Here is a 141,836-nt window from a genome sequence, read left to right on the forward strand (position 1 = left end):
CCCTGGTTTTCAAAGTACAGTACTTTTACATAAGTTACACACACACACACACACACACACACACAGAGTAAATAAGGGCAGGGAATTGTCATTCCCATTTGACAGATGAGAAAAACTGAGGCCCAGAGCAATGATGTGATTGACACAAAGATGCACATCAGGGAAGCTGCAGTCCAGGGCCCTGACCATGATGTTGTATACAACTTGACCCCTCCAACTCCCAGAGCTTCCTATGGGCATGTCTGAGAGTTCCACACACACACCTCACCCCAGCCAGCGGATGCAGGAGCTCAGGTAAGGAGGATGTCAAGGAGGTGAGGAGAGATGGTTTTTCTGCCTTGGGAGTGGCTGGGGAAATGGCTTGGTCCAATGCAACAGCTCAGTCTGGATCACTTTTCTTTGGTGTGTGGTGCCCCCTGGTGTTCACTCTTATGAAATGCAGTTGATTATCTACGATAACTTTTTGGGAGTGCTCCCAGGCTTTGAAGATGAAGGAGGTGCCTGGGAGCTCTCTGACCACCCTCTGAGCAGGCTCCCTCCCAGCAGAGGTCATTATCCCTTAAAGACCAGAGTCTGTGTCCAGGTGGGTGGGTGAGGCCCACGCTGCTACTTCCAAAGTTTACCCATCCACACCTCGTGGGAACCCAAATTGGTACAGCTATCCTGAAAGCAGTTATTATATATACATATATGTGTGTGTGTGTGTGTGTGTGTGTGTGTGTGTGTGTATTTATATTTAAAACTCTTGATATAGATATATCAATGTTTTAAATGACATGTTCATTATATAATACTAAATCAAAAAATAGGACAAATGTATATAAAAATACTATCTACGTACACATCAAAGACAGACACAAATGGCAGCAATGAGTCTCTCTGCAGAGTAGAATTATGTTTTATTTTTATTTTTTAAGAATGTTAAAAATTTTCTGAATAGCATGTTTCACTTCTCTAAAGTTTTATAAAGTGGGGGGGCACCTGGGTGGCTCAGGCAGTTGAGCATCCGACTTCAGCTCAGGTCATGATCTCCCAGGTCACGAGCTTGAGCCCTGCGTCGGGCTCTGTGCTGTCAGCTCAGAGCCTGGAGCCTGCTTTGGATTCTGTGTTTCCGTCTCTCTCTGCCCCTCCCTTGCTCATGCTGTCTCTCTCTCTCTCAAAATAAACTGAAAAAATTAATTGAAAAATAAAGTTTTATAAAGGAAAAAATAAATAAATAAAGCCCTTTCCATCTGGTGTCCTGGCCCCGTTGCCTGCTGTGAGCTGGTCGGAATGTCCCCTCCAGAACGCTATTCCGTGACAATGGGCAAGTTGAAGACGTGTCCGCTGGTGGGAACACGTGTGCGTTCCAGTGGGGAGCTTCTGAACACGGTGCCTTAACCAAACATTTCAGAGCCTCGGCAGAGAGGGAGCGGATGGAAAGGGCAGAAGGGATTCCCTGGGGACCAAGAAAGCTTAGCTCTCAGAGAGAGGGATGTAGGGAAGCCAAGAGAAAGTTGATCACCAGGATCCTCAGGCAGAGAGGAATGAGGGCTACAGAGAGATGGTCTACGAATGTGCCCAGGACCAGAGAAGTGACTAGATACACCCAACACCCAAGGTCACACAGCAGAAGGTACAGGGCGTGTGTGGAGTTCAGATCACCTACCTCCAATTCCTGAGTTCTTCCCACACACCAGCAACCTGGAACTTCCAGGAAACTCCCATGGAAATGCAAATTAGCACAACAGTGACAAAACACTATTGGCAACAAATTAAGTTTGATGAGGTCACAGGTTGATCAGGATGTTGGGAGAAGGATCTGCTCATGCATCCTACTGGCAGGAGTTAGATTGGTGTGGCCACGTAGAGAGAAATTGCAGTGCCTGTTACATTTTTAAATGCATCCTATGACCCAGCAGATCCACATCACAATATTATCTACCCCAGAGAAACACCAGCCCGAGTGTAGACTGGTGGTATGCAGAGGTGATCACGGAGGCGTTTCGTCATCTTGAAAAAATTAAAAACCTTCTAAATATCCATCAACTGTAGAAGGATTAAATATGACACATCTGACCAATGGAAGACTTTAAGAAGTGGGGGGGAAAGGTCTCCATGTACCACACTGAAAATGCTCCATGGAATTTGACGACTGAAAACAGCCAGAAGCAAGTGGCAGGAGAGCATGAAACAATGTACATAAAACCACACAGACGGAGGCACAGGCTCATCTATTTTCCAGGGCTCCAGAGGCATGGACTTGATAATAGCAATGCCCTGGGGGTTGGGTGTGACGGGGGGGGGGGGGGGGAGAACATGTGAGAGGAAAGTGATTCCAACTATTGCTTGTGTCATCAAAAATTCACCATTAAAAACAGAGATTTGAGAAAAACCAAAAGTTAGAACGGGAGGGAGGCAGCCCCCCCCTCTGGAGCGCCCGCACGAGAACGGAGACTCCGCTGAGATGCAGAATGGGGGGTGGGGTGGGGAGCAGAGCCTCCCGCGCAGAGGTGCGTGGCTCCCGGGCACAGGTTCCCGCGGCCGCCCCCGCTTTCCCAGAAGCAGCGGGCGGGCCTGCGGGTCCCGGCAGGTGCCCGGCCGTCTCCGCAAGCCCGGCGGTCAGCACACCTGGGAGCCGCTGGGCGCCTGGGGGCCTTCCCAGGCCTGGCAGTTGGAGACGGAGGCAGGTTTGGAAAGAGCCGGGCTACTCTTACGGGAAAGAGAGAAGGGGTTCCCTGCCAGCGCGCCCCGCCCCTCCGCTCCCCAGCCTCTGCGTCCCCGCCCCCTTCCCCCCTCCTCAGTCCACCTCGGGTCTGGGCCCAGAGGGAGCAGCAGGGGCGGCTGAGACTTGAAAGGAAGGAGGGGGCTTGCCCAAGGCGAAGGGCTGTGCCTGGATGGGAAATCAATCAATCCTAGGCTCTTTTCAGGCTCCCATATGCCCCTAGGTTCAAATCCCAGCTCCGCCTGTCTGTGCCCTTAGCGACCCCCCCCTCAATGGAGATATAATTAGCCTACTAAAAAATTCACCCTTTACAAGTGTAGTGTTTGGGGCGCCTGGGTGGCTCAGTCGGTTAGGTGCCAGACTTCGGCTCAGGTCATGATCTCACAGTTCATGAGTTGGAGCCCCGCGTCGGGCTCTGTGCTGACAGCTCAGAGCCTGGAGCCTGCTTCGGATGGATTCTGTGTCTCCCTCTCTCTCTGCCCCTCCCCTGCTCATTCTCATTCTCTCCCTCTCTCAAAAACAAACATTAAAAACCATTTTTAAAGAAGTGTACAATGGTTAATATAGTCACAAAGTCATGCAGCCATCACCACTATCGAATCCCAGAACATTTTCATCACCAGGAAAACAAACCCCATACATACCAACAGTCACTCCCCCATTTTACTCACCCCCCCACAGCCCCCATTCCCTGGCAACCATTACCCTGGGTGGCTGTAGATCTGCCTATCCTGGGCATTTCACATAAACGGGATGATAGACTAGCTGGCCTTGTGTGCCGGCTTCTTTGGCTTCTTTCACTTAGCATAATGCTTTCAAAGTTCACTCATGTGTCAGTCCTTCACTAATTGTTTTGCTAAACAGTACCGCATCGCGTGGATATAGCACTTTTGTTTATCCACTCACTAGCTGACGGACAGTGGGGTTACTACCACTTGGGGGCTATTATTAATAATACTGTTATGAACATTCATGTAGTTTTTGTTTTTGAATGTTTATTTATTTATTTTGAGAGAGAGGGAGAGCCATCCAGCACGGAGAGAAGCAGAGAGAGACAGAGACAGAGACAGAGAGAGAGACAGAAAGAATCCAAAGCAGGCTCTGTGCTGTCAGTGAAGAGCTCGACGCAGGGCTCCATTTCATGAACTGGGAGATCATAATCTCAGCTGAAATCAAGAGTCGGACGCTTAGGGATGCCTGGGTGGCTTAGTCGGTTAAGCGTCCGACTTTCGCTTAGGTCATGATCTCGCGGTTCGTGGGTTCGAGCCCCACGTCGGGCTCTGTGCTGACTGCCAGCTCAGAGCCTAGAGCCTGTTTCAGAGTCTATGACTCCCTCTCTCTCTGACCCTCCCCTGCTCATGCTCTCTCTCTCTCTCTCTCTCTCTCTCTCCTGGAAATAAATAAAACATTAAAAAAAAAAAAAAAAGAGTCGGATGCTTAACCGACTGAGCCACCCAGGCGCCCCTGTTTTTTGTTTTTGAGACAGAGAGAGAGCGCGCATGGGAGAGAGAGCAGAAGGCAGAAGGAGAGAGAGAGTCTTAAGCAGGCCTCCTTGCCCAGCGCAGAGCCTGACGCAGGTCTTCATTTCATGACTTGACCCTGAGATCATGACCTGAGCCAAACTCAAGAGTTGGATGCTTAACCGACTGAGACACCCAGGCGCCCCCTCATAAGTAGTTCTTAAGTGGACATGTTTTCAGTTCTCTTGGGTCTGTACCTAGCAGTGGAATTGCCAGCCCATATGGTCGTTCTCGGTTTCACTGTTTGAGAATCAACCTTTCCTCCAGCACCCTACCCTCTTACATTCCCACCAGCTCCATTTCTTAACCTCCCTGAACCTCAGTTTCTCCTTGGCAAAGCTTCAGTATCGAAATCTTGATACTTACCTTATAGATGAGCTGTAAGAATTGGAAGAGATAAAGTATCAAAAGCAGTTAGCACATAGTAGGTATTCAAAATCTGTAGGATTTAGAGCCTTTTCTTTTGGTTGTCTTCAAAGCTGACTGGGCATCTGCTCTTCATTATCCCCACTTCTTGACCTACTTCTTGAAATTTCCTTGAATTAACTTTACTGTGGAGCACAATGTCTGCTGTCTTCTCTCCCTCTCTTTGTCACACACAAGTACACACAACATTTAATAGGGACCTAACTTCAAGGTAAATAGAAAGGTCATATTTCCCCCACCCCACATCATGCTGTGTTAGAGCTGAAATCAACCCCTACAGTGGTTCTCAACCTGTGGGACCCAGACCAGCAGCACCTGAGAAGTTGTTAAATACCATCACTTGGGGGTTAGGGTTTCAACATCCGAATTTGGGGGATTACAGTACCCTCATCTGTAAACTGGGAAGAGTGCACAACTACTCCTACAGTGGCCACTATTCTGCATTAAAGGCTGAGTGAGGGCTGAATCCCGGGCCTCCTGATTTCCAGGCTGGCGCTCTCATCCCCGGGAACTTGGTGGTCACCCCTACACCACCTGATAGAAGAAGCCGGAGAACTTGACGTCCGGAAGGTCGACATGGAGAGGAGGACTTTGTCTTGTTCTGTGAGGCCCGAAAATGAAGAGCTGGATGATCAGGGAAGTTACAAGGAGGTAGGTCAATTTAAGGAAGACGTCCCTAGCTCAAATTGTTCAGAAACAGCACTGGCAGCTTCAAAGAACCGGGAGGGCTCCTCCACGGAACATTCCAGGCAGCACCTGGACGCCCATCTTTCCAAGATGTTGGAGAGGAGAGACTGCCAGGACAGGAAGTTGGCGTGGGCGATCTCTGAGGTCTCCTCATATGTAACCCGCTGTAGTGTCCACGGGTGGTTTGTCTCGCTGCACCCATTCTTTGGGGAGACACCCTTCCTGTGCCGCTCAGGGCAGAAGGAGCTGTCAATCAAGGTGCTCTGTTCAGACCCTCCCACTCCAGAGGAGGGCCTACTACCCAGACTGGCCAATTAGAGTATCCCATCCTCCCTGACGACGCCGATTGGCTCAGGGAATGGCAGGGGAACAAGCCAGGCCAATCAGAATCTTTCCCTGCTAGAGCTGACCCTTAGCCACACCTTGAATTTTCCCAAACTGGGGAGTTTGCCGAATTCCTTTTTCTCTCCGGGCAGTCTGGGGTTTCTGTTCTTGCCACTGATAAAGTTTTAAGGATACTATATAAAAATAGGCCTTGTTGCCCCTGGGTTGGAGCTTGCTACCCACCCCCACCCTCAGTAGTAAGAAAAATAACACTCCAAATAGTGGGTGCCTGGCATGTTCAGTCAGTAGAGCACCGGGCTCTTGTTCTTGGGTCCTGAGTTCGAGCCCCACGTTAGGGGTGGAGATTACACAAACAACAACAACAACAAAAACACCCCAATAGTTTAAAAATATTTAAAATCTTTAGTCTCTTGGGGGGGGGGGGGGGAATGCCACAAGGGACTCCAGTTCTAACACAGAACAAAACGTTCCAAAATCCATTTTTCTCCACCTCTCCCTTCATATATCTCCTATTTACAGCCTCTGGTCCCTAAACTTGCTCCTTTCTTCTCCAAAAGCCTAAGCCCCAGTTGGCTCTTAACTTTTTCCTCCTCCTCTGCCTTTTCCAGTGTCTATTGGTCCAGTCTTGCTGGGCCCCTTGCTGGCCCAGGCAGGAGAGGGAGAGGCTGGGAATCCTCGTACAGCAATGTGGTTTTATACACGTTATTCTCAGAGTCGGTGGAAGAGGCAGGATTATAAAATTCCACCTGTGAGCGGAGACATGACTGTGAGGTCAAACTTTCAAAAGAGATACTGTGGTCTTTGAAGTATGAGTCAATGTCAAGTTCAGCTTAGTAAATATTTAGCGAGTGGCTTCCGTGTGCCAGCCAAGAACCAGCAGGGAAGCTGGGGTGTTTGGACCATACAGAACTGTGTTTGACTGAGCCCCAGATGGTGACGGTGTGTAGCCCTTATATATCCTGTGCCAGGGCCTGAGGATGTATTCAGGAAGAGAGAGATTCAAGGCACAAATATGATTTCTGTGAAATGGTGATTAAGAAAGAAGGAGACATATATGGGGATTGACAAATCAGTCAGGAAGTGAAGAAAGCGCCCTGAGAACATGACATAGGAGCTGAGACAGGAAGCAGGCACAGGAGCTGGCTAGGAGATAAGGGGGAAGAGAAACCTGGGAAGGGAAAAGCCCAGGAGGTGAGAGAGAGAGAGAGAGAGAGAGAGAGAGACAGACAGACAGACAGACAGGAGGGAGGGGAAGAGAGGGAGAGAAAGAGAGAGAGAGAGAAGAGGGGAGAGAAACCAGTAGGATGCTCCCTGTGGCTGCAGCCTGGAGAACTGAGAAAGGGTCAAAGGCAAGGTGGAGGCCACGTTGTAAACTTTGTGTGTAAGAGATCTTGAGCCTCAGGCCGTGGAACTTACGCCTCATTCGCCACATAGGGCTTTGTTCTGACTACGGAGAAGCTGGGTGATGGCTCTTTGACAGTATAGAAAAACAGGCCTATGTAGGCTCAGAAGAACCAATTGGGTGCATTTCTTCACAACTCCATGTTCAGTGACTCACACTGAAATTGACTGTCATGGAGAGAGTCACACCACAGAAACTGACAGGGGCTACCAAGCAGGGCTTCCTTCCACCCTACCCGCCTCCCCCTCCCCCCCGACCCACTTGTTAAACATTTTCCACCTGACCTCAAAGTTTAGTGCTGTGATCTTTGCAAATCAGGAAGTGATCAAGATCGGGGAACTTTATTTTTGTCTGCCCTTAGCCATCTGGAGGATAAATAGGAGAAGTTGAAACCTACAGGCTTTGAGGAGAGCCAGACCAAGGTTCAAATCCCAGCCCCATCACTAGTTAGATGTGTGACCCTGGGTAAGCAATGTAACCTCTCAGAGTTCCATCTGTTAAAAGGGATACTAATGCCCACCTCGTGGGGTTGTTGTGAGGATTAAACACTATAATATATGTAAACTGCAGAAGCTGCTGCATAACAAGGATTCAAATATATATTAATGGTATTGAATGGCATTTTAGATAGAGAATATATTCATTTTATACCAGAATGGATTTATGAGCAGTATTGGAGATAGTGGAAAGCGACTGAAGCAGCACACGGAGGAGTGGTGTAGACGCTAGGCTGTGGTAACTGGCTGAGATTTTTCTGACCTGCATCCAAGAGGACTTCCTTTAAGGTTTTGAGAGACACAACTAGCCTGACCTTTGTGGTCACAAAACGTTCTTTCGTGTTGATCCAGCAAGGCATCCAGACGCACTATTTCTTACCTTGAGATTACAGGATGGGGGGGAACACGGGGGGAGAACAAGCCTCAGGTACCATTGGGAGCGTCTGGGTGGCTTGGTCAGTTAAGCGTCTGACTCTTGATCTCAGCTCAGGCCTTGATCTCAGGGTTGTGAGTTCAGGCCCCATGCTGGGCTCTGTGCTGGGCATGAAGCCTACTTAAAAACAAAACAAAAAACGGGTGCCAGATTCAGAAGAGCCGAGTGGGTGGAGCAGGTGGCAGATAAAGACCTTTCCCCAGTGTCCTGTCCCCACTGCCAGCCTGCTCCCAGCTCACTGGGATTCTGGGCCTGAAAGAGCTGCAGTTGGTTGAATGAAGACACAATTTCTGACTCTAAAGGAGATTCGAAGATATGTCAGGGGTCTTCCATCTTTCTTGGCTTTGAGGCCCAAACAAGGTCCCTGTAAGCCCCTGTCAGATAGTGCTGATCGAGGGACATCTGGGTGGCTCAGTCAGTTAAGCGTCTGACTCTTCATTTTGGCTCAAGTCATGGTCCCACAGTTTGTGGAATTGAGCCCCATGTCAAACTCAATACTGAGAGCACAGAGCCTGCTTGGGGTTCTCTCTCTCTCTCTCTCTCTCTCTCTCTTCCCCCCCCCATCACCCACTCTCTGTCTCTCAAAATAAATAAATACACTTTTTAAAAATTGGGGCGCCTGGGTGGTTCAGTCGGTTGAGCATCCGGCTTCAGCTCAGGTTTTGATCTCACGGTTCATGGGTTTGGGCCCGCATTGGACTCTGTGCTGACAGCTCAGAGCCTGGAGCCTCATTCAGATTCTGTGTCTCCTTCTCTCTCTGCCCCTCCCCTGTTCGTGCTCTGTCTCTCTCTGTTAGTAGTAAATAAATGTAAAAAAAACTTTTAAAAAATAATAAAAATAAATTAAAAAATTAAAAAATAGTGCTGATTGAGCTGAAATCATAGATGAAAATCTCAGAAGCATCCTGAAATTCCTGATTGTTTTCACCCAGGGCCAAACTCAGGACAACTTTTAGATTCACCAAGTTCTGTGAAAATGCATTCTCTCAACCAAGAACTGCAGGGGTGCAGGTTGAGAGCCGGCAACTGCAACTGGATTCTCTGTGCTCTGTATCTGCTCCTCGTCCACCGGCTTCATCACAGCTGAAGCGGTCCCTCAGCCTGTCACTGACACCCACAGAGTGGGCAAAGCAATCACCCAAAGGCAGTGCAGCCATGGAGTCAGGTCGGGAGCTGAATCCAGAACCTAGCACCCGTATAAGCTCTCTGGGTCTGCAGAATGGCAGTTTCCTCTTCTGTCAAGAGGAGGCAATACCTCCTTGGAAGTCCTGGGAAATAGAAAAAATGAAAAGAGGGGCACCTGAGTGGCTCAGTCCGTTGAGTGTCCGACTTTGGCTCAGGTAATGATCTCACGGTTTGTGGGTTTGAGTCCCGAGTCAGACTCTGTGCTGACAGCTCAGATCCTGGAGCCTGTTAACGATTCTGTGTCTCCTCTCTCTGCCCCTCCCCTGCTCACTCTCTGTCTTACTCTGTCTCTGAAATATAAATAAATGTAAAAATAATTTTTTAAAGAAAAAATGAAAAGAGAAAGAAAAAAATAACATTTAATAAAGGGAGAGCAATGATTACTTTTAGAGTCTTGTTGGAAAAGCAATACATACAAATTATTGAAAAACTGAGAAACTAAACATGAGCAGAAAGAAACTTTAAAAATATATGTATTATATATAATATATATATTTTGTATTGTATTGTATATATATACAATATATAATATTGTATATTATGTTATATAATCTATAATATATAATTATATACATTAAATATAATAATTATATATAATACAATATTATATATAATGTATACTATTATAGATTATATAACATATAATGTATACTATTAAATTATAAATTATGTTATATAATTTATACTATATTATATATAATACATATACATGTAATACACATATAATATATGTATACATTATAATATGTATATAGTATGTAGATATATGTATGTATTATATGTATTTATATCCTCACCACCCAGAAATTAACAACCACGAACATATCGGTGTATATCCTCGATCTGTTTATCCATACCTATGGGCACACATTTTTTTTTTAATGGGACCATGTTTTGCTACTTGCTTTTCTGCTGCTTGAGCACCCGTTGCAAACATCGCCGAGACCTTACATATCCCTAGACAACATCTTTTTTAATGACCGTAGACAATTCTCCGGTGAGGCTGTTTCCACTACGTGGAAGCTATTCCTGTCCGGGTAACTGGTAAACACACCCTAGGCTTTGGTGTCAGAGACGGCAGCTTTCTCCGGAATAAGTCCATTAGCTCTTGAGGCTGCCATCGCCTTGTGAAGAATGAAGAGAATAACAGGACTGACCCACCAGATCCTCGGAGGGATTAAAGAAGATAATGTGTGGGAAGTGCTTGGCTTAGTACCCGGTTTACAGAACACGCTCGGACACCGCCAGTGGTATCTGGGGCTGTGTTGTCAAACTGGCCCTGAACTCCAGGTCCCGTTTGACTTGGTTCCCGTAGTGGAATCCCGAAGTGTGGTCATTGGTAATCAACAGCTCTCCTCCCCTTCCCTCACTTCGGGTATGGAGATGCTGATCCCCCACCCGCACCCCCCAGGATGGGGCAGAACGCGCGGAAACGCAGACCCTGAGCGGGTAGCAGCGGTCTGTGCACGGGGGTGGTGCGGGGAGCCGGCGGGCGGCCCGCTGCGCTCGCGGCTGCGGGGCTGCCCCGGGGAAAGCCCCCGCCGGAGTCCCGGCCGGCAGGGGCGGGGCCCGCCGCTCGGCCGCCCATTGGCTGCCGTCCGCAACCACCTGCCGGGCAGTGGGCCGAGGAGCTGCCGCCGGGACTTGGGCGCGCCGGGCGGGCGGCGCGGGAGCCGGCCTGGCGGGCCTCGGCCGGTGGGTGCCCCTGCTCCTGTGCCTGCTGCAGTCCACTCGAGGTAAGGGCGGGGGGCGGCGGGGCGGGCGGGGGGCGGCGGGGCTCCTGTCCCGCGCGGCGGAGCTTCGGGAAGGAGGGATGCGGCCTCAGCCGGCCGGCAGCCAGCGGAGCGAATGCCAATCGGCCCTGCCCACCCACCCGCCACCCGTTTTCTTCTAAACCGGGGCTTGGAACCCAACAGACCCGAGTCTTTGAAATTCCTTTCCGGGAGGAAACGGATCCAGATTTTTATTTTTATTTTATTTTATTTTATTTTATTTTATTTTATTTTATTTTATTTTATTTTATTCTTTTTGGGTCGGATCCAGATTTTTAATGCCCATTCAGCTCCAGGTGAACAGGAAAAGACAGTGGCAGTTTGAAAAGCAGCCGCACTGATTTCTGGAGTGCTGTTTGTGGTTTCCTGAAAGCACTGTCCTCTGCATTCACAGGACACTAGATCCGAGCTACCAGGGAAAGTCAGACGGTTTCAGAAGGTTCCACCCAGACCTGAGGGGAGGGAGCTCTGGCTTAGTGTGTGTGCTGCTGTTACTCTAAAGCCACTTTCCCACCGCCCCTGAGCTCATAAGGTGGCAAGATGCAAAAGACCCCAGGGTGGGACCCAACCACCAATCAGGAGAAGGTCCTAATATTGCCAACAGTGTTAGACTTCCTCCTCTTAGGCTAACAACTTAAGACCAAGAAGGGCCCTTGGGCATCATCTAATACTAATAATCTAATACTAATACTTCCTTGTGTTGGGCACATTACCCTATTTAAGCGAAACAACCCAACCCTGTTATGAGGTAGGTTCCATTTTCTCCCTTTTCAGATGGGGACGCCGAGGCTCAGAGCAATTAGGGGACTTGCCCAAGAAGGAGAGCATAGGTGAGACACATGGAAGAGAAGACTAAGGCTGAAGCAAGCACAGCCAGCTTTGGCGGTGGGGTGGGCAGCTAGATCAGTACCGCCCATCCACCTGGGTCAGCTCAGGGATGCCCCGGCCCCTGGCACTTCTGCCTCAATGACAGCTGTCACAGCTGGTAAGGGACAGTGTGTCTGTGTGTATGTTGAGGGGTGGGGGTCCTCTGTCCCCCTGTTTCACTGTCAAACTCAATAGTTTTGCTATCTGGACCTAGCTCTACTTTTACCTAAAGAAATATTTAATATGCCCAATACAAACTGTAGTATGCGATGGTTTAGGGTGAAGGTCAGCCAGATCCAGGGTCAGATCCTGGCTCCCACACAAACTGGCTGTGTGGCCCTAGGCATATTACTTACCACCGGTCTGTGAGTCTAGTGGCCCTCCACAGAAGAATGACACCTACCCCATAGGGTGGTTTGTCCTGGGGATTGAATGAGGCATTGTGTACAAAGTGCCAAACCAGCGCCTCCCACACTTTGAAGGCTCAGTAAGTAAGGTAACACCTCTAGCTGCTGTTTCTCCACTGGGGCCAAATTCAGACTTTGGGCCTGTGCTGCCCACAAGATACCTTATGAGCTGATTGCAGATAGACTTTGGCTTCTGCTGGTCACCTGCTAGAAATCTGGGAACAATGATAACATCTGCACCCCAGTGACCCAGTTCCTACCAAAGGTCACAGGATGAGGTAGAATCAGGCACCCACATTTGGGGACCAGGAGCGGGGAGCCATGCTGACAGCCATAAGTACAACCGGCCTGAACCCTGATGCCGTTCTGTAACCTGTATGGATTTCCATCAGGGCCCATGTGACACTTCAGGGCCCTGAATTCTCCCTGGGACCATGAGCTTCTAAAGAGCAGGAATAGAATTGTGTTCCTCTTTGAGACTCCCAACATGGATGTCATCAGCCAACAGTGGTCCATAGATGTGGGAAGAATAAAGCTGAACAGGTCCCATGAAAACCTAGAGGAGGAAGTGTGATCAGGAGCTCAGCATGTGGAGTTGGCTAGGCCTGGATGTGAATTCTGATTCTACAACTTAGCACCTCAGAAGACATCTGTTTCCTCATCTGTAATGTGATGGTCACAGTTAGTACCCACATCCTGGGGACGTGGGGAGGATTGAAAGAAAATGCAACTAACATACTTCACATAGTTAGGGCACAAAACACATTAGCTGCTATCATCATCACCATCATCATCACTACCATCATCACCATCATCATCACTACCATTTCTTAGAGATGTCAGGGAAGACTCCCTGAGGGAAGTGACTTTTGAATCAAGTCTTTAAAGGATTCGATGGTGGGGAAAAAAAAAATAGAAGGTGAACACAGTCAAAGACCCCTGGGTTCAGAGATACCCAAGAGAATCATTGGCTTGAGAAGGACCAGAAACAAGATTGGCTGCAGCCTGGAGCTCGCTAGGGAGTTAGAGGGGAGAGGTCGACAAGATGGCCTCTTATGTACCTCAATAAGGAGCGTGGACATTATTCTAAGGGCAAGGGAAGGACGTAGAACTGGGAAGAGGTGTCATCAGGTGTCTATTTCAGAAGATGAGGGTCAGCCGCGAGGAAGGGGTGCCGAGGAGGGGAAGGAGAAGCCAGTGAGGGGTGGTCAGGGAAAGTGCCACTGATACAGTGATATCTGAGCAGAGATGTGAAGGAAGCAAAGGAGCAAGCCTGCTAGAGATCCAGGGGAGAATAGCCTAGAAAGAGGGAGCAGCTTGTGGAAAGGCCTGGAGGAGGAGCACGCCTGGCATATTCCAGAAACAGCAGAAAAGCCAGCGTGGCTGGAGAGCAGAGAGCATGGGCAGAGCAGTGGGTGCGATTAGATAGGTCTTGCGGAGGAGTATAAAGACTTTGGACTTAACCTTGAATGAAGTGAAAGCCAGTGGAGGGTTGAAAGCAGAAGAACCACAGGATCTGACTTCTGTTTTAACCCTTGCTGCTCTGTGGAGCTTGGAAGCAGTGAGACCAGTTGGGAGGCCTTTGGAATAATACAAATTATCACAATACTCAGCAAATATTTATTATGTATCTACTCTGAGCCAGGGACCGTTGCAGGCAGGCTCTGGGGCCATGGCTAAGAACAGAGCTGAGCCCCTGTTCCTGAGCCCCTCAAGGCTGGTCCCTCCTGGAGTCCAGGAGACCCAGTGGATGGCTCATGTCCAGTGGTGTGCCTCGAAACCCTCATGTGCCGGGGTGGGGCGGGAGCTCCCTGTCATGGCACAGATGAGCCCCTGAGGCTGGGGGGTGGGGTTTGGTGGCAGGGGACTTCAGTACAGCCAGTCAGTGGCAAGGCCGTGATTGGAATCCTGACCCTGGGATCCCAGCCCCCATCATGTCCCCTGTGCTTCGGCGACCCCAGTCGCCTCCTGGTTCTCAAACTCAGCAAGCACCTAACTGCCCAGCATGCCACCCTTCAGCTCCAAATGGCCCATGTCAAGAGTAGCGAGGAGCTCTGGGCTTCAGGACCTCTCTCTCTCTCCCACAGGGAAGCCCCATCTGGCCCCTCCTCAGAACGTGACTCTGCTCTCCCGGAATTTCAGTGTGTACCTGACATGGCTCCCAGGGCCTGGCTACTCCCAGAATGTGACCTACTTTGTGGCCTATCAAAGGTAGAGGCGAGCCTCCAGTCTGGTGTTTGGGGAGACCGAGGAGGTGGGCAGAGGCCGGAGGGGCTGGAGTGGGTCTGCTGCTGGGTGTGGCCAGCCTCCTGGCTCCCTGTGTCCTAGGGGAGATAGCACAGGGCAGGTATCCGTAGAGAACGAGATAAAGGCCTGGTGGTGAGAATGATGTCAACTGGGGCACAGGGCCCAGGTGATGGGCCTGCAGGGGGTGGGGACAGTCTTTGATAAGAGTCAGAACAGGGCCTGAGTAGAGCTACGGGAGTCCAGTGGTAGAATTCTCTAGGGCCTGGAGGAGGAGGTGCTTGGGGTCATGGCAGCTGACTGGGGGGGGGGGGGGGGGGGGGGGGGGGGGCGGACATGTCTTCTGAGATCCCGTGTTAGACATCGCTCGATGACCTCCCTTCCCCCTTTGATACTTGTCCTACCCAACGAGCAGTCCAGGCAGCCACTGTGAAGCCAGAGGAATGTGAAAGTGGAAGCAGATTTACCATCTTTGCACATAGATGGGAATCACTTGAGGCTCTTTCCTAGGTGGGTAGGAAGATAAAGGCAGATAGTCAGGAGAACTCCTCTAGGCTCAGGGAGGAGGAGGAAGCAGGAAGGGGAGGGAAGTGCTGTGGACGCAGGACCCACCTGCGCCAGGCTGAGCGCTAAGGTCTTGCACGAATAGTTCACTTCTTGCTCCCCAGATCACCAGGCAAGCACTGCATTGCCCCCCATTTTAAAGGCAAGGAAGCTGAGCTCAGAGAGGCACCATGATTTGCCCAAGGAAGCCAAGGATGGAGCCAGGAAAAAAAAAAGCCAAGTCTGTCTGACCCCGAAGCTTGTGTGCTTCCTGTTCTGTCATGGACCCTCCTTCTGTAGCATCCAGACATGATGCTACATCGCTACATCCAGGCAGTGATGGGGGCCTGCCTCGGAAAAGGGCACATGGGCCAGCGAGCTTTCAAAAGAAAGAACTGTACAGGGGCGCCTGGGTGGCTCAGTCAGTTAAGCATTCGACTCCTGGTTTCAGCTCAGGTCATGAGTTTGGCTCAGGTTTGTGAGTTCGAGCCCCACATTGGGCTCCAAGCTGGCAGCGCAGAGACTGCTTTCGATCCTCTCTCTCCCCCTCTCTCCGCCTCTCCCCTGCTCATGTGCTCTCTCTCTCTCTCAAAATAAGTAAATAAACTTAAAAAAGAAAAGAACTGTATGGAAATGTATCGGGAGGCAGAAAACACGTAACAGGTGCTGTGTGCTTGCTACGTGTCAGGCACTACGTCTGCACATGAAATGTTGTTATTCACACGCAGCCCTGGGAGGAGAGAGCAGCCACGCCCCTCTGCACAAGTGTTTTCCGCCAAAAGTCACATAGCTGGGAATAGTGGAGCCAGTATAAACTGATCAGAGTTGAAAGTCCATCCTCTGGACTTTATGATGTTTTCCTTCCCTTTTACACTTTTTAAACACCTGTGAGGATTCTAAAATGATGATATTTTAATTGTATTATTTTTTTCATTTATCAGTTGGATTTATTTCACAAAGAGATGCTTCCTCTCCTATAGTATTTGATATTCAGTGGTACTATTCAGGTTGGCAAGACAGGACAAATGCTTCATTTTTTTTTTCTCGAGTTTTCAAGATCATGAATTAGTTCCCTGTCATCTCCCTAAGATGATCAATTTAATTATCATTATGAACTCGAGTACATAAATATAATACTTGATGGTTTCAATCCATTGTAACTTGTCTACTCGTTAAAGCTTGAATTGTCCCCTCTCTGGCCAGCCAAAATCTTTTCACATTGGCTCCTGAGTCCTTTTTTTAATAAATTCTTTTAATGTTTATTTATTTATTTATTTTAGTAGTTTATTGTCAAGTTGGTTTCCATATAACACCCAGTGCTCATCCCCACAAGTGCCCTCCCCCATGCCCATCACCCCTTTCCCGTCCCCCACCCCCATCAGTCCTCAGTTTGTTCTCAGCATTCAAGAGTCTCTCATGGTTTGCTTCCCTCCCTCTCCTCTACTATTTTTCCCCTTCTTCTCCCCCATGGTCCTCTGTTAAGTTCCTCCTAATCCTCCTATACGTGCAAACATATGGTAACTGTCCTTTTCTGCCTGACTTATTTCGCTCAGCATAACACCCTCTAGTTCCATCCATGTTGCTACACATGGCCAGATTTTGTTCTTTCTCACTGCCATGTAGTATTCCATTGTATAGACAAACCACATCTTCTTGATCCATTCATCAGTTGATGGACACTTAGGCTCTTTCCATGATTTGGCTATTGTTGAGAGTGCTGCTATGAACATTGGGGTACATGTGCCCCTATGTATCAGCACTACTGTATCCCTTGGGTAAATTCCTAGCAGTGCTATTGCTGGGTCATAGGGGAGTTCCATTGTTAATTTTTTGAGGAATCTCCACACTGTTTTCCAGAGGGGCTGCACCAGTTTACTTTCCCACCAACAGTGTAGGAGGGTGCCTGTTTCTCCACATCCTCGTCATCATCTATATATATAATCTCCTGATTTGTTCATTTTAGCCACTCTGATCGGCATGAGGTGGTATCTCAGTGTGGTTTTGATTTGTATTTCCCTGATGATGAGGGACACTGAGCATCGTTTCGTGTGTCTGTTGGCCATCTGGATGTCCTCTTTGGAGAAGTGTCTGTTCATGTCTTCTGCCCATTTCTTCATTGGATTATTTATTTTTCGGGTGTGGAGTTTGGTGAGTTCCTTATAGATTTTGGATACTAGCCCTTTATCTGATATGTCATTTGCAACTATCTTTTCCCATTCCATCAGTTGCCTATTAGTTTTATTGATTGTTTCCTTTGCAGTGCAGAAACTTTTAATCTTGATGAATCCCAATAGTTCATTTTTGCTCTTGATTCCCTTGCCTTTGGGGATGTGTCAAGTAAAAAATTGCTGCAGTTGAGGTCAAGGAGGTTGTTTTCTGCTTTCTCTTCTAGGATTTTGATGGTTTCCTGTCTCATATTCAGGTCCATTATCCATTTTGAGTTTATTTTTGTGTATGGTGTGAGAAAATGATCTAGTGTCATTCTTCTGCATGTTGCTGTCCAGTTCTCCCAGCACCATCTGTTAAAGAGGCTGTCTTTTTTCCATTGGATACTCTTTCCTGCTTTGTCAAAGATTAATTATTTGGCCGTACATTTGTGGGTCCAATTCTGAGTTCTCTATTCTATTCCATTGGTCTATGTGTCTGTTTTTGTGCCATCATGTTTATTTATTTTTGAGTGAGAGCCAGAGCACAGGTTGGGGAGGGTCAGAGAGAGGGAGACACAAAATCTAAAGCAGGGTCCAGGCTCTGAGATCATGACCTGAGCCAAAGTCAGACGCTCAACCGACTGAGCCACCCAGGTGTCCTAGCTCCTGAGTCCTTTTAATTTGACTCTAGTAGTTTTGATTTCTTTCTTGCTGTTATAATAAGATGTCCCAAGCCCATTTGCACAATTCTGGACCTAAAACCGGAATCAGCCGTTTGTCCATTTGGTAGAAAATGGTTTTAAAGGACACAATTGTATGCCAACTATGCTGATCACTACTTAGTTATTGCTTTAGATCTTCTCAGTGAGGGTGAGATGGGTAGAGAGATAGATAACTATAATTCCACCTGTTCCTGGCTTCTGCTGACTTGGCTGACATGACAATGAGTCCCATCCATGATCTCCTTATGAAATGATTTTTCAGCCACACCCGTGGTATTCCTTCTAAAACATACTTTCTAACTTTTTGCCATATGTCTAGGCTGAGAATTTTCTAGTTCTGGTTCCTTTTTGCGTAACATTCCTTTCTATGTACCTGTCTCCTCTCCCCTTTTACCATAAGCAGTAAGGAGAAATCAGGTCAGTTAGGTCATATCTTCAACACTTTGCTTAGGAATCTCCTCAGCTGGGGCGCCTGGCTGTCTCAGTCAGTTGAGCGTCAGACTCTTGATTTCTGCTCAGGTCATGATCCCAGGGCTGTGGGATCAAACCCCGCTTTGGGCTCTGCACTGAGCGTGGATCCTACTTAAGATTCTCTCTCTCCCTCCTTCCCTCTCCCTCCCTCTACCCCTTTCTTGCTCCTGCTCTCTCTGAAAAGAAAGGAAGGAAGGAAGGAAGAAAGGAAGGAAGGAAGGAAGGAAGGAAGGAAGGAAGGAAGGAAGAAAGAAAGAAAGAAAGAAAGAAAGAAAGAAAGAAAGAAAGAAAGAAAGAAAGAAAGAAAAGAAAGAAAAGCTCTCCTCAGCTAAATATCTAACTTCATCACTTTTAACTCCTATTTCCCACAAAACACCAAAACACAATTCAGCCAAGTCTTTGCCACTCTATGACAAGGATTGCCTTTCCCCTCGTTTCCGGTAGACCTTCCTCCTTCGCACCCGAGCTCTCCCCAGGACCACCTTTGGCTCCATAGTCCTACCCATGGTCTCTTTAAGGCACTCCAGGCATTTTCTAGCACACAGCTGAAAACCCTTCCCTCCTCTACCCAATCCCCAGGGGCGAATCCACTTCCACATTTTTAGCTGTTTCTTACATTAGCAGCTGATTTCTGGTACCACAATCTGTGTTAGTCTGCTAGGGCTACCATGACAAAATGCCACAGCCTGGGTGGCTTAAACAACGGAGATTTATTTTCTCTCAGTTCTGGAGGCTGGAAGTCCAAGGTCAAGGTGTCAGCAGGTTTACTTTCTCCTGAAGTGTCTCTCCTTGGCCGTGGAAAATGGTCACCTTTTCTCTAATGCCTGGTAGCCTTTTCTCTTCTTTAAAGAACATAAGTCGGGGGCGCCTGGGTGGCTCAGTCAGTTAAGCGTCTGACTTCAGGTCATGATCTCATGGTTTGTGGGTTCGAGCCCCGTGTCGGGCTCTGTGCTGACAGCTAGCTCAGAGCCTGGAGCCTGCTTCAGATTCTATGTCTCCCTCTCTCTCTGTCCCTCCCCCACTCACACTCTGTCTCTTAAAACTAAATAAACATTAAAAATTTTTTTTAAAAAAGCTGTATGTCCTTTTGGTTTAGGGTCCCACCCATATGACTGCATTCAATCCTAATTACCTTTTTAAAGGTCCCATCTCCAAGGGCCTACACAGTCATAGGCGGTTAGGGCTTAAGCATTTGAATTTGGGGGAATGCAGTTTAGTCCATAATATCTAAAAACAGAATCTCATCAAATTTAAGACTTCTACTCTTAAAAAAAAAAAAAAAAAACTTGAAGAAAATGAAAAAAAGCCAGCCACTGAGAAAAAAAAAAAATATTTACAATATGTACACTGGAAAAGGACTAGTATCCAAAATAGATAAAGAACTCCTGCATCTCAGCAATAAGACAAAACACCTGAAAAGACTGGAATAGGCACTTCACAAAAGAAGGTACACAAGTGGCCAATAAGCATAGGAAAAGATGTTCAACAACCCTACTCATTAGGGAAAAAGGCAAATTAAAGCTACAATGGAATGCAACCACACACCAACTAGAATGGCTAAAATTAAAGGGACTGACAATATTAAGTGTCGACAAGCATGTGAAGAAACCAGAACTCTCCTACATTGTTGGTGGGAACGTACAGTCACTTTGGAAATCGGCTTCACAGTTCCTTGTCAAGTTTCCCCTACCATTACCAAATCTCCCAGATTCTACTCCTAAAGCTTTATTTAAAGAGAAATGAAAGCATGTCCATACAAACACTTGTACATGAACATTCGTGGCAGTTTCATTTGTAATAGCTCCGTTACAGATTGAATCGTATGACTGCATAATCATACCCTGAAGCCCTAACCCCTCGCATGATTATATGTAGAGATAGGGCCTTTCAAGAGGTAATTAAGATCTGGGGCGCCTGGGTGGCTTAGTCGGTTAAGCGTTCGACTTTCGCTTAGGTCATGATCTCGCGGTTTGTGGGTTCGAGCCCCGCGTCGGGCTCTGTGCTGACTGCCAGCTCAGAGCCTGGAGCCTGTTTCACAGTCTGTGTCTCCCTCTCTCTCTGACCCTCCCCTGCTCACGCTGTCTCTCTCTCTCTCCTAGAAATAAAAAAAAAAAAAAGGTAATTAAGATCTATATGGTCATAAAAGTGGGGCCCTAAAGCCAATGGGATTATGTATTAATATTTTGGTTAATACTGTGCTGATGATTCACGTGTGGCTCAACCAATTTTTCAGTCCCATATACATTTATTAGGCCAACTTTGATAATAATGTTGTTCTTTTTTGGTGTTTTACATATTTACTAATTATTTTTACTTGTTCAATCTTTGATTACTGAGTGAGGTATATTAAACATTCCTTATTATAATTGTGGATTTTCTGTTTCTTCTTATACTTCTGTCTATTTTTGCTGTATAAAGTGTGTATCTATTTAGCAGGCACATATAAGGGAGAATTTTTTTAATGTTCATTTATTTATTTTGAGAGAGAGCGACAAAGCTTAAGTGGGCGAGGGGAAGAGAGAGAATCATAAGCAGGCTCCATGCTCAGTGTGGAGCCAGATGTGGGGCTCAATCCCATGACCCGTGAGATCATGACTCGAGCCCAAGTCAAGAGTCAGATGTTCAACACACTGAGCCACCCAGGGGCCCCAGGGAGATTCTTTTTTGTATCATCCTGGTAAATGGAATAATTTTTTATTATGTGATGATTCTTTTCACCTTTAGTATTTCTTTCAACTTTGAAGTTTATATTTTGTCTCATATTAATATAGGAGTGCCTGGGTGACTCAGTCAGTGAAGCGTCTGACTCTTGATTTCGGCTCAGGTCATGATCTCACGGGTCATGGGATTGAGCCCCATGTCAGGCTCTGTGCTGACAGCTCAGAGCCTGGAGCCTGCTTCAAATTCTGTGTCTCCCTCCCTCTCTGCCCTAACCCCGCTCGCACTTTGTCTCTCTCTCAAAAATAAATACACATTAAAAAATTGAATAACTAGACCAGGTTTTATTGTTAATGTTTGTATTCTATAGCTCCACCAAGAAACAAAACAGAGGAGTTCATTCCAAAACTCTGTCCCCTTTGCCTGCCCCCATCTAGCTTCCTCCACTTACCAGTCGTTCAGTCCCCAAACCTAGAGCCTCCTTGGTCTCTCTCTCCTTCAAGTTCCACATCCAATCCGTGAGCAAGTCCTATTGGCTTTACCTCCAAAATATAACCCCAATCCAGCCCATTCCTGCCACCCTCACCTCTGTTCTCTCTTAGACCCCTGCTGTGGCCCCCTGGCTTCTGTATCAGAGCAGGCCCTGCCCTTCAAGAACAGAAATTAGGTCACCTCAGCCCCCCCTATTCAGAACTTTCCAGTGGCTTCCTAGCACACTTGAAATAAAATCCAATCCCCACACCTTTCCCTTCCTTGTCCACTGGCCTTCAGCCACGCTGGCCTCCCTGCTTTCTTCAGGACAGGTCAAGCTCCTTCCCAGAACAGGGCTTTTGCTTTTTCTCTTCCTTCCCCCAGGCCTCCGCCTGGCCCCCTTGCCATTGGGTGAAGGTGCTCTTGGGAGCCTCAATATTACCTTCCTGACCTTTCCTGAGCCACCTGTGGAAAGTAGTACCCCCCCCACCCCACCCCCGCGCTCCCCGCCTCCACCATGCCATTCCCCCTTATCACGGCACTTACCTGCTCCGGGATTTACCTCGGTGATGTGATGATGGTCTCTCACCCCCTCCCCGTCCCGGGGCCTGTCGGGCACTGCTAGTTCCCCAAGAACAATGCCCCGTGTGCAGGCCCCTTCTTGGGCCGCAGGTGTTCTCAGAGCTGCGGGCCCCGCTGGCTGACGGCCACACGGCGTCCAGCGCGCTGCCTGGCACACAGCAGGCGGTCTGCAAGGCCTGAGGGCAGCGGCCGCTGGCGCTCACGAGGGCAGCCACCGCGCAGCCCTGGCGAGGCCGGAGGAGGAGGCTGGCCCGCCGGGCCCCGGAGCCGGTGAGAGGGCCGCAGCCAGGTGTTCTCCCCAGAGCCCGAGCCCTAACCGGACTGTCGTCGTTCTGTCCCAGCCCGTGGCTGCCTGGTCGGGCACGCGGACGGGTGGACGATCGGGCGGATAAAGGGCCGAGGGAGCCCGTGTTCTGCCAGCTCCCTCGCCCCAGAGGCCGAGTCTGCGGCCCACGCTCTCCTGTCTCCTCCCTCAGCGCCCCGACCCCCAGGCGGTGGCGAAAAGTGAAGAAGTGTGCAGGCACCAAGGAGCTGGCGTGTCCTCTGATGTGCCTGGAGAACCAGGACCTATACAACAAGTTCAAGGGGCGCGTGTGGGCGGCCTCGCCCGGCGCCAGGTCCCCGCCGGCGGAGTCCCAGTACCTGGACTACCTGTTTGACGGTAAGTCTGGGCTGAGGGACCGGGGGAGGCCCCCGTCCGGGAACGTGGCTCGGCCGAGCCGCTGTCCGGGCCACTGTCTCCCCCGCCCCAGAGCAGGGAGCGTGGCGGGGCGTTAGGGGAACCTGCCAGGGTGCACTTACTCCTATTTTTTAGGTTCAAATTCTCTTTAAGAAACAATTTTTTAAAATCCCAGTTGCAAAAGTAACCCCTGCTCAGTGTCGAATCTGGGGGAAGAGGGGTGGGGAAGAAGATGAAAATAGAGAGGAAAGCACCCTCCACGCCTACCACGTTCAGAAGTCACCAGTGTTGGGGTGCCTGGGGGGCTCAGCCGGCGAAGTGTCCAACTTCGGCTCGGGTCATAAAATCATGTAGTTCGTGGGTTCGAGCCCCGCGTCGGGCTCTGTGCCGACAGCTCAGAGCCTGGAGCCTGCTTGGGATCCTGTGTCTCCCTCTCTCTCTCTCTGCCCACTCATGCTCTGTCTCCCAAAAATAAATAAGTAATTGTTTAAAAAAAAAATAACCGAACACTGGGCAAGGAGAGCACTTTTCTCTTCTGAGTATGTTTTATTTCAAATACTAATGACAAACCTGTGGGATTCATTCTCATTGGCCCATTAAAAAAAAAAGCAGCCAATTAAGTAAGAATCACAAAAGTTAAGGAATTACCAGGATACACAGCGTATAGGGGGTGGAGATGGAATGCGAATCTGGGTCTTTCTCACCTTGGACACGGTATTCGCACAGACCAAGAGTGAGGTGGAGTGGTAAGAAGGAGGGAATAAATACTCGGACAATATCCTCACAGAGCTGGGATTGGTAACTTGCTGTCCAGTCTTCTCAAAATATTTGAGAGCAAAGGAAGGCTCAGATAGAGAGGAGGAAGGGCTTGAATGAAGGGCGGCAGGGAGGGAGAGGAGAGAGGAAGAGCTGACTCGGGTAGAAGCCGGCTGGGTGGATGGATGGAAAGGGGAGAAGGATGGGTGGGTAAGGAGAAAGGAAGCATGGAGGGGGTGCAGAGGACACGGGGCAGGTGGGGAAGGAAGAAGGCCACATGGGAAGACACGCTGACCGGGAAGAGGAAGCACGTGTGGATGGGGGAGGTGGAGGACAGGCAGGAAGGGCAGGCGGATGGGTCAGTGGCTAGACAGCCGCTCGATAGAAGGCCGGCCGGCTGCCTCGGAAGGGACGGAAGGGCGTGAGGAAAGGAGAGGCAAGAGAGGAAGCGGGGGGGGGGGGGGGGGGGGGGGTGGAGACAGCCAAGAAGGAAAGATGTATGGAAAGTGAGGAAGAATGGGTGGATGGGAGGAAAGCAGGTGGCTGGCGAGACTAAAGGCAGGAAGACAGTATAAAGGGGCAGGAAGAAAGGATGGTGGGAAGGCGAGCCGGCAGACAGGCCAGCAGAGCAAAGGATGAACTAACGGATGCATGGCCAGGAATAAGAGATGAGAAGGAAAGATGCAGCGAGGAGGTTACCTTTTTAAGTATTATTAATTTTGATGTGGCCTCCCCCTCCCTAAAGTCCTCCTGACCCTCCCCCAGCGCACCCCACGCCGGAATGAGCCTCCCTGCCTTTTCCTGCCCTCGGCCGTGGCCCTGGTCATTTTCTCGCGTATTTCATTTCCCCTCAATTTCCTCCAGCTCCTGGAGGTCAAGATCTCCGTTCCCGCCAGCTCCCTGCCCAGGGCTTGATAGGCAATCGGTGTCCCCGCTGGACTCTGCCCCACAGAACAGAGATAATGCGTGAGTGTTGTTTGCAGCTGCTCTGAGGTGGGGTCACCAAGTGGGCAGAAGTCTGACAGCCCAGTGGTACATGAAGGGCGCCCAGGTGCCAGGCACAGCGTGAGGAAAGGCAGGTTAGCCGTGAGCGTGGCCTGTTCATTTCACCTCTCTGAGCCTCAGTTTGCCCTTCTCTAAGATGGGAATACGTCCTATCCCAAGGTCACAGCAAGGCTCCAGTAAAATGGCTTGAAGGCCCTTGACACCAACACTAGAGCCTTTTTCCCTCTCCAGGAGGGCTCTCTGGGCTGGCGGCGGGGCGCAGGGGGCGCGGGGGAGCAGGCCTGCCTGGACGCGGGGACGCGGGTGCTGACGGGTCCTGTTCTGTTTCTGCCAGTGGAGCCGGCCCCACCCGTCCTGGTCATCACCCGGACAGAGGAGGTCCTGAGAATCAGCGCCACGTACCAGCTGCCGCACTGCATGCCGCCACCGGATCTGAAGTACGAGGTGGATTTCTGGAAGGAGGGAAGCAGGAACAAGGTATGGAGCCTCTTTCCTGCCCCCTGGCTGGACCGCTTCCCTCCCCTACCGCCCCACCAAACCCCAGTGCCTTGCATCCTCCCTCCTGCTTTCTGCGCACCTCCTCCAAGAAGCCTTCCCCTCATACCTCCACTCCTGGCAGTCACTACCTGACTCTGTGCAGCATGCTTGGCTTGTAGCCCACCCCTGTGCCCTTTTCCGCCTGAAGCCAAGTGCAGGGCATCCTGCCCCTGCCCATTATAAGTGGTAACAGCATAGTTTTTCTACCCTATATATATATACGTATATATATATAGGGTAGAAAAATTTATATACCTTATAAAAATTTATATACCCTATAAAATACATATATTTATAATTATGAAGTCCTTTTTTCCCAATGATATCTGATTGAAACATGATAGGCTCTAAGAGATCTGCTTGCCAAGCCATTGGATCTCCATTACCAAAAACTCAGAAAGTACAGATACGTTCTAGGAAGAAAACTACAAGTACCCAGAGACCACCTCAAACACCCGGCTTCAGACTTGTTTCTCGTATATGCACGTGTGCCTGTCTGCACATGTTTGTTGGTGGCAGAGGTTGGCAAGCTTTTTCTGTAAAGAGCCAGAGAGCAGATGTTTCTTGACTTTGGGAGTCACGCGGTCTGTCACAGCTAGTCAACTCTGCGTCCACTGCACAGAGGGAGCCATGAACACTAGGTCAGTAAAGGGGCACAGCTGGGTTCCAGGAGAAAGCTGTGTACGAGAAAAGGTAGCAGGTCACATTTGACCCATGTGGTTTACTGTCCGCTGTTTTTATTCTTTCTTTCTTTCGCTGAACCAGCATTCACACTCCTGACCCCCTGCATATGTACGCTGGGTCCCGGGGACATGGATCGTCTTCCAGTGTGGGCCCTGCCTTTAAGAACATATCAAACATTGTAGGGGCACCTGAGTGGCTCAGTCGGTTAAGTGTCCCACTTCAGCCCAGGTCATGATCTCGCCGTTCATGAGTTTGAGCCCCATGTCAGGCTTTGTGCTGACAGCTCAGAGCCTGGAGCCTGCTTCGGATTCTGTGTCTCCCTCTCTCTCTGTTCCTTCCCTGCTCACACTTTACCTCTCTCTCAAAACTAAATAAATCTAAAAGAATTTTTATCAAGACCATCTCAAACATTCTAGACCAGCACTGTCCAATAGATGTATAAAGTGAATGAGCACCTGGGTGGCTCAGTTGTTAAGCGTCCAACTTCAGCTCAGGTCATGATCTCATGATTCATGAGTTCAAGTCCCACATTGGGTGAGCACAAGCCCTGCTTTGGGTAAGCCCCACTTCTCTCTCTCTCTCTCTCTCTGCCCATTGCTCACTTGTGTCTTCTCTCTCTCTCTCTCAAAAATATATATAAATAAATAAATATTTTAAAGATTAAAAAAACGAATATAATGTGAGCCACAGGTGTCATTTTAAATGTTCCTCATTAAATTAAGAAAACCAAGTTAATTTAATTTTAATAATTTATTTCATCCCATAAAATGTTATCATTTCAACATGTAAATAACATAAAAACTGTTGGCATGTCTTACATTCTTTTTGCACCCCTAGTCTTTGAATTTTTTTTAATGTTTATTTATTTTTGAGAGAGAGAGTTGTAGTATGAGCAGGGGAGGGGCAGAGAGAGATGGAGACACACAACCTGTCTCCGAGCTGTCAGCTCAGAGCCCGATGCGTGGGGCTCGAACTCACGAACTGCAAGATTGTGACCCAAGCCAAAGTCAGACACTCAACTGACTGAGTCACCCGGGCACCTGGCACCTAGTCTTTGAGAGCCAGAGTGTATTTTATAGTTGGAGCGCATCTCAGTTAGAACCAGTCACACTTCAAGTGCTAGTCACATGTGGCCGGTGGCCACCAGACTGGGCAGGAAAACCCTAGAGTTTCTGGATCTGTAGTGACTGAATGCTGCTCCCTACCCCCAAATACACTGTGAGGCTCCGAGTGCAGGCAGCCTGCAGAATCTGCCCTTCAAAGAGGGGACCCACAGGCCCTGGCGGGGGGGGACGGGGGCGCATGCACACCTTGAGTGGCGGGGCTACTTCTGAGCACAGACCATCTCTACTTCAAGACTCAGTGGAAAAGAAGCCAGATAACGTTGGGAAGTGTGCCCATAATGCTTACGCTTCAGTGCAGGGAAAGAAGATGTGGGGCGGCAGCAGGACCCTGCCGGCCCCACCCTGTCCTGATGGCACAGAGCCAGTCCCCACAGCAGAAGCCCTGCTGTCTCTCCAAACAGACACGATTTCCAGTCACCCCCCATGGCCAGCCAGTCCAGATCCCCCTGCAGCCAGCCACCAGCGGACACCACTGCCTCAGTGCCAGAACCATCTACACCTTTGGTGATCCTAAGTACAGCGAGTTCTCCAAGCCTACCTGCTTCTTCCTGGAGGCCCCAGGTGAGTGCAAAGTGATACAGAAGTGAGGATATCCACCCCCACCCCCACACTGGGACATACCCTCTTCATCATAAGGTGGTTAAGAGCATGGGTGTAGAGATAGACTCACCTCAATTAAAATCCCGGCTTCACCATACCCGCTGTGTGTCTTTGGGTAGCTTACATAACCTCTCTGAATCTTGGTTTCCAAAGTCTGTAGGATTGGCTTATTCTTAATGAGGATTATGGGGGATAATGTACATGAAGCCCACTGCACATGTGCAGTTGACAGATGGGAGCCATGATCATTGTTTCTGTAGTTCTTATTCTTCCTTCCTTAGGAGCCAGCTGGGTATTCCTGGTGTTGCTGCCGCTTCTGCTTCCACTGCTGTTGGTCACTGCCATAGGCTATGTGGTCTGGAAGAGCCTCACAGAGAACCCCTGGCTTCGGCAGGCAAAGATGCCATGGGCCCTGGTATGGCAAATCTGAGCACATGCGGGGGGGCGGGGGGGGTAGGGGTAGAGATGGGTTGTTCATAAGAATAAGGAAATGGGGCTGGACTTAGACATAGGTCAGACACACAGACTATCGAGATAGTCCAGACTGCGGACATCTCCTGTCTTCGTGTCTAAATTTCCACCATTAGTAACTCATTCCTTTGACACCAAATTCAAACAGCAAATCTACCTGGGAGGGAGAAGTGCCTTAGGTCGCCATAGTGAAATAACTTCATCTCTGCCAAGGATTTGTTGGGTACTGAGAGCAGAGCCACCAGCCTTGGGTCTCAGGAGAGATGCCCAGAAGGGGCACGGGGAGAGGGTGGTGCCGAAAGGGGAAATCTTAGAAGGGTCCCAGCACTTAGTTCCCAGTTTACCCACGGGGGAGTCTTGCCTGGGCTGACACTGGGATCGCCTCCCTCACCTGCTGGCTCACTTCCTTAAGGCTGAGGGCCAGCTAGGGCAGGGGGTGCCTGAAGGGGGCAGATGGGTCCAGTTTGTTCAAACGAGGGCCCTTGGTGGGGCTTGGTGGACACTCAGGTCAGGATGGCTTTGAGGATGGACTCTGAGTATCTTTGCCACACAGAGGTGTCTTCGATGTCCCTGCAGGGAAATCCCCACTGGACGACGTCTGTGTTAGACGTTTGTGCGCCCTGCCCCACCCCTCTACCTGCGTCTTATGTGGAAAGTCACCAGTTTCCAGCAGCCACATCACCCGCATCCCGGGGGTGTCCTCTGGCTTCTGGTGTCCACTGTGCCTAAGTGTGTGGCGAGTGCCAGGAGCTAGCACGACTGCCACACCTTCCCGCCCGTCACCCGATGGTGCCCTGAGTCCCCAGCCACCCAAGGGGTGATGACACCCTCTGCTGGCAGCTCTCCCCAGCCCCACTGAATTCTCCTACTCCCTTACTAGGGTTTCCTGGGATCCCTTCCGGAAAGAACTATTTACATTTGAATCTTTGTCTCGGGGTCTATTTCCAGGGGAACCCAGGCTCCGGGAAAGCCTACCTTTTCTCTTCTTTTCTCCCCTTCCCAAATCAGGACTTTACTGGACATAGACACCCCGTGGCAACCTTTCAGCCCTGTGACCCTGAGTCCCCAGATGCCTTGATCCTCTGTCCCCGGAAGGAACTGACCAGAAGGGTCAGGCCGAGCCCTAGCATCAGGACCCCAGTCACCGTCCAGGCAGGATCACAGGAGGACAGTGCTGAGGAGGAGATGGGCGAGGAGGAGGACACAGACGATGGTGTCAGCTTCCAGCCCTACATTGAACCACCGCCCTTCCTGGGGCGGGACCAGCAGACGCCGGGGCACCCTGAGGCAGGGGACACTTGGACTCCTCCCATCCAGGTGGAAAGCTCCTCAGCCACGGAGTCTTCAGACAGAAGCTGGGCCGGCACCGAGGACTCCTCTCCCTGGGATGAGCCCGGCTCTTCTTGCTATTTAGCCAAGAAAGGGCCAGACCAAGGGCCAGGTGCGGATGGGTGTCAGGAGCCTCTTCTCCCCGAGTTCGCCCAGGACTTGAGTTTCCCGGAAGATCCCATGAAGGATGACCTTTCCTCCTGGACCAGGTGCTTTTCATCACCAGGGCTGAACCTGGTCCCTGGGGAGCCCCCCGTTTCTCTTCACACACTGACCTTCTGCTGGGACAGCAGCCCTGAGGAGGAAGAGGAGGAGGAGGAAGAAGGCGGAGGGGGAGGGGAAGGGGAGAGGGAGTCAGAGATTGAGGATGACGTTACTGGCAGTTGGAGGGCTGAGAGCCTCCAGAAAGCGGAGGTCAGGGGTGGGATACTAGGGCATTACATGGCCAGGTGAGCTTTCTTCAGCATCCCTCCAAGTCCGTGCTTTCCAAGGAACCAAGATGCCACCGAGACTTGAGAGCCTGGGAGCCTGCTCACCGAGCTCGTGGGGGGCTCCTGCAGCGCGTCAGAAACCCCAGCTGCGGAAGCCACCCCATGCTTTGACTCACTGGCCTTGGGCTGAGCTCTAAGAAGGGTGAAGACAATGGGCTGAGGTCAGAGGCTGGCTGGGTGTCACAGCACCCCTGTGCCTTTGGGGTGACAGGCCAGGTAGAGAAAGCCTCCCTGGACAGCATGAAACAGGTGAAGTCGGGTCACAGTGGACAATCAAGGGCTGGCCCCACAAGGGACCATTTGGATCTGGACGCAGGACGTTTGGCGACATCTTTACGAGTGTCATGGCTTTTCTCCAGCACCCGCTGAGCTCCCCCATCCCCTGGGTCTCAGCTCCTGTCTCATGAGTCCTCTGGGGTGGGCCTCAGTGAAGAAAACTCCAATAAGCAGGGGGTGTTGGAAAGGAAAGGGTGGGCTCATTCAAACCCCAGCCTCTGACTTATGGAAGGAAGTACACAGCTTTTTTTTTTTTTTTTTTTTTTTTTAAGAAAGAGAGAGAGAGAGCCTGAGCGGCGGAGAGGCAGAAAGAGAGAGGGAATCCCAAGCAGGTTCTACACGGTCAGCACAGAGCCAGACGTGGGGCTCGAACTCACAAACTGTGAGCTCATGACCTGAGCCGAAATCAAGAGCCGGATGCTTGGGGTGCCTGCGTGGCTCAGTCGGTTAAGCATCCAACTTCAGCTTAGGTCATGATTTCATGGTTCATGAGTTCAAGCCCACCTCGGGCTCTGTGCTGACAGAGCCTGGAGCCTGCTTCAGATTCGTCTCTCCCTCTCTCTCTGCTCCTCTCCTGCTTGCACTCTGTCTCTCTCTCTCAAACATGAACAAACATTAAAAAATTAAAAAAAAAAAAAAGAGTCGGACGCTTAACTAACTGAGCCACGCAGGCGCCCCTACACAGCTTTGGTTATCAGAGACCTGGTTTCAGAGCCCAGCTCTGCCATCTACCAGTCATGTGACGTTGGGTAGGTCGCCTTCCTTCTCTGTCCCTGGGTTTTCTCGTCTGCAGCCACTGCCTGGTGTACACTGAGGGGCTCAAGACAGAAACGTGTGGCATGGTGCCTGCCCCATCCTCGGTGCTGTCTGGGTGGTGGCTGGTGGCCTCTCCCACCTGTGACCCCTAAACCGAGAGACTAGAAGCGTTCACATTTCAGCTGGTCTCCCCTCAGTCTACCTCCTGCCGTCCACCTTCCCTTCCTCTCTCCTCCTGGTCAGGAAACCACACTCTCAGAAGCCAGAGCCCAGCCAAGGAGGCCCCTGATCCCTCTCCCCTTTCCCAGAAAAGTGATCCATCCACCTTCCCAGGGGTCCAATGTGTTGGGGTTGGAGTAACAACCCGGCGGCAGCCAATTGGACTCGTGGGTCTGTGATCCCCGTTTTAGACCGCACTTTAGGCCTTTGGTTATGAGGAAGTCCCAGTTTCCCTTCTAGTTATGGGAATCGAGTGTCTTCTGGAAGCAGGTGCGTTAAAAGGAGGGGAAGAGACAGTAAAGTATCCCCCAAACTGAGATGCCACTTTGAGACCAGGAAATGAGGCAGGCGACTCCATATGGTTTTTACACGAGTTTTATTCAGGGTAATTTACTGACAGGGTGGGGCCGGGGGGCGGGGATTGGGCGGAGGATAATCCACGCAATTGCATAGTAATTCTCTGCAAAATTCAGACCTCAGCGTTCAGGTCTGAAGGGGCCAGGGGCCACTCAGAAGGGCATTGCAGTGAGATCAGAGGATCCACCTGCATCTCAAAGGGCTGAGTGCACCTCGTTGACAGCTGACCTTTAATTAGATCGTGTGGCCCCACCTGTGCATAGAGACTATGTCCTAACAGATTCACGGGAAGCTAAAACAAGCTGCCCCCCTTCCCGGCCTTGGTGGGCATTTCTAAGATATATCTATGACTCTTCAAGGGCCCGGGACACATAGCCCTGAGAAGGTCACAGAGGAAATACGAACAAGATGGAGGGCCAAAGATGGAGTCCGTATTGTCAGCGCTCCCTTCTCAAACAACTGCCTTGTTAACCTATACCCATCAGTGTATGGGTGAGCATACTGAGCATTCACCCATCGGGACCAAGATTTTTGTCATTCTGTGGCCAAGCCTCTGAACAATCATGGCTCCCAGACCTGGGCCCTGCCATTTAACTGCCAGGACTTATGTTTCCGACATTTGTGAGAAAAGCATCTTTGTAACCATTTCACCCGCAGAGCCTGTTGTAACATGAAGGTATAACATTAAATGAAAGATCTGGAAAAGGGAATCTGGTTCAAGGGTTCTCAAATCATGCTCCCAAACAGTCTTGGGTTTTGTGGGCGGATCGGAATTGTAGAGGGAGCCAAGGGAGGTATGAATCCCCCAGGACAGCCAGAGCAGCCTCCCTGTGCCGGGCTCCACCCTGTGGCCTTCCGTGTGAGGCTGTGCTTAGCCGGGGCTCCCCTGCTAAAAAAAAGCAAACTACTTGTTGGATTGAATATGTCTTTTGTTTCAAGTAAACAAATGTCCACTTACTATAGATGTCCCTAAGGATGAGCTCTTTGGTCTTTGGCCAGCTGGGCCCACCCCCATGGCCTTGGCCATGTCAGTCTCAGCAAGGATTTCTGAGGAGCACTAAACTGCGAGAGGCCTTCACCACGGCTGGGACCCCCACATACATGCACACGCATGCACCCACACATATGCATTTCTGCAGGAGTTGGGGCTTGTCCACATCCCTAAGCACAGACAGAGGAGGAAGAGTGTACTCAAGCCAAGGAGCTAGGGAAGGCTATGGCTCAGGGCCAGTTTTCCGGAAAATGCCCAGACAGTTGCTAACTGACATTCTTTCTGAGACCCAGCGGCTTCATGGAGGTAACTTTAAAAAAGTAAAAACTACCATCACTGTTGTCTCAGGCTTCTGTGAAGGAACCACTTGATCTCTTTACTTAAACCTTGCTGTTGTGGTTTTTTTTTTAAGCCTTGTTATTTTATCAAGCATTGTTTTTCCAAGTTTCATCTCTGAGATAGGCTGAGCTTTTTTATAGTAATTCTCAATGTCAGCTCATCAAGAGTTTCATTTTAGAGTCATGAAGTCATCAACAACAAGCCATAAGAAGCATTAGGAAAGAGCATGATATTCAGTATAATCATGTGTTGGACATGCTGAGCACTCAACTGTTTACAGAGCCCATGTACAGGGCTGCCAGGAAGTGCATAACATGAGCTCAGGGGCCACGGCCATGGGTGAAGGATATGGGGGAGATGCCTTATGCTAAAGCAACATTGTAATCCTTTATCTTTTTAAGTGAATAAAATTTTTTAAATAGTTTTTTAAATTTTATTTGAGAGAGAGAGAGTGTGTGTGTGTGCATACGCACGCACGCACGCAAGCAAGGGATGTGGGCAGAGAGAGAGAGAGGGAGAATCTTAAGCAGACTCCTCAACACAGATCCTGGCATGGGGCTCCATCTCACAACCCTGGGATCATGACCTGAGCCGAAATCAAGAGTTGGATGCTCAACCGACTGAGCCACCCTGACACCCCAACGTTGTAATTCCTTGGCACAACTAGATTCTGTATTGTTCTTAGGTATTTGTATCTATTTCTAATTTTGTTTGAGGTTTATGTCACATTTAAGTAATTCCCTAATGGTCTTTGGTTGCTACCGTAAATTGTTCTAAATGAAAAGCTCTGTTTTTTAGAGAAAACAGCAGGATTGAATGGAGATATACATGCTCTTATTTCTCAAAGGGTCTTCACCACTCATCTAGCTGTGAAGACCACAAGGATCTTGGGTTGGGTCCCCAGCAGCAGACCCAGAGACTGGAATTCGGGGGTATAAGCAGTGCTGGGATTCCAGAAAGCACCAACAGGGGAGTGGGAAGCCAGGCAGGGAGGGAAGCAGCTGTTCAGGTACATAATCAAATGTGTCACTGCCCTGGACAATTGGGACTCAGTCCCCCTGGAAGCCTTTGGGAGTTCAGTATGGGGCTCTCCAGATTTGTTCTGGAGGAGCAGGGTCTGGGGAATGGATTCTCCAACCCATCTCTCTCCCACAGAGAGATTCTCTCCCTATCTGTCTCTCTCTCTGGGCCGCTCTCTCCCACAAGTCATAGATACATGCAGTTGGAATACATCAAGCTGAGTGCCCGAGAAAGGGGAGCACTGTGGAGTTGGGGCAGGACACTCATGTCGCTAGCTACAGTAAGGCCCACAATGTGTCCACTACCCTGACACTACCCTATGCTACAGTGGCCCATGGAAGGATACAGAACATCCTCTGTGGCTGGCCTTGCAAAACCAAACTCATTCCAGTAGATCTCTGCTGGGGAGAAGCTCCCAGCTTCCAGTGGTTGTCCCAAGGCCACTTGGTAACCGGCTAGCACAGTGCCTGCAGATTGCCACCGTTTCCCAGTGCCAGGGCAGATGCTAGACCCAAGCTGAGCGGATCCAACAAGTCCCTTTCGGTGGAATTCAGAAGTCTTGGTTGCCTGGATGTAAAACATGTAAATTCCATCCTGCTCTGGCCCCATTTTGCTCTCCAAGAAGCAGGAAAGCACGGCGTGCAGAAGAAACAAAAATGAGACAGGTGAGCTGCCAAGATGAGAAGTTATAAGCCCTGGCTCCCATTCGTTCCTGAGGCCCAGCTGCAGCCCTGTCCCGGGCTTTCTGGAATCATAGTTTTATTTTTATTTTTTTATTTTTATTTTTTTTATTTATTTCTAGGAGAGAGAGACAGCGTGAGCAGGGGGGGTCAGAGAGAGAGGGAGTCACAGACTCTGAAACGGGCTCCAGACTCTGAGCTGGCAGTCAGCACAGAGCCCGACGCCGGGCTCGAACCCACAAGCCGAGATCATGACCCAAGCGAAAGTCGGACGCTTAACCGACTAAGCCACCCAGGCGCCCCTGGAATCATAGTTTTAAACCATCTCCCTGGGCTGCTTGTTTCTTGTAACCAGATTTCCTCACCAATTCACAAAGAGACCGTGCATATTACAGCTTGTGGTCCGGTTGGAGCATCTATCCCCTTAAATGGATGTGCAGTAGGTCCTTTCCAGAAAACAGAGCAGAACTTTCTCTCCAAGTGATCCAATCATCTCCCATCCTGCCTTCTGACTCCAGGTTCGCCTTTGGAGGGTCTGTTGGCCTATCTGCTGCCCATCTTCTGGACAGAGGTGGGTTAGCAGGACTGTGGATTGCACAGGTCCTTGGAGCTGGGAGAGGGGACGGTTAGGGTACCAGGTGTTGCATCCCAAGAACTCCTTTAGGGAAGGGAGTTCTTCCTGGCACCAGGACCCAGCATAGGGTCCAAGTTTGGTTTTGAATCCATTAATGAAGGAACAAACGAGTGCATTGATCTAGGAATTGGAGTCAGTAAGGGGCTGGCTACGACTGACTTCCATATAAGGTAGCCAGAAACCCTGCATTAGATGATACCATCCCAGACCCCAAATTCTTGTCCCTTGTGAATAACTGTCCTCCCTCAACCCAGCATCTGCTCTGAGGGGAGCGGTCAGTGCTGCTCAGTGAGTGAAGGGCGAGGAAGGAAACAGAAGTGGCAGACGAACCAGTACCTTCGTCCCCTAACTGTAACTTCTCACTTGCCCTCCTGGAGGATTTGATCGGTGGCTGTTCACTCACAGCCTCCTTGAGTGTATTCACTATGTGCACAAAGTGGAGCTAACGTGATGAGAGTTTGGGGGTTAAAAAAAAAAAAGGCCAGAAATTATATCTAAATGAGTGAGTCAGTTTTACGAGAGTCAGTTACTCAAGAGATACTGTTTGGCCCCAGGACCTGTTCCAGCCCAGGAAGCGCCACCCCTTGGCATGTGAGGTTTGACAGCTTTTTATAAATTATCAAGAGTTGTCCCTCACCCCCCCACCCCCCACCCACACATTACCTCTCTGAGTGGGTTAGGAGGAGGAGGTAAGAACAGCTCAGAGTACACTGCCTTGGTGGGAAAAATCATCAGCAGGTGGTGGGAGGCCCTCTCCAGGTCTCAGTGCCTCCCTCCAGGGTGAGTCCCATCCATTCATGCAAATCACACTCCCTGCTGTAAACCCCGGCTTCTCCGGGCACTATGTGGGCATCTCAGCAGCCAGATTCCAAGAGGGGCTTAGACTCCCCACACCCCCGATTCCTATCTCTGAACTCCAGGCCCTGTCATGGAATCCCCACCCCCCACCCCCAAATAACTTCAATCCAGCCGCAATACCTAATCTGCAGGATGCAATGCCCTTGCTTCCCCATCCCTGGAATTTGGCCTCAGAAACTATGGGCAGCTCAGACTTTTTTTTTTTTTTTTTTTTTTTTTTTTTTTTTTTTTTTTTTTTTTTTTTTTTTTTTTTAGAGAGAGAGAGAGACAACGTGAGCAGGGGAGGGTCAGAGAGAGAGGGAGTGACAGACTCCGAAACAGGCTCCAGGCTCCGAGCTGGCGGTCAGCACAGAGCCCAACGCGGGGCTCGAACCCACGAACCGCGAGATCATGACCTAAGCGAAAGTCGGACGCCCAACCGACTAAGCCACCCAGGTGCCCCGGGCAGCTCAGACTTCTAAGGGACTGTGTATCACTCCAGCCATCCCCATGCCCACACGCCCAAGGGTTCGGGTTTTTGTAAAGGTTTGTAAAGGCCCTTCCCTTGGTCTTTGGTTCCTCATTCTGTAACCAGAGACTCATGTGAGAGCCCCTTCTCAGAAACTGTCTGAAGACCCAGACATGTTTAATCCTCCCAACGACACTAAGGAGCAGACAGACTCTCGCTTCCCTTTTGCAGCTGAGGAAACTGGGGGTAAGACTACGCCACCTGCGTACCTCAGGTTCAGAGGAAGAGCTGGGATTTGAACCGGGGTCTGTATGCCCGAAGCCTACATTCCGTTCACTTCCTGGCTCCCATAGCGTGCATGAAACTGGGCCCCCAGTTCTGGCGTGAGACACGGATCTTGTTTTTATGCAGAAGCATGGTCTTCTAAGCATGTAATAAGCTTCAAGAATTCCTTACCCCCAGAGAGAGCTGAAATTATAAGCAGAGTCAATACACACTGAGCTGACTGTGTGCGTGTGTCACTGACAGTAGCCATGAGCGGAATTCTGGGATGTCAGGGGAGATTTCTAACCCCATAGTGACATGGAAGCAGGGGCCATTCAAATTCCTCCTAGAGGCCTTCTAGGCCAAGCCTCCTCACGGGCAGAGAAACTGAGGCCCAGCGAGGGGCAAGACCCACCAAGGTCACCTGGAGTCGGGTGCAGGGTTGGGACCGGACTCAGGCTTGGGATGCTAAGTCAATGTCCCTGGTTGACACAGCTGAGGCTTGGAGCCAGGGACTGCAAAGTGAGTCTGATTCTCAGGCTTTTCTCAAAGAAGAGGCTTGGGGGTGGGTCGCCAAGGCTTTGAGCCCCGTTCTTCCCTGCCATGCACGATCAGGGACCCCCTTCAGGCTCACTGACTGCTGAGTCATCAAGCCAGGGAGCCGCCCCCAGCCCCCAGCGCACACCCCGCTGCCTCTGCTGTTCTTGCTTCTGCAGAACGGGTCCAGGCAGCCCTGGGTGTTGCAAGAAGGAACAGAAGCAGGTCACATTCCTGAGTACTTGTCATTTTAGGATGTGCTTTTTCTACGGCTTCCCGTGTTCCACAGCCAGTACGGAAGCCCTGGTCAGCTCTCCCCCACCCCCACCTCCAGCACACTCAGTCACTGAGCAGATCTTACCAGCTGCTTCCTCTCTGCCAGCTCACGGTGGACGCTGAGATCAAGGGGAGCAAATTACACCATCTGTCCCCACAGTCAGCAACAGCAGGAAGCCAGTCCTACAGTGTGAGACACATGAGAATGGGTGAGCTTCAGGAGGCCAGGGGAACAGGACTGGGGCTCCTAACCCAGCCTGGCGAGAGTCTCCCACAGGGAAGGCTTCCTGGAGGAAGTGAATTTGGGAAGAGGTCTGAAGAATGAACTGGACCTAGATAGGGAAAAGGGGGTGGAAAACATCTTCCAGGCAGCAGTAGAGCTTGGATAAAGGTGAGACGATGCGGTATGTTTGAGAAACTTATTAGAAAGCAAACGAACGCATTTTTCTGGCGAGCTGAGCCAGAGAGAATCAGCCATGTGAATCTGCTGCTATAAAGGTCAACTTCATGTTGGATAGTTGCTCTCTACTCAGCCACGTAGAGGATCCCTTTGCACTCAGAATGTTTTCTCCCTCACTGGGGAGACAAGATCCACTGAATTTTAAAGACCAAGCAATGGAGTTATTATGAGAAATCTACCAGTGGTCACAGCCACTCACTGAATACCCCCAGCAGCCAAGGGCAACCCATCCTACAATATGACACATGACCGTACTGAGAGCTATTTCCTTAAATGAAAAGAATTTGCCTCCTTAATGTGTGTTCCCACTGCCTCCCTGGTTTTCCTGTTTGGAGGTGGTTACGCAAAAGGAGACTCTTCTTCATGCAACAGGTTGGGGATAGGGTTTTTCAAAGATGGTGCTGATGTCTCTCCTGGCCCTTACCTGAGCTGTCCTTTCCAGTCTTTTTTTTTTTTTTTTTTTATGTTTATTCTTTTTTGAGTGAGATACAGAACACAAGTAGGGAGAGAGGGAGACATAGAATCCAAAGCAGGCTCCAGGCTCCAAGCTGTCAGCACAAAGCCCGACATGGGGCTCGAACCCATGAACCGTGAGATCAGGACCTGAGCCGAAGTCAGACGTTTAACCGACTGAGCCACCCAGGTACCCCTTGTCCTTTCCAGTCTTAAACAGGAGCACACCTGAAGAATAACACTGGACAATGCCCATGTACAGAATCAGAGCCCTAAAAGGGTCTTTAAAGTGAACCTGTGTTTGGGGCACCTGGGTGGTCCAGTCAGTTAAGTGCCTGACTCTTGACTTCGGTTCTGGTCATAATCTGACAGTTCTTGAGCTCGTGCCCCACATCGGGCTCTGCACTGATAGCCTGCTTGATCCCAAGCAGGGATCAATCTCTCTTTCTCTCTCTGGCCCTCCCTCTCCCTCTGTCTCGCTCTCCAAATGAATAAATAAATAATTTTTTAAAAATGAGCCTGCTGGGCGCTAAAGTTGTCAAGAGCATCTTGCAGGAGAGGAAACCAGCTGGCTTTGAAGAAGAGGGAGTCTGGCTAACGGAGAGGAAATGGAATTCCAGGAGGCAGGTACAGCCTAGCTCGTGGCATTTCTTTAATGCCTCTTTGTTTTGCTCAGTAGCCTTGCTTTTCCTTAATATAAAAAAATATATTGCCTATCAGCACTTTAGAAAATGCAGGTAAGCGAAGAGAATAAGAACCAACTGTAATCCTACCACCGCCCAGAGATCATTCCATTAATATTTTCACATTATAATCCCATCATTTAAGACTTTTTTTCCCTCCATGAGTGTATTTGTTTTAACCAGGCTTGTACTGTACATGGTATATGCCATGCCTGCTCTCATTTGACAAAATGTGGGGAACGTTCGGCCACTAAACTTTTTCTCCAGCGCTATTCACATGCAAGGCTGTGCTTGTCTTGCCTTGGTAGACATAGCATTATCCATTTAGAAAACTGTTAGACATGGAGGCTCTTCCTTTCTCCTTCCTTCCTTCCTTCTTTCCTTCCTTCCTTCCTTCCTACCTGCCTGCCTGCCTTCCTGCCTTGTTTCTTTCTTCTTTTTCTTTCCTCTTTCCTTCTTTCTTCATTCTTTCTTCTTTCTTTCGTTTTTACTATTTACTATTAGAAATGAAGTCTAGGTGTTCCCACTTTCTTGTATTGCTGAAGTTACAGGAAATAGCTGGCACAGCCCACACTTTAATTCCCCCAAGCACGGCTCAAATTTGGCTGTTTTGGCAAATAAACTACCAAAGACCCAAAGCTGATAGAAAGAAAACAAATATAACACAGAAAAGAAAAGCTTAAATACAGATCGCTGGGTATCACAGCCTACGACGTCCAAAAGCCACAAGTTTCTGGATGCTTCCATCGGCTGCCTTAGTAGCCAACTCTCCTGCTCTGGGCCTCAGCCTGCGGCTGTGTGGCCAGAGACAGCTAAACTCTTCCCAGGAGCGCAGATCTCTGATCAGGCCCACCCTACCCAGATTCCAGGTCCTTCCAGCCTCCCTGAGGCCCAGCAAGAAGGAGAAAATCATTTCCTAAACACCAGGGACCCTCACATTAATCCCTGTGGGTGCAGCTGGCGACAGCAGAAGAACTGCTTGTATAAGCCGTGTGAACTATCCTTGTCCCAAACCGAAGACCCGTTCATGAAATTCACCCCCATCTCCAGTGCAGCAGAGTTACTCAAGTTTGAGATCTAGGGTGCTTTTTTTCCCTCTAACCTTCTGGAGGCCCCAGACCCCAAAGGCTCAAGGGGAGAATACCTGGGCTGCTCACTTCTAGCAGCCTCTCTAGAAGGAAAGCTACCCCCAAGATCATCATCCAACATGGGAAACTGCTTTGATAGGAGGCCCGCTAGGAAGAGCGGCAAACATCCCGAATCTCCTCCTGCCAGAACACAGCCGAGGACTCACAGCCTTTCCTTTGCTGCAAGGGACATTCTGGAACATATTTTCTGCTCCCTTGTCCACTCCAGTTACTGTCCTCAGGATAAATTCCTGAGAATGAAATTACCGGGGCAAAAGTTACATGCATGTTGCAGGTTTTTGAAACACAGGACCAAACCGCTGTCTGATTGGGCTGAGTATGGAGGATTTTTTTTTTTTTTGCCTTTTGTGTCTTGTAGCTTCCTGATAAAGCGCTGAGCAGTCTGGGCTGAATCAGCCACCAGACCAGATAAACAAGCTGGATTGTCGCTATTGCTGTTTTCTGCAACTGGGAGAGGAACTCCCTCGGATCCCGCCCAGGACCTGGAATTCTGGAGCACACAGACCAGACACCTTTGCACCTCGTTCCCCCTGCTCTGACCCCACCCTCGCCGTCTTTCCCCGCCCCTGTACCTGGGTGGAGCCCGAGGCCAAGGCGCCAAGGCTTCCCAGTCCTCCATCTGTGCTCTGCCCAGAGCAGAGGCCAAAAGAGGGCTCTGAGCCCGGCCCCATGAGGACGCTCTTGACCATCCTGGCCGCGGGATCCCTGGCCGGTGAGTGCCCATCGCCCTGTGGTCAGATCCCCTCCCACCTCCCCCGACACCCAGGAGGGTTGATCAGGTTTTTCTTCCCCATCCCAGGCAGTTTCGGTTTCCTCTCCACTAGGGCTGAACTGGGTAACAAGTTTCCCTGGAGAACTAGGGGAGACCTCAGTTGGGGAGGATGAGTGGGCCCCTCAGACCCTGGGCTCTGCCAGAGACTCAACTAACCTCTAGACTCAGGGATGTAGCCAGCTGTCTGAACTGGGGGTGCCAGATCCCCTCACCTCAATGGTTAGAGAATTGGCCTGAGGGAGGCAGACGCCCTGGACCCCTCGAATCATTCCGATAGCTGTATCATCCCTTCCTCTGCTTCTGGGCTTCGCTGGCCTAACAACGGGAGGTGGGAGAAGGACAGATGGACAAAACTTGAGTGCGGCCATTGTGTCCCTCCACACCTTGCTGGGGGCCTCTTCCGGCCCCTCACACTAGATCCGAAAGAGCATATTCTCCCACATAGTGGCCAGGTCTGCTGCATCGACAGGTCTTAAAATACCCTTTGAAGGGCACCTGGATGGCTCAGCCGGTTAAGTGTCTGACTTCAGAACAGGTCATGATCTCACGTTTTGTGAGTTCGAGCCGCACGTCAGGCTCTGTGCTGACAGCTCAGAGCCTGGAGCCTGCTTCACATTCTGTGTCTCCCTCTTTCTCTGTCCCTCCCTCCCTTGCTCGCACTCTGTCTCTTTCTCTCTCAAAAATGAATAAACGTTAAAAAAAATTTTTTTTTAAAAACCACCCTTTGAAAACAGAACTAAAAGGCATAGTTTCCAAATCCAGTAAAATGGGTTTCTTGATTTCTCGTTATAGAGAAATTTCAAACAGATGCGTGAGATCCCAGATGGTCTCTCTGCTCCACGAGATGGTTAATACAATTCAGGGAATTTTCCCGGGAAGTGAACACATAGTCCTGGCTGAAGAGTGGAAGGGAGGGTCCCTGAAAGGCTCTTTCTAGCTCAAGTGCAGGATGAAGCCCAAGCCCCCTCTGCTGCTGTCCCCTGCGTCAGCTGGGGGTGGGGGAGGAGCCACAATGCTCCCAGCTGCCGCCTGGGCCCCTCCAGTCTGTCTAACCCCAGCATCAAGTGGGTATTCCCAACACGCTGGGCCCTGATGAGTGAGGAAGATGTGCTGCATTTCCCAAAGACTCCACTCTGATTGGAAGTCTTACAGGGTCTTGACCCTGTCAGATGGGGACCAAGGGGAAAACAGTCTTAGGAGTCGTTCAGAGCCGAGAAGGTTCTCCGAGACCCAGGTCTCCTCTGCCCTAGCATTCATAAGCTGATGCCAGAACATTTTGAATCGGTTTTGTTTGTTTGTTTTTCTTTGGCTTACAACGTGTTGCCATGAAATTGTTTTTCCAAGCAAACATCAGGACTTCCTTTTCTAGGGGCTGCCGGTGTGTCAGTTTCTAGACAACACATGGGTGTCCAGGATTTCACAATGTAGACTTTCACCCAGGAAGTGCAGACACAACACAGGCTGAGGAACGCATGATGGACTTGAGGAGAAAAAGAAATGAGTCGGGTAGGAGGGAGAGGAGAGATCTTGTGAGCCCTCAACACCCCCCTCAAAAGAAGAATCCAACCAAGGTCTACCCACCCCATTTCTGGAAGCCACGTTCAGTTCCTCCTGAAAAAGGGTGCCCAGCCTCCCCCCAGCCTCCCAAGCATGCCCCAGCCTCAGCCACCAGGCTCCCTCCAACCCGACTAGCCCACCAGGATACTGACCCCTACCAGCAAATTCCCACCGCAGCCCCTAACCCACCACTAGGGGTGGCTAAGACACCCCAGACAGACCCCGGCCTTCTCTCAAATCCCACCCTCCCTCTCCTGCCCTAACTTTACCACCCCACCAGAAGCCACCATTCACTTCTGACTTCAAGTCGGACTCCCTCCCTCAACTTAAGATCTGAATCCAGGATAGCTCACTCCCTCCAGAACAGACCCCAATTCTGCCCAGACTCAGATCCAAGCAAGAGGTAAGCCTCACCTTGGGGCTCGATAGCGTAGCCATCACATCGGCTAGAGGCAGTAAGACACCAGTCCCCTAGGCCTTGTTCTGAGAGCTCCAAGAAACTGGGAACACAAAGATTTCTATAGCTGCTGGGACTGACCAGCTCAGGTTCAAGGAGGAATGTGTCCTTAGACCCTGCCAGTGGATGCACAGCAGGGTCAGGCTGTCCTGATTGATACTCTTTCCCATCCCCTCAGGTGCCTCCTAAGCCCACAGACCCCTCTTGCAGAAATATCATATGTAGACTTGGAGTGGGGATTCAATAACAATCCATTGCCTTAGACCTTGGGCCTGTTGGTGGTCATGGTCATGTCCAGGGTGGGTGGAGGCACACACACACATCAAAGACACATATGTACACAAAGCCCCAAGGCCTTGACGCAGCTGGGTCCGCACCTGTTTATTTCCCACCCCAGCCAACCAGGCCCTTCCGAGCATGCTCAGAGCCAGCTGCCAGTCCCAGCCACCGTTTTCCGGCAACCCTCTTCCTTTCCACAGACCAAGCATGGAGGGCTGAGAGAAGAGCTTTGTGAGTGAAGGCTCTCATGTACAGTAAAGATCGCTTCAGGGACAATGGTCCTCTGCTTGGGGCTCTGGCCTTTCCTGTCCCCCCCTTGCCTTACTGGACCCCCCCATGACCAGTCTAGCACTATGACAAGAACTGCAGGCTCTGTCACGTACGAACTGTGATACTGAGCAAATAAACTTCTCTAGGGGCTTCCCCGGTGGCTCAGTCGGTTAAGTGACTGACTTTTGATTTCGGCCTAGGTCATGATCTCGGGATTCCTGGGTTCGAGCCCCAAGTCGGGGCTCTGTGCTGACAGTGCCGAGCCTGCTTAGGATTCTCTCTTTCTCCGCCTCTCTCCCTACCCCTCTTCTCTCTCCCTCTCTCTCTCTCTCAAAATAGATAAATAAACTTAAAAACAAACAAACAAAAAACCTCTCTTAACCTCAGCTTTTCTCATCCATAAAATAGGGGAGGGTAATGATAGTCACTACATCATCAGGTTGTTGGGAGGATTTAGAGAAGAGATTTAGCCTAGTGGCTGGCACTTGAAGTGTCATCTGCTGCTCTTGTCATTTTTATTTACCTGTAGGTAAAGTCAAATTATTCCCATCTTAGAGACAAAGAAAACAGTCCCCAGGGTCACCCTGCCCCTATGTGGCCTCAGTCAGCCTCCCTCTCCCCACCCCCCCGCATGAAGTCCATGTGGCTGCAGAATTTGCCTTTGCCTTCCCCATGGGCTAGGCAGGCAGGGACTGCTTCAGCCAACAGGGAGGCAGGAATTCACAATCATCTTCTCCACCCTTGTTTGAAATTGCTGACCCCGGAAAAGTTAGCCTTTGATGTTTTAGTTGAATAGTCACCGTGTAGTTGAGTATCTCTCAAACATCCAGTCGGTGAGGACGCCAACTTCAGATGGTGTTAAGAAGTGAATGAGAGCCAGCACCTGACTGGTTCGGTGGGTAGAGCGCCCAACTCTTGATCTCGGGGTCATGAGTTTGAGCCCCACATTGGATATAGAGGTTACTTTAAAATAAAATCTTTAGGAGACACCTGGGTGACTCAATCAGTTAAGCAACTAACTCTTGATTTCAGCTCAGGTCATGATCTCACGGTTTGTGAGATTGAGCCCCTCATCGGGCTCAACACTGACACCACAGACTCTGCTTGGGATTCTCTCTCTCCCCCTCTCGCTCTCTGTCCCTCCCCTACTTGTGAGCCTGCACTCTCTCTCTCTCAAAATAAATAAACAAAAAAAAAAAAAAAAAAAAAAAAGAAAAAATTTGCTATTAAAAAAAAAAAGAAAAGAAAAGCAAATGAGAGACAATAGCAAGTGTTGGCAGGGATGTGGATAACTGCACTGCCCAGACACTGCTGGTGGGAACGTAAGATGGTGCAGCCACTTTAGAAGAGAGTTGGCAAATAGTTTGGCAGCTCTTCAGAAAGTTCAGCAGAAGTACCATATGACCTAGAGATTCCACGCCTGGCTATGTACCCAACAGAGCTGAAAACGTATGGCCACTTAAAAACGTGGACACTGTGGTGCCCGATTCGCGAGTCCCCAGAGACCACCAAGGAGCCGGCACTGATGCAAGTACAAAAGGGTCTTTATTACAAGCTCGAGCAGGGGCTCACCCGCCTACCGGTGTCGTGGCAGCAAGGTGAAGCCAAGAACAATAGCGAATAGGGTTTTTAAGGAGTAAGGAATGGAGGTGTTACAGTACATGTAGCATCATCACATAAGCACCAATTATAATTGTACAGCACCCCTGGTAACAGCTTTGACCATTCAGTATCTGTAAGGTGTTCATTACTTTTGGTGGGACCCAATCATGACTTTTGAGCATCCTTTGGAAATGACCAATTATGAGGTGAGTTCAAAGGGCCCACGGGGGGTTCAGGGAAGTGGTGAGAAACTGGCTAGTTTGTATAAAATAACTGCAGTTCCCAGCCTTGACTCACACCATAGGAATGTTTTTTTGATTAGCTGATCTGAGGGCGGTCCAAGGATGGCTTTAGCCTTGAACAATCTGAGGTTTTTCCTGGAGCTGGGACTGGGGCTATGTGCAGCCCGAGGTTGCTCTTAATGGAGGACTTAATTTTTGGCTCTTCAACACAAATGTTCACAGCAGCATTACTCACAATAGCCAGAAAGTAGAAACAACCCAAATGTTAATCAACTGATAAATGGATAAACCAAATGAGTGATACACTATTCAGCCGTGAAGACGAAGCAAGTACTGATTTATGCTACGACATGAATGAATCTTGAAAACCTTATGCTAAATGGAAGAAGCCAGACACAAAGAGCCACATCCTGGATGACTGTTTATATGAAAAGTCGAGACGAGGAAGATCCGTAGAGCCAGAGACAGATCTGCTTAGGGCTGGGGGAGGGAAGGCCTGGGGAGGCTCTGCTAATGGACACAGGGGTCCTCTTTAGGGCGATGACAATGTTCTGGAATTAGATAATGGTAATGGTTTCACAGCTTTGTGAATAAACTCAGAAACTACTGAATGGCATGCTTTAAAATGGTGAATTTCGTGGGATGTGAATAATAAATATAATAATAAATAATAATAATAGTTCAATAAAAAATTTAAAAAGAAGTGAAGGAGAAGAGTGATGGCCCATTGCAGAGTCTCTGGTGAGTGGACTCCTCGTCGGACCGCTGGTCGGAAGGCTGGGGGCAGGGTCCTGTGCCCACCTGCTCACCCTGCTCCCCGCTTCCCACAGCCCACGTTGCTGAGGATACCTCGGATCTTCTTCAAAACGTAAAATTCCAGTCCAGCAACTTCGAGAACATCCTGACGTGGAACAGCAGCCTGGAGAGCGCCCCAGACACGGTCTACAGTGTGGAGTATAAGAAGTAGGCTTCCCTCTTCACATGACCTATTTTGATTCTGCTCTGAAACCAACCCTTCCAAGAAAATCCCCCTCCTCCATCTGTCCCCACGCCCCCACCTGGCTTGCTATTCTATAGTCTGCACCCCCACCCTCCCTAACCCCTCTCCCCTGCCAGAGAGAGCTCTGCTCCTTTGTGCTTTCTTTTGCAAAGGAAGGATAAGGTAACGGTTCAGATTACAGGCTCTGGAGTCCGACTGGCCAGGCTTGCCTGCCAGCTCTCACCTGTACAACCTTGGGCAACGGGTTGACCACACGAAGCCTGTTTCCCTACCATAAATAAGCGTAGCAAGAGGACCGTCATTGGATCATTAGGTAGACTAATCAAAATAGTCAAGAACACCTGTGCCTGGGAAATAAAAAGCTGCCAATACCTGTTTTATTATTTCTGGTGAGACTAGGTCAACAGGAAGCTGTGCCCACCCGCTCCAGCCCGTGCCCTTGTTCCTGCCCACCTCCTTTCCTGTGCAGGGGAGGAGGTTGGCGTGGATTCGGGGGTCTGCAAACCTAGGTTCCGCTGCTGGTCCTGCCACTTCATCCTGTGGCAAGTCCTTCCCCTCTCTGAGCCTCAGATCCCTCATCTGTAAAATGGGGATAACAATGGCTGCCTCAAAGGGCTTTGGTGATGATGAGCCCAGAATGTGAACTCAGGCTGGCTGAGTTCCCCAAGCGTAAGCCCCAAACACCTGCCCACACGTTACTTCTTTAAGCCTCAGCTTCCTTATTTGAAAAGGACGGAGAATGATATATAACCTCACGGGATCATTGTGAGGGCTAACAGGCCATCTGCATAAGGGGCCTGGGACACAGAATATACTAAGTAAATATTAGGTATCTTTATCATTATTAATCAACCAGAGGCCCAGGGCCAGGCCCGTTCATTAAAGGTGTGCTCCGGCCCCTCCCTCGCCCCCAGGTACGGAGAGAGAGAGTGGCTGGCAAAGGAGGGCTGCCAGCAGATCACCCGGAAATCCTGCAACCTGACGGTGGAGACGGGCAACCTCATGGAGCTCTACTACGCCCGCGTGACTGCCATCGGTGCTGGAGGCCGGTCAGCCACCAAGATGACCAACCGGTTCAGCTCCCTGCATCACAGTGAGTGGGCGCCCCTCATTGTAGGGAGAGGGCGGAGGACGGCCCTCCAACTGGGGAGCAGTTAGAGACGTGGCTTTTAGGGAAGGTACCCCCACCTAGACAGCATCCCATGTGCAATTGCCATCTTCCTCCAACTCCATCCCGACCTCCCCAGCTCAGTTCAACTTCATCTTGCCTCTCGATGACAGCCAAGGCCTCCTAACTCAGCGCCCTCCTCTGGCCTTGACTCGTTTTTAGTCCTTAGTCTTGGTCTCTGCCTCAACATCATCTCCTAAGGGGGAGTCCCCACTCTCGGCCCCAGGGACCTCATTTCGCTACGTCACCACCTGTTATTCTCTGTCACAGTAAACTGTTCATTGTCTTCATAGCTAATCTCACCATTTGCTTACATGTATATCATCTGCCTCCCGCAATAAAACATGCGCTCCATGTGGAGGCACGGAACCCCCTGTACTCTCAGTCCTTCGCATATGGCCTGGCATGTGGGAGTTACTCAATACGCAACTGATGAATGAATGAATGAATGAATGAAGAGTATGAGTTGCCAAACTCCCCACACGAACTAACCAGGTGCTGATGTTCACTTACTGACTTAACAGCCACATGGTTGTCCAAGAAAATAAAAAGTAAAATTAAACAGGTTACTTTATTTATTTATTTATGTTTACAAATAGTTTATTGTCGGGTTGGTTTCCATATAACAGCCAACAAGTTACTTTATTTTTGTCTTGGCTTGCCCAAGTAATACATATTTACTGTCAAAAATTCAGAAAATATGGAAATGCACACAGAAAGATGAAAGTAGCCCAAAATAATCTGAACATTTAAACATAACCATGGTCGCCAGCTACTGTTTCTACTCTTTCGTAACCTGGTTGGTTGGTTGATTGGTTGGTTTTCATAGAATGCGATCAGGAACATTTGCCCATGTCATGAAGCATTTTTCCACAACATGGCCATCTCCTGGCTGCAAAATGATCTAATCGATGGAAGTAGCCTTAATTTACTTCCCTCGTTCCCTTTATGAGGATTTTTAACTCAGTTTTTTATAAACAAAACTGAAGTTCACATTCTTCTAGCTCAGATGTTTTTGACCATGGTGGCCAACAGACCCTTGAGGGATTTTTATAAATTAGCTTCGGGGGGAGTAGACTTCATGAATCCCTAAAATTGAGTGGAAAATATTTGTATATGTACGTACATTTTGGGGGAGAGAAGTTCCGTGGCATTCATTAAATTCTCAAAGAGGTCTGTAAATCAGTAAGGGTTATTTGATTATTCAGAGAATTTTGTCTTGAGCGAGATTGAAGTCTTAGGTCTAGCCTTTGAGGCCAAATCAATAATTTGAGGCATCCCAAACATTATTTAGGTTATGTAGTTGAACCATCGGTCCCCAAAGCTGTCATCACCAATAGACTGGGGGAAAGGGTGCTATGGGCAGACTCGAGGTGGGGATTGGGGAGGCAGGGGCGTGGTTAACCTAGGGGGCCAGTGCCCCTCCTCCTGAGGTCTTCCCACTCACCCCTGGGCACCCCTTTGCCAGCCTTAAACCCAAACACCAGTTGCTTGCAGAACTTTTGTCTTCTCACCTGTTTGTTTACCTTTCAAAGCATAGCTGGGGTAAGGATGGGAGGAGAAGGGAAGTAGTCGGTCCTATCCCATGGTCCGGGGCAGCCTCAGATGCCACTGGCTGATTCCAGCCTTTTCTTTTTGCGTTTCCCTCTCCCCTTTCTAGCTACCATCAAACCACCCAATGTGACCTGTATCCCCAAGGTGAGATCCATCCAGATGATTGTCCATCCCACCTCCACACCTATCCACACAGGGGATGGCCACCAGCTAACCCTCGAGGACATCTTCCATGACCTATCCTACCACTTAGAGCTCCAGGTCAACCACACCTACCAAATGGTAAATATATGTGCCTCCCTAGTCCTTCATGCCTGGGAAACTCATTTCCCTCTCAATGAGATCTCTGTTGCTTTAGGCAGAAAGATGTGTCTTCTATATACATTTTTTAGCATTTTCTGAAACACAGCCCTCCTTCTTGTAGATCACATACACAATAGCATGCCAAAGTCTCTGACAAGTCCTGCAAAGCCAAGTCTCCAGTTTTAATTCATTGAATACAACCGCTCTCAAATTTCTTGGTCAGAGAAACTCTTTTGATTTTGCATGATTTTTTACCTTTATCTTTTGCCTAATGCCTTATAACATCCTGGAAAGCAACCTCTATTAACATCTTCAGATGTCTACTTTGAAAAATGCTGGAATCTATTTCTACTGCTGCAATTCATTTTGCTGGTTCTCCACTATTTTCAGCAACTGGACACAGGCAGTGTCTTAAGATCACTAACAAGGAAAGGTGGAAGGCAAGGGTATAAAGGGTCAAATCGTATACAAGGTATTTCTTTTATACCCAGGAAACATGTGGTATTTTCTCCCAGCATGTGCCACGAGGCCATAATTCCATTGAATGACTATTTCTGCACCCAAGATGTTTATAATCAATAGATGAAGAAGGAGCAAAAAGAAGAATTCAAATAGTTATAAATAGAGGAAAATAAGGAAAATATTGTGTGGGGTGGAGCAAAGGAGGGGACGGGAGAGGGGAGATGGCAGCTCAGAGAGTTCTGGAAACAAGAGTTCTGGAGAAGCTTTCAGAACTTTCTGGTGCCAATGCCAATTCCTGAGATGTGCCAAGTACTACATGCTTATTATATGCCTTAATCTTTACCATAACCCTGAGAGGGAGGTGTTATTATCTCTGTTTTCTGAACGAGAACACAGAGGCTCGGAGAGGTTAACGCACTCGCTCAAGATTGTTCAGCAAATAATAGCCTAGTCAAGATTCCTCTCCAGCCCTGTTCAAAGCCCACATTTTCCCCTCACTGGCCCAGACTGCTCCACCATGACCGGAGACAGAAGCAGGAAAACTTAAAACCTTACTGACAAGCACCAAACTGCCCAGTTTGGCTGAAGCGTGGGGACTGGCACAAGAGAAGGTGCTTGGGCCTTCTTCCAGGCTATTCAGTGAGATTCTGCACTTGCATGTCCGGGATCTGAATTCTTAGTGAGCAACCCAAGTGCTTCTTACTCACCCTGAAGCTGGACAACCACTGATGTAGAGGAGCCATGGGAGAGGTGAACCTGGAAAGACAGGCTACGAAGTAGAGGTCTCGGGTGGTGGACAGAGAAGTTCTATTTATTTCCACAGTCAGGAGAGCAGTTAGAGATGCCTGAGCAAGGAGAGTCCTTACCACATCAACTGTTGGTAAATATTTGGGCTTTTGCTGAATGTCTTACTCACAACCGAATTCAGTTTGTGGCCAGAGAACATACGCCGTGTGATTGCAATCCTAAATTTACAGAGACTTGTTTTATGGGTCAGCATATGGCTGGTCTTGGTGAGTGATCCATGTGCACATGAAAAGAATGTGTATCTTGTCATTGCTTGATAGAGCACTGTATAAATATATCAGTTAGATAAAGGCGGCTAGTAGTGTTATTCAGATCCTCTATGTCTTTCCTGATTTGGGGAGGGTCTACTGTTCTTTTTATTTAAGAGTATTAAAATCTCCACCTGGGGCACCTGAGTGGCTCAGTCAGTTAAGCGTCCGACTTCGGCTCAGGTCATGATCACATGGTTTGTGGGTTCGAGCCCCGTGTCAGGCTCTGTGCTGACAGCTAGCTCAGAGCCTGGAGGCTGTCTTCGGATTCTGTGTCTCCCTCTCTCTCTGACCCTCCCCTGCTCATGCTGTCTCTATCTCTCTCTTAGAAATAAATAAGTACACATTTTTAAAAAAGAAAAAAAAAAGAAAAAGAAAATCATTGCCTGCTAATTCCAAATTTTGGTCATCTTGGAATGTGTCACCACTGATTGTCTTTTCTCCTGAGTATGGATCACATTTCCTCTTACTCTTCCCATCTTACCATTTTAGAATGTATCCTAGATGTCGTGAATGGTATAGTGAGGGGCTCTGGATTCTGTTCTATTCCTCCAAAGAGTATTGATTTGTCTTGTTTTATTTTAGCAGGCAGGTAATTTGGCTGGACTTCAAACTCCAAAATGTCAGTCCTGTTCTTTCACCTTTACCTGGACTGCTTGGAGTTTACCCTACTCACTTTAGGGGCCAGCCAGGGATTTGGACAAGTTTATACTCAGAACTTGGACCTGCCCCCCTCTATGGACCACTCCTATCTGCAATGTCTCCCCTCACTTTCTAGCTGTTATGATTGCCCAGAACTCTCTCTTATTATTATTCAAACCAGTAAGGTTATAAGGTTTCTATTTAGGTTTAAACCACACCACAAGCTAAAAGACATTAAACAAAATCCACCCGATGCCTTTCCCTTCCTCTTTTCTCCAATATCTACCTACTTTTGCTTACTCTCCAATGCCTACGGGTAGTTCTTATTTTGGCGAGAGTTTACAGTGGATGCTTCAGGGAGGGTTGGTCCAAAGAAGCTATAAATTCCCGGGAGCAGAAAGAAGAGAGCTCGAATATGAAAATGAATGAGAGATCAGGTAGAAAGTTGCAGGCTTTTGGAACGGTAGGGTCTGGAAATACTGGGGCCTGAAGGAGGCTGGAGGCAGTAAAAAATCTGGGGAGGGAGGAATCTTGGGCCCTCGCAACCTGCTGGACTTGTATCACACAGTATTTAATGTGCAATTTCAACCGTGTGAGTTGCACAAAACAGTAAGTTACAAAATCCGTTTGTGTACTCCTTCATCCACTTACACTCCCCTCAAAAAATAAAAATTAAAAAAAACCCTAAACCCTGGATGCCACATGTCTGGAAAGGGGAAGACATGGCTGAAATGCAAAGAAGCAAAGAAGAAAATTCTTAGCGTTCGAATGCCCAAGGACACAGCTCCGGACCCTTTAAAGGAGGGTCTGTGGATCATGTCAGGGCAACGAGAAACAAAGGATATGAGAGGGGCTTTGTCAAAAATGGCTTCAGGTTTTGGGCCTTGAATATCAGAACTAGAAGGACACTATTGATGGAGCTAGGGAATCGAGCACAGGTGCAGGTTTGGGGTTTGGGATGGGGTGGGACCCAGAGAGGAGAGATCGGCATGCTTGGACATGCTGAGCTAGACATGCCCATGTAGTGCGATCCAGCAGCAAGCTAGAAGTCCACGTCAGAAACTTCATGGCCCTTCCTGACTTTCCACACAGTGTCGAGCACAGAATCCATAGGTCCAGATAAGATCACTAAGTGCGAGAGTAAGTGATGAGAGAAAAAAAGGATGAGAAGCAAATCTTGCAGAACCACAGAACTGAGATGCTGAATCAAGAGAGAGAGGATGAGAACCAGAACAACAGAACGAGGCAGCCAAGGGAGGAGTTCAAGGTCAAGAGGTTGGAGACACACCAAAGGGTGAGAGCTAGAGAGCAGCTCCAGCAGAAGGGACAGCAAATGTGAAGGAGCAGACAAGATGCAGCACGCAGGAAGAGCAGGCATTTGGAATTGGCAGAGCCCGAAGGGCCAGGTGGGCAGCGGACAGGGAGGCAGGGACCAGGGTTTTATCCAGTGATATGGGCCAAGCCATCCAAAGACTGAAATAAAGGGGCATTGGAATTATATTAATCTTTTGGAAATATCACTTTGGCACCAGGAGAAATATGGAAGTGGACAGGGGCGAAACCAGAGATAGATGACCCATCTATCGGCAGAAGCCGCTGCAGGAGTCCAGGCTCAAGATGGGGAGGCCCAAGTAAGGCAGAAGCAATGAGGAAGGCAAGAAGAGGGATGGGGATTCAAGGGCTCTTGAGGTTTGACAAAGAAGGAGGAAGAGGAGGAGGAGAAAAATTAGAAGAGAGATAATGGTGATGATGGTGGTGCTGCTGGTGGTGGAGATGGTGCTGGTGCTGGTGGTGATGATAACAGCAGCTAGTATAGAGCGCTTTATGGACCAGACACCGTTCTAGTGAAAGCACATGTGGCTTGGTGACTGATTGGGCTTGCAGAGAAAGCGGAGGATGGGAGAATAGGAATAGAGCATTGCAGACCAATCAGCAGCTTTGGGTTGGGAGCAGGTGGACCATACTGAGTGTAGTAACCCAGGCAGAGGTGTGCACAGGCTTTCTTGGGCTCCATATGGGCTGGTGTGTAAGAGGAGTCACTCTGGGTTCTCTATCAAATTCAGCACCTTGGAGGCAAGCAGAGAGAATACGAGTTCATTGGCCTGACCCCTGACACAGAGTTCCTTGGGACCATCAGGATTTTCGTGCAAACCTTGTTCAAAGAGAGCGCCCCCTACGTGTGCCGAGTGAAGACCTTGCCGGGTAAGTTCAACTGAAGCCAGAGGGACGTGGGACTCCTGACTTCAAATCTTGCCTCTGTGCTTTCTTCCCTCTAACAACGGTGAGGTTTGGTGGTGCACAAAAACTACAGAAGGATTATTAGCGTATTGCCAAAGTCAATGTTTGCTTATCCATCACTGAGTTAGCTGATGGGTTATCATTAAACATGTTTAATCCCCACCCTCCAACCTGCTGGATAGCCTCTCTCTGGCCAGCTTCGTATATTCCCTGGCAAATTCACCTTAATATTAACCCAGGTGAGATATACTAAGAAATAATCCGCAGAAGGGGAAAGCAGAGATGATAAAAAGTTCCCTCAATAGCTTCCAAAGTCAAAGAATAGTAACAGTGATAAGAACTAGCCTCTCTGCAATGCTAGCCAGGGGCCAGGCACCAGTAAGTACAATCCTTACGAGCTACCTACAAGACTGGTCCAATTATCACCTCGTTTTTCTGAAGACACTAAAGTTCAGAGTGGTTAAGTAACCTGCTCAAGGGCACACAGGTGGCGAGGGATAGAACAAGGCTGTATTCAAGAGACCATGTTCTCATTACCGCACTATTACAGAAATTGTTTTGAGTCATCGGCTCAGGGAGATGGCGCCCCAACCTCCCCTTCCTCCAGCACACTGAAACTCAACTCTCATCATTAAACATCGTGATATTTTTATTAGCGCTCGTGTTCACAGAGATAGAAATGTTGTCATACTCAGAGCTGCAAGCTGAGATGAAAGTGATAGGAGTGGGTCGGATGGATTTGGAAAAAGAGTCTCGTCCTTAGTCATCAAGTTCAGATTAATGATGTCAGTAGGTGATTTCTGTGCTAGTGAAAGGTGAGGCAGCTGCTAGAGGCTGGGCCCTAGGGTGTACCTGTAGCTTAGTAGAATCACCATCCGGGAAGCTCTGGCCCCCCGTGTTGTTCAGAAACTCACCTCGCCAGTCACCCCAAGAAACTACAAGAGACCGATTTCTCTACCCAAGTCCCAATGCATTCATTTTCAGGGGAAGAGATGCCTGGTAGAAAGGCCAGCACTGGCCACTTGCACGGGGCATGCCTTTCCCGGGGAAGGGCCGCTGGGAGACCAGAATAGAACTTGGCAAGAGCAGAACTAGAAAAGGAAACCGACTTGACGGGCACCAAGCTGGGAGCATGTATCTGACTTGTGACTCTTTCCCCTGGATGGACTAGACAAATCTCCCCATTCCTTGCCTACCCCTGCCCCACCCCGCTTTCTGACAACGTGCAGACCCCTCTGCCCTTTCCCTTCTATTGGCTTGTCCTTACACGATCGAGCTCATGATGTGACACCTTTTATTTTTTCCTAAGACTGTAGATACTTTTACCTAAGTCACACCGCTTATTGGCTATTTCTTCCTGACATCTAGAAGGCACCTTATCCTTCGAAATTAAGTATATTAACAATAATTCCTACCACCTGTTAAGTATCCACTCCGTTGCCAAGCACTGTGTTAAAAATGCTTTCTTTACATGCATTATCCCATTTAATCTTTATAACAACCCTGCAGGTTGGGAAGTCTCTTCCCCATTTTACAGAAAGGAACTCTGGCTCAGAGAGGCTAAGTCACTTACCGGCAACTACACAGCTGGTCAGTTCATCTAATCTTGAGCCCTGGGCTCTAAGCAGCAATTTTGTTTTCGGCTGGAACTCTCTATTGCACATGTATATCTCTTATTTCCATTCCAGAGTGATATGTCCTGCCCTTGACCCCATATGAAGGGTCATGATACGTGACCCCGTATCATGCAGTCTATCTTATTCCCAGAGTCCAGAATTTCTACTTTACTTCTCAGGATGTCTGGGAAGGTCACAGCTGGTGATCGGCACCCCACGCTGAAGCCACAGGAGGAATGGAAGGAGAGTGGCCTGGAGGGTTAAAACCGCTGGAGAAAACAAACCACCAGTTTGGGCAAAAACCCCACCTACTGCTTCCTTACCACTTCCCCTACCGTCCCACCTGAGCTGGTGACAGGAAGTGTGTCATGCCAAGAACAGGTTGCATCAGTCCCAAAGATGCGGGACCACAGGGAGAAGGCTCAACGCTAACGTCCTTCTCCTTCCCTTTTAGAAAGGGCGGTGCTGTCCCAGGCTCCCTCCTGAGCAAGATCACCCAAACACCCAGCTCCTTACCTTTGCAGGGAGGCACGGAGGACAGGCCTCTCCCACTGCCACGACCCCCGCCACACACCCCCTCTGTCTCTGCCCCCAGCCTCCTGCTAGGGAGGCAGGGCTGTCCTCAGACCCAGGCAAGAGAGGTCTCTTTAGAAGGCTCTGCTCCGTCCATACTCTGGCCTTGACCCTCCCCACAAGATGAAGAGTCCTTAGGTCCAAATGCACAGGGCCCCCGGAGCCTGTGACCTCCCTTCTAGACCGCACTCTGAGTACCTGGGACCCCAAAATGCCCTGTACAAATGCCCCGCGCCTGTGTCCAGTCTAGCAGATCTGTTCCTTGCATCCTTCCTCCCAAGAGGAGTCACTGTTGATGTGCAGAGCCTCAGCCCGAAGTGTGGCCAACAGGTGGCTATTTGTTTGGAGGCAGGGGGCATGTGGATGAGCTTGGCTGTGTGGGCTCGGCAGCCCACATCCAGGTGCACAAGGCCCCTACCAGAGAGGGGTGGGGTGGGGGGGGGGGGGCAGGGGCCTGTGGCAGGCTCTCCCTGCACCCCCACATTTCAGCACAGGGACTCCAAGGAATCCAGGAATCCAAAATTCAAATCTAGCCTTCCAGGTTGTTATGTATTTTTTCATTTATTTTTATTTGAGAGAGAGAGAGAGAGAGAGAGGGTCCCAATCAGGCCCTGCACTGAGCCAGGTCGGTTATAAAATATATATTTATATATATAAAATATATAAAATATATATATAAAATATATATATGGTACAATATGTACCATATAACATATTGTACTTAGTGTAAGAATGATTTATAAATTCTGGATATTTAGACATCTAGTATGTGGCCCTCTCCTTGTGCTCTTGACCCCACCTGCACGTGTTGGGGGCAGGAGAGACCTTCCCGAGCCTTGCTGAGGAGGGCGGGGCGGGGAAAGCACAGGCCTGCGGCGTCCATGCGGGATCGGGCCCGGACCAGATCCCAGACTCAGTCTTCCTGCCCTGGCCCCTTTGCTCCCCCAGATCGGACGTGGACGTACTCCTTCTCAGGCGCCTTCCTGTTCTCCATGGGCTTCCTCGTCGCAGGGCTCTGCTACATGAGCTACAGATATGTCACCAAGCCGCCTCGGCCTCCCAACTCCCTGGTGAGCAGTTGCGCCTGGGGCAAGAGGGAGCAGGGCACATGGGCCCCGGGGACCCCTGGCTCTCCCTGAACGGCAGGGAGAAGCATGTAGTGCAGAAAATTAGACCTCCTTTCTCTTCTCCAACCTAAAATCAACAAAGACGTGGCCCAGCAAGGTATATTGGAGAAGGGCAGGCAGCTGGGAACAGTGGGCTTGGAAGAGAAAACCCACATGACTTGAAAGCGTCCACGTCCAGGCAGGCAACCTAGGAGAGTAGGCATCTCCAAAGGGCAGACAGGGCTGGGCACTGTGGGAAGCCCTGGCACTCATGGCCGGTCAAAATGGGCCGCCGAGGAATGCGGGCCAGTGTAGTCAGGGCTTCTAAGCCCTAAGTAAACCACCCAACCCACACCAGCAGCCCCAATATGGCGGCCAGTGCTGGCTCTCTGCTAAAGCACCAGGGCCTGCTGCCCAGGACCTGATGGGCCTGGGGATCTAGGAGCTGGCTCTCGTTTATGTGAGGGACAGAGGAGCTTGAGGGCATTTCGCTCAATGTCAAAGCCCAGATGAGCCATTTCCTATAAAGCTCTCCTGCCTCCCCCTCTCCTCCATCCTTTCCCACCCAGCCCCCTGTATCACGCCCATGGGGACCCATGAGTGAGGAGCAGTGTGGGCCACCACCTCGAGAGTGTACCCCTCGGTAACCTCCAATCTGAGTCACCTACTTCCTGGATTATCTATCTTCTCAAGAAGCCACAGCCTCTGTCTCTCCTTAAGATAGCCTAGACTTTAGAAGTGGCCCCCAACTCAAGCCTCAACTGGGAGCCCTGTCCCTTCACAGAGGCCCAGCATTTAGAGGAATCTCTGGAAAGCCAAGGGGGTGTGCGAGTCCCCCAGGTGGTCTACCCCATCCACTGTGCCTCCCCTTGGAGGACCCTGACCCTCCGCGGCACCAGCAGGGAGCTTAGAACGTGTCCTGAAGGGCTGACCGTTGCTGTTCCCGCCCAGAACGTCCAGCGAGTCCTGACCTTCCAGCCTCTGCGGTTCATCCAGGAGCACGTGTTCGTCCCAGTCTTTGACCTGAGCGGCCCCAGCAGCCTGGCCCAGCCCGTCCAGTACTCTCAAGTCAAGGTCTCCGGGCCCAGGGAACCCCCAGGAGACCCACCGCCTCACAGCCTGTCTGAGATCACCTACCTCGGGCAGCCAGACCCCTCCATCCTCCGGCCCCCTGGAGTGCTGCCTCACCAGATGCTCTCCTCACTGTCCTTTGCGCCTCAGGCCGCCCCAGAAGTTGGGCTCCCATCCTACGCACCTCAAGTGACCCCCGAAGCTAAACCTCCATCGTACATGGCCCAGGCCGTCTCTGAGGTCCAGCCTCCCTCCTACACTCCTCAGACCACTCCAGACAGCTGGCCTTCTTCCTATGGGATGTGTGTAGAAGGTTCTGGTAAAGACTCCCCACCTGTGACACTCTCTAGCCCCAAACACCTCAGGCCTAAAGGTCAGCTCCAGAAAGAGGCACCAGAAAGATATACCAAGAGGTATATCCCAGAAGGCCTTTCTCTGCAAAGGGTGACCTTCTTGGATATGAAGGACCCCCAAGAAGCAAACTCCTTCCACCAGCATTTGGGGGTTCACCCGGACAGAGTACCTGACCCCTGTGTGCTACACAGAGGGAAACCAGGGACATCATCGTACCTGAAGGGCCAACTCCCCCTCCTCTCCTCTGTCCAGATTGAGGGCCACCCTGTATCCTTCTGTTTGAACTCTCCTTCCCTCCCATGTTCCCCCACAGACCAGGAACCAAGTCCCTGGGGCCTGCTGGAGTCCCTCGTGTGTCCCAAGGATGAGGACCCTGTATCTGAGACTGAGGCCCAGGGCCCAGCCCCTCAGGCATCAGACCTGACGCAGCGCCCAGAACTGGACTCTCTCTTCAGGGGCCTGGGCCTGACCGTGCAGTGGGAGGCCTGAGCCGAGAACAGGGCGGGCCTGGGCCTTCCTCTGTCCCCACCCAACCTCACACCACCGGCCAGCACTCCCACACCCAACCGGGCCGCACGCTGGGCAGCCGGGCCTCAGGTGAGTGCCCATGAAAGGGCCAAAGGAAAGAGGGGCACGGGCCCCTGCCGTGGGTGAGCTACGGTTGGAGCAAAATGGCATGATAAGGACTGCAGCCCAGAGGTTCCGCGTGTGCATCGTGTGCAAACGAGCGCGTGCAAGCGGAGCTCCATGGGGCCAAAGGGGTGTGGGAGTTAATGCAGGGAGGCTTCACGGAGATCCAGCGCCCCGGCTCCTAAGATGCTGGACAGGAAGTTCTCCAGCCCATTCCTGGCCAGATCCGTAAACTAGTGCGACAGTGAGGTCTCTACTTCCTCTGTCGTTACCCTCTCCCAAGAAACAGCCCAGGAGGGACCCTCATAGCAGGCTGGGCAGAGTCAGGACTGCTGAGCTTTGCCAAGGCCAGAGGCTGCACGAGGCAGGGGTGCGGCCCAGGGCTCATTCCCAGCCCGGCTACCGCCTGAGATCACACCGGCTCCACTTCGTTCCCCTGCTGGGGGCTCCCCCCCTCCATGGAACGCAGGTCCCCCAGGGAGGGAGGACACACGGAGCCTTTCCTGCCTGCAAACGTTTCTGACCCTGTTTTGAGAGCAGGGTTTATAACGAGCACCGGGTCATGTGGCCCTTGAAACAGACACAACAACAAAGTGCACTTACTTCACAACTTTGGAAACTTAGCTCATCTGGGTGCAAGTTCCAGCCTTACCACTTACCGGCTGTATGACTTCAAGCAAATGAATCACTCCTCAAAACCTCAGTTTCTTCATCTGTAAAGTGGAGATAATAACACCTACTTCACGGGGGTGTGGTGAGGATGAAATTAATTAATGAAATGTCTCTAAAGTACTTAATTGTGCCTGGCACATGCGCAGTGCCCAGGAAATGTCCTGTTGCGATGTTTTATAATCAGGCAGCACAGTGAGTGACCCACTCCCCCAGGTCAGGATGGCTTCAGCCTGGGCATTTTCTCATGGGCTCAAATCACCCTGATTTTCTCAGGATCGCCTTGGGCCAGGCCAGAGGGGCTGGGCTATCTGGGGGAGGCGGAGGGAAACGGGGTTTGAAGACAGATGGAAGCTTCTCCCTGAGGTTGTAGGAGGAAGCTGCTTGCGGGTGGGGTGCCGTTCCCAGGGGACCTCCTCCCCGACAGCTCACCAGAGGCGGTGCAGGGCTTTCTTGCCCTTCTGCCCCCGCTCGGGGCTCCTCCTACATAAGGAAAGGGCTCCGTGCTCATGCTGTGGGGTGCTGGCCTGCCCTTTGTACCATTTGCCTCTCGGATGAACCATACGATAAGATAAGATAACTGAGGCCCGGAGAGGAGAAGGGACTCAGCAAGGGACACCCCCGTGGAAGCCGTGACGTAGCTGGAGCTCAAACCTAGCGCTTTCTTTCTTTTTTTTTTTTTTTTAAATGTTTTATTTATTTCTGAGAGACAGAGAGATAGTGTGAGCAGGGGAGGGTGGTCACAGAAAGAGGGAGATACAGAAGCCGAAGCAGGCTCCAGGCTCTGGGCTAGCTGTCAGCACAGAGCCCGACGCAGGGCTCAAACCCATGAACCGTGAGATCATGACCTGAGCCGAAGTCAGACGCTTAACCGACTGAGCCACCCAGGTGCCCCAAACCTAGCCCTTTCTGTCCTCATCACGAGAAGGAACTTTCCACACTGTTCTGGATTCTCAGAGATGAGACTAATGTGGATTAAGGAAAGGGGGCCCCAATGGGGTCCTTAAGGGGCCAGGACCTTTCATCACCTTCCTGTCCCAAAGCCCATTCCGAATATTTCTGAGAAACAGGATCAGAGTCGGGTTGCCTGGGCATGGCCTTCCCGAAGATACAGTGTGCTCTCTTCATCTCCCCTCATCTTCCTCACCCCAGTCCCTACCACACAGCACCAGGCGGTGGTGCCCTTATCTGTAATTAATGTTTAACATCTCTTCAGGGTCACTGGTCTAGACCCAGTAGCTCCATAACACAGGGGTGGGCTGCCCTCCTGAGCACCCCAGCCTGCTCTCTCGGCAGCCCAGCAGCTGCTAAGGAGGCCCCGAGGATTGTGCCCCTCCCCCCCCCCACTACCAACGAGTCTGCTTCCTGTCCCTTGAGGCGAACTTGGCCCAAGGTTGTGTATCCTCACCTTGTTGAGTAATGAGAAACAGCTTAACAGGCAGACTGTTCTCACCGGGTAAGGGGGATGAGGAGTCACAGAGATTTTTCTTTTTAGGCTGTAAACATCATTTCCGACTCATAGGGCCGTGCAACTCAGAGTGACAGACAGATGCCCCAGCTACTCCACGACTCTCGGAGGGTGGAGTCTGAGTGCCTGAGGAGAGAGATGAATGGCCCTGAGCCCTGTGACCCTCGTTAGGCTGCACTGTCCCCACTGAGGGACAGGCACCAGGTCTCTGGTCTCCCAAGTAGGCAGCCCAGGCCTGCAGATAGGGCTGGAAGCAGCTGGAAGACAGAGTGTCTAAGGCCCCCTGGAGCTGGGCTGAGGCACTGGCATCCCCGCGTGTCCTAGACCCTGACCCCGTTATCAGGAATCGCTGTAGCCTGGCCCCGCCTGGCGCAGCGAAATGAGTGTTCGTGGCAGAGCCCGGCCCAGGAGTGAACGGACCGTGTGGCCGCTGTAGCAGCACCAGCAGCCGTAAGAAGGAGAGGAGAGACTCCACCATGTTGCTCGGCGGTTTACTTACCAGACCCCCGTCCTCCCCGACCTCCAGCCATAGGTCCTATGATTGATATCTTGCAAGGGAGGAAAATGTGGCTCAGAGAAGTTACTTGCCCAAGTTGGTTTTCTAAACTTGCCTCGTCATGAGAATCCCCTGGGAACTTACTAGAAACATAGCTTCCCCAGGCTCCCACCCACACAGCCCTGCTAAATCCACCGCTCCTGGTGAATCTGTATTTCTAATAAACACCTTTGGTGATTCCTCTTGGGCGCATGGAGGGAATAGTGCCCTCACCCCAACAGTTTCTCTGTCCATCTCACCCCAACAGTTTCCCCGTCCATGGCCTCGAATCACCTACCCGGAGTCACCTTTAGTATATCCCCTGGGTGGGGGTGGGGGTCCAGGCTACTCGAGTAGCACTTCAACCTGGGAAGTCCACAGACCTCTGGCCTCTCGAGCCCCCGGCCCCAGGAACATACGGGGGTTGCCCGAGTCTCCACCCAGAGAATAGGGCCCGTGGGACTGGACCCCGCTGGGGTCCCTGAGGCTGGATCTCTGTGTGCCCCTCCCAGGCCTGAGTATCAGCCTAAACAAGGAGGCTATGACCACATGGCCAAAACTTGTCCCCTTGTTGCAGTCCCCACCCTACATTCCAGAAAGTGGGACTGAGGCAAGAATGGGCTTACCTGGTGTTGCTGGTGGGTCACAGCCCTGAGGCCCTAGCCCCCTGCTCAGCCCCTGGGCTGCTTGAGCCCATTTTCCTTTCCCACTCTAAGGAGGAAGCGGCATAAGGAAGATACGCTTAGACCATAAGTGTGACAAGAGCAGTATCTGGAATTAACTGAAGGGGAGGGGAGGAGAGCGACAGAGGGATGGACGGGAGACAGGCAGAAAGAAGGTGGTGGGAGGAAGCATGGGGCCAGACAGCGCCCCCCCTTGACCACCAGGTGAAGGTATCCGCCAAAAACAGTTTGGCTGTGGTCTGAAAAAGTGGCATGGAAGTTCAGGGCGGCTCCTGGGCGAATCTAAACAACTGTCCTTAATGTTCATACATCCAGGGAAGGCGATAAAAGGGGGAAGATGAGAAGAAAAAGAGAGAAGGAAATATGGAGAGGCCCTGGCTGTGAGCCAGGTACTTTATCAGGCAATTTATGCATTTTATGCATTTGAATCTTACAGTCATTCTGCAGGATAGGTATTCATCCATCCATCCATCCATCCATCTTTCAACAAGCACATACCAAGGGGCTAGTTGTATGCCGGGCACTGCCCTCGGGGCTAGGGACACAGTGAACAAGACTGGCAACAAGACTGGCACGCAAGTTTCCAGTTGTTCTGGAACTTACCTCCAACTTACTAATAAAGCAGCTAAGCCCAAAGAGAGGCCTGGGTCCCTCCATTAATGAGTGCAGGTGCTAGAGATCAGGATTTAAACCAAGGTTAAGGGGTGCCTTGGGTGGCTCAGTCGGTTAAGCGTCCAACTTCGGCTCAGGTCATGATCTCACAGCTTGAGATTTCGAGCCCTGTGTCAGGCTCTGTGGTGACAGCTCAGAGCCTGGAGCCTGCTTCAGATTCTGTCTCCATCTCTCTCTGCCCATCCCTCACTTGTACTCTGTCTGTATCAAAAATAAACATTTTTTAAAAATAATAAACAAGCAAACCAAGGTTTATGTAATTCCAAGCCTCACCTCTGCTCAGCCTTGTGACCCGTAGGGTGGGCTGTGTGCTCTTTCAGGCACATGTGGCCCTCCCTGAGGGGATGTCCCTGCGAGGAGTGAGGGCATCACTGGGGTGAACAGGAATCCCACACGCAGAAGGCGGCTGAGCTCCCACGTTCCTACTGCAGTGGAGTCATCAGCGGACCCCCAGTGTCACTGGCCTCGGTGGGCACCTGACACTGTGCTGCAGGCTTCAGCTTCCCTACCGGAACCTTCTTGGTCTCTCAGCAGTTTAAATGTCTGTCTCCTGCTGTCCTGGAAGCCCACACACCCCCTGCTGTATGTACGATTCATACTCACACCTCACGGAGAACGTATAAATGTGGGTCCTGGGAAGCCCTTCGGAGGTTGGCTCAGTCCAAGATGGAAGAGAGCCGCCAAATGTTCTCCGTGCAGCCAGCAGGACGGGGGTAAGCAGGGACACTTAGAAAGGGGTTTCCAAATAGGACAGGAGATTAAGATTATAGGCAGAGAGCTCACCTGCATTCTCTCTCTCCCTTTCACATGCATCGTCCCTGAGACCAGGAAGTGACAGGCGCAGTGTGGCTGGTCCCCCCACCCCACCCCGAGGCCCCAGGAGGAGGCTGGGGAGTGGGGGGGGACTGTGCTCTCTGGACCGGAGCTGCCCCCCCTTCCTCAAACCTGCCTAACCCCTGAGACGTGACTCAGGTGCACCTTCCTGATTCACCCCTGCTGTAACCGCCTTTCTCCTGACCTAGGTTAAATTTTCTTCACATTCCTTCACATCACGGGGTTTTCTCCTTCTGTCTGAAGGGCGGGTGTGAATGAATGTGGGGGAAAGAACTGAGGTAACTGAGGGTGTGCCAAAGCCTGGGAAGATGGGTCCTGTAGGGAACGGAAGCCGGGGACATGTGGACGCTGCAGGGAAGAGGTAGCTTCCCCCTCCTCTCCCTCCGGGGCCATGCCCATCCCCACTGACCGTGGCCGGGAGGGCCGGGCAGGGCTGGCCCAGTCAGTAGCCACGGGCGTGAGAAGCCACCTCCTTCCATTCCGGCCAGTGATGACGTACAAGCTCTGAACACTAGCTCAGGTCACATTCCTTCCTCTGTCTTCGGGACTGGTGACTGGTGACCAGCCTCACTGTATCCGCTTTTCACAGGGGTATCAGATCGGAGAAGCTGGCTGTCTTCCCCCAAGGCACCATTCGGAGCCCCAGCAGCTGGGAGAACCACCCCTTAGCCCCCAACAACCAGCTTTCCCTACAACCAGGCCTGAGCCGTTACCTTCTTTCTACCTCCCTGAGAGGGGCGGGGGGTAAAGCTGGGCAGAAGGGATGGCGCAGAGGGCAGGAGCGGTGTGCGGAGGCTGGGGTGGGGGTGGGGACAGCTCCACCTGTTGCTGCCGCCTGAGCAGTGCTGGCCTGATGGGGCAGCCCCTCCTCCCTGTGCCCCCCCCCCCATAGCTCCCATCCATTGTCATCAACTGTCTCAGCGCTGCTATATTTAAGGCCCATGCAGGCTCCAGGATCACATTCTTCTTCCAGTCCCCGCTGAGCCCAGGGCAAGAAGGAAACAAGGGTCATCTCCCCCTCTGGAATCTTCCCTTCAGAGACGCCTAGGTGGGCACAGCTGCTTCTGTGAGTCACCTCCAGGGATCAGAGGTGGGGAGGGAAGCCTTTAGAAAGTGAGACCCTCAGCTTTCCATTAGCAAGTGGGGCGTGGGTGAGAGTGTGTGTGTGTGTGTGTGTGTGTGTGTGTGTGTGTGTGTGTGTGTTGGGAAAGGACCCTGGGGGATTTCGAAAGAGAAAAGACACACGTACTGAGGCAGCACTCTGAGTAAAAATGGGAGAGGATTCCGCAGACCCCTGCCCCCTCTCACCACCTGCGGGGCCCTCGGTCCTCTGGGCTGAGCCCTGGGTGATGTGGAAGCTGTAAAGGAGACCGTCAGGGATGCCGGACAAGCAGAAGGGGCCCCGTGAGCTGGCAGGCCCCACGGAGCCGGAGCAGCACTGGCCGAGGCCTGCTTGGCCCACCAGGCAGACCGGGAAAGGGGGGAAGCCCTCACAGCCCGAATTTCAGGGCCAGGAGGGCACTCGTCAAGCCTGCGCTCACTGGCAGGAAACCGAGGCCCAGACTGGGAAGGGGTGGCCCCAGCCACTCAGTGGCAGGGTCAGAGTTCCGGAGTCGGGAGCTGGCGGACCACAGTCGGCCCAGAGGACCCAGCTTTCTGCCATCAGCTTCTGTGCGTCACTCAGCCTCTGCGCCCTTCCCTTTCCCTCCCGAGGAAAGGCGAGAGGCCTTGCTGCCCCTTGTCTCTGGGGGTGGCTGTCAGACGCGCTGGTGGGAAAACAGACTGGGGGCTTGGGAGACAAGGGGCGGCCACGCTGCGAGACCGGGAGCCCAGGCCTAGCACCCCCGGGAGAGGGCAGGGGAGCGGCTTCCCCCGCTGGCCTGCACCCCGCTGACCCCTCCCCACCAGGCCCGTGTGGCACTGCACTGCCATTGCTACTTAATCCCCAGCCTCAGTCAGCGCTTTAAAAAGAAGCAATGGCTCATCCACTAGAGCCGGGGGTCTGGTTGCGGGAGGCCCCGGAGGTCAGGGATGAGTGTCAGCCACACACACGCGCGCACACACACACACCCCTCCACGGTGCTAATCAGGAACAGAGCATCCGAGGAAGAGAGCCAGCAGCTGACGCCAGGGAACGTTCCTCAGCTGCCAAGGCCAGGGCCACGGTGTCCCAGAAAAGCTGGAGGGGGGGAGGGGGAAGGGCCTCCCCGCCTCGGGCGGTGCCCAGAGCTCTCCTCTGGGGCTGTGAGGACAGAGCGGCAGAATGAGCAGGCCCAGTCATCCTCTGGCTGCAGGAAGACCCTATTCCCCAGGAGGGGCCAGATGGGAAACTCAAGGAGTGACAGTCCTGTGTTATGTTCTGCCAGGGTCATCTGCAGAAGGCCAAGGAAGTTTCCGTGTGGCCCTTGGTCCTGCAGTGATCCAGACACTGAAAGGGAGCAAGCTTTCAGGGACTAGAGGGAGTAAATGTCCGCTAAGCTGGTCCCTCACCAGCCTGAGCCCCCTGATGCCCCATAACCAGCCCATCAGGCCATGGGGCTCTGATGAGGCCAGCAGGCCCCTCTCCCATGTGACAGGCTTACAGAAGTGGTCCCCCGGGCGCCATGTTCACAGCCAGGTCAGGATAGACACACACATTCCGCCACGGCCAGGAGGACCCCCGGGGAGACTGGAGCCAGGGGTGACCTCAGGCTTAGCCCGGCAAGGACCGTCCTGGGTCAGTGGCCTGCTCGCCAGAACTCGCACCTGGAGGAGGTGTGGAAGGCACTGGGGGATTCCGCCAAGCATCCCAGAGCTTCAGCATCAGAGGGACCCTCAGAGATCCAGAGGCCCAGATCTGGGAGAGAACTTGTGTGAGAACCCAAAGCCAGCTAGCCCGTGGGCCTCCTGCTCTCCCAGCCTGCTTCTCCCTGTCCACAGATTCCCTCCCTCATCCCTGCGGCTCCACCACACCCATATGATCCAACCCCCCCGGCCACCACCCGTGGCCCAGACCCGAGCCTCGAGAATGCAAAGGGGGATCCCTCAGTCATGATCCCCTTACAAGAAGAAAGGCTGTGTGGCCCACTGAGTCCCCCGCCACAGCCAAGGCCTGGCCTTGCGTGGACTTGTGACATAGAGATCAAGAGAGCTCCGAGTTGGGTGCCAGTCATGGCCCCACCACCAACAAGCTGGGTGACCTTGGGCAAGCACTTTCCCTCCTCATCTGTACAATGGGGTGACAGTGGGACTGACACACAGTAAACACTCATCGTTGTTCCTTTTTTTTTTTTAAATGTTTTTTTAATTTATTTCTAGGAGAGAGATTGAGAGAGAGACAGCGTGAGCAGGGGAGGGTCAGAGACAGAGGGAGTCACAGACTGAAACAGGCTCCAGGCTCTGAGCTGGCAGTCAGCACAGAGCCCAACACGGGGCTCGAACCCACGAACTGTGAGATCATGACCTAAGCGAAAGTCGGACGCTTAACCGACTAAGCCACCCAGGCGCCCCTGTTTCTTTTTTTTTTTTTTTATGTTTATTTATTTATTTTGAGAGAGAGGGAGGGAGCACATGAGCAAGCAGAAGAGGGGCAGAGAGAGAGGGAGAGAGAAAGAATCCCAAGCAGGCTCTGCACTGTCAGCACAGAGCCTGAAGCGGGGCTAGATCTCACAAACCAAGAAATCATGACCTGAGCCGAGATCAAGAGTTGGACGCTTAACCCACCGAGCCACCCAGATGCTCCTCACTGTTGTTACTTGTAATGCACTTACAATCTTGTTGAAGAGTCAAGATGTACAAATAGGAAGTAATTAAATAGAAGGCAGAGGCATTTTTGAATCAGAGCTAAACCAGAGTGGAGATAGAAAGGTATAAAAGGGATTCAAGTAGGGAAAATTCTAGGTGGCCTATAGTTTTTCAGCAGGGATTCTTAGAAAAATAATGCTGATGTCTAGCACTTACACGGGAATTACTATGCTCCAGGCACCCATCCAACCTTGAGAACCACCCCCAGGAGACCAGTCGACCCATTTTACAGATGAGAACACCAGGTCACAGAGTCTGGCCCAAGGGCACACACGTGGAGGCTGGAAGGAGAAGCGGGATGGCCAGTCTCCCAGCACCACTGTTGTGCTAACCGCAGCATTCTCCACTTAGGCTGCAGAGCCTGAGTGGGGCCAAGCAGGCCAGGGGGAGGGAGGGGTTTCTCCGAGAGAGGAAACCAGTGCGGGCGAAGTGGGGCCGAGTGGACACATGCAGGAAGAGTGAGGACATCGGCCCATCTTGAGTCACAGAGCAGCCCTTGGACATCACGGTCTTGAATTGCTCATCGACTGAGAAGCTGAGGCCCAGAGAAGGGAGGGCTTTGCCCAGGTCACGGGCGAGACTAAGGCCCAAAGCCAGGGGCTGCTCCCGACGTGGGGCTGTACTCGCCCAGCTGAGGCTCAGGGCGCAAAGGCTGCCTCTGCCCCATTGGCCAGGCCCCTGCCCCGCCCCCGCCTCCACACCCCGCTCTGCCCGCTGGAGAGAGAACCCCCACCCCACAAGCCTCCCAGGGTTGCTGGGAGGACCCCATGGGGAAGGGAGGCGCAGATGCCTGGTGGTGTGACCACGCACCTTGGCTTGGCAGGTTGTTGCTCTCGAAGCCATGACTCTGCCCCACAGCCCCGGAAATGTGGGGGAGCCCCGGCCCCCCCAGGCCGTGGAGGTCCACCGGCTGGAACACCGCCAGGAGGAGGAGCACAAGGAGGAACGGCAGCACAGCCTGCACATGGGCTCCTCAGTGCGGAGGCGGACCTTCCGCACCAGGTGGGACCATCAGGGACCCCGCCCCGGCCACCGCCCTACCCCTAGGGGTCCCCAGTCTGAGGGGGGAGGCACAGTCTGAGGTAAGGAGTATTAACACTGTCCTCTGGAGATCCTTCGTTCTGGAGTATCTGGCCTGAGTTGGGAGGCACAGTCCTGCTTTCTGGATAAGCCAGTCTGAGGGGGGAGGCACAGCCCTGCTTTGTGGAGATTCCAGTCTGAGGGGGGAGGCACAGCCCTGCTTTGTGGAGATCAGTCTGTGGGGAGGCACAGCCATGCCTGCTAGCGTCCTGAGACTGGGGTAGGTAGATGCAGCCCTAATCTCAGGGATGCCCCAGCCAGACCCGCAGGCAATTCTGCAGGAGCCATGAACTCCCTTTTCCCACGACAGCGAGGAAGAGTATCAGTTCAGCGCCGCAGACTACGCCCTCGCAGCAGCCCTGGCTCTGACAGCCTCCAAAGAGACATCTTGGTAAGTCAGGCGGCCTTTTCCGAGAACACTGGGCTGAGAATGGGCCATCCTGTCCAGTCCCCTGCCTCCATGAGGCTCCCTCACTGGACTTAAAGAATCTGCCCAAAGTCCCACATCTAGCACAAGAGCCCAGACCACACTCTGGATGGGTCCACAAGCAGTCGTGAGGGGCCACCCCCAGTGGAGAGGGTGGGGGTCCCCACTTCACCACAGGGCTTCACCTGAGAGCAGCAGGAGGCTGTCCTGGGCTACAAGGCCTGGGTCCTGGTCCTGGCCAGCCTGAGGCAAGTCACCAGGTCTCGGGTCCCTGCTCTGTACAAGGGGGTCTATGCCTGTCCACCTGTTCGTCGTGAAGACAAAAGGAACAAATATTTGTGAAAGTGCCTTGTGAACTATATCCATAGTACTTATTATGCACCAACTGTAAGCAGGGCCCATTCAGGTATTTTGGGGGCAAAAGGGTCAAAAGCTGCTCTTGTCCTCAAGAAGCTTAAGGAGCAGCTGGGGGTGCCGGGCATGGGGGAAGACGGGCGGCCCCGGCTGGGGTGCCCCCACCAACCCCGGGCCCTCGGCCCCCGACGGCCTCTGCCACACAGGGAGGCTCAGCTGAGGCGCCAGACCTCCGCGGTGGAGCTGGAGAAGCGAGGGCAGAAGCGGGTGGGCTTCGGCAATGACTGGGAGAGGACGGAGATCGCCTTCCTTCGGACCCAGTGGCTACTGCGCCAGAGACGCGACCGGAAGGCGCTGAGACGGCGGGTGAGGGGTCCCGGACCTGCAACCCATCTCAGGCCGCCCGCCTCACCACCCCCTTCTCGAGAGGCAGCTGGACATTCAGGAAAGAGTCCAGGCCCTAGACTTGGACCCAGTTTGAATCCCGGCGTCCCGGCCCTCCAGCTGTGTGACCCTGGGCAAGCCACTTACCCTTACTGAGCCTCGGTTTTCTCATCTGTAAAATAGATGTATGTGGTGTCTTAGCTCTTGGGGATGGGGTGGGAACTGAACAAGACTAGGCTTGTACAGTGACCTTCCCAGCGCTGAGAACACAGGAGACCCTCAGGAAACACTCTTCCTGACAAACACCAGGGATCTGAAGCCACTCTCCGTGCCCCCTCCCCCGGGGACGGAAGCAATAGCTCGTACGTGGGCTTTCTCGGTGCCCATGTTCTTTCACATATTAACCATTTAATCCTCTCTACAACCCCACAGAGATGTGGGGGAATGTTATTATCATCCCCACTTTACAGATGAGGAAACTGAGGACTTACTTGCCTATGGTCTCACAGTAGGAAGTGGCAGAATCTGGCCTTGACCGCAGGCTAGCTGTTCCGAAGCCCCTGCCCTCTGTGCCTGTGATGGGGGGCTCCAGCCCATGTGGGTGTGACTCCAGAGCTTGAGTGTCGGGGGAAAGGTGACAGCAAAGACGGGGGAGATGTGATCTCCTGGCTCACAGGAGTCACAGGTCCCCTCCCGCCTCCAGACAGAGGAGAAGGTCCGGGAGGCCAGGGAGCTGAGGGAGTTGTGTTCCGGCCGGGGGCCCTGGTTCTGGATCCCTCTGCGTTCCCACGCCGTCTGGGAGCATGCCACAGTCCTGCTGACCTGTACCGTCAAGGCCTCACCTCCCCCCCAGGTCACCTGGTAAGCTGTGGGGGCAGGAGGGAAGGGGTCCTCACCCTGCCCCGAGCCTCGAATGTCAGTTCTTTACAGCCCAGACCCTCCCCCCAAGGAGCACACTTCCTGCCCCAGAAGTCCTTGCTGCCTTAGAAAAGCTCAGCCCCGCAGACCCTGAGCTCTGCCCACCCCCCAGGGAGCAGCAGCTGCTGGGAGGCTCAAGGCGAGTTATTCTTAGCCTCCTCCCAGCCAGCCTGGGGCAGGAAGACTGGGCCACCAGGGAGCCAGCACTTGTAAAAATACGATTCTGGTGGTATGAGAAGGCAGCTGCTCTGAGCCGGGCGTGTCCGGGGTGAGAGAAGGATGGCAGCAGGCAGGTCAGGGGGCAGAGGAGCAGCAGGAGGGGAGGCGGGGAGGGCACCTCCCCCACCCAGCGAGGAGCTCAGACCTGGAGTGGGAGCCCTGTGTCCAGACCCAGCTCTCTCTACTAACTCAGTGTGGCCTCCATCGCACCTCACCCTCTCTGGTCCTGCTTCAGTTTGCTGTTCTATAAAATGGGTTGAAGACCTCCTGCCCAGTCTGCACGTGGTGAGAAAGCCCTCAGGACCTGAAAGGTGCTGGGAAAGCGAAAGCAGAAGATGCCGTTCCTGGGAGTGTGACCATAGCAGAACCAGAGGCCTTGCTGGCAGAGGGCGGGGCGGGGAGGTGGCAGGTGTCTTCGGAAGGAGTGGAGCGGGAGGGGGAGGTAGGCGTGGCCGCGCAGGGCTCTCAGTCCCAACCTTAGGTAGGCGGAGGTGAATCTTTCAGGCAGCTGAGCCACTGTTTACCGAGCTCCCTCCCCTGGGTCTTAAGCACGGGTCAGACACGCTGGGGGAGAAAGGAAAGGATTCGGACAAAGAATTACCAGGAGCAAAATCTGCCCCAGGCCCAAACCACACAGGCTCTTCCCTCCAAGAGCCTTCAGCCCAGAAGAGAAACGTCAACTTAGAGAGAAGTGCATTCGCAGGTGTCACCTGAAATAAATGAGTAAAGATCCAGGTGATGAAGTGGCTGCCTCCCCGATGCCCCCTCCTCCCGAGGATCCAGGAAGTCTTCTCAGAGGAGGCAACGCATAGGCCGGATCTTGAGGGTTGAAATAGACCACGGTCTAGTGGGAGAGAGTATAAGCGCACCAGTGACCGAGATCACAAAGGAAAAAGCAACATCTTATACTTGACCCCATTTTTACTGACCCAGCACTTGCCTCTCATTTGAGTCCTGGGGCCACCCATGGCTCAGAGAGGTGGCGTGACTCGTCTAAGGTCACACAGCCAGGCTGAGTCAGAATTCAGGCTCAGGTCTCCTCACAGCCGTAGGTCTTTCTGCCGGCTTAGGGGGTAGGAAAGTCACCGCTGCAATTGTTATTTTCCCTTGAAGCACAAATAATGCTTCAGAAGTCAGAGAAATAGAAAGCACTTATGCCTGGGCCAATCAAGAAAGGCATTGAGAGTGGTGGCATTGGGGCTGGTCATGGCAAGATGACATTCCTTCAAAAAAAAGTGTGCCAGGGGCTAGAATTCGTGTTGGGCGCTGGGTTTCCGTGGGGACCGAGGCAGATCCCTACCTGTTAAGTGGCTGGTCAGGTAGGAGGACGGCTCCCGCCAGCTGGCCTGGGCTAAGGGGGAGTCGGGGGGGGGGGGTCAGTACCTCAGCTGTCCTGCCTGGCAGCCCTGCCCTGCCCTGGCACTTAGGCCCATATCTAAGGCATTCCGTGGGAGCTTCTCAGGAAAGGGACTCATTTCCACCCCTGCCAGCAATGTTACCACAACAGGGAGCTGAGCATGGTAAGTGCTGGAAGCAAGGCCAGGCCCTCCTCCAACGGGAGGGACTCAGGTGGCCCCTGCTGCTCCTGGTCGGGGGTGGGGGGGCGCTGGTTTTAGGGCAGGGCCACTCACTGTCCTGGGACTGACCTCCAGGGCTCCATCCAGGCCCTGGAAGACACCCAGCCCCCAGCTCAAGAGGAAGATCCTGGGGCACTGGGTTGGTCAGGCTAGTACATTCATTCAGCAATTATTGAGCACTTCCTGAATGCAGGGGCACCAGCAGGACAAATTAGGCAAGGCCCAGTCTTGCTATGTTAACACTGCAGATGCGGGCCCTGGCCATGATTCTATCTGATACCAGAATCCATCTCCCAAGCCACACAAGCAGCCTTAAAAAGTAAAATCCAATACCAAAATATGCAAAGAAAGGACATTTAGAGAAAGAATAAAAAGCTCACTCTTTTATGAGGGCCTCTCTGGGCCAGGCTCTGGCCTGGGCACCTGGCCTCTGTCGTCTCACTTAATGCTGTTTTATGACTGGCTGCCATTTGCAGTCACCTGCAAAGCCCATGCCTTCGAGGGCCTTCCGTTCAGGCAGGAGGCCGGAGGCTGGAGAGGGCAAGATGCACGCTGAGGTCCCTGGCTGTCCAGGCCTTGCCCAGAGCTACAGCTGCTGCTTTTTTTTCCGGGCAAGATGGAAGCTGGCCAGGCCGAGGTGTCTGGAATGTTCCTGAAAAGTGGGGGTGGGCGAACCTGATTTTGGTCTCCGGGCCTAGGAGAGGTGGAAAAAGATTGGGCACCAAGATTAGGTGCTGCTCTCCCCAAAGGAAATTTAGTTGGGCCCCTTTCAGGCGAGGGTGCAGCCCAGGGGCTGTGTGATGGGGTGTGGGTGTGATGCTGTTTGGTTGTCATGGACACAAACAGGGTGTAGGGGTAGCTGGGTCCCAGGAAGGCGTCATACTGTGGCCGGGGCGCCCTCTCTCGGCTCCAGCCTCCTCTTCAGCCTCAACCACCACTGGGGCTGACTGTCCTTGCAGAAGCCTCATGGGCACAGAGACCCAGAGAGGGAGACTGACTTGCCCAAGGTCACACAGCCAGGTGTGTGTGGAACCCAGGCCTCCCAGCCTTCACAGACTTTCACTTGCCAGCCCTGATTCCTTCGGCTTCCAAAACCCTGCCACGGTCCGTGGACACAGGCGAGGCCACCTCACCGTCCAGTGAGTCCACAGAAAAGTCCACAAGACCCCAGAGTCAACAGAAAACAAAGGGCAGTGTCCACTTTGGGTGGAGGGCAGTGGCTGGGGCAATTTGCTGCACCAACCTTGGGAGTCACATTGGGGGGTGACTGCTGCCTGGGCCCCACCCCAGAATTTCTGACCCCACAGTGATCTGAGGCACAGTCGGACATGGGGATTTTTTTTAATGGTTTAAATAAGATAAAAAGTTTATTTTTCCTTCACCCGAGTGCCAAGGTGGGGCGGCCACTGCGACTCTGCTCGCAGATTCCTTGGGGACTCAGGCCTGTTCCCGCTCACTGCTGGAGAGCGCAGCCCCAGGCCTTCCCGGCGCGAGGTGCCCGCCCTCCGGGGCCGTGTTCCTGCCATAGGATGGAGGGGAAGATGACATAAAAGGGGGCAAAGGGTCATCGATGGCAGCCACGTGACACTAGTAGTTGTCAGGACTTAGTCACATGGCCACACCTAGCAGAAAGAGAGGGTAGGAAATATGTTACACACTGGGTGGCCCAGCGATGAACCCTTTTCCTTTAGCATAAGAGAGAATGGCTATTGAACAGCTTCTGACCCAAATTCCCAAAGCCTTGTATTCAGAATCTGGGCATGGGGATTTTCCAAGCTCTCTCCAGCATTTCTAATGAGAGCCGAGGTAAAAAAAATTGCCATTCTGAAAGGGTTAAGGAGGGAGGTAGGAATGGGGGCACCTTCCTTGGCACCCCCCTCAGAGAGGAGGGAAAATCTGGGTCCTAGTCCCAGGGGGGCCTCTGGCAGGGGAAGGGGCAGCGACCTTTAATTACAGGCTCCCTCTTCCCAGCTTCCCAGGAGCATCTACGGTACTCAGGGCACCAGAGAAAAGCTTTACATAGCTTATCCCGTTTAATGCTTTTAATATTCCCATTTCACAGATGAGGACAACTGAGGTTCAGTGCAGTGAGAGGGCTGCCTCGGGTCACATAGGCAAGTAAAGAGAACAAAGCTGAGGTCGGAATCCAGGCCTGAGAGGCTCCAATCCTTCCCGCTCAGAGCCACACCGTGTCTCCACAGGTACAAAAATGACATGCGAATCGATCCCCGCCTCTTTCCTGCTGGAAAGTACCGAATCACCAACAACTATGGGCTGCTGACGCTGGAGATTAGGAGGTGAGACTGTGAGCCCCGGAGAGACCCATGACCCCCGGGCCCCGACAGTCCCGAAGCCAGAGCAGGATTTCTGCACCGGCCTCATCTGCAGAAGAATCTGGGGTGCTTGTTAAAACACTGATTCGTGGGACAGATCCTCCTCCCGAGAGGCAGATTAAGGAGGTCTGAACCTGGAGTGGGACCCAGGGATTGGGATTTGACACACACCCGTGCGTTTCCAATGCCTGGAACACACAGTAAGGAATACGGAGTCAGGGGCGAGCGGGAAGGACTGAATGGTGGGCTAGGAAGGCTGGGCGCGCCCCTTGCTGGAGGGGAGAAAACACGCGTCCATGCTCGCCCGCACACGCACGCACACGCACGAGTCCAAGGGGAAGTGGTTCGAGGGAAGCAGTTGGATGGGCCTTTCAGGAGACGTGAGTCGTAAGCTCGGTTGTGAAGGGAGAAGCCGCGTGCACGGAGGGAGCCGCACGAGCACAGCCCTCCCCAGAGCCGGCGCCAGTGTTCCGTGAGCTGCCCGTGCTGGAGCCGGCGCTGAGCCCTGCGCTAGGTGCTGCGCGTCTGTGGCTCATAATGCCCAGGGCCGTTCTTGCCAGGAAGCAATGTCATGTCCATGTTACGGGAGAGGAAATCCAGGCTCCGAGGGTCAAGGGCTTGCACGGCTTGGGCAGGGGAGGGCCCGGGCTGGAGGCCCTTCTCTCCACCTGGGTTGTTTCCAGTGCGCTAATCCCCCCATCTCGACCAGCTTGGGCTTCAGAGACACGGATATAGACAGGGCCTTGAGCCTACTCTGCAGAAGCAAAGTGGGGAGACCTGGACGTAAATGTCTGACCACTCGGTGCCACAGAGGGACGTGCCGTGGGCTGCACGGTCGGGGGAGGCACGCAGGGCTGGGGTTGCCTAGAGGGGCAAGTGGGACCGGTTCCTGAAGCAAGAGGGGTTCCTGCCCCAAGCAGCCAGGGTCAGAGCGGGGACACCGAGGAGCCTCTCTGCTCACTTTGGGGACCAGATGTGCCACATCCTACCGGCGACTCTGTTTGTCACCACATGGTTCTGGAACGGAGCCAGCCCGAGCTCCACTGGGAACAAGACGGGGGTTGGCCTGACTGGTGATGAGACCCAGGCCTGAGATTGAGAACACCTGGGCATCTGGCCCAGTTCTGGCACCGACTGGCGGCGTGACTTGGGCAAGTCCCTGCCCTGCTCCCGCTCCAGGATTCTGATTTGGAGGTGTTGACAGGGCGGGAGGCTCTGCCTTGTAAGAGAGCTTGTCACCTTGGAGCTGGGTTGAAGTCTGGGTGCTGTGTGACTCTGGGCAAGTCACTTAACCTCTCTGATCTTACAGAGTCAGTAATAACAATCGTATTTGCACAGCACTTTCCCCTGAGGTGGGTTAGGCTGGTGTTGTGTCCCTAGTTCTTCAGAGAAGGACATGGAGACCTAGCAAAGGGCAGTGGCCAGCCCAAAGGCACATAGCTTTTCAGAGGTGGGTCCTGAACTAAAACCTAATGTCTCCCTTGTGAGGGCTTCTTGTTAATCCCCGCCTTTCCTACCCATCCATGGGGACCTGAGTTTCTGATGGAGACCAGCAACCTAGCAGGGGGGTCCTACTCTCCTTTTCAGATGCACCATTGAGGACGCAGCCACCTACACGGTGCTGGTGAAGAATGCCTATGGCCAGGCCTCCTCCTTCGCCAAAGTCCTCGTCCGAAGTAAGCATTCCCATTCCAGCCGCCGGGTCAGCACACGGTAAACCCAGGACGAGCAGATGAGGACAGGCATCAAGGGCCCTTGGCACGGGGGCGTTTGGCCTGAAATCGGCTGACCAGGGCAGCCACAGACACTCACCTCCTTGGGGCTTTTGGAGCGAGTGAGAGGCACCTCCCTTAGACTGCACAGTCTCCAAAAAGCACACTCATCTTCTCAGGGTGGGCTTGGCTCCAGATCCAACTCGGGGCTCCCGGAAGGGTGGTCCAGCCTTGCCAGCCCTCCTGAGAGGGCCTCAGGGGGAAGGGCTGAGCCCCACCAACTCCCCTCTTGACCTCGCTGCCCCAACTGGGTTCCGGTGCATATTTCCCAATTGTGCAGTTCCCAGCTGGTGTGATTCCAATCCTGGAGGTCCCCCCTGGGGCGGGGGCATCTGAAATGACAGCATAAAGCAGGGGAGACACTCAGGAGTCAGCCAGACCCATGTCCACACGCTAGCTTTGCAACCGACGGACTGTGTGAGCCTAGGTCACCTCGCTTTACTACTCTGAGCCTCCTGGGGTGTAAAGGGGGACACCTTCTACTTCGCTCAGGTGCTCCGGCTGATTAAATGCAAAGGTGTAGATAAAGCTTGGCGTGCACTCGGCTTTGGGGAGGGATAGCTCTCTATCCTCCGCCCCACGACGAGGGCAGGGTGTAGCCGGGAAGCCATACCTCCGGGCCCTGGAGAGTGCTGCCTCGTCTGCAGGGCCCCTGAGAGAGAGGTTGCATGTGCGCATGTGTGCATGCACACACACACACACACACACACACACACACACAGTCCCTGGTCAGCGGACCGGCTGGAGTCCAGCCCCCTCCCTGCCTCTCATCAGACCTTGTTAAACTGTCCTTCACAGCCCTCTCCACCCCTCTGCCCTGTTCCCCAAATAGATCTTGTGCCCTCTGCCAGCCTGGCTGTCTGTGGAGTCTAGGCTGTCCTTAAAGGCTGTGCCTAGAGTCAAGCCAAGGTCAGGCATCAGGGCCCTGCCTCCCTCTGTCCACCTATCCTTCCCATCACTTCTCCCAGACCCCCACCGCTCCCTCCATCATGGCCAGCATCCCTGGGATCCAGCTCCTCGGCCCCCAGACTCCAGCCAGACGCCTACGTGGAGCACCCGCTCACCATCATTACCCTTTCCCTGCTCTCATCTCCATAGCAACTGATAGAAGGCCCTGCGTTGGGACGTAGGAGCTCTGGGTTCTAATCCTGAGTCTTTCCCTGACTTTGTGTGACTTTGGGCAGCCTCCTGACCCTCTCCAGGCCTCGCTCAGGAAGGGCCTTACCAGGGACCAGTCACATCATGGCTTCAGGCTTCTGCGGTGCTTGCTGGGTGATTACGCCTCAGTTTCCTCATCTGTGTGAGAGGATGATAACAGCATTAACAGACAGGATGCTGTGAGGAGGAAATGAGTTAATATGGGGCACCCAGTATGCCCCATGTGACCAGGGCTGTTACTATCCTCTGGTGGTCTGTGTCATATCACCTTGGATTTCACCCTTAACCCCCCACATGGCTCTCTGAGCACTGTCCTTCCCCTGCTGGCCGTCCCTAACAACCAGACTCAGCCTCCATGAAGACTATGATCCTGGCAGTGGTTTTGGGCAGAGGAGGAAGCCCCAACTTTCTGTCAGGCTCTAGCTGAGGGCCTGGTTCAGGTGAACTCACTTATTCAGAGCCCCATGACCATCAGCTAGGAACCACTGTCCACATTTTACCAAGGAAGGAATAGAGGCCAATAGGGGCGAAGGAACTTCCAGCAGCCAAAGAGGGACCCACCAACAGACCCAGAGGCCTCAAACCCACACCTCTAATCTAGTAGGAGTGTGAGGTCTGAACCTTCTCAAACTCCATTTGCTTTGACCTTTCAGCTTATGTGGGGAAGGAAGCTGGCTTCGATTCGGAGATCTTTAAAAGTAAGGAGGCTCTGGGCGGGATGGCCTTCAGGGAGGGGGTATCTGGGCTCCTGGTCATACCTTCCAAAGCCCCCTTTAGAATATTAGCCATCCATTGCCCATGAAGGTATGTCATTGCCTATGAGCTTGCACACTGATGGGGGGGTGCTCCCCAAGTGCTCCCCAGCTGACCCCAGCTGCCAAGCTGTCCAGGGGCCAAAACTGAGTGAGAAAGGCAAAGCCAAACAAAGGGACATGACTTTGGATAGTTCTTATTTTGGTTCATCTGATCCTACCTAGATAAATCTCTGCCCCACCTCCACCCCCAGGACCCGGCCCCTCTTTCCTCGTGAAGACCACCTCAGGGACTGTGAATCCTGACCCAGAGGCGTGAGACGTCCCAGGCTAGGCAGGTGGCCTCAGAAGGCTGCTGACCTCGCTTCTGTTCCCACCCCAGGACTGATGCTTGGCTCCAGCGTGGAATTCACATCGGTGCTGAAGCCAGTCTTTGCCCGAGAGAAGGAGCCCTTCTCCCTGTCCTGCTTATTTTCGGAAGATGTGTTAGATGCTGAACAGAACATCCAGTGGTACCGAGATGGTGAGGACCCCTTGTGCTGGCCTCCAGCCTTCAGAGGCAGCGGGGGAAGCCAGAGAGGGGCTAGAGCCTTGACTCCATCCCCAACACTGGTCCCTGGGTCAGTGGAGGAAGGAGCTGAGCTCTGCCCCTCCCCAAGTACAAGCTGAGTGATGAGTGCTGAAGAGGGAGAAGAGCCAGGTGGATTCAGATCAGGTCACCCTACAAGGGCCAGGAGGCACCTGTGGGTGCCAGGCCCCATGCTGGGGACCAGGGCAGGGATGGGCAGATGTGCAGGAACTCAAGAGGAGGAGGGAGGGAGCCAAAGCCATGCCCATTGGCAGCCAGGGAGGAGAAGGGAGGCTGGACTGTGACCGTGACCGTGGCCTACGGCCACAGATCAAGAAGATCAGCCCCACCCCCCTGCAAGCGCCCCTAGGGAGATGGCACCTGCTGGCGGCAGGGGGCAGAAGAGTGGGGAAGCTGCAGGAAGCCCTGAGAAACAGTTGCAATAAGGAGGAGATGTCTTCCCAAACCTGTCCATCTTCTAGAACAGAGGTCCTGACAGGACGGAGGGACGGAGAGCAGCATGGCCCCACAGTGTGGCCTCAGGGCAGGACGCCCTCCCTGAGCCCCAAAGCTCCCCGTCCCTCTCACTACAGTCACACAACTGAGTCCTCGCTCTCTCCACTGACCCTACCCGCCTCAACGAGTCCTCTGCCCTCCTCACGGACACCCCAGCTCCCTCCGTGAGCCCCCAGCCCCCACCCACTGAGCCCCCAACATGCACAATGAACACCCGGCTGCCCCGCAGACACCCGTCTCACAAAGGGCCCCGTCTCTCCTGTTCCCATTTTCTCGCAGCATCTCCAAAGCCTCGCTGAGCCGCTGACCGCTTCACTGAACTCCCATCCCACTGGGCCCTGGCCTGCTCCCCACGCTTCTGCAGGGGAGAGTTCAGGATCACACTGGCAGAGCCCTGGAGGCAGCCACCTCCTCCCACCTCCCCAGGCCACAGCCACGCCAGCCACGCCTCTGCCTAAACCCCCAGACCAGGGGGATCTTAAGGGTCCCCAGGGGAGGCCAGAGCTCACCCTCGACCCCTCCCCTCCTCAGGGAGACTACTGAGAGCCTCAGGTCGCCGACAGACCCTCTACGCAGACCGCCAGGCATGCCTGAAGGTGTCCTGTGCCTATAAGGAGGATGAGGGGCTCTACACTATCCAGGTGCCTTCACCCTTCGGGCCCCAGGAGCAGAGCACCTACGTGTTCGTGAGAGGTGAGAGGGGCCACCAAGGGTAGAGAGTGTAAGAGTGCAGACACCACATTGGCTGTGGGACCTTGGGTGAGTTTTCTACCCTCTTGGGGTCTCAGTTTCCCCGTTATAAATAGGGGTGTTGAGTGGGAGTCTCTAAGAATCCCTGTTACATCCTAAGACCCTGGGGCACAGCAGGGTCTCAGACTTAGTGGGAGCTGTGGAGGGAGGGCTGAGCATGGGCTGGAACAATCTAGCACCTGGTGAGTTCTGCCTCTTGGTCTTTGAACTGGTTTCAAATCCCGGCTTAGCCACTTCACCGCCTTGGGCGCGTCACTTTACCTCTATGAGGCTCAGTTTTCCCATCCACAGAATGGGATGCTACAGGATTCAGGGATTTATTACACTGATCCTTCTGGGGCCTGGAGTAGAATGGGCCCCAGTACTTGGCACTCCCACAGCCCCCCAGATGCTGTTGTTTAAAAGGAGGAGGCCGTTATGCAGGTCCTGGTCCTCAAAACCAACGCCGAGCCCTGGAGGGTTCGTGCAAAGAGGTTGCTGGCGGGAGTGGGAGGGGTCACTTAGCAGGTAGACATGGACTAGAAGAAGCTTCCGCCCCCAACCCTCCGCTCTGGGTTTCAGATGCGGCAGCCGAGAAGCCGGGGGCCCCAGGCTCCCCTCTGAATGTCCGCTGCCTGAATGTGAACAGAGACTGCCTCACCCTGACCTGGACCCCGCCCAGCGACACCCGGGGCAGCCCCATCACCAGCTACAGCATTGAGCGGTGAGTCAGCCTCCCGAGTGGCAGAGTCTCCAGGGAGTACTCTGCCTGGTTGTGAGAACAAGAGTGGGGGCCACAGGAAAGAGGGGGCCCCAGACCTAACCTCAGAACAGGGCAGGAGGTGGCCCGGGTTATATGATTTAGCAGCTAGAAGGGGGTAACCGTGCCTCCAGATCTGGACTTGCATCACCAGAGTCAGCCCCCTGGACCCTGGGAGGGCAAACAGTAAATGCTTGAAACTGAGCACAAGCAGATATGGGTTTCCCCCCTGAGTGACAGGCAGGGACAGGACAGCACTGACCCAGAAGGAGGGGACACAGGAGGAAGGGGAGGAGCTGGACATCCCACCTTCTTTGCTATGAGGCCCCAGCGTGAGGTAACACCCAGTCCCCCCGTGGCCAGACTCATAGGCTGTGTGCTGGGCCACGTGCCTTACCTCGCTGATCCTCGCAATTCCTATCCAGGGGGGTGCCCGGCTGGTTAGCGCCCATCCTACAGATGGGGAAACTGAGGCACATGGGGTGACTGCCCAAGGCATGTGCTCATTGGTGGCAGAGTCGGGATGTAGCCCCCATGTGCCCACTGCCCCATCCGGCCTCAGCACGTGCTGGGAAACCGCCAGAGCACAGGGCACCCAGAGGGCACAGAGAGCCCACACCCTGAGAGTCACTCTGGAGTGCACGCCAACGTGGACAGCCCTTGGGCGAAATCCTATCTCTGCCGCTCCCGAGCCATGTGACTCACGGCACATCCCACTGTCTGAGCCCAGAAGGGACCCCCCCATTTGAAGCGTGGAGGTGACACAGGGCGGCTGGGAGGCTGCAGCGCAACTCCAGACGCACAGGAGGCGCATGCAGGCACTAGCTGTCGTGATCGGCGCGGTGGTCAAGGGTGGTGATGAGGCCTCCTGGGGGCCCGAGGTCAGAGCCAGGCTTCTGAACGGACAGCAGGACTGTAACTGGCAGCCATGAGCAGGGCCAGCAGGCTGGGTGGAGAAGCTGAAGTCACGGGCAGGGGCTGGAGCCGAGGCCTCTCTCCAACAGGTGCCAGGGCGAGTCTGGGCAGTGGGTGCCCTGCCACGTGGCCCCCGGTGGGACCTGCCGGTGCCCCGTCCAAGGCCTCATCGAAGGCCAGAGCTATCGGTTCCGGGTGAGAGCCGTGAGCAGGGCGGGAAGCAGCCTCCCCTCCAAGGCTTCAGACGTGGTTGTCATGGGCGACCGTGATGAAGCCCGGAGAAAGAAAGGTGGGTACAGAGGCCCTGAAGGGACAGTCTAGAGGGTCAGTCGGGGCACGTGTGGGACTGCCTCATGCAGGACACAGGTGCCCCAGCCCCCATTCCAAGCCCTAGTCCAAGGGGCGGGGTGGGGGGACACAGCACAGCCTCAGGAACTCCTAACCTGATGGGGAAGACAGTCTCAAGAACCGCTAGTCTGATGGAGGAGACACAGTCTCAGGAACCCCTAGTCTGATGGGGAAGACAGAGTCTCAGGAACCCCTAGTCTGATGGGGAAGACACAGTCTCAGGAACCCCTGGCTGTTAGAAGAAGCACAGTGTTGTCCTTAGGAGTCCCTGGCCTGAAGGGGAAGGTATAGCTAGTCTGATGGAAGGAACACAAATCTGCCCACAGGAGATGCTAATCTGAGGGAGGACCACAGCCCTGCTTCAGGAGCCATCAGCCTTGGGGGCATGTGGTGGGGGGCACCACCCTTTCAGCATTGAGGGGTCAGCCTGACTTGGGTTTGCCTTCCAGCTCCACCATGCCCTAGGTATCTGCCCCCAGACACATCACTTCTCTTCTGTCCCCATTTGCCCCAAGAAGACAAGATTTGCCCTGTTCTTGGGGCCTAGAATAGCAGTGTCCCACTTTAGACCCCGAGAATACAGGGGCTCAGACAGCACCTGCTTGAGGTCAAACAGGACTGGGAACAGGGCAAGGAATCAGCACCCAGAGTTGGCATGTCCTGCCCTGACCCCTCCTGCCCAGCCCCCACCCCCCTGCTTGCACCCCCTGCACCCCCTTCCCCTCCCCCAACATGCTCCATTCTCCACCCTAGAGATCCCCTTTGACCTGGGAAACAAGATCACGGTCAGCACAGATGATTTTGAAGGTATGTGTAAACCTCCTGACACTTGGCCTCAAGATTCCAGCTTCCTTTATGGTTCTAGAAACTCTGGGACACAAACCGGCAGAGACGCAGAAGCTGTCCACATGTGGGGTGTGGGGAGGGGAGGGTGGGGAGGTCTGGTCGGAGGAGGCCAGTGTTCTTGGGTGATGGTGGCCCATCTTGCTGTGTCCCTTGTGAAGGAGGTGACACATAAGGGAAAGTCCCGGGGAGGACCTCGGGAGACCTGGCCTCTCGCCCTGGCTCAGCCTGGCCTTGCTGGGTGGCCTGGAGCAAGCTCCTGCCCCTCTCTGGGCCCATTTCCTCCTCTATGAAATGAGGGGTCTCTGACGGCCCACCACCCATCTCTGCCCCTCGACAACTCTGATTCCAGACTTTGTGACCATCCCGTCACCCCCGACCAATGTCCACGCCAGTGAGATCCGTGATGCCTACGTGGTTCTGGGCTGGGATGAGCCAAGGCCCCGGGGCAAAGCCCCACTGACGTACTCTCTGGAGAAGGTACGAGACTCCAGGGACCCCAGACCCAGCCCGGGCCAAAGAGTAGGCGTGCTGTCACACCAGAGGTGTGAGGGGCTGGGGGAAGCACCGAGAGACCTCAGGCAGTGCCCCCTGGATGGGAATCCTGCCTGAAAAGGCTGAGGTTGGCCCTACGTGGGGGCAGACCCTTTGAAGTGACCTCAGCCTGCCCGGCCAGTCCCTGGCGGCGGCTCCTGAGGCCATTCATGGAAATACACAGAATTAAGGGACACAGACAACAACAGCAGCAGTACAATCCACCATTTCCAGGGTTACACATCTGGTCAAGCCCTTCTTTCTGGCCAGGGCTACATTGGGAGGGTACCCTGGAGCCAGGGTCACGGCCGGCAGCCCTCACTCGGTAGGTGGGCCGGGGGCAGGGCGGGTATGACGGAGGCAGTTCTCACCCAGACAGAGTGGGGGCAGGTGTCTGGGGCTGCGAGCAGGCAGCTCATTCGGAGTGGATTTCACAGTGGAGGGGAGGCAGCTGGCAGAGTAAAAACCAGCATGGTGTTAAGATCAACTCAAATCCTGCCTCCTGCCGTGTGAGCCAGTTTCCTGAGCTCCCTGAGCCTCAGTTTCCTCCAGCATCGCATGGAGGGTGAAATAAGCTGCAGCGCACTGCTGGGCCAGCAGCTCGGAGCCTATCGACTATCCGGAGGACACTTTCCTGACTCCACCTCCCCTAAAGGAAGAGAGCAGAGTTACCTTCTCATTACTTGCTGCACCCGGCACACGACCTGGCACGTAGTATGGGGACAGCACAGGGTTGGTAAAAGTTCCAGGGAGGAGTCTCTGCCTCTGATGGTTCAAATGGGCCTCTCTTTGCACACGCACGGGTGGTCCTGTTTTTCCCACATAGGAAAGCCGTGGATCGTTGGGGCTTTGTTTTGTGAGGCTGTATCATGTGATGGCTCAAATATTGGAGTCAGGTTGCCTGAGTTCAACTCTGGTCTCTGTTACTTACTGGCTGTGTGTCCTTGGACAAGTTATTCAGTCTCTCTGTGCCTCAGTTTCTTCTTCCGTAAAAGAGAGATAATAACGGTACACACCTTATAGAGCCAACATGAGGATCAAATTAATGAAAGTACGTAAGGACTTAGAATAGAACCTGGCAGACAGTAGGGGCTCAGCAATGTCTGCTGGTTTTTATTGTGATTTTTTCGGCCTAGCTGGGTTCTGGACTACTGATAGGTGGGTGGGCCTTGGGAAGGGAAAGCACAGAGAGGGCAGGGTCAGTGAGTTCCCCCAGTGCTTCCGTGTCTTAACCGTCATACCCAGACTCAGCGGAAGTGGCCTCTGGGCACCTTACTTGCCTACCTCCCCATTCAGCTCTTCACCCTCTATCTGCTCAGAGATGCAGGATCTTCCACCTTTGGGGTCCCTTATGCTGTGAAGAGTGAGCAGCTTTGGAGGTGCCCACACCTGAGCTTAAATACCAGACACACCAGTTATTAGATGCATGACTTTCAGCCAAGTGACCAACACTCCCTGAACCCAAGATTTCTCACTGGTGGGGACATTAACACATAGCTTGCAGGGTTATTGTGAGAATTCATTCATTGTCTCACCTGTGGTCCCACATACATAGACTGCACACCCCCTACGTACCAGTGCAATTCTGGGCCCTAGGGATCTGGCAGTGAATGAAACAGACAAACCCCTGGCTCATGGAGCTGAGAATCGAGTAAGGAGTGTGGGGCCAATGGTAAAGAAGATAAATCAGGAAAATACTTAGCACGTCAACCAGTGGTAGGTGTTAAGGAGAAAATCAAAAAGCAGAGCATGGGGTTGAAGTATTTGGGGGAAGGTTGGCTGACCTTTTAGATGGGGAGCTGGGGAGTACTCTCTGAGGTGGGGAGTTTTGAATAAAAACCTAAAGCTAAATGAGGAGCCTCGTAGAGATTTCTGGGGGAAAAACATCCAAGGCAAAGAGACCAGGAAGTGCAAAGACCCAGAGGCAGGAGTTGGTCCTGGTGCCATCAGGAAGATCAGGGAGGCACAGGGTGAAGGACGAAGTGCATGTGGCCAGAAGGGTAGCAGGAGTCAGGCCATGAAGAAGCTTTCGCCCTGACGGAGATGTCAGCTGGGCAGGTGGGGATGTGATCTGACTTGTGTTCTGAAAGGGTCCTTCTGATTGTCATTTGGAGAAAAGAGTGACATAGCTCAGCTGAGAGATGGTGATGATGATGATGATGATGATGATGATGATGTTGATAGCTTGGATCAAGGCTGTAGCAGGGGTCACTAGGGTGGTACGCCAAGGCTGGATTCTGGATAAATGTTGAAGGTGGGGCAACTGAATTTTTTGACGGAGCACATATGGGATGTGAGGGTCAGAGGGCAGGAGCCTGGGATGGGTTCAAGGATTTTGTCCTGAGCAATTAGAAGGATGGTCCTACCCAACCAAATATGGGTGGGTTTGGGGGCAAGATCCAGAGTCAAGTTCTAGACGTGTTGAATGTGAGACACAGGCAGAGATGTGGAGGAGACAGGGGACCCAGAGCTCAGTGTTCAATGGCAGCCTGGGCCGGGGGTTAGAAGTTAACGGGAGCGTGTATGGGCACAGAGCCCAGTCCCAAACAGCTGCTTAATTCATGCGAGTTTCTTTCCTTTGTCACAGTCGGTCATAGGTAGTGGCACCTGGGAGGCCATCATCTCAGAAACCCCTGTGAAATCCCCAAGATTCGCCCTTTTGGATCTGGAGAAAGGGAAGTCCTATGTCTTCAGAGTGCGATCAATAAACCAGTACGGCATGAGCGATGCATCAGAGCCCAGCGAGCCCATCGCCTTGAGGGGGAAGCCAGGTACCTGTGTGATGCGAGGGGGGTGGGGGTGGGGGCCAGACCAGGCCAGGCAGGGCCATCAGCATCCAGACCGGGACTCCATCACTGCGGAGACAAAGCCCTGCTCAATTCCCCATCCCTGACCCCTTCTACCTATCATGAAGCTGAAAAGCAGCCTGCTCTCAGCCCTGATTGCAGAACATCAGGAATCACATTCCTCTGGGTGGGGAGCTCGTGAGAATATGGAAGATTTTTCCAGAGGCAACAGTTCACAGGCTGCAGAACCCAGCTGGTGCAGCGCAGGAGCTGAGTGTGTGCACGTGGTCCCTCGGCTCTAAAGCTGTCCTGCTCCAAGCCCAGGCAGGACACTTGCCATCAGCAGCATGGTGTGCGCCTGGGCAAGTCATTCCCTAGCTTCAAGCCCCGTGTCCTCACCCACCGAACCTATTGTTCTGAAAGCCTGGTTACTGCTTCCACCTCCCGCCCCTGTCTGAGTCTCCCAACTGCTTCTCCATCCTGGTCCCAGCCTCCCAGAGCCCTTCCCTCCTCTGAGGCCTCTGGATTCTGGGGTTCTTTGTGTTTTGGTGAGATCAGAAGTTCCCTGCAGCTGTCATGGCTGACTAGCCCTTTAAGGAACCCAGCTGCAGCACATCCTTTCCAAGAAAAGACTCAAGTGCCACAGGGCCCATTTGGGGAAGATAGCAAAGTCCTAGATTTGATCTGTTTCACTAATTTAGAATGTGTGTGTGTGTGTGTGTGTGTGTGTGTGTGTATGTGTGTGTATGTGTACATATATATACACATATATATATTCATAGCAAGTGTGAATGGATTGGTGGGCAAGTGGTGTTTTTCTTTAATTCTGGCCCAGGTAACATGTAGACACGGTTCGGAGTCTGGCCAGTGAGCAGTTTGTGATCAGATGTGAGCAATCTCTGGACCATAAGGAAGTGTTAGGGCAATGTTCCTGTATAGTTCAGAAAAGGAAAGGAGAGAAAAAGAGGGGAGAGGGGGAGGGAAGGGAGGAAAAAATAAAAAGCATTTACTTGTATTGTAAAAGTAAAATTATTGTACAAAAATGAGAAGACACAAAAAAAGCCAAAGAGAGAGACCGTGAGGAGGGAGCGGACAGAGACTAAGGATTAATGGATGGAAGCTTTAGTGAGGAAGCAGAGACATTTGGAAGTAAGACGGGGGAGGACTTGAGAATAATAGTCTGGGGCATGCCCCTGGGCCCAGGAGGGGATGCCCGAAGCCCCAGGGCATGTCTGTCACCCTTGATTGCAGTAGGGTCTCCTCTCAGTCTCTCCCCACAGCCCTCCCCTCCCCTCCGCATCCTCACACCACCTACCTTTCTGTTTTTTAGCTACTCTGCCTCCTCCAGCTCAAGTTCAAGCATTCCGAGACACGCAGACCTCTGTGTCCCTGACCTGGGACCCCGTGAAAGACAGCCCAGAGCTCCTTGGTTATTACATCTACTCCCGGGAGGCAGGATCATCTGAGTGGCAAACGGTTAACAACAAACCCATCCAGGGCAACAAGTGAGTTTTGCCCCAGCCTTCCTCAAGGAGGGGCCATAAGGCTGGTGGCGCCCGCCATTTCACAATGTGCTGCTGGGCACTGGGCACTGTTCTAAGCTCTTTTCCTAGGTTAGGTCAGTTCGTTCTGACTGCAATCCTCTGAGTTTAGAACTCTTATTTTCATTATCACTATACAGATGAGGAAACTGAGGCATAAGCAACTTGCCAATGTCCCTTAGCTAGTAGTGGAAAATTGGAACCTGACCGCCATGGCCTCTTATTCAGCAAACACTAGCTGAACGCTCCCTGAAAGCTTGCACATTTCTCTTCCAGGTTTACAGTTCCCGGGCTGAGGACCGGGAAGGAGTACGAGTTTTGTGTCCGATCAGTCAGCGAGGCGGGGGTAGGTGAGAGCTCAGCTATCACGGAGCCCATCAGGGTCAAGCAGGCTCTGGGTAAGTCCAAAGGGCAGGTCCAGCCTGCACATCTCTTGGGGCAGCCCTGAGCCGGGCAGAGAGCGGGGCTTATAGACCACATCTCAGAGGGTCCAAACCCAGAGACCGAGGGGGCATAAGTCCTCTGAGGGGAACTAAAGCCAACCCTGAGCACTACCCCTCCTTTACTTTTGGGAGGAAATGACAATGGCCTGAGGCCATGGGGCAGTCTGGACTCCCAATCTGGCCGCCCCTAAGGAAGCAGTGGCCCTCACTTCCCTCCTCCCCGCAGCCACACCATCTGCCCCATATGACTTCGCGCTCCTGAGCTGTGGGAAAAATGATATGGTCATTGGGTGGAAGCCCCCCAAGCGTCGTGGAGGCGGCAAGATCCTGGGCTACTTCCTGGACCAGCATGACTCAGAGGAGCTGGACTGGCACCCAGTCAACCAGCAGCCCATCCCCACCCGGGTCTGCAAGGTAAGCCTGCAGTGTGGGCCAGCGGGTAGAGACCAGCGGTCGCTAGTAGAGGCCCTGAAGCCACAAAGGCCTCAGGTTCCCTCAACTTAATCATCTAGCGAATCCTCAAGTGTGGACTCACTTGACTCATCTTGTTTAAGGCCCCATAGACTTCCTGCTCTGACCTCCCCCCGCCGCTGCCGCACCCCTTTCCCTTTCTGCCCCAGCCTTGGCTTTCACCATCTGTCTCTACTCTCCAAGGTCAGTAACCTTCGCGAAGGCCACTTCTATGAGTTCCGTGCCCGGGCAGCAAACTGGGCCGGCGTTGGTGAGCTGTCGGCGCCCAGCAGCCTGTTTGAGTGCAAAGAGTGGACGATGCCCCAACCAGGTGAGAGTTCAGAAGATGCTGGAGTCCAGCACCTGCTCTCACCCGTCCCCCAAGTTCAACCAGAGAGATGGATGTCACCAAGCTTTCTGTGCACCCGAGCTTGCTCTGTTGTTCCCAGATCTCAAAACCCTGGCCCCTTCCACCATCAGACCTTATAACCTCTGACACAGACAGTCATAACCTTGCCTTAGAGAACCCCTGACCTTGGCCATCAGCGGGCTCTGTACCCTCAGCATAGACTATCCCCTAGCTCAGCACACCATCTGAGCTCTGGTTTTGGCCACAGACCAATGTCAACCCCAAGGGTACACTGTTAGGGTGACCGACACCCTGCACACCCCTCTCACAACGCCGTTAGCTTTCTCTCAGATGAGCCCCCACCTCCTCCCTAGGAAGGAAGGATCACAGTCTTCCATCATTCTGTTCAGCTCAGTGCTGGGGATTTTTTTAACCGAATGGTAGATAATTAGTATGTGTGATACTTTAGACAGTAATTATAAACAACTGATATTTATTGGGTACTTCCCATGTATGGACAGATTCCACAAATTACACCATTCATGCTCACAACAACACTAGATTATAATAATTATCATTATCCACATTTTGCAGACGAGGAGACAGGAACAGAAGGGTCGAGGAACTTGCCCAGAGTCCCCAAAGCCTGACGCTGGGGCACGGACCTCGGGGATCTGACCCCGGGACTCATCCTTTAGCCCCAACACTAATCACTGAAATAGCAAAGACATTAGAAGGGTGACTGCCGCCTGGAATAGGGAGGGAGAAGATCATGGATGCTTCCGGAAGTGATGCTGAGCACATTTTGAAAAGTTTACCCCATCTCAGGCCCAGACCAAGACCAAGCTTTGTCGTGAAGCCAAGTCCAGCCAGGTCCCCACTAGGCCCAAAGCAGGCGCTTCCAGGTTGACAAGGTTGACGACTGACCGCCCTGCTCGCTGCCCATCTGGCTGGCTGGCCAACGCCTCCTCTACTCCCCTCCCACAGGCCCCCCATATGAAGTGCAGGCGTTGGAGGTGCGGGCCACCTCCCTGATGCTGAAGTGGGAGTCCCCGCTGTACACTGGGGCTGGCCCCGTCACAGGCTACCTCATCAGTGTCCAGGAGGAAGGCTCTGAACAGTGGAAGCCAGTCACCCCAGACCTCATCTCTGGCACCCACCTGCGGGTGAGTCCCCTCCCCCTTCAGCCCCTGCCACACCCCAAGCCTTCCCTGCCACTGGACGTAGCAGGACTACAGACATCAGAGCTGGAATGACCCTCAGAGACCACTGCCTTCACTTAATGTCAGCACAGAACCAGAGACGGGGAGCGGCACCCCCAGGGTAACACAGCGCATTGGCAGTCTGACCCGCTGGCTGGGTATCTTAACCTGCTCCAAGCTGGGCAGACTCCTCCCTAAACCCTCATTTATAATCATCTGAGTATGTCAGCATTGGATAGGCCTCTTCCCTCGAGCTGGGAATTCTGCTTCCGGGATTGGATTGCAGAGAAATAACGAAGCAAGTGTGCAAAAACCTATAAAGGCAAAAGTTGGAAACAACTTAAATGTCCATCGGTAGGGGGTTTGCTTAAATCAATCAGTGTATCCTTAAAGTGGAATCCGGTGCCAGGGAGTAGAAAGGCGATGACAGTTTAAGGAGTGACAGTAGCGCAAACAATGAGGTGTATCTATATGTATGTGTTGACATGAAAATAGATCCATCATCTGTGGCTAAAAAGAAAAAAGCAGGATACAAAGTAGATTTGTATGTTTGATAACATACTACAGAATATAATATTATACGTTAACAAACATATACATAGATATAGATTTCTTTTTTTTTTTATGTTTATTTATCTTTGAGAGAGAAAGAGCGTGAGTGGGGGACGGTCAGAGAGAGAAGGAGACAGAATCTGAAGCAGGCTTCAGACTCTGAGCTGTCAGCACAGAGCCGGATGCGGGGCTCCAACCCATGAACTGCAAGATCATGACCTGAGCCGAAGTCAGATGCCTAACCGACTGAGCCACCCAGACGCCCCAATAGTTCTTAATTTAAATGAGAAACAAACTCTAAACTCTTTGGATAAATAAGAAATCCAGCAGAATCATTGGTTTTATTCACCTGTGGTGGTCATTTTAACTTCCACCAACTCATAAATACTGTATGTGCCAGAAAATAAAGTGTCAACTGGAACACAAATCACTACCTTAGACAATCAGTCAGAATCCCAGACTTCCCGATGCCTGGGGTTGTTTCCACACCCCCAGCGCCCATCACTGCAGCCAGCACATCTCACTGGCCACCTGTATTTGAGGGCTGTTTGTGAGGAGGACAGTTCTGTGACGTGGACTAGATTTTAGTTTCTGGAGCTCTAGGGAAAAGAGGAATGTCTTCTCCAACTCACTTTCCTGAGGTGCCTTCCACCAGCAGGCAGCAGAGTGTGCAGTTTTCAAGACCACACATTAGCATTCCATCAGTTAGCACCAAGAAACAAGAAGGCAAGTTCAAGACGTCCAAACAATGTGCAAAGAATACGGTACTAACAAACGTGACACGTGTCGTGTTTCTACATGGCTTATGTGCATTTCAAAGTTTAAACGGATGTTTACAGAATTGTGATTCCTGGTGCTTGCTCAGGCAGCAGCTATACTAAAATTGGAGTCATCAGATAAGACTAGCATGGTCCCAGCACAAGGATAACACGCAGATTCGTGAAGTCTTCCGTGTTTTTGCAGATTTTGCTGGCAGGCTTCGGTGGTTCTCTGGCAAAGCAAGGCAGTGTAAAGGGACTTCTGCTTCTCTTTTCATCGTACAAGAAATCTTGAGCAGTGTTAGATATAGGATCAACTTCCACTGGGAAGTAGAGCCAAATTTGTTTTTGGAAAAAAAAATTGTTATTTCTGGTCATCCGTGGGGGGTGGGGCTGCCAAGAGAGTTTAGCCCTTCATTTTATATGCTTCTCTATTTCTTTACTATTTTCCCAAGAAGTGTGCATTTCATTTAGAATCAGGAAAACTAGGGGCACCTGGATGGCTCAGTTGATTAAGCGTCCAACTTCAGCTCAGGGCATGATCTTGCAGTTTGTGGGTTCAAACTCCACGTCGGGCTCTGTGCTGACAGCTCAGAGCCTGGAGCCTGTTTCGGATTCTGTGTCTCCCTCTCTCTCTGACCCTCCCCTGCTCACACTGTCTCTCTCTCTCTCTCAGAAATAAATAAAACATTAAAAAAAAAAATAAAGCCCTAAACAAGCAAACAAAAAAAGAATCAGAGAAACTAAAAACTTTCATTTGGAAACAGTAACAGTAAGGCCACCAGAAGCAGAAGCGGGGAGGACAGGCCATGGCCGGTGGGATGCTCTGCGATTCTGCAGGTTCGGTCCCTCGGGGTCAGGCCCCTGCAGTAGAGCCAGCCAGTGCCCGGCAGCTGGCCCCAGAGAGCCACACGAGAGAGACGGTCCCTCTGCTTCCCCGTGTAGCTTGGCCCAGGCCAGGCTGGGCGGGCCCTGGTGACTTGGCACCATTTCTGAGTTGTAGACAGTTGGCCGGCATTCACGCGGTCATTTACCAAACACCTCTTGACACCTTCTTAGTGCCAGGTCTGGAATCAGATCCAAGACATAAAAAGCGAAATAAGCCACAGTCTTTGGGCAACAAGCAGTTACCATATTGTGTACTGTGCAACTGAGGGGGGGCGGCCAAAAGGATTCTGGGAGTTCTAGGAAACCCTGCCTGGAGTCCTCGAATCCGCCTGGGCTGAGCTGAGGGGTCAGGATAAACTGGCGTTGGCTAGACCGAGGACAAGGGGAGGGCATTGCAGGCGGAGGACTCAGCAAGGACAAAGGCATGGAGACGTGAAACGGGAAACCGATGAGGTGAATCTGGGCACCCGGAGGGAGTCACAGAGTGAAGGAGCCACACAGAACGGCAAGAGCACAGAAGACCCAGAAAGCTAGGCCAGAGTAAAAAGACCTTAGGCACTAATCAGATTGGCACTTTGGAAGAATTGGCAGAAGGAAAGTCTGGGAAGAAAGGTCTAGAGTCAGGGACGCCATCCGGGGAACTGTTGGACTAATCCAGGTAGGGAAAGATGAAGCCTCAGTCAAGGCCATGGCTGGGACATGGAGAAGAGTAGCCACATTCAGGAGTGTTAGGAAGTGTGAACTCAGTAATGAGACATGTAGGGCTCAAGAGAAGGATGTCAAAGATGGTCCCCAGGCTTCTCTCTGGGGTGAAGGATGGAGACGAGATGGGGTGTTTCTTGTTGAGGCATGCGACAAGTTAAGTGGGCAGAATTCCACGTGCCACAGTGATGGGAAGTAATCCCAGTGCGGGGGGCCCACTACAGCTTGGGATGTGGGAGAGAGGGGTTCTCCTGGCCTGCCCCCCACCCCAGGACACACTTCCACCAGCGAGGGGCTCCCTGCACCCCTGGCCGACGCTGTGGGAAGGGCAAGTCTTTGCCGTGCTCAGTGCTCACTCTGGCCCACTGTCCACCTCCTGCAGATCTCTGACCTGCAGCCGGGAAAGACTTACAAGTTCCAGGTTCAGGCCGTGAATTCAGCTGGTCCAGGACAGCCATCCATGCCCACTGACCCCATACTCCTGGAAGACAAGCCAGGTGAGGGCAGGGGGGCAGGGCAGGGAGGGGGTGCCGGCACCACAAGGCCCAGCTGTGCCATCAAGGAGGAGGGTAGTGAGAAGCATGCAGATGCGCAGCAGGAAGGGCCGCCCTCCTACACATCATCCAGCTCCACCTTTCCTTTTTGCCTGTCCCTCACCCACTCCCCACTCCTGTTTGCTTCTGTGGGATCCCAGGATATGAACATATCATTTATTCCTATTTGATGGGTCTTCCATTCTTTCACATGCCATATTCATAAACTCCCACAACTCTTCAAGGGTATTTAAAATAATACCCAACTCGGACGCCTGGGTGGCTCACTCGGTTAAGCATCTGACTTCGGCTCAGGTCATGATCTCATGGCTTGTGGGTTCGAGCCCACATCGGGCTCTGTGCTGATGGCTCAGAGCCTGGAGCTGCTTCAGATTCTGTGTATCTCTCTCTCTCTCTGCCCCTCCCCCCCATCAAAAATAAATACATGTTAAAAAATAAAATAATACCCACCTCCATCCCAGAGAGCACACGAGACTTTGTCTTGCAGTCACAACTCCTACGGTCCCCTCCCACCACACACGCCAGGTGCTGCACTAGGTCCTCACACCGTCCCGGCCCTCCCAACAGGTCCCTGGGCGAGGGATCATTGCCCGGCACTTCAGAACTGGTTTTGTCATTAGTTAAACAATCCCATCACACAGCTAGGACATGACGGTATCACTCATCTCTGCGAACTATAAGGCTCGTTCTTTTTCCAGTCTTTCAATTTTCCATTCATTCAACGAATATTTGGTGATGCCCACATTGCACCGGGGACACAAGGCCCCTGCTCTAGCATGGGGGAGGGGCCGCCGGCCTGTAAACAAGGAAATGATTACGCGAAGGTGATGATTTAGGAGGGTGGTACATGCTCTAAATGAAATGAACTGGGGGGTGGGGGGGAGGAAGGGGCTTACTTTAACCAGGGTGGTCAGGGAGGTCTTCTCTGAGGAGGTGTGACATTTGAGCTGAGAAGGAGCTGACCACACAAGGTCTTGGAGGCCACGGCAAGGAGACTGGAGTTTATTATTTTACTCAAGCACAAACGGGCCATGGAAAGGGTTAGGCAGGAAGGCGAATGACTTGGTTTATTACTTCTAAACGTCTGGTGCCCTCCCTTGGGTCCTGCCCTCAGATGCCCGAGAGATCGAGGTTGGCGTGGATGAAGAGGGCTCTATCTACTTGGCTTTCGAAGCCCCCGAGGCCCCTGACTCATCGGAGTTTCAGTGGTCCAAGGACTACAAGGGCCCGCCAGACCCCCAGAGGGTCAAGGTCGAGGAGAAAGCTAACAAGTAAGTGAGGGCCGAGGGCCGTGTCACTAGCCCACAGGTCCTAAGTGCCATCAGGTGAGTGGGCAGAGAAGCTCGTGGGTGAGAGCACCGGGCGGGACTCACAGACAGTGGGCCAGGCAGGGCCTGGCTGGTCTCTCACCAAGGACGCTGGCCAAGGACCTTAGGGAGAAATGAGGGCACAAGGCATTTAAGGGCAAAAATGGCCACATTCATTAAAGGTTCTTTTTCTGCAAGGAGTGTGTGTGCTTTCGTGTCGGTGCTGCCAAGGAGACGCTAAGCACTCGGATTCCAGCCCGGGTGCCAGGGGTTTGCTCTTGAAAGTTCTCTGGGCTCAGCATCCCCATGTCTCACTGGCCCACCCCCAGCAGCTCTGGCTCCTGCCCCGTCCAGATGATGACTTGAGCCCTGGGGGCAAGAGAGAGGGTGGTGTGGCCAGTGGGCAGACCCTGTGCCAGAGAGCCTGGCTAACAGGGCCGTTGAAGGTGCCAGGCCAGCGCTGCCCCGAGCAGGGCACCCGGGGGGCAGGGATGGTGGTGGAAGGAGGCGTGGCCAGGGGTGGGACTGGGGTTCTGGGCCTGCAGCGCACAAGGAGCCTCACGGAGTCTCTGCTCTCCTCTCTCTGCCAGGTCCAAGGTCATCCTGAAAGATCCTGGCCTTGAGGATTTGGGCACCTACTCAGTAGTGGTCACGGATGCTGATGAAGACATCTCGGCCAGCCACACGCTGACGGAGGAAGGTAATGGTCCTGCCCCACCACTGACTCCCCAGAGAGACAGGCCCAGATCAAGAGTCCCAAACACAAATGCCCCCGCAGGCTGGCAGGAAGCAACAAAACCCAACAAAGCAATGATTTCCAGAGAAGAAGGCCCTCACCCACCCATGCAGTCAGCCAGTCCATTAATCGGTTTCTCCTGAGCACCTGCCACACACCAGACACTGTCCTGGGCACTGGAGAGCACATCCGTGAACCCGACAGTTAAAACTCCCTGCTCGGCGGAGTTCACATTCTTCTTGTCTCTCCCTTTTCTACTTTTGATAAAAGCAAAGGTACCAGAATTATTCCACCTTCTTCTGTAGCCCCAGAAACACAACGGTGCCGTGTGGGAGGGCAAATTGCAAATGGCAGCTGGTCTGAGGAGTGAGGACCACAATAGGGAGCAGCGGGGACCGTGACAAACCAGAGAGAGGAGGCTGTGTCTCAAGGGTCACCCACGTGTGACGATTTAGACAGAACTAGAGCCGGTGCTCTTGGCAGAAGGGACTCGGGCTCCGCCATCTCCAGAGTCCGAGGGATGACAGCCCGTTGTCTTCCCCGCCGGTTGCTCGTGAGGCCCTGTGATTCGGGCACGAAGCAGAAGCCAGACAGGCTCAGGTTCCGATTCCAGTTCCGTCATCTCCCGGCTGCTTCATGCTGAGCAGGTCATGTCCCCTTTCTGGACCTCGGCTTGCTCACCTGTAAAGGGAGAGCGTGATCCCCGGCAGCCCCAACAGAAACGGTTTTACGCGGATCCAATCACGTGATTCTCGGCCAACTAAAGCCACGTTTTTGGTCTTCGTTTTATTTTATTTTCACTTGCCGTGAGTGAAGACTCATCATCCAGAGGACTCCGGGGTTTACAGGGAAGATGAAGTGCGGGCTCTACCCCGGCCCCGGTGAGCCTGCAGTGGTCAGAGGTGACCGCGGTGCTCACCCCACGGCATCGTGTGAGGACCAGCGAGGTGACGCAGGGCCTGACACGTGGAAAAACTCTGAGGAGGTGGTTGGCCTCAGGGTGGCCAACAGCAGTGTCCCTCCTCCTCACCTCCTGTGTAGCTAGTGACTCCAGGTGGGGGAGGGGACTCCCTCGGGACTTCCGCCCAGCACGGACGCTCGGGCAGCTCGCATGGACCCCAGGGGCCCCAGGCCTTTCACTTTCCCATTGCTGTTCTCTTCCTTGCTCTTCCCTGTCCCAGAGTTGAACAAGCTGAAGAAGTTGAGCCATGAGATCAGAAACCCAGGTAAGCTGGGCCCTCGGGGTGTCAGGAGCAGAGCTGAATGGGGCCCAGCCGAGGGGCAGAGGATGCGGGCCTCATGGGGCGGCAGGGTGAGAGGCCCAGGGAGTCAGCAGCCCGTGGAAGAGGAAAGGGCGGCCAGCAGGGCGGGGAGGGGGTACAAAGGAGGGCAGGGTAGACGGTTTCGTCCTCTTATAATTGTTATAATTGGCTTTTCAGTCCTTTGGACTTTGACCATCTAAACCTCCGCCTCCTTCGGCTGGTTAGGAGTAGCGTCGGGTCCCCAGAGCTGGGGTCACACACGTAGGTGCACCTGGGAGTCACTCTGATAACTTTTATTTATTTTTTTATAGTTTATTTATTTTTGAGGCAGAGAGAGACAGAGCGTGGCTGGGGGAGGGTCAGAGAGAGAGGGAGACACAGAATCTGAAGCAGGCTCCAGGCTCTGAGCTGTCAGCACAGAGCCCGATGTGGGGGCTCGAACCCACGAACTGGTGAGATGGTGACCTGAGCCGAAGTTGGACCCTTAACCAACTGAGCCACCCAGGCTCTGATAACTTTTAAAACCCCAGTGTCCAGGCCATGACCTAGACAAATCAGCGCCCCTGGGGCTGGAGCCCAGACATTCATGTTTTTAAAAATCTTCAGGGATCCAGAGCGCAGTCAGGGTGAGAAACCAGCCTCAAAGCCTTGGGGAGATGGGAGCTTCTCTGAGATGAATCGCATCTAGAGGGGCCGAATGTGGAAATCCTCCCCAGACCCCATCCCAGGGGTGTGGCCCTCAGACTGTTGAAGCACTTTGCCAGTTAAATGCCCAGGGTGTGCTCACAGCAGGGCAGGTCAGGGGTGGGGAGGGGAGAAGGCTGCCCCACCACCCCCTCCTGTCCTCACCTCCCAGTGATCAAGCTGATCTCTGGCTGGAACGTCGACATCCTTGAGCAAGGAGAGGTGCGGCTGTGGCTGGAAGTAGAAAAGTTATCACCCGCCGCTGAGCTGCATCTAATCTTCAACGAGAAGGAAATCTTCAGCTCACCGGTAAGTGGGGGCTCAGGCTTCTTAGGCGAGGTACCCCCCCCCCCAGCCCTGGACATGGCCTCTAGCGGGGCAGTGGTTCTCCACAGGCCAACAGCACTCCCTAGTGGACATTTTAGAAATGGCCACAGCTTTGGCTGTCACAGCCTTGTGGTGGGGGTGGGGACACCTGGTGGCTGGAGCCCGCCTATGCAAGAAACACTCCCTGGGTAAAGACTCTCCATGCCCCCCACACCACACACACACAACTTTGGACTGTCCTACCAGACATTCTTAAGATTAAAAATCTACATTCATGCTTACAATTCTCCGAACCTAGACCCTAACCTTATGATACAAATACAAATTATTTCTGCATACTTTTAATATACACCAAATAAAAAGTTATCCTATTAGCCACTGTACTTATGCTCTTTCATTCATTTTCCTGTTCTTTTCGTACAAAATAGCTTTTGATCTTTTTACTTTCCTGAACTGCTCTTAAATTCAAACCAGTTCATTATAAATCAGTGCAACAAGGCTGAGATTATGACTAAACATCTATTGAAATGCATATGATTTTTATGTCTTCTTCATGTTACAGTTGTGATATTACATTGCTTTTCTGAAAAAAAAAAAAAACGTGTGTCATTAGGTTGTATTAGATTGAACCATGAGCTGCCCCTATTCAACTGTTTTAAAATATGGCAATTTCAGTGTCATGAGAGATTCGATCATGAGGTCATATTGTTTGCAAATTGAATCTTCAGATGGCAAAGTGGCCATCAGACAAAACGTGTTACAGCGAAGAGCACTGGTCCCAACAGAGGAGGATCTGCCCAGGGCTGGATGTCGGAAGACTCACACCTACGGGCTGTGTGCCCTTGGGCAGGCCTCTGCACCTCTCTGTGCTTCCGCTTCTGTATCTGTACAATGGGGCTGGTTGTCCCAGCATCAGAAGAAGCAAACGAGAAAACAGAGGTGAAAGTTCTGCACAAAGATTCACAGTGACCTTGGCACATGGTAGAGGAAGTGAGACAAAGTCTGCACTCTTCAGTGCACAACATTTGGACTATCGGCTGTCCATACAGAAAAATAAAACTATTCGTGAGGTCGAGCCCCACATGGGACTCCATACTGACTGTGTGCAGAGCCTACTTCTGATTCACTCTCTCTCTCTTTCTCTCTACCCCTCCTCCGCTTGCACTTGCTCTCTCTCAAAATAAATACACTTAGAAAAAAGGGGCCGGGGAAGCCTGGGTGGCTCTGTCGGTTAAGCATCCGACTTTGGCTCAGGTCACGATTTCACGGTCCATAGATTCAAGCCCCGCATTGGGCTCTGTGCTGACAGCTCAGAGCCTGGAGCCTGCTTCGGATTCTGTGTCTCCCTCTCTCTGCCCTCCACCACTCATGCTCTGTCTCTTTCTCTCTCAAAAACATAAATAAACATTTTTAAAAATAACAAAAAAATAAATAAAACTTGATGGCTCCCTCAAATCATACATACAAATAAATCCAGAGAGAAGACAGTCCTAAATGTGGAAAATAAAACTTAAAAATTTTTTTTATAGTTTTTATTTATTTTTGAGACAGAGAGACAGAGCATGAGTGGGGAAGGGGCAGAGAGACAGGGAGACACAGAATCTGAAGCAGGCTCCAGGCTCTGAGCTGTCAGCACAGAACCCGACACAGGGCTCGAACCCACAAACCGTGAGATCATGACCTGAGCCGAAGTCGGATGCTTGACTGACTGAGCCACCCACGTGCCCCGAAAATAAAACTTTTAAAAACTGTTAGAACATGACAAAATGTAAATGAATATTAATTCTGGGTAGCAAGTACACAGGCATTTTTTATATTATCCTTTATATTTTTTTTATGGGGATTTGAAGAAAACGTGGCACAGTAGAGGTTTTGGGCTTATTATTAATTGCACCCAAGACTCTTTCCGGTGCCCGCTGGGCCCCAGGGTGTTCCCAGGGCCAGGGGGATGACACAGCCTGGGTCTATAGGAGGAGCAGAGTCAGCCGGGGCCCCTTCCCAGTCTCTGAAGGCTTCTAACTCTGCACATATCCCCCCCCCCCAAGTCCAAGTACGCCCTAATTTGTGCCCCGCAGCACAAATTCCCTGGGATAGAACAAGGGCAAAAAAGATTCTCCGGGTTTATTCTCCGCAGGGCCGCAAAATCAACTTTGACCGAGAGAAGGGCCTGGTGGAAGTGATCATCCAGAACTTGTCGGAGGATGACAAAGGGTCGTATACTGCTCAGCTCCAGGACGGGAAAGCCAAGAACCAGATCACCCTGGCACTGGTGGATGACGGTCAGCCGCGCCCGGCCAGCCCCACACGCCCAACCTCGGCCCTGGGCTCCGGGGCCCCTGCGCACCCCCAGGCCCCTCTCCCGCCCTGCGCTCCTTCCGGCTCACGCCCGTTCCTCCCTATGTGTTCACAGATTTCGACAAACTTCTGAGGAAAGCAGACGCTAAGAGAAGAGACTGGAAGAGAAAGCAGGGTAAGAATTGCTGGAGTGAAGCTCAGAGGCCGTGGCCCCCAGGCCACTGCAGTTCAATCCAGTTCTGTCCCGCTGCAAGAACAAGACACAGAGCGACACCCCCGAGCGTCAAGCCCACCCCTGAGAGTGACCCCTCCTTAAATTTGGCGCCCCAGGCACCCCCCTGCCTCGCCTCCGTCCTTGCCTTGGTGGCGGCAGAATCTGAGGGACCTGGGGTCTCTCGCTGTCCCTCCCCCCGCGGGCTGCCCCCATCTCACCAGCAGGTGGCGCCCTGGCGGAGCCCGGAGCTCTGACGGTGGGCGTGTTTGCTTTGCGCTCACAGGTCCCTATTTCGAGGAGCCCTTGCAGTGGAAGGTCACGGAGGACTGCCAAGTGCTGCTGACATGCAAGGCAAGTCCCCGCCCCTGCCTCCAGCCCTGCCCCCCTCCCCAGTGCGGGCAGCATGTGACTTGTCCCCGGCCGGGTGGCTGTCCTTGCCCACTTTCCCAAATTCCTGTGCTTGGCTGATCCCAAGGAGAAGGCAGCCCTCTCTGTTAAACCGGGAGATTAACTGCTCCAGGGAGACCACGTTAAACTGGAAAACAAAACTACCCCCAGGAAGAGCCTAGGAAGCCAAAATAGCCTTCAGCTAGATCAAGCCGTTCAGGAAGGGGTTCAGGGGGACAGGGGTCTGTGAGCGGGCGAGGGTTCTCTATATTGAGAGGGTTCTCTAAAGTTTGTTAGTAGGCTTGGCAGACACTGTGCTCTGCGCCCATCCGCCTCACAGGCACCTGCGAGATGGGCACGGATCCGAGAACAAGTAGAGAAATAGCTCAAGACCTCGGGGTAGGAGGTAAAGTCTAGAGTGGTTTTAACCCAGTCTGACTCCAAAGCTGATGCTCCTTCTCAGCACCCTGCAGCCTCTTTAGATGACTGGGGAAGGGTAGGAAGGGGAAGGGAGAGTGTTGGCCCAGAAGCATATCCATTCAGCAAATTCAAAGCACCTACTACGCACCAGACACTCTGCATGGCACTGGGTATACTGAGGTGAGAAAGTCTCCTCCGGGGCCCATGGGTCTGAGACAGGATCCTTGTTACACAGCCCGCCTCCAGCTGTGACCCAGGCATGTGCAAGACACGGTTAATTGCGATGGGGACACTCTGGGGAGCTTCAAGGGAGGCTTCCTGGAGGAGGGGACATCCACCTGGTGTGCTTACAAGGAAAAAGAGTAGAGAAGAGATCAAGAGGCAGAGGGCACTTAGTGAGAATCCAGAACGCGGAACCAGCAGAGGAGAGGCAGTGTGAGGGAGGAGTAGTTGAGATCGAGGAGGGAATTAGCTAAGAGTAAGTAGGGGCATGAGGGAGAGGCAAGTTTGTAAAGAGAGAGAGAGCTGATGAGGTGAGTTTTTACTTCAAAAGAGGAAGCCTGAGAGAGTCTCTTCATTCCCTCAGGCAACAAACACCAAGACGGAAACCTGCTTCCAGTGGTTCTTCCAGAAGAAAGAGACACCGGCCGGTCAGTAAGACCCACAGACGGGAGTGGGAATCCTGTGCATCGAAGAGGTAAGTGCAGCTCCAGGTCTCACACCCTCTAGGAGCATTAAGCACATGGTCAGGAGCACTGGGCATGGAGTCAGGAGCACTGGGCGCAGAGTTGGGAGCCCTGGGTGAGGAGTTGGGAGCAGTGGGCACAGAGTTGGGGGCCCTAAGCAAGGAGGCAGGAGCAGTGGACGGGGAGTCGCGAGCACTGAGCGCAGAGTCAAGAGCACTTGACACGGAGTTGGGAGCAGTATGCGCAGAGTCGGGAGCATTGACTGCGGAGTCAGGAGCATTGACCACAGAGTCGGAGCACTGGGCGCAGAGTCAGGAGCAGTGGGCGCAGAGTCCGGAGTACTGGGTGCAGAGTCAGAGCACTGGGCACGGAGTCAGAGCACTGGGTGCAGAGTCGGAGCACTGGGTGCGGAGTCGGAGCACTGAGCGGGGAGTCGGGAGCAGGGCTGGCACCAGGATGAGGCCAGTGAGACACTCACTTCGAGCACAGAATTTAAGGGGGCGCTAAAAACTCAGTAATCAAGATAAATAACATTTTGTGCAGTATTTTTTAAATCAAAGTTAATGCAAGAAAAAAAGGCCATGGAGGGGAAAATAGAAACATTTTAAATAAAGGCAGGAACAGTAAAATTGGCATTTCCTTTTGTTTGGATTCCATTTCTGGCCCCGCCAGGAACTGTGTGACCTTGGGCTAGTTGTTGTCCTCTGAGCTCAGTTTCCATCTGAAACATGAATAGGGCAGAAGGAATGCTCTCCCAACGATGTGTTCCTGCCCCAACCAAGAGTGTAAGAGTCAGGACCAGAAGGCGACCGCGGTGTGAGGCGGGTCTGAGCAGAGCAGAGCAGGGCTGAAGCTCAGTTCTCCAGCCCCGGTGGCCTTTTGGGAAGGGGGGTGGGGGACATCCTGGTTATGATAGAAACACAGGCCCTGTTCAGTGCCTTTCTGCCCTGCAGCTGGTTTCTGTGGCCTCACTGGGTGCCACAGAGGGCTGGGGCAAATGTGAGTTTGCTGCCTAGGAAGGAAATAATGACGTCGGGGTCATTGTGCAATGAGAGGTCACTTCCGACCACTTCAGAAACACAACCCAGGTTCTTGCTTTGCTGGGTGTTAGTTCAGACTTCATGCGGGGTTGACGAGCACGTGCCAGAAAGGAGCCCCTTGTCCCTTCCTTCCAGAGCAGTGCAGAGGGGTCGCTCCAGCCGGGCCCTCAGGGAGCAGGGCAGCTCAGGCACCCCTGCAAAGAGAGGCCACCGTGCCCTCGGCCCAGCTGCCTGTGAATCCAAAAGTGGGGTGTCTGCTTCTACCCTCAGCTCCCCTCACTTCCCCTACCTACTCCCAGGCTCAGACAAGCCCTGAACTTGGAATCAAAGAGCTCCAGAGGTAGAAGGAGCCTTAGAGATCACCCATTCCAGATGGGTAAGCTGAGGCCCAGAGAGGAGAAGAGGTGTTTTGTGTTTTTTGTTTTTTGGGGGTTTTTTTGCGTGAGATCACACAGAGTGTTAGGGACGGGACGGGAGCCCAGGCTGATTGGCACTCCTTCCAGAACCTATCCCCGTACCCCTCATTCTCACTCCTCTTTCCAGCTGTCCAAAGAGGACAAGGGAATTTATAGAGCAACGGTTTCTGACAGCCGAGGGGAGGATGACACCCTCCTAGACCTCACAGGTGAAGGTAGGAGCTGGCAATGCGAGAGACGGGTCAGGGGGACCCAGGGGTCACACAGAATCACAAGGTGTGATATGAGCTGGGGGTAAAATTTATGGGATCTCCATATCACTTGGGGCAACAGAGAGGCTAAGTGACCTGCCCAAGGCAGCACAGCAGGTCGGTGCTGGAGGCCCAGTCTGTAATACCCAAGTCCATGTTCTCTATACTGCAGGAAGCCCAGGCTTCAGGACTCGAAGCCAGAGTTCACTCCTCCACCCACACTGAGCCCCAGGCTCAGTCAACCATCAGGCTGGTTGATCAGCCACCAAGAAAATTGTCAGGCTGCCCCATTTTGTCCTCCATCCATGGTGCCCCCCTGTCCCATCCATCAGTGAGTGCCCCAGGCCCAAGTCAGTAAGGGGACATCCTGTGAGCTCCCAATTCCACCAGGCTTTTCCAGGGACATGCCTACCCCTGGCCTGTCCCTAGAAGGGCCCTATGTCAGCTGACCATTCTCTCTGTCTCCCTCCAGCCCTGGATGACATCTACACTGAGCTGGGAAGGATTGGTGGTAAGCAAGCCCCCCCACCCTGTTTTCAGTCCTGTCCTGATGCCAAATAGCCTCCAGGGCCCCTCCCACCAGCCTTGGCTACCAGTCATGGGTTTAGTTTTCAACCTCAAAGATTGAGGGAGAAGTTCCTACTTCCTCACAAAGCTGCATTTCCCCCCACCGCACCCCTAGTGCAGGGGGGAGCTGGCTAGCACCTGAATGTACAAGGACCTGAAAGGTCCTTGGCCTTCTCCTTTGCCTCCCCAGCCCTCTCTGCAACCCCGCTGAAATTCCAAGGGACCGAGGAAGGAATCCGGATCTTCAGCAAGGTCAAGTACTACAATATCCAGTACATGAAAACCACCTGGTTCCACAAGTAAGTTGGCCTTTTCCTGGAGCCCCAGCCCAGCTGGGGAGGTCAAGGGTGCGAGAGGACCAGCGGCATCTGCCCCAGAGCCCAGGCCTAAGGAGCTGGCGGACACAGGGTCGCCCACTAGTCATGCTGTCCACAGAGGGCATCAGAGATAGGGAAGAGCAATGAAAGGTACAGAAGGGAGGTTCCCTAGGGAAGGTGGGAACCCTGGTGGCAACCGCATTCTTCTAGAACATCCATGGCCACAGAAGGATCATTGTCTTAGAGAAGCAGCTTGGAACTAGGGTAGGGAAGGATGCAGAATGAGGGAGACCCAGATGGTCGGGTAGATCACTTAGCAAACTCAGGCAGACGGTCTGAGGGGAGAGGTGCAGGCAGAGGGATGTGTGAGGCTGACAATGGACTGCATGCCAGGGCTGGAAGGCAGGATGGATAAGTTATCCACAGAGACCCAGCCAGGACCTAAGTGACCACAGACAGTTTGAGAGCATTATTTTCCCGGTGCTGCTTGTCATTTGCATGCCTCAGCCTTGTGGAGCAGACGTGACTGCACCTTCTCTGTGGAGAAAGCTAGACTGACGTGGTCAAGTTTGTCGAATGAGTGAGAGCCAAAGTCATGGGCTCCTTTCCTAGCCAGAGTTCCTGAGCCCTGTGACCAAGTCTAGGGGTGTCACTTCTGCAATACAACATTGAGGACATGGGCTGGGCATCTCCAGGAATGAAATTTAAGTAAAGAAGGGAAGGAGTTGATGTGGTTTTTAAGGATTAGAGAAGCGTAATGGTGGGAAGAAATGCTGGGAGGGTTTAAGCTGAAGAAAATGAAGAACTGAGGGAGTCATCCCCGGAGGTGGAGGATGTAGGGACCACTGACCTCAGAGCGCTGTTTCCTTAAGGTCCCAGCCTGAAGGACACATCACAAATATACTCAGCTCTGAAACACAGTTGACGTGCCACGGATTTGCTGGAGGAATGAATGAATGAATGAATGAATGAATGAATGCTGGATGGGTGGTCAGCCCACAGACCTGGAAACAAAACCCCAGGAGAGGAGTTTGGGGCAGAGGTCCCTGTAGACCCACAGGCAGCCAGCACTGGTGAGCAGGGAGGCACTGACGGGCTGAGCCGTGTTCCAACATTCCCTTGCCCTCGTATCCAGAGAAAAACGCCTGGAGAGTGGTGATCGGGTGAGGGCTGGCACCACCCTGGATGAGATTTGGCTCCACATCCTGGACCCCAAAGATTCAGACAAGGGCAAATACACCCTGGAGATAGCCGCTGGGAAGGAGACCCGGACACTCTCAGCTGACCTCTCGGGACAAGGTAAGCTGTCCACCTGTCTGTCTGCCAAGAAACCTGCTTAGAAAATCCCGTGGTCTTTTGGGGACAGGGCACTCCTGTCTCCCCACCCAACCCTGGCTCTGCCCGAGAGAACACAGGGATGGGAATACAGTGGAGGAACAGCCAGTCCTAAGCCCGGTAACCTGTAGGTCACAGGGGCAGAGGCTCTGACGCTCCCCCCCCCCAACCTTTTTCCTTCTGGCAGCTTTTGACGAAGCCTTTGCTGAGCACCAGAGACTGAAGTGAGTGCCCTCTGCATTTCTTGGGTGAATCATCGGCCCCTTGGGGTGTGGCACGAGCTGGGTACAGGACCCCTTCCTGGGAGCCTCAGCCCCTCATCACCCCCTCACCCCTTCCCCGGGCAGCCCTGTCCTTTAACAAATGGGACTGAAGCCTTTTGCCCATTTCTGTTTTTCAGAGCCTTGGCCATCATTGAGAAGAGTAAGTCCACTCGTATTTCTGTTACTTTTTTGTCTGGGTCTGGGGCATTGTTCCATGAGTCCGTGCCCCCTGGCTGAAGTCTCAGCTCCACGCGGGGTCTGTGTGGCTGTGGGCGGTGGCGACACAATGACCAACGGATGGATAAGGGGTCCAGGGATGCCTGAGATGTGGGTGTGGACGGGGCAGGTGCAGCGGCTGGGGATAGACGGGAGGGAAGGAAGGAGGCTGGGCAGGCTTTCAGGGGAGGGTTGGGGAGAGGGCGGCCTTGAAGCTGAAGCTGGCTCTGGCTGTTGGGGTACTGGGGCCTCCTCGGGTCCAGGACACAGCCCCGACCCCAGAGGGACGTGAACTGGCCTTTGGCCGCAGGGATGCCGCCAGCAGTCCACATGTGTTACCTTCACCAGGTGACCCCAGCCCGTTCCTCCTTCCCAGTTCTTGAGGGGAGGGGCACCTCGCTGTCCCCTCCAGGCACCACCGATCATAAGGATGACTTCGAGTCAATCACAGAAGCACAGTGTCCCTTGTGTTCTGTTTGCGAAAGCAAAGAAACATGTAATACAAACTTCAAGATTTCTAGCCAAAAGGATGAAAATAGAAAAATGAAACATTGCTTAAAAATAAAACCCCCCACTCTGTGGAGCCTGATTCTGGGAAGCAGCTGGCAGGAAAACATTCATCGCTCTTTTCCCTTCCAGATCGTGCCAAAGTGGTGAGGGGCCTGCCAGACGTAGCCACCATCATGGAAGATAAGGTACCGACCAACCCCCGCCCATGGCCAGCAGTCCCACGCGGTGCTCCCTCTCACACCCGTTAAAGATCATGACACAAGGTAGCACCATGGATTCAAGAGCCGAAGGAGCCAGATCCATCCGAGTCTGCAGTGACCACAGTCCCTTGGCATGCATAGTATAAGGGAGAGACACTGAGCCTAGTGTCAGGCCCATGGGGGTGCTCGCTGCCCCTCTCTACTGGCCCTGGGCGTCACAGCCTTCTGCCAGTGAACTCTCATTTCCATAGGAATCCGACTACAGGATCCCAAAAAACCTCTCTAGAACTGAAATTACCCAAGTCTGGTGTTCTAGAAAATGATTGTTAATGTATGCAAGGTGCTTACTGTGTGCCAGACACTATTGCATATGTGCACATACTGGAGTCTGCTTCACCATCAAGGCCACCACATGCAACAGGGGCTTATTACTAATCACTCCTGGTAGCTGAGGAAACCAAGCCCAGAGAGGTTGAGGGACTTTCCTAAGGTTACACAGCTTGAGGGGGCAGAGCTGAGATTCAGAGTATCCATGTACCCAGCCCCCGACTGTTACGCTGTAGCGCTCTGTGTCAGAGATTCTTCAAGGATTTTCAGGGGCATCTGGTTGAGTGTCCAAGTCTTGATTTTGGCTGAGGTCATGGTCTCGAAGTTGAGAGATTGAGCCCCACGTTGATTCTCTTTCTCTCAAAATAAATACATATTTAAAAACAAAAAGAATTTTTAAACCCAATTCATAAATCTTTGTATGAAAGCAATATGGTCTTATTTGCATGGTAAAATCCTAACGGCATATATGCAACAAAAACCAATAAAACAATTCAGGCCAATCTGGGGCAGATATTTGCGAGGGTAATAACGGTCTGAAATTCTAACAAGTGAATATTCCTGTAGAAAACTTGAGGAGTGGAGGATGTGGAATTAAAATACAACGTCTCTCCCTTCAATGTTATCCTTTTATGGGTTACAAGAGAACACGTGTAATAAATTTATCACAAGGAGCAGCTGGTACTGGGAGCTCTTGGAGGGGGTGGGAACGAAGGTGAATGCCAAGTGTTATTATAAGGAGGTGAAACTGAGTGTTCCTTCCTGTCCTTTCCAACAGACCCTGTGCCTGACCTGTGTCATCTCTGGAGATCCCACCCCTGAAATCTCTTGGCTGAAGAATGACCAGCCTGTCACCTTCCTTGACCGCTACCACATGGAGGTGAAGGGGGCAGAGGTCACCATCACCATTGAAAGGGTCAACAGTGAGGACAGTGGGCGCTACGGCGTCTTCGTCAAGAACAAGTATGGCTCTGAGACGGGCCAGGTCACCATCAGCGTGTTTAAGCACGGGGAGGAGGCCAAGGTGCTGGAGAAAACGAGAGAGAACATTCAGGCACAGCCTGAGGCCTAGTCTGCGTGGCCCTGTAGGGTCAACCAGTGGGTCACAGCCTGGCATGGGGCCACCCGGCCGGGCAGGGGGGAAGGGCACAGGGTGGAACCCAGGAAGGGGGGTGAGAGTAGAGTGGCTACACTAAAGCGCAGAAGCAAACACCTTGCTGGGGTCCTGAGGGGTCTCGGGGTAGTGAGATCGGCACCGGACTTGGCGTGGAGAATTACGTGCAAGACTCCACTCCAAGTCCAAACTCTCCGGGGCCTTGCCTTTCTCATCTGCTAAATAGGATTTCCTACTCCGAGGGATTGTTTATGAAAAAACCTTTAGAAACCATATTCCAGGGGTTCTCACCAGAAGGCACTTTGCCCCCCTCCCCCACAGGGGGCATTGTCAATGTCCAAACTTTTGGGTGTCTGCTGGCATCTAGTAGATAGAGGTCAAGGACGCTACTAAACCACAGTGCGCCCCCACGTAGAATTATCAGACCCCAAAGGCTAGTGGTGCCGAGGTTGATGAGTCCTGCCAGAAACTGATAGGTCACCACGTTCCCCGCTCTAGGGGTCTATATTTTCAATTCGCTGAAGTTCAACAAACATTTCATCTGAGGCCCACATGTGCCAGGCTGAGACTGTCCCTGGAAGCAGAGATAATCGATACGCAGGCCCCACCCTCGAGGCTCCAGCCCAGCAGGAGACACAGAGACCTGGACAGAAAAGACTCCAGGAAAAAAGAAGGGTAAGGATGACAAAACAGATGCAAAGAAAGTGCCACTAGCGGTCAGAGGAGGGAGATGTTCGTCCCAGGGGGGAAGGTGGCTCTAAAACACCTTCACAGAACTAGTGGGATTGGGGTTGGACCCTGGAAAAGAAGTCCAGTTTGGCAACAGTTTTGGGAGGAGGACATTTCAGGGTGACGCTGCCTGGGTGGCCTTGACCTCCAGGCTGGAGAGGTGGAGAACCTGGGGGCCCCCTCTAGCTCGGGGCCTCTGCCTGGCACGGCCTGAACTGGTTGGCCCTGTCTGATGGACCTCAATACGAAGCCGATCGTGTCGCCGCGCTCCAGTGTCCCTTGTTTGTAAAATAAGATTTGGAGGGAGTGGGGTTTATAAAATGGTAGATGCTGGTTGCACTATTTTGGAACACCCTGAAAATGATAGAGGAGAAAATAAAAATCATCGATACTCCCAACACCAGGAGATAACTCCCGCATCTGATTTCTGAAATGGCTTCTGAAGTTCAGGGTGAAATGAATCACTCCTCCATCCACCGCCTACTTGTGCATGCAGGTGCCGTGGCTTAACTTCTACCCCCCAGAGGCTCGTGTTCTAAGCTCCGTGGTGCGGTCTGACCAGGCGTCTGGCAAGGGGGCGGGGGCACGGGGTGTGGGGGGGACGTAACTGTCCCTGATTGGGAACGCATACGGGAATTGTGCAGATTTTGGAGGCAAACACACCCAGGCTTGAAGCCACAGGCTCGCTGTGTGCCCTTGGGCGATTCTTTTCCTTTCTCTGGGCCTCGCTCTGTGTCCCATCTGTAACAGAAGGAAGCTGAAGGACCACTTTTGAGGGCCTCCCAGCTGACACTAAGAGTTGTATTTCCTCCCAGAACTTAACTCCCTTTGGCTTTGCTTTTCCCGTGACTGGTGGAAAAGAAGGCTCTATGCTAGCCCCTGCCCCACTCTTGTACTTGGAGAGGGGACTTGGCTTCTTTCGTGTGTCACACGCTTCAAAGAAATCAGAAAGCACAGTATCCAAGCACTTTCTGCTTAGAGTGGTAACGGCTTCACCTTTGCTTATGTACATACTGAGTCAACACAAAGCACTTCTTCACAGGACCATCCCAACACAGGAAGATCATGATGCTCACATGCACACAACACTTTAGGGGCGCCTGGGTGGCTCAGTCGGTTGAGTGTCCGACTTTGGCTCAGGTCATGATCTTGTGGTTCATGAGTTCAAGCCCCACATTGGGCTCGCTGCTGACAGCTTGGATTTGGATCCTGGCTTGGATTCTGTGTGTGTGTCTCTCTCCTCCTCCCCTACCCGCCCCCCTACCCCTGCTTGTTCTCTCTTTCAAAAGTAAGTATTTTTAAAAAATAAAAAAAATAAAAAAACTTTTTAAAGAGCTCTAAACTGGGAGAGCATAGGGAGCAAGAACCCTAATGGGAAACGACTGGCCAGTGTAACCATTAACCTCTCCCCGCCCAGCCCCAGGCACCGCACTGGTCAGATACTTTCAATATCTTAACATTTCCAAATCAGTTCCAGCAACTTGGGTGACATTTCCATGCCAAAAATACTTTCAGAAGCCACACTCCCCAGATGTCTGTAGCTAGAGGAAGCCAGAGATTTTCAGCATTTGAGAAAAGTAGAAATCTTGAGGCCAGAGGAATTTCAGCACAGGAGCGCCTTGGGTTGGAGGCAAACAAATGGCACTGCCTGGAAGGAACATGTCCCTCCTGGGTCCCTTCCGTGTCACTGGGCTGCCTGAGGTCCGTGTCCCTGCTTCCTGTGTGAGTGGATATAAAGAAAGAGAAATACGAGGCCGCTCAAAAGCCTTTTTATTCCAATTATAGACATGTTCATGAGGAAATGAGCCTTTGGGTTTGCTTTAAAATACTCCAGTTGTGTTTTTTTTTTTTTTTAAAAGAAGGAGGAAGATAAATGAAAAACTTAGTAAAATATTGATGATTCTTGAAGCTGGGTGGTGAGCACATGAAGTTCTATTACCATTCTCTCCTGTTGCACGTGTTTGAAATGTTTCATGAGAAAAAATTTTAATGTTTTTTGTTTTTAATTTATTTTTGACAGAGAGGGAAACAGGGTGTGAGCAAGGGAGGGGCAGAGAGAGACGGAAACACAGAATTGGAAGCAGTCCAGGCTCTGAGCTGGCTGTCAGCACAGAGCCCGACACAGGGCTGGAACCCACGAACCATGAGATCGTGACCTGAGCCGAAGTCGGATGCTTAACCGACTGAGCCACCCAGGCGCCCCATGATAAAAAAAAATTTTTTTAAAGACTCCATGAGAAACAAATCTTCAGCTGACTGTTCCTCTGGAGTCACATCAAGTTATTTATCCAGCTATTTTGGCAACGACAGAAGAGCAGACTTCTGCTCTTGTGGGCAGTTTATAACAGCCGGTTATTTTTCAATTACGCTAATTAAAACCAGTGATAACATAGATGCACTACAAGAAGTAATTATCAGGTAACAGCTGTAGTTTAAAGAAATTGCACATCCAGGGGCACCTGGGGGGCTCAGTCGGCTAAGCCTCCGGCTTCATCTCAGGTCATGATCTCACAGTCTGTGGGTTCCAGCCCCGCATCGGAATCTGTGCTGACGGCTAGAGCTTGGAGCCTGCTTTGGATTCTGTGTCTCCCTCTCTGCCCCTCCCCTGCTCGTGCTCGCTCTCTCTCTCTCAAAAATAAACGTTAAAAAACATTTTAATTGCACATCCAAATGATTCATCTACTCTGCATTCATTCAACACAATCTTTCCTGAGCTTGGGCGTGGCAGGAACATACAAAATTAAAGCTTGGTTCCATATCTGTGACCCAGCTTTGCTTTATTCTGTGTGTGACTTAATTCTTTAACCTTCCTGCATCTCTTCTGGAAAAGGCGGCCGCTGTGAGAGTCAGGTGAAGGGATGCTTGCCGAGTAGCTAGCACAGCGTCTAACTGGAGGAGGGGAAAGGGGAGGCGGTTCGCAGTCTGCGGGGGGACAGTAGGCGGGTCAGTCCAGCTCCCACAGGATCCAATAGTCGCTTCTGCACATCTGTGACTGATGGCAGTACGGGTGCTTTCTGTACTCACCAGGGACTTCTAAAGTAGCGTCTGTTATAGTTTGTGTCAATGATAGAAATTATAAAAGCTGGTTGTAGGAAAGTTGGGCAGGACAGAAAAGAACCACGAAGAAAAGTAAAAATGGCCACAAGCCCACCAACCAGAAATGAGCAGCGTAGAAGACACTGTTTATTAACTGATATAACAGATATTCCTACTCCTTCCCCATTGCAGCCTCCACTCTGGAAACTGGGAAGCTACATATTCACTTTCCCGGGCTCCCTTGTAGATGGGGTCAGCCGCAGGACCCAATTCTGGTCAAAGAGACCTAAGCAAAAATCTGCAGGGGCACCTCAGTGGACTCTAGATGTACCTGATAGAAGGGACAGACCCAGCAGACACCACGCTACTCCCCTTCTTCCCTCCTGCTGCAAATGTGGACGTGATGTCTGGAGCAGGGGCAGCCATCTTGTGACCATAAAGAAAAAAAAAATCACAGGATGTCAAACCTAACATCACCACACTGTGGGTGCCATTCCCTCAACCCTCTAGACTCCTTATGAAAGACAAATAAATCCCTCTGTGCTTAAGGCACCATAAGTTAGGATTTCAGTTCCTTAGAGCTGACAGCCTTTTCAATTCAAATACCGCTTGTTAATATTTTGTGGTATATTTCCTGCTAGTCTTAACAGACTTGGGAAATCTTATGATTTTTACATCCTGGGCTTTTCATCCTGGGCCATTACATCATAAGAAGTTTTTCACATTATCAAAAAGCATTCTGAAACCCCACATTTGTATTTGCCTATCATGTAATTATGTATCATTTCCATAAGATGGAAACATTTCTATAAAATCGTTTCCAATTTTTCCTATTATAAATAAAATTTGGATGGACATCTTTATATATACATCTTTGCCTACATCTCTAAAAATGTTAAGATGGATTCTAGAAGAGGAATTGCTTGGTCAAAGAGAATAAATTATTGGATCAAAAACAGACTAGCTATGTGCCAAGAATGCAAGCCAGGAAACAGTGATGATACCCTGGGCCTTTCCCTCAGGGGCACAGGTTAGTAGTTGATTAGCCAATATGTATTTTTATTGAATAGCTATTTCACTGCAGGCAATATGCTAGATGCTGGCAACACAGTGATGAAGAAACCAGACATAGAGCCTGCCCACATGGGAAATGCCATTTCACAGATGGCTATCCAAAGAGACAGTAGCTGGGTTTTTGTGGGATTTTTTCATGCTTATTTATGTTTGAGGGAGAAAGACAGAGTGTGAGCAAGAGAGGGGCAGAAAGAGAAGGAGACACCGAATCCTAAGCAGGCTCCAGGCTCTGAGCTGTCAGCACAGAGCCCGATGTGGGGCTCAAATCCATGAACCATGAGATCATGACCTGAGCTGAATGAAGTCAGATGCTCAGTCGACTGAGCCACCCAGGTGCCTGAGCCACTTTCCAGTGGTTGTGGATGCCCTCAATTCTGTCCTCTGGGTTTTCAGGCCAGAAACACTGTGGATTTTCTACTGGGGTGTTAGGCATCCTTGAAGCCTGCTGACAGCAGTATACTGAAAGCCATAAAATAATTAGAAGGTAATCCGGTGCCATTCTTTTCTTCCAAGTGTTAATTTCTTTCCTGGATCTGCCTTCTTTTGTTTATTCTCCAGGACTTCAGGTAAATGGGGGGGGGGGGGGGGTTGCACAGAGCAGAGGTTAGTAGCCGCGGTCTACAGGAGGATCAGCTTGTTAGAGCTCCTCAGGCCTACCCTGAGTGCAGCTCCTCCTTGTGACTTACGATCCTTTTTCAATCTTCAGTAGCCCCTTCTAGGCGATGAGCCCACATGGTCAAGTGGACACGCCTCTCAGGGCAGCCCTTCCTTCAGGAAGACGCCCCAGGGACTTCTGACATCTGCCTTTTGATCTATAACACAGATTTGGAAGAGGATTGCACACCCTTTGCCTTGGCACCGAAGAGATTGCCTAGCAGGTTTGACCCTTAAATGGCCGCCCACAACGGGACAGTCAGAACTTAGGGTACATTCTTTTGAATCATTTCAGTGGTAGTAAATCACTGAGCTTTGAGGACAGGTTTATTTTCAAAAGCTGCTAAAAACCTCTTGGGAGAAAAGAAGTATTGGCCTTAGACCCAGGCAAGAGGGTCTCCTTTCTGGGCCCCATGCTTCTAGTGGGTACTCGGACCCTCTGCTGGATACACCCTTCTCTATGGGTCAAGGAGTCCTTTGAGCCAAGGGAACATGGCCACACAGAGTCTGTGACATCCCTCCTTTATACACTGTGCACCCAGCACCCGGAAACCGGAATTCCCTGAGAAAAAGTCTCCAAACTCACTTCCAGGACCTGCATGGACCTCTTCCACAGGTGTGGAAAGCAGAGTAATGGACTCCCAACGATGTCTATTTGAAATAAGTTGTAATACTTGGACAAGAAGGACATGGTCTAAATGCAAGGACACAGATCTAGATTAAGACAAGGAAGCAATACACAGAAGGAGAAGGAGGCTAGAATGGATTAGGTGACAGTGGCACATGTCCCTTGGGAAGAGTATAGTGGTTAGGAATGGAAAGCCAGGCCATCTGCATTAAATCCCAGCTCCATCTCTTCACCTCTTTGTGGTTCAATTTCCTCATCTGTAAAATGGGGACACTCCTGTACCTTCCTCCTTTGGGTACCTGCAAGGATTAAATTATTATGTGCAGAGAACTTAGTAATGTGCGTAGCATGTGGTAATTGCTCAAAAAAGATTAGTAATCTTTACTAGCTACTCCCAACAAGAAAACAGAGGCCCAGAAATGCCAGGGGGAAGAAATGGTATGGGAAAGACATAATCCAAAAATAAAACAGGCCATGATTTTAAACAACTGGTGATGTGTATGAAAGATGGATCCTTTTGAAATTGACTCCTGGGGCATTCAATTAGTAGATGAGGAAATGCCATGTCAGAACATTACTTGGCTCTACTTACATGATGATAGTATGCAAACGTTGTTTACTGGAAGTCAAAGGTAACCAAGAAAAGCTGGTGGAAAGGAAAGAGGCTTACGAAGCTTAAATGCACGCAGTGTTTCAAAACAAGAGCAAGAAGGGAGGAAAGGACGCTGTATAGCCCACAACAAGAAGTCAGTAGAAATGTCTAAAATTAATACATTGAGAAATACCCACACAAACCTATCTTTAGAGGTCTACAGGTAGCCACTAAAAGAACTAAAAACAGAACCATTTAAAGTAGTGCCTCCACATGTACCCCAATGTTTATAGCAGCATTATTGACAACAGCCAAATTATGGAAAGAGCCCAAATGCTCATCAACTGATGAATGGATCAAGAAGATGTGGTTTATCTATACAACGGAATACTACTGGGCAGTGAGAAAGAATGAAATCCTGCCATTTGCAACAACGTGGATGGAACTAGAGGGTGTTATGCTGCGTGAAATAAGTCAGTCACAGAAAGAGAGGTATCAGATGTTTTCACTCATATGTGGACCCGGAGAAACTTACAGAAGACCATGGGGGGAAGGGAAGGAGAAAAAAAATAGTTCCAAACAGAGAGGAAGGCAAACCATAAGAGACTCTTAAATACAGAGAACAAACAAAGGGTAAGGGAGGCGGGAGGGGGAAATGGGTGATGGGCATGGAGGAGGGCACTTGTTGGGATGAGCACTGGGTGTTGTATGTAAGTGATGAATCGAATCCTGGGAATCTACTTCCAAAGCCGAGAGCACACTGCATACACTGTTTGTGAGCTAACCTGGTGATAAATTATATTTAGGAAAAAAAGAAGAATAAATAAATAAAGTCATTAATTAATTAAAAGTTAAAAAAAGAAAATAAAAAACAAAGTGGTGCCTCCAGATTGCTTTCTGAAGAAGGCAAAGCCACTCACTACATTCAGTTTATCTAGTATTTCTCTAATACCCGTCTCTGGTCCCTAAAGCAGCCTCGTGGGCGGGCTACCTGGGTTCAAATCTCAGCCCATTTGTTTTGGCCTAAGCACTGAAGAACTCAGTATCTTCTGAGTTTCCAGGCCTCCTTGTTTTCATGGGCCAAGTGCTGAGGAAAACATGCTTACCCACCTGGATAACCATGGCTCTCCCCATTATCAGAGGGTGGCTTGGGGCTGCACTCAGGAAAATCAGCTTCCGGCAGAACTTTCCCCGATCTAATTCTGCATCCCAAATCTAAGTGAATATGTTAACATAGCAGATTACAAAAGCATCCGGTTTGCTGGCCCAGGAGCTTGGATCTCCCTGACAGTAGGACCCCACAGGCTGTCAGCTGGGGTTGGGCCCAGGAGACAAACAGATGGGGGCCTCAGAGAGATTTGCACCTCCTGACTCTGACCACATGAACGGGCTCTCCCAGCTCAACATCCTGTGGCATCTTTAGCTGCTTCCCCCTTGCTTTTGTACTGATTTCACAGGATACTAAAGATGCCTGAAAAAACTGTTTCACCACATGATGACATTCCAAAACCGTTTGTATTCTAGGAGAATAAAAATAATGCTCTGAGTACCAGATGGCATACTAGCAAATCATTTTCATACATACACATGGATTTACGTATACATGCCATGTACACACATACATATTTCATATATGCTGCTCAACAGATCTTTACAGTCATCCTTTGACACATATAAAGCAATGAGGGAAAGGGAGATCAAGGAGGGTCAGTGATCTTTCAAGAGTCTACACGGCAACTGAAAGGTTAAAGATCCAAAACCCCCAGCTGCCCACTTTAAGACTCTTTCGTCTTTATACCATGGTGTCTGCATAACACCTTTCACATTCTTCAATATTTTCCGTGAAAACAGCACACATTAATCGGCAAAGTCAAATAGCTAGCTAACCCTGGCCACCGCAACAGCCACTAACCACATGTGGCTAAAATACACTTGGCATGTGGCTAGTCCAAATAAATATGTGCTAAAGCATAAAGCACACATCAATCTCCCAGACTTAGTGCAATGAGATTATAAAATATCACACTTAATAATTATATATTGTTTAAATGATGAAATGATAACATTTCAAGTACATTTGGGTTGAATAAAATATTATGAAGATTAAATTTACCTGTTTCTTTGTATTTTTTTAATGTGGCTACATTGAAATTCTAGAATTCTATATATGGTGCATGTTACAGAACTTGGACACAGCCAAGCTAGACTGTTCGATTAACAGAGTAATCTGTGGTTCAACAGGAAGAAAACCACTGTGGTAGAGAAGTAGGGGGGACCCGAGTTTAAGTCTTCCCTTTAACACCCAGCTGTGTGGCCTTAAGCAAATCACTTACCCTCTCTGTGTCTCAGTTTCTCCCCTCTAAAGTGAGAAGTGAGCTCATTATTTCAACGATCCCTTCCATCTTGACAGTCTAAGTTGGTACCAGTAACCCCCGTATCTCTCAGCACTTTATTCCATCTCTGTCTTGTGGGGTTTCTCAGCTGGGAGTTCTATCTGCCCCTTCCTGATCATAACCTCTGTGAGGACAAAGTGACAGTAAGTTGACTCACCACTGCTCCCACCCCTATTCTCACTGTGCTACAGGAAGCACATAATGGACACTTAATAAGAACTCTCTGGTGGTTTGATTCTTGTTTCAAGTCCATTACTAACAGCTCCTGCTTCCTTTTCCTTCATCTCTCCATTTGCCCCCTAAGATTCACGTATTACAATTCCAAGAAGAGTAAAACGAGAATACAGGTTGGCAAAAGTGTAAGCTTCCTGCCCCCTGACACGCAACAGGCGAAGAGAAAATCTGAAGGGCGGGGCCGACTTCCAGGTCCAGGACTTCGGATCTTGCTTCGATCATCAGCTACAGCAGATGCGTATAAACACAGGGGAGACTTTTCATTCTCGGTTTCTTTTCACCCATTTTGAATAGGACTCCCAAGTCACCTTGTCAATTATGAAACTAATTTGAGCCCATTTAAAACACAGCTGATGCACTCCATGAACTGTTTCCTCTAGTATCTGCTTCCAAGGCAACGTCCCAAAGTTAATTAGATTATAAGCTGCCTGAGGACAGGTGCAGGATCTTGATCATCTTGATATTTAGTGCCTTCATGGCATTGGGCAACTGGAGAATGTCAAAAAAATAATCCTTGCTGGCCCCAGAGAGATAAATAGGAGCCAAGGTAGCAGTTATGAAGGTCAGGAACTTGAGGCGTGAAGTGTTCCTTTACAGCCACCATACACTGAACTGTGACAAGGTGCTGGGGCCCCTGTGCTAGGCTATGAGGGGCTGCATTTCATCCTCTTAACAGCCCTATGAAGTGGGTGATGATTATGATTCCCTCTTCAGTTTATCTGGGAAAAGTGTTTCTTTCAAAAATATATAGTGAGCTCCTCCTGTGTGTCAGGCATGTTCTGGGCACTGGGGTGGAGGCAGAGGGAGGCCATCTGTATTCTAGTGGAAGGGAGGCAATAAACAAATGAATAAATAAACAATAATAAACCATCACTTGCATTCCTAAGTAGATACCCAAGACAATAGAATACAAGGACTCAAACAGACACTTGCACCCCTCACAGCAGCAGTATTCGTGACAATTGAAAGGTAGAAAGAACCTGAGTGCCTATCAACAGGTGACTGGATAAACAGAATGTGGTCTATCCATAGGATGAAATGTTAGTTACGTTTTGAAAGGAAGGGAATTCTGAGACCTGCTACGTTATAGATGTATCTTGTAAGCCTGGACAAGTATTGTATGATTCCACATACAAGAGGGAGCTAGAATGGGCAAAATCCTAAAATCAAAAAGTAGGATAGAGGTTGGAATGGAAAGTTATTGTTTATTGGGTGCAGAGTTTCCATTGAGGAAGATAAAAAAAAAAGATCTGGAAATAGTGGCGTTGGGTTATATAACATTGTGAATGTATGATGCCAATGAACTGTAACCTAAAAGTGGTGACGATGGTAAATTTTATGTATGGTAGATTTTACCACAATAAAAAAAAATCAATTAAATAGTCACAGCTGTTTCAGATACCAGCGTGTGAAAGGGGCGTGGCGATAAGAGACCAGGACTGAGAAGGGAGCTATTTTAGGTTGCCTATCAAGGCAAGTCTCCAGAGGGTGACATTGGAACTGAGACTTGAAACATGAGAGATGCCAGCCACATAGAGAATGTCCCAGGGGAAAGATCCTGCAGGCAGAGGCAGCACCAGAGAGAGGCTCTCTGGCAGTCGAAGGAGCCCAAGCTAGCAGGGACAATGCCACACAAGGGGCAAGTGCCAGGAGTTGAGCCCAAGAAGTCGCCAGGAGCCTGTTTGCATGGCAAGGATTTTGTATTTATTCTGAGAGTGCTGGCAAACTATGCCAAGTTTCAAAGGGTGACGTCAGGCAGTGGAGAATGAGCTGGGGAGAGGTCCAAGAGCCCTGAGGCCAGAAGATCAGGTAGGAGGCTACCCAGTTGGTCCAAGATCTTCTCTTCCCTATCCATGCCCTCAGCCGAGATTATTCTCCCCAGCTCCATGGCCTTATCAGGTATGTATTTGCCGATGTTATCCAACTCATATCTCCTGATTTATAAATCAGATTCACATGCACCATAGAGCATGCTCAGGACCAAACACTACTATTTCAAAGTCTACAGCAATTGAAAGACATTGGCAAAACATTCCCTCCTTGGAGAAGTCTGAGACCATCAATATAGCTCCCCATAAATTCTTCCTCTCCCACATGGCACACATTGTGATTTGGATTTGACATGTAAGGATTAAGCAATTAAGCAATCACACATGCCATCGCTTGCGTGAGGGAGCCATATTGGTTATGGACCATCTTCTTTTTAGGGCCCATTAATTACACAGCATGTGTAACATTTTCCAGCAAGCTATGCCCCCATAAATCCATAAATCTCGAGTTTATTTACCATAAACCAGCTAGGCAGATCAAAATGCATTTTACAGATAAAGGCTATTATCTTTTTACTAGTAAATACTATTTGTCTGCTTACCAGAAGCTCTGGTTACTAGAATGTTTGCAAAGGGGATCTATCTGAGTGGAGATCTTTTATCGTCCCCCCCAAGGGTCTTGGTAAAGAGAGGTTACAGGCCCGCTGCTATAACTGTAAATGGAAAAAACTATGTTCTCACTGTAAAAAATGCCTAAAATAAAAAGCAGAAGTCTCCCTTCCATCCCCTGCCCAGTGTCACACACGAGAGACTTCCAGAGGTAAACGCTGGTAATAAGTTTCCAAGTGCCTCATGAGATCTCATGCTCCATATAAATAACTTCAAATTCTCTGGGAAGACATAAAGCTTCTTCTTGATTTCACCAGCTGTCATCAATTTTGTAAGTTCCCGAGTAGATTTCAATGAAATACAGCAAAGCATATGAGCAAGAAAAGCTTGACACTCATCCGTGGGTTCATGGTGAGCTTAGTAGCATTATTCTTGAGGCTGGTTTTGAGTCGAGTATTAAGACTCATGTTAGAAACCCACCCTTCTAACAATTTTCCTCAGTGAGGGGGTTGATGCGAGGGGCCTCAGGAAAGTCATGGTGACAGGGGTAAGTGTTATAATAGCTAAAAGCTGAGGACAACACTGTTGTCCACCACCAGTAAGATGGATACACTTTATGTTATCTACTCACACAATGAAATACTATACCGCAATGTAATAAATTAGTAGAGCTATAAACAACATGTGGCCAATGAATCTTACAAATGTAAAGTATAAAAGAACACATCCAGTAAGACTGTGTTCATAGAGGATTAAAAATAGACATAATTACTTTGTTTGAGGATGCAAACATATGTACCAAAGCTACAAAGAAAAACAAGAATATTATCATTATAAAAGCCAGGTCAGGGGCGCCTGGGTGGCTCAGCTGGTTAGGCATTTGACTCTTGACTTGGGCTCAGGTCATGATCTCAGAGTTGTGAGATTGAGCCCCATGTTGGGTTCCGCCATGAGCATGGAGCCTGCTTGAGATTCTCTCTCTCTCTCTCTCTCTCTCTCTCTCTCTCTCTCTCTCTCTCTTTCCCCCATCCACATATGTGTGTCACATACACGCTCATGTGCATACTCTCTCAAAATAAATAAATAAACTTTTAAAGAAAGAAAGAAATACAGGTAGTAGTTATCTGGAGTGGGACGGAGGGAGAGGAAGATGGAATTGTGAATGGGGAGGGGGCATGTTGAGGAATTTCAGAGCGCTTACAATGTTGTACTTCTTGACTTAGGGTGCGAAGATACACAAATGTTTTCTTTCTAATTAAAAATTAAATTATACATATGTGTACTTTGTATATAAATGAGAGTCTGGGGAAAGATACATGACAAATATATAATGTAGGGTTAAGATTCAGAGTATACTGAAAATTACTAAAAATCAGGAGGGAAAAGACAAATATATTAGTCAGGGTCCGGTCAGGAGACAGAAGCCACACAGTAATTTGAACAGGGAAAGCTCATTAAGTAATAACAGGGGATTATTGTAACAGTGATAAAGAGAACGTGAAAGAATGAAGCAAGAGCTGACATAGGAGACAGGCATTACCTATAGGTAACTCTGAGGCAGAGCACCCAAGGAGAGAACAAATTTGAAAGAGAATCAGGCCCCACTGGAGAAGGTATGGCTTGGCCCACTAGATGGCAGAGATGTCCACTGACATGACACAGGCCAGGGCTGGCGAGGGGAAATCTGCCCACTTGAGGATCCACAAAACCCCCAGAGGGGCCATTCTCCTCTCCCTGGAAGTAGGTGGAGAATCTCAAAAAAAAAAATCCACAAAATCACCTCACAAGACAGGTATTTTTGGACTTCCACCCAAAGACACCAATGCCAGATGAAAGACCTTTTCCTCTCCCTGCTCCAATCACACAGAGACCCAAACCAGCAGCCAGCGAATAGGGAGGAAGTGGAAGAGGAAAGAGAGAAGGTACCTGCCAGACGTGCCCACTCCGAAAGATGGCAAAACCTGGGGAAAGAGAGAGACTTTAAATTGGACAAGAGTCTGCGGGTTTTATATCAGATTGGGCTTGACTTTTTATTACCCATCTGCCAAGCCCATGATGAGGCTTAGCCCATAGAGATGGTGACTCTTGGTCCCTTCCTGCACCTCCAAATGACATTTATTCATTTTCCTAAGGCTGATTCCTATCAGTGTCTTTCATAATTAAATGAGGTGCGTTTTTTTTCCCCAGAAGAATTAAAGCCATCCTACGCACAAATATTGTCTCTGCCTTTGTTACTAAAATTTTTTTTTTTATATTAATGCTTACTGGAGACCAACCCTTTCCATTTCAAGCAATACAGGAACTCATTTCACTTGGAAGACTGTTTTTAAAAAAAATTTTTTTGGGGGGGCGCCTGGGTGGCTTAGTCGGTTAAGCGTCCGACTTTCGCTTAGGTCATGATCTCGCGGTTCGTGGGTTCAAGCCCCGCGTCGGGCTCTGTGCTGACTGCCAGCTCGGAGCCTGGAGCCTGTTTCAGTCTGTGACTCCCTCTCTCTCTGACCCTCCCCTGCTCACTCTCTCTCTCTAGAAATAAATAAAACATTAAAAATTTTAAAAAAAAAATTTTTTTTAGTGTTTTATTTTTGAGAGAGAGACAGAGTATGAATAGGGGAGGGGCCGAGAGAGAGGGAGACAGAATCCACGAAGCAGACTCCAGGCTCTAAGCTGTCAGCACAGAACACAACGTGGGGTTAGAACCCGTGATCCTCGAGATCATGACCTAGTTGGATTCTTAACCAACTGAACCCAGGCGCCCTGGATGATTGTTTTTAAAAATCTCAAATTTCTTTCTGATTCAACATAGTTTATATTGTCCCTATGATCCTCAGAGTTCAGAAAAAAATTAAATTTCTTTTTCCTAAAAGACAAGTTTAGCCAAAATACGTGCCATGATGAATATTAAGCGGCCTAAATTGCTCCCTGTTGGCTAATACACATTGCAGAAACTCCAACAGGTAAATTAATCTGAGCTCACTCCCTCTTGCCAGAAAAAGACACATAAATAATAATCCTGGCTTACCCTTATTATTAAAAAAGAAAGAAAGAACACAAACCAAAAAAAAGACCTTCAAAAGCACTCAGAGTTGTAAGTTCCTGCCGAGTTCTTAGGGGTTTTGTGAAATATTATTCACAGCAGTGCAAAACAATTCCACATATCCTTCCCTGTTTCTGCCATCAATTTATACTCTGGTTGATAGATCCATTTGCAGGGCTGCTAAAGGAAAACTTTTTTAGATTCATCCTGGAAGAGACCTTACCTTGCTCTCCTGAGCCCATGAACTGCCAGGAAGCACAAGGACTTTACACATGACTATTGAAGTCACTCCATAAAAATATACCTATTCCATGAAAAGATCCAGTGGGCCAGGCTCTTTTTAAAGCATTGAATAGGGGCATCTGGGTAGCTCAATCAGTTAAGCATCCGACTTTGGCTCAGGTCATGATCTCGCGGTTCATGGGTTCGAGCCCCACATCGGGCTCTGTGCTGGCAGCTCAGACCTTGGAGCCTGTTTCATATTCTCCCTCTCTCTCTGACCTTCCCCTGCTCATGCTCTCTCTCTCTCTCTCTCTCTCTCTCACAGAAATAAATAAAAAGCATTTAAAATTTTTAAAAATAAAAGCATTGAATAGACATAATAACACTAATAATAAAAGATACTGCACCAAACATATATCTATGCCATCTCACTATAAGTTAAAACTTTACCACCACCACCACCCCCTTATTAGCTTGGAATAGCTCAGTGAACAAAAAAGATAAAATCCCTGCCTTTATGAAGCTGCCATTATAGTGGGGAACGGAGGCAGGGGCTGGTGGGGGTGTGGCAGAGGACAGACAATATACAATATACTGAATTGTCTCAAGGGACAGAAACTCCACCAGAGACTGGAAGAGAGAACTTATATAAGGAATTGTTTACCAGGTATAAAGCCATTTGCCAGGTCAGTAAGGGGTTAACTGCTAAGAGAACTTCAAGATATCCTGGAGGTTGTAACTCTGGCTCTAGGGCTGGGGGACTCAGGGAGAACCACTCTGGAGGCTTATAGGAGGCCCTGCAGAACGGAAACTCAGACCTCTAAGGAGGGGGCGCTGCCTGGCTGGTGTCAGGGTCTCTGCGGTGATGCTTGTTGCTGGGGAGAAGCTCATGGGAGCAGGAAGCAAAGCAGCAGCGGCAAGTCCCCTCTTCCTTCTTCCCTGCAGCCTCCCTCCAGCTGACAGCCTCCCTCCAGAGTCTAACAGCTGGCAAAGCAGAAATTTCCTAATTCAGAGTCCCAGCGCCAAAAGAATGCAGGAAGGTGGGTTGGCACAATAATAAATATGTAAATTATGTTACAAAATCGTAAGGGCTGTGGGGGGAAATAGAGCAAGGGGAAAAGGATCAGGAATGTGGGGCAGGAGGAGGTTACATTTTAAACAGGGCAATCAGGGAGGGCCTCATTGAGAAGGTGGCCGTTGAAGTGTAATTTAGAATAATGAGATTTACTACTAGATCTAATAATGATGCCTTCAAGGTGGCTACTGCACTGCCGGTAACCGTCCAGGAACACCCGGCTGGACTCCATATGCCAAGAACATTCTAGAGAAAGCTTGTTCTGAGAAGCAGAGACTTTCATATATAAATACACACACACACACACACACACACACACACACACACACACACACATGCATTTTTCAGACTGTGAGAATATGATGTCAAGGCTGGGAATAATCAGATTGGTAAATTCGTCTAGTCTTCTCAAAACCACTTTAAACAACTGGCATATTCCACTAAACAGAATGTGAAGGCTTTTCAGACAAAAAGTAAAAGCCTGAGTAGAATGACCCCCAAAATTAAAACAAATTAAAACCACAAGGATATATCATAACATACCCATCAGAATGGCTAAATCAAAAAGACGGACAAGTGTTAGCAAGGACCCAGAGCAACTAGTGTGCTCATATCTTGCCGGCGGGAATATAAAATGCTACAACCTCTTTGGGAACCTGTTTAGCAGATTTTTCTAAAGCGAACTACATGCCTACTTTCACATTCTGCAATTCTGATCCTAAGAATACACCCAAGAGAAGTGACTGCACAGAAAGACATGTGAAAGAATGTTCTGAGCAGCTTGAGTGGTAACAGACAACGACCGGAAGCAATTCAAACGCATCAACAGATGAATGGAGAAGAAACTGGTATAGTCACACAATGGAATGCTACTTAACAGCTGCCAACAGCCATGTGTACACTCAGCAACATGGATGAATCTCAAAAATAGAATATTAAAAAGGAGCCACACACAGAAGCCCGTACTGTATACACAAGAACAGGTAAAACAGAGGATAGAAGTCAGAATTGGTACCCCCGGGAGTTGGGTGGCGCAGACGGGGAAGAAACACAGGAAGCTAGCTGTGTTGCTGGAAACATTCTCCATCTCCATCTGGGTGATGGTGACAAGGATGTGTCCATATGTAAAAATCCACTAAGCACTTAGGGTCAAGTACAGGCTATGAACTCTGTAAGATGTATGCTATTCCTCAATAGAAAACAGAAAAAAGAGGGGTGCCTGGGTAGCTTAGTTAAGCGTCCGACTTCGGCTTGGGTCATGATCTTGGGGGTTGTGAGTTCAAGCCCCACATCAGCGTCTCTGCTGTCAGGGAGGAGCCTACTTTAGATCCTCTATCACCTTCTCTCTTTGTCCCTCCCCCTCCTCTCAAAAATAAATAAGCTTAAAAAAAGAAAGAGAATGGGGCGCCTGGGTGGCTTAGTCGGTTAAGCATCGACTTTCGCTTGGGTCATGATCTCGCAGTTCGTGGGTTCGGGCCCCGCATCGGGCTCTGTGCTGACTGCCAGCTCAGAGCCTGGAGCCTGTTTCAGATTCTGTGTCTCCCTCTCCCTCTCACCCTCCCCTGCTCACGCTGTCTCTCTCTCCTAGAAATAAATAAAACACTGAAAACATTATTAAAAAAAAAAAAAGAAAGAAAGAGAAAAAGAGAGGAAGGGAGGGAGGCCAGCATCCTTCCTAGGAAGCATGGTAAGAAATCAAATAGTCTGTAATCATCTGCTGACTGCCTAAAGTACAGCCTTAAATCTAGCAAATATGATATGGCTTCATAAATCAAGATAGACACATCAAAACCAATGATAAAGAGCAATTTCAAGCTGCTGTGAAACCTCTAAAGGTTATTCTAAGCAGCTGCACAAACTGGACAGTTGCCACTGATGGACACTAAGAAGAAAAATACCTAAAGTACTAAAAAGTATCCTGTTAGTTTAATGTCTGTTTCCTCTTTTTTTTTTCTTTTTTTTTTTTTTAAGCAGACTCCACACCCAGCACTGAGCCCAAGGTGGGGCTTGAACTCATTACCCTGAGACATAGACCTGAGCTGAGATCTAGAGTCTGATGCCTAACTGACTGAGCCAGCTTTCCTTTTTTATGGCAAACAGCAATGCCCTAAATCTTCCTATGGACAAATAAAATTGGTCCTAATCAAAAGGCACTAAAAAAAGAAGAGAAGAGAAGAGAAGAGAAGAGAAGAGAAGAGAAGAGAAGAGAAGAGAAGAGAAGAGAAAAGGCAGTTAACCAAATATATACATAAATCTAAAAAGGGAGAGAGGCAGAAATGGTTCTGATATAGTGCTTATCCAGCTATAATTTGATTAAGTTTTCTTTGGAATAATGGAGGAGAATGTGGAGGTCTGGTTGTCACTCAGTGTTGGGCAAACATTTCAAAAATTATGCTTCTCTGTCTCCAATAAAATGTAAATATCTGAAGCCACCTAACCAAGTTGATGACAAAAGCCAGTTCAACTGCAAACATTTTTCAGACAGGTGGTCAGCTATATAAGTTTCCCCACATTCAGAGAGAGAGAGGAAGAGAGAGAATCCCAAGCAGGATCTGCACTGTCAAAGCAGAGCCCAACCCAGGGCTTGATCCCACAAACCATGAGATCATCGCCTGAGCTGAAATCAACAGTCTGATGCTTTACCAACTGAGCCACCCAAGTGCCCCCAAAGCATTTGACTTTTAAAGAAGCAATACGCTGTCCTACATTAGGGATTCCCTGGGTAAGTCGTGATACACCTATATCTTATACATTGGGGATAGAGCTTACTTTTAAAAAGAAGGAGGAGGAGGGGGAGGAGAGGAAGAAGCAACAGCAGCAGCAGAAGCAGCCAGACTGAAACAGAACCAGTCAGGACCAGTGACCTCCTCTTTGAGCTCAAAAAAAAAGAAATCAACCCTCCTTTATTTAGTGACTTCTTTTATCTGATTTTGAATTAAGTAGCTCTTCTCCCTTTCAGCAAGACCCTTTTCTGCTTGCCTTTAAAATATCTGTGACTCTTCCCTTCAGAGAGGCAGGTTTGAGGCCCCATTCATTTGGCAGCCTTTCAAATAAACTTTTTCCTTGCAACACAGTCAACGTCTCTGCGATCGGCTTTGCTGCACACCAGGCACATGAACTTGAGTTCGGTTACAGTGGCAAGCCAAACTAGTTTACCACTGAAAATTTGGAAGCTCACTCTGCCCTTTAAGATTTTTTTAAAAATTATTGTTGAAGTATAATTTGCACGCAGAAAAATGCACAGCTCTTAAGTGTACAGTTTGATGAGTTTTGACAAATATGAAAAACAATAACACCAATACCTAAAAGAAAGTAGAAAGAGTTAGGGGTTCCCAGAAAAAGAAAGATGAGACATAGCTCTCTTGGCATACGAAAAGTCATTCTAGACCCCGGGATATCTTACCATGGTCTATGCCTGACCGGCACTACTTTTCCAAAGCACAGAACTTCCTGGGATACATTGAGCCTGCAAAAGAGTAGATCCCAGGAGTTAGTGATTTTAAGGGAACAAAAGAATATAAGAACAGCCACTGTCAGGCCAGGAGATAACCGAATCCTATCAGGGACAGCAAGTCAGTGGTAAAACTCCCAGCGCTGATTCAAAAGTAAAGATTGACCCAACACACATTCCTAAGTTATCTTTGCAAGATTTAAGCCCCCTGAAGTACTCAGATCCTGGACCAACTGAAGCCAGAGAATTGATGGTGCTGACCCTTACTGCCTCGTGACTTCGCCCTGGACTCTGTCATCTTAAGATGACTTTCGCCCCAATGCCATGTTGAATTCCCCATCGTGCAGCCCCTGCATGAAAATGTGGGCACCTTCCCGAGTTTTGTGGTTGGAGGAGACACTGCTTTGGGAAACTTCCCCGGTGTTCTTTGTTGCCAGTAAAACCCCTTTTTCCTATTCATTGGCTTGGTTCTGTCTTTGACTCGACACTCACCAAGAGGCGAACCCAGGTTTGGGTAACAGTAGGACCTTTTTATCAACCCAGGCTTTTTCACGAGTCTTCACGAAGCTTTGCTGGTCAAGCCCCTTCAGAGGTTGCACTGTTCTGACTCTTACAGCCATAATTAGTTTCTACCTGCTCTTGAACTTCAGATCAAATGCAAAATTATGCATATCTTGCCTCTTTCACTTAACCCTAAATATATTTTTAAGTGTAAAAAAAAAAAAAAAGCTAACTTTTAAATACAGGTTGGGAAGGTGGCTGAATGCATCTAGCGGAAGCCCATGTGTCAGCTAAGTACCATTGACTTTGGGGCACCCGCTTCACTTAGTATGTGCCCAGCTCCACTTATCTGGGGAAAAAGTATCTGCGACAACAGTTCATCTAGCACAAAAATATAGAAGGAAACCTAGCTGACTGTATATAATATTGCAAACATTAAGTCCTTGTATAAAAAATGAACATCACTTGAAATCCAGGCTTGAAATAATCACTCTTGGTCACCAAAGGGCAGGCAAGGACCTCTCCTGTCTGTAGAGCAAGGCAAAAGGGTTCCCAGTGACTACTGGAGGAACGCAAACAGGCTCATTAGGCAACCCACCTCAAAATAGCCATAGGCCCTAAATGACCTTCTACAGCCAGGCACAAGTCCTAAGATTACCAAAAAAGGGAAAATTCCGTACATCCCCATACTCACTCACTCCGCCCTGTAACTATAGCCCCTCACCACCACCACATAGTGAACAGTCTCTCCTTTGCTGTCCTGTCCTCTGCTCCCTTGCAGTGTATTCAATAAACTTCTAGTGCTTTTGTTCTGCCTCAAGTGAATTCTCTCATTGCCATGCTGCAGGCCTCCACCTGATTGGAGAGCCCCACATTTGGTGCCCCCCCCCCATCCCATATGAGTTTCCACACCATTCTGGGCTCTTGGCTTCATACCCTGTTTCCAGCTTTCTTCCCCATTGGCAGGACTTCCTTAATTTCCCAAAAGTCTGACTTCACCCTGAGAGCCCTCTTATATTTGCCAAGAGGAGAGGAAGCCTTCCAAATCATTTCCCATTTACTAGAATTTTCTTTTCACCATTTTTTCCTTCTCAAAAGGAACTTTTCTCCTCTGCTGGAAAAAAAGGGAAAAAAAATTCTTTCAGTCAAAAGGTCAGTGATTATGACCTCCAGAAAGGATACCCAACAAAGAGATTCATGGGTGAACAGGAATCTCCCAGAATTGCCACAGTGGAACACGGGGGTTTCTTCTGGGGTTTGTGTGCACATATGAAGTCCTGTCAACAGACAGAAAGGTTGCTGCTTCACCAGCTAACACGTGTGAAGGGGCAAGACACCAGCTGCCTCCTCTCTGGGGCTCCTAGCCCCTGACTGCATCTCTCCAGGGACTTCCAGGGAGCGTCTCCCATGTCCTCAGCTCATGTCAACCCTCTCCAACTGCACATCTTGCTGCCCCTCTTGGACCAAAGCTTCTGTGCACCATTATAGTGACCCCTAATGTAGCCGCCAACTCCGCCCAAACCTCTCCTGCCCTAAGGCACCAGTCCCACTGGTCACCTCCCCATTGGCGTCACATTGACTTGGACACCTGGCTCAGCTCTGATTGCCCTTCACCTGGCTTGGAGTTCTCCATGGCAGTCATTGCCACCTCCTTAGCAACTGTCAAACAAAGCTGAACATGAGTTAAAGCAGCAAAAACAGATTCTATTCCATGACCAATGGCAGTCGGGAAAATTGCTGAGCTTTGTTCCAATTTGTGCAGAGGCGACTGGGTGCTTTAAAGGAAAGAGGAGGGAATAGGGAGAGGGGACACTGGGAGGCTATCCTTCCTGACAATTACTTTTCAAAGGAATGGCTCTCCTTAAGACTTTGGAAAGCCACTCCTGACTTGTAGGAAATACTTATACATCTCAAAAGGACAGAAGGACTTCTAAGCCCTTTTTAGTAAACCCACTAAGAAAGAAGTCAGAGGCTAGGCCAGGTTCTAGCTAGAACATAGTAAGTTCTTTTGACGGTCCTGAGTTTTTCCAGATAGGACCTCAAAAGGGGGATGGATCAACCCAGAGGCTCTGCCTCAGGCTTCTAGAAGGCCTGCTAGAGTTGGTCGGGCCTCAGAGTGCAGAGGTTTGAACAGAGTTATCGTGTGCCAAAACTTCCTGAAGCTCTCACTACCCATCACCCAGATCCTTCCCGTCAGGCTACAGACTTTGCTGTTGCTACTGCCTGCCTGCCTCCAATCTCTCTGTTCCTGCTCACAAGCTGCCAGATGCACCACCACCAAGTGCCACTTATATATCTGTCTCTGCTGTTGTCCGTCTGCTACTGGCAGGGGAAGAACTCCACTTCCTCTGTTGCTTGGTTGGGCGCCTGTTGCTGCAACCCTCTCAGCTGTTCTGCCCAGAGCACTCTCCTTGTCCTGTGTAACCAGAAGCCACCACCAAGGGATTCCAGCTACAGCCTCAGCCCAGGCAGAGGGCCACTGCTCATGTCCCACCCAAGGGCCCATATCTGAGCTCAGAGGGGCCAGATGCCTTCTTCCTCATATTCACCTCTCTCCCTGGAACATAATCCATCTACAATGGATCCATCCACCCACCCCCATTACTCCACCGCACCCACACACCCCCACCCCCACCAAATAAGCCCAAACAAATTCTATCCCAAGTGAGAGCAAAGTTCAAATTATTTCCCCTGGAGCTCCTAGGCCTATGTAGATAAATCGCTCTAACTATGCAGCAGGTACTTTTTTTCTTCCTATTTTACAACGTAATCCGATGTGGATTTTGTCTTTGAATCCTTCCCCTCACCAAGAAGCAGCCAGGACATTTGAAGTTCTCCCTCTGGGATGTGATGGAAGATATAGCAGAACAAAGAGTCCATTCTTAGCTTTTGAGTTTCAAAATAGACCTTGAAATTCATGGTCAAGGCCATATTTGGGGGTGGGGGGAAGCAGGGGGAGGGAGGCAAGGGAAGGAGGTTGTTGAATTTTAAAATCTAAGTAGTAAAAGATTCAGAGCATAAAATTTATGTCTCAATAAATTCAAAAGTATGTGCAATAAAGTAGGAGCAGGTTTTTCAGCCCCAGGATTGTGAGGACAGCAGGGAAACTTATGGGACCCCTTCCCCCTGCCACCTCAGTCCCTGACCCCTTCCCAAGAATGCGAATGACAGTGGAATCCCATAAAGGTTCACTGAGGGCCCAAGAGCAGAGAAGATCAGAAGTGGATGTACTAGGGGATCATGAAGCTCAAGTTTTGGGGCCCTGACTTCCAAGGTCCTATGCCTGATTTTATAGCTGTATTTTTTTTTTTAATTTTCATGAGAGGGCCCCCAGAACTGCATCAGTTCCAGGATCTTCCCTTGAAGCGCCCTGAACATCATTCCTGAGCAGAGCCTAGGAAAGCAGCAGACCCCCAAGGACCTGAGCCTGCCATGCCAAGAAGCCCAGGCAGCCTATTTGAGGATAAAACCACAAGAAGCAGTGACTCATCCTCACTGAGAGCCCAAGCAACCCACCAGCTGACTGCAGTTGTACAGTGATCCCAGGCAAGACCAGCAGAAGAACTGCCCCACCTGGCCCACAGAGCTGACCCCCAAAAGCCTGAGCAAATAAAACGATGGCTGTTACAAGCCACAAACCTTGAGAGTGGTTTAGTACACAGAAATAGATAACTGGTATAGTGAATTTGGACAAAACATGCATGGGAAAAAGAAATAATAATATAATCACTTCTATAGCATGAGCCTTCTGTTTCTAAAGGTGTGCACTCAGTGTATCTGCAGAGAAAATGTCTGGAAGATCACAAAAGAGACTAACCAAGGGTTGGATATGGGGGCTGTGGGAGAAGGAAGCACACTCTCATAGGTTTGAGTGTTTACAAACATGCATTACATTTAAATAAAAGGAAATTCACTGAGTACTGGGCTATGTACCAGGCACTATGCTAGACATTAGGGTCCAAAATTGATCTTCCCCCCAGGAAACTCCCAGCCTGAGTGTGACAAATTGCAAACAAACCAGTGGAGCCATGCGACACTCATAGTAATTGGGGGTGGGGGTGGGGCAACAGAAGCAAATGACTGATGCTATGGGACAGGGCAAGAAATGAGAACACTGAACACTGGGACAGATTGAAATAATTCACAGGGAGCCTTAAAAATGACCCAAGTCCTGATTGAGAAAACTGGGAGAGGGCCTGAGAGTTGGGGCGGTGGTCTGAAGGAGGCACTTCCCTGTCTAGCTTTGGATCTTCATTCCAAAATGAGGGAATCAAGCTAAATCATAAGGCCACTTATCTTAGGGCCACTTTCAGTTCTGAAGCTCTACACTTTTACCATCTCTCTCTCTCTGCTCAGGTGGCATATTTCTCACATAGTGAAAATTCCAAAAATAACACCATATTTAGGGGGCGCTCAATATGCAGACAGAGCTGAAAATCAGGCCTCAGGGATGTATTTCTTAATCAGACATCTGCAGGGAAATACTATTTTGTGCTTCTGTGATTCAGATGCCATATATGTGAATTTCAGATGTCCGGTGTAGGCTAGGAAACGTTCTTCCTCTGCCCATGTTAAGTTCTAAGCAGGGGCTCCATAACAAAAGATAGATTAACAAGAGAAAAACAAACAGAACTTTATTAATATGTATAGCTCATGCATACATGGGAGAAACTCAGGCCTGAGTAACTCAAAAAGGTGGCTTAGAACTCAGGCTTATGTAGCATATTCAACAAAGAGAAATGGCAGGACATAGGAAAGTGGTTTCAGGCTTACAAGGGTGGCAAACTGTACAAAGATAAATAAATGAAGGGAAACAAATGGAGTAAGGATTCCTCTGGTGCCATCTCTGGGCTGACAAGAGTCTAAAGTAAAGGAAAACTTATATCTTGTCTTTCAACAAAAAGGGCGAAAGTATAGAGAACTTTTCCAGCTTTTGAGATTTCTTAATTGTCTTTAGCTCAAAATAATCCTTACATTAAAGAGGCATATTTTAGGATGACATATTCTGTCCTTCACAGGTTATATGAACCAGCCACTTTCCACCTGCAGATGGAATCTTTGAAAAATTTGGAAATTATGAAACAGAAGATGGTGTCTTACCCTGGCATCCAAGGCAAGTTCTTAGAACCCTCAGTAGAAACGTAGTGAAATAGGAAATCCCGAGTTCATATCGGGATCCAGGGGCACCTTACTGGCTCAGTCAGTAGAACATGTGACTCTTGATTTTGGGGTCATAGGTTTGAGCACCAAATTGGATGTAGGATTTAATTACAAAAATTTTTAAATAAAACCTTTTTAAAAAAAAATCTGGGTCCAGATATGGGACCTTGGGCAAATTATTCTCTCTCACATCAATTATTTTGTTTCTCCATTTACATATAACTCAAATGTGATTAAGCATCCTTGGACCTAACCAAGACTTAAAGTTAATCTCACATTTAAGGGGCGCCTGGGTGGCTCAGTCAGTTAAGCATCCAACTTTGGCTCAGGTCATGATTTTATGGTTCATGAGTTCGAGCCCCACGTTGGGCTCTGTGCTGACAGTTTGGAGCCTGGAGCCTGCTTTGTGTTCTGTGTCTCTGCTCCTCCCCCACTTGCTCTCTTTCCCTCTTTCTCTCTCAAAAATAAATAAACATTAAAAAAATTAAATGTACACACAGAAATACACAACTGCAAAGGCAAAGATGAGTAATATAATCGGTGTTTCCCCTTCAAGTTTGGAGGAAGGAATCACAGTACATATCACATAGAAAACTTCCCAAAAATCTGGGTTCTGTAAGGGAGGAAAAATAATTTTCCCTTTACACTTCAGAATTCTTGGCTGAGATCCCTATAATGAAAGATTAACAGGAAATATTAACAAGAGAAAAAAAGCCACCAAAGGCTTAGCTTTAGACTTCAGGATTAAATACCATCTTAAAAGGGAGAGGGGAGAGGGGACAGAGGAAAGCGCAGAGAGTGGGCAATTTTCAAGAAAGCTGAATGGGCCCTTAGAGGAACACAGGGGAGATGGGTTAGCTGGTCCAGGTGTGATGTCACTTCTAGTCTTTCCGGTGAAAAGAGTCCAGTCAATCTTGTCTGACTGATGAAGCTCCCAGGAAGGGGATCTATGACAATCGAGTTCCTTTTGGAAGACTTAATTTTAGGCAGATCAGAAGAGTTCAGAGAAAGCTTTTCCCTGCCTCAGTTGTTTTTCAAGTGCCTATGGTTCAAAATAATCAACATGCCAGAGCAACATGTTTGAGGGTGGAAGGTCCTGAGGCCCCACAGTCATATATTGGGGTAGCATGTTATGCTAGCCTTCAGTTCTTTCCTCAAACTTCTCTCCCTTTGGCAGTGGCTACAGTTGTGCCTCTCTCTGCATCTCTCTCTCTCTCTGCCTCTGCCTCTCTGTCTCTCTCATCTTCCAGCCTCTCTCCGTCCTCTCAGCTACTGATTACTCTGGAGCCTTAGCCCCCAGGTCCCGAATGTCCCTTTCCTATGAATAACAGCAACTCCACCTGGCACCATCCCTAGAGAATTCTCTATAACCAAGTGTCTAAATCCTTCTGGTCTCAAAAACCAGAGGAAGAACACAGACCCCACCAAGCCACCGAGAGGATTAAATGTGGTAAGTGTGTCAAGCACCCAGCACCGAGCGGCAAATGTGTGTTCTGCTTTTTGCCTTCCTTTCTCCTGGACAAGAGCAGATAGACCGAAGTGAAAAATGGGACAGAAAAGCCAGCTGCCCTGAAGGGAGCTGTTGATCACTGAGAACCGGACTTTGTGCCACGATTTTGGTGTCCGTGATCTTGAATCCCGCTCCCTCCACCACATCTTTCTAAATTCTCCACAATCTCCCTTCACCCAGTCACCCCGTTGTCTTCAGACATTACTCTTTGTGGCCACTTCCCTACCTGACTCTTACCCTGTTCACAGCTACCTACTGATGTGGGAAACAAAGGAAGAAGGAGATGGCAGATAAAATCAAATTTCCTTATAACTTGCAGCACCCCATTGACAGTGAGGCAGGAAGAGCAAAACTGTTCTGTTTCTGGAATTCCCTACTGTCTACTGTTGTAACACTAATGATTTGATAGAGGGTAAAATAGCCTTAGTGGGACAAGAGCTAGGCCCCAGTATCCTGGGAGTCTTCTTTAGTATATGAAGATCTCATTGGAAACTTCCCCTGGACTTTACCTCCCCCAACTCCACAGTATATAACCAGTCTCTCCTCATGTTTACGGCACAGCCCTTCCTGCCCCCGGTCCTGTCCCCCTACTTTAATAAGATCATCTTTTTGCCCCAAAGACATCAAGAATTCTTTCTTCGCCATCGGCTCTGGATCCCACGAACCCCACTCTCACCCCCAAAACCCCATGACCTACCAGGAGGTGTTCATGGACTTCCCCAAGTAAACAGGCAAGTTACCATTAAAGGACCCCCAGTCTTCCTTCTCACTGCCTTGGGAAGCCCCTCTACACTGTACTCAGGAGCCATTGATTGTTCCAGTTCCTGGGAGTAAAACCTAACTGCCCCCAGGTCTGCTTCCAAACATGCTGTCTGGCAGCTTCTTAAAAAGGTAAGCATGTATTTACCACTGTGTGATGCAGCCATTTCACTTGGGGTATTCCCCACGGTAAATGAGAGGAGGGGGTATGTTCACACAGACTTGTACCTAGCAACCGGATTTGAAATAACCAGAACCTAAAAACAATCCGAACGCCGTCAACAGACAAACGGCTGCAGCCACTCTGCATGACGGAACCAGCAATGAAAGGGAATGGGTCACCAGTATGTGCAGCCCCTCAGATGAAATCTCAAACACATCATGCTAAGAAAAGAAGCCCACCACCCAAGTGTGTGCACCAGATGAGTCCTTTTCTAAGAGCTTCTAGATTCTCAGGTGACAGACCACAGATCGGCCATGGCCTGGGGCCAGGGGTGCGGGAGGGGGTATAACTGCACAGCATCAGAAGAAATGATGGGGGGGGGGGTTGATGGAAAAGTTTCATATCTCCATTGCAGTGGTCATTTTCCCAGTGTACACATTGTCAAAACTCATCAAATTGCATGCTTGAGATAGGGTGCATTTTATCACGCGCAATCCATCCCTCCATGAGGCCGGTCTCTTAAAAACGCTTCTGTCTCAGCAGAGCTCTCAGAAGCAGGCTCTGAATATAACAACTGGAATGTGACAAGTGGAAGAAGGAGGTGTCCTGGTAGCCTAAGACAAGCCGTCCCCAACTCTAAACCTGATGGGGGGTGGGGGTCCCGGCGGCGCGCTCCTCAGAAATCTTTCTCACCCGGGGTCTGGTTTCCAAACTCCCTTCACCAGGCCAGGGTTCATCGTCATCGTGCTGTGGGCTGGGAGCCAGCCTGAACTATTTCAGGCCCAAGGGCAACATCCCTGAGAAGTTCTATCTGGAAAGAGTGGGAGATCGCCATGGCAACCTGTCCCAGGCCCAGCCCTGGCAGAGCTCCAAAGCACACAAATAAAGCCATAGGAATGCGGTGCAGGGCTGGGGCAGGGCAGCTAGGAAGTTGCCAAGTTTCCGTGAAAATCAACTTCTGGAGGCCTCAGCCTCTGGAAGTGGTCAGTAGGGAATCTTGGGTCCCAACAGGATCAGCCCAGGGAAATGCAACACACACACACACACACACACACACACACACACACACACACCCCTTCCTGGAGGACAGCAGTACTGCTTCTTGAAAAAGAGACCTGGTAAATAATAGCACTGGCTTCTGAGCCTGACAAACAGCAGTCCTCACGCCCTAGGTCACTTCCTGGTAATCTCAACAAGTTTCTGCACTCCCTCCCCCCTCCTCCTGGTCTCACCTTCTCCAGGAGACCTTCCTTGATCAACTTAAATCAAATTGCAGCCTCCCCTTCACCCTCAATCCTGCTCTCTTTATTTTTCTCCATGGCACTAAGCACCCCCTGACACGTCATGTTTTACTTGTTTATCCCGTTTGTTGCCTTGTTAATATCAGGTCCATGAGGGCAGAGATTTTTGTGTTTTGTCTGTGCTCCATCTCCAATGCCTGGCACTGGGTAGGTGCACAAGGAACATTATAGAGTGAGTGCATGGACTTCTCTGAAGATGAGTTTTCTCATCAGCAAAATGGGGATAATTCTGCCCCCAGGGGGTTTAAAGCTGTGGGTTAAGTACCCAGCCCTTAGTGGGGGCACTAGTGTTATTCACAGTTATGGCTCTCCTTTGATGAGAGGTCATCATGAACACATTGCTCATGACAGCCCCTTAGCACTCTGGTCCATATTTTTTTTTATTTTTAGTTTTTTCTGAGAGAGAGAGAGAGAGAGACAGAGTGAGCAGGGTAGGGTCAGAGACAGAGGGAGACACAGAATTTGAAGCAGGATCCAGGCTCTGAGCTAGCTGTCAGCACAGAGCCCGATGCGGGGCTCGAAGCCACGAACCATGAGAGCACGACCTGAGCCGAAGTCGGACGCTTAACCGACTGAGCCACCCAGGCGCCCCAACACTTTGGTCCATAATTAAGACCACCTTTCACTGGGTCTTACCTTGCCTCCCTGACTCCTGAGTCCAAGACCTCACCCGTGTCCTAGTTCTGCAAAATCATCAGATAATAAAGACAATGGAACCAGAGATCAAGTCCACAGAGAAACTTTCTGGCTCCAAATATTTGTTAGGAGACTGGGTAAATGAACTCATTCATTCATAGGAAAGCAAGCTCTTCGAAAATGTCATGACGACTTGAACACGCAGGAAACGCTTAACCCGTACAAGAAGAGAACAGGTATTTCATGTCTCCTTAACATGTGCCAGATGGCATGTTAGGCACTTGACGTGTCTTATGTTGTTTCACCTTTATATCAACTTTGCCAGGAAGGTCTCTAAGACTGAAGACATGGAGGCCAAGAGGTTTATGAGATCAGCCTGAGGCCTCAGAGCGGTAAGCAGTAGGGCAGGAGTTGAACTCAAAGTTGCTCAAGCCCCAAAGCCTATATTCTTCCTGCCACCCTACCCCACCTCCTTTGAAACTACTTGGGAAAAGGTCTCTATCAAGTGAGGGAGTGTGGATATATTCCGTGAGCGAGTCTAAAAATAAGAAAGGGACTGAGTAGAGAACTCCTAGGAAGGAGCAATTATTTTTGCCCCCAATAAATCAAAAAAGCTACAAAGAGGAGCTGCAGGGGACTTGGATTTCTGGTTCATTAACTCATCTCCGTGGAGGTTATCACTGGCTTTTGGTTCTAACACATGACAGTGAACAGCCCTCTCTATTCGCATGAGTTTTCCATCTTGTCATATTTTCAGCAGGTCATTCCTTTGGGATCCTTTATTTTTATTTATAGCCCTGTGGATCACGGCATCGCCAGGATTTAGCATGGTCTGGCAATAGCTACACTCTCAGAGTCTGGAGCCTCCAGCCGCACAAACCCCTAAGAGAGCCGAGAGCATGGAAATTTGGAGCCTGCTCGAACCAACTCTCATGTTCAATGACTTCATATAGGTAGCTTGAAATTAGCCAAGGTGAACATCTTTACAGCACAGAAACTGACAAATGCTAGGAATCAAGGCTTTTTGTTCCCCCTCTAGAGAGCCCATTGTTAAACAACACACAACTGGCTGAATGATGGGAAGGAGCAGAAAGAATCCTAGAGAGGAGTCAGAAAACTAGGGTTTTAGCTTCATGTCATTACTAACTCACCGTAAGCCTTACAAAGTCATTTCTCTTCCCTCGACCTCACTTTCTCGATCAATTAAATTCGGGAAGATTGAGTAGATTCAAGCACCAGGGGGTGCCTGGCTGGCTCAGTTAGTGGAGCATCTGACTCTTGATCTTGGGGTCATGAGTTCAGGTCCCACGTTGGGCGTGAAGTCTACTTAAAAAACAAAACAAAAAACAGAACTGCTAGGTACTGAATTATTCCCCCAGAAGAAAACAGCTTGGCAATTCTTCCATCAATTTTCAATATTAAAAGAGAAGAGCTCCATTTATTAAGCCCTTGAGAAGGCCAAACAGGTTAACTTAATAAACAAATTGTGTTTGTGGTGAAAAGCTTTCAAAATCCGAAACCTGGGGGAAGGGCAATAAAAGTGATCAGTTCCCTCTGTTGCGTTCAACCCCCCAACATACTCGGCACCTGAGACGGGGCTGTCACTGCCAGACATTGATGCTTTCACACTTACAAGACCCCTTCCCCACCTGCAGGAGCTCAGGGACTGATGAGGGAGGCAGCCAGACATAGAGGCATGCATCATAATAAATGGAATCCGGACTCTGATGGGGTAGGAACCAGGCTTTAAGGCAGCATGCAGCAGGGGTGCTCTCAGCGTTCGGCTTGGGAGAAGGGGCATCTAATGGGAATTAAGTCCCCAGGTCAAACACTATAGGAACATTTAGGGAATTGGAATCTTCAAAAGTAGGTGGGAAGCATGGTGCATATCAGTGCTATAAAGTCGAGTAGAGCCTTCAGTATCAGGTAAAGGAGCTCAGCATTGATCTTTAAGGACAGGGATTTGAGCTTTAGAAAGCTTGTTCAGGCTATTATATGGAGGATGAATGGAAAGAAAGCAACTCTGGAAACTGAAAAGCCAATTCAGTCACTTTTACAGCAAATGAGGATCTGGTGACCTGAGGCAGAGAGTGAGTGGATTAGGGCCTTATGACACTGTGATTTACCGTAAGAAATACATGTTTGGTCTTTATCCCCAGTCCCTGACACAGGGCTCCCAAAACCCTTGTAAATTCCTAAGCAAGAAGAGCACTAGGAGCTTCCTTGATTTGATGAAGGGAGTGGGCTCCTGATGGCTCTGGAAGGGGGCTGCTCACCAGGAAGTCCAAGCCATCATTAGAAGCTTAAAATTTCCAGCCACCTCCCACTACCACTTCTCCAGACCAGGGAGAGGGGCTGGAAATGGAGTTAATAATCAGTCATACCTAGGGGCGCCTGGATGGCTCAGTGGGTTAGGCATCCCATTTTGACTCAGGTCATGATCTCACAGTTTGTGGGTTCTGGCCCCGTGTCAGGCTCTGTGCTGACAGCTCAGAACAAGGAGCCTGCTTTAGATTCTGTGTTTCCCTCTCTCTCTGGCCCTCCTTCATTCTCTTTCTCTCTCTCCTTCTCAAAAATGAATAAACATTTAAAAAATATAATAATCGATCATGCTTATATGAGGAAGCCTCCCCCCAGTAGCACAGGGTTTAAAGAGCTTCCAGGTGGATGAACACATCCACATACTGAGGGTGACACTCCCCACCTCCACCCAGACAGAAGCTCCTGTGCTCGGAGCCCTCCCAGACCTCACCCTATGTATCTCTTCATCTGGCTGTTTATCTGTATCCTTGATCATATCCTTCAATAAGCTGGTAAGTGTTTCCCTAAGTGTTGCCAGATCATTCTAGCAAATAATCAAATCCAAAGGGGAAGAAGTCATGGAAACTTCCAATTTGTAAAGTCAGATAGAGGTTGTGCGTAACTTAGTGACCTATACTTGCAATGGGCATTTGAAGTGTGTGGGGGAGCAGGTGGGGAGCAGGGTGGGGAGGGAAACAGCCTCTTGGGACCAAACTCTTACTCTGTGGGATCTGACATTGTTTCTGGGTAGATAGTATCAGAAGTGAGTTAAGGTGTAGGGTACCCAGCTGATGTCACAGAATTGCCTGGCGTTGGAAAACCCCCACTAACTCTTGACCAGAAGTGTCCAAAGTATTCTTTGCGAAAGTAAAGGAGAAAGACACAAAACTACAGGTTTTTACAAGACAGGCACACATGCGTCTCCCAGGGCTGCCATAACAAAGTGCCACAAATTTGGAGGCTTAA

At 50.7% G+C, this 141,836-nt stretch overlaps 3 protein-coding genes and 1 non-coding gene across 4 annotated transcripts; all 4 read left to right on the forward strand.

The window, feature by feature from the left end:
- The first annotated feature begins 238 nt into the window (after positions 1-238).
- Positions 239-30,310, forward strand: IFNLR1 (interferon lambda receptor 1). Its single transcript, XM_039230958.1, has 10 exons — positions 239-294; positions 5,139-5,301; positions 10,490-10,574; positions 10,819-10,935; positions 14,333-14,456; positions 22,560-22,744; positions 24,858-25,000; positions 27,270-27,429; positions 27,750-27,883; positions 28,948-30,310. The coding sequence occupies exons 1-10, from the start codon at positions 239-241 to the stop codon at positions 29,719-29,721; spliced, it is 1,941 nt and encodes a 646-aa protein (XP_039086889.1). The 3' UTR covers positions 29,722-30,310.
- A 10,309-nt stretch (positions 30,311-40,619) lies between these two features.
- IL22RA1 (interleukin 22 receptor subunit alpha 1) lies at positions 40,620-60,505 on the forward strand. The gene is made up of 7 exons (XM_039230513.1): positions 40,620-40,870; positions 46,168-46,300; positions 47,252-47,430; positions 49,166-49,341; positions 53,585-53,723; positions 56,897-57,018; positions 58,006-60,505. Exons 1-7 carry the CDS (start codon positions 40,828-40,830, stop codon positions 58,966-58,968), a joined length of 1,755 nt encoding a protein of 584 aa, XP_039086444.1. The 5' UTR covers positions 40,620-40,827; the 3' UTR covers positions 58,969-60,505.
- Positions 60,506-68,594: 8,089 nt separating this feature from the next.
- MYOM3 (myomesin 3) lies at positions 68,595-110,157 on the forward strand. Its single transcript, XM_039232405.1, is given in 36 exon segments — positions 68,595-68,755; positions 69,144-69,224; positions 69,821-69,980; positions 70,702-70,859; positions 74,914-75,009; positions 76,633-76,721; positions 78,629-78,673; positions 79,110-79,250; positions 80,343-80,504; positions 81,123-81,264; positions 82,305-82,504; positions 83,317-83,370; positions 83,759-83,886; positions 86,528-86,711; positions 88,057-88,231; positions 88,544-88,665; positions 88,937-89,124; positions 89,365-89,491; positions 90,497-90,675; positions 93,994-94,108; positions 95,280-95,436; positions 96,063-96,172; positions 97,390-97,434; positions 98,327-98,463; positions 100,616-100,760; positions 100,892-100,951; positions 101,274-101,341; positions 102,384-102,494; positions 104,067-104,154; positions 104,663-104,701; positions 104,948-105,056; positions 106,210-106,373; positions 106,597-106,633; positions 106,810-106,832; positions 107,528-107,583; positions 108,704-110,157. Coding segments are annotated over 36 exon segments (4,350 nt in total). The 3' UTR covers positions 108,998-110,157.
- On the forward strand, positions 92,121-92,222 carry LOC120233200. The gene has a single exon (XR_005528751.1). It is a non-coding gene; the product is annotated as a U6 spliceosomal RNA (small nuclear RNA).
- Positions 110,158-141,836: the final 31,679 nt, after the last annotated feature.

Source organism: Hyaena hyaena, unplaced genomic scaffold (assembly GCF_003009895.1).
Source record: "Hyaena hyaena isolate Hyena2069 unplaced genomic scaffold, ASM300989v1 scaffold_3, whole genome shotgun sequence".
In the NCBI taxonomy this organism is placed as follows: Eukaryota; Metazoa; Chordata; class Mammalia; order Carnivora; family Hyaenidae; genus Hyaena; species Hyaena hyaena.

Coding starts and splice junctions, on each gene's coding strand:
- IFNLR1 (XM_039230958.1), top strand. CDS start 239: ATGTCTGAGAGTTCCACACACACACCTCACCCCAGCCAGCGGATGCAG. Junction 295..5,138: donor CAGCGGATGCAGGAGCTCAG/GTAAGGAGGATG, acceptor CCTGATTTCCAG/GCTGGCGCTCTCATCCCCGG. Junction 10,936..14,332: donor CCTGCTGCAGTCCACTCGAG/GTAAGGGCGGGG, acceptor TCTCTCCCACAG/GGAAGCCCCATCTGGCCCCT.
- IL22RA1 (XM_039230513.1), top strand. CDS start 40,828: ATGAGGACGCTCTTGACCATCCTGGCCGCGGGATCCCTGGCCG. Junction 46,301..47,251: donor TACAGTGTGGAGTATAAGAA/GTAGGCTTCCCT, acceptor CCTCGCCCCCAG/GTACGGAGAGAGAGAGTGGC. Junction 53,724..56,896: donor CCGAGTGAAGACCTTGCCGG/GTAAGTTCAACT, acceptor TTGCTCCCCCAG/ATCGGACGTGGACGTACTCC.